Below are 115,505 nucleotides of genomic sequence, written 5' to 3'. Positions count from 1 at the left end.
ATCCTTTCCCCATTGCTTGTTTTTCTCAGGTTTGTCAAAGATCAGATAGTTGTAGATATGTGGCATTATTTCTGAGGGCTCTGTTCTGTTCCATTGATCTATATCTCTGTTTTGGTACCAGTACCATGCTGTTTTGGTTACTGTAGCCTTGTAGTATAGTTTGAAGTCAGGTAGTGTGAAGCCTCCAGCTTTGTTCTTTTGGCTTAGGATTGACTTGGTGATGTGGGCTCTTTTTTGATTCCATATGAACTTTAAAGTAGTTTTTTCCAATTCTGTGAAGAAAGGCATTGGTAGCTTGATGGGGATGGCATTGAATCTGTAAATTACCTTGGGCAGTATGGCCATTTTCACGATATTGACTCTTCCTACCCATGAGCATGGAATGTTCTTCCATTTGTTTGTATCCTCTTTTATTTCCTTGAGCAGTGGTTTGTAGTTCTCCTTGAAGAGGTCCCTCACATCCCTTGTAAGTTGGATTCCTAGGTATTTTATTCTCTTTGAAGCAATTGTGAATGGGAGTTCACTCATGATTTGGCTCTCTGTTTGTCTGTTGTTGGTGTATAAGAATGCTTGTGATTTTTGTACATTGATTTTGTATCCTGAGACTTTGCTGAAGTTGCTTATCAGCTGAAGGAGATTTTGGGCTGAGACAATGGGGTTTTCTAAATATACAATCATGTCATCTGCAAAAAGGGACAATTTGACTTCCTCTTTTCCTGACTGAATACCCTTTATTTCCTTCTCCTGCCTAATTGCCCTGGCCAGAACTTCCAACACTATGTTGAATAGGAGTGGTGAGAGAGGGCATCCCTGTCTTGTGCCAGTTTTCAGAGGTAATGCTTCCAGTTTTTGCCCATTCAGTATGATATTGGCTGTAGGTTTGTCATAAATAGCTCTCATTATTTTGAGATACGTCCCATCAATACCTAATTTATTGAGAGTTTTTAGCATGAAGGGTTGTTGAATTTTGTCAAAGGCCTTTTCTGCATCTGTTGAGATAATCATTTGGTTTTTGTCTTTGACTCTGTTTATATGCTGGATTGCATTTATTGATTTGTGTATATTGAACCAGCCTTGCATCCTAGGGATGAAGCCCACTTGATCATGGTGGATAAGCTTTTTGATGTGCTGCTGGATTCAGTTTGCCAGTATTTTATTGAGGATTTTTACATCAATGTTCATCAAGGATATTGGTCTAAAATTCTCTTTTTTGGTTGCGTCTCTGCCCGGCTTTGGTATCAGAATGATGCTGGCCTCATAAAATGAGTTAGGGAGGATTCCCTCTTTTTCTATTGATTGGAATAGTTTCAGAAGGAATGGTACCAGTTCCTCCTTGTACCTCTGGTAGAATTCGGCTGTGAATCCATCTGGTCCTGGACTCTTTTTGGTTGGTAAGCTATTGATTATTGCCACAATTTCAGATCCTGTTATTGGTCTATTCAGAGATTCAACTTCTTCCTGGTTTAGACTTGGGAGAATGTATGTGTCGAGGAATGTATCCATTTCTTCCAGATTTTCTAGTTTATTTGCGTAGAGGTGTTTGTAGTATTCTCTGATGGTAGTTTGTATTTCTGTGGGATCGGTGGTGATAACCCCTTTATCATTTTTTATTGCGTCTATTTGATTCTTCTCTCTTTTTTTCTTTATTAGTCTTGCTAGCGGTCTATTTTGTTGATCCTTTCAAAAAACCAGCGCCTGGATTCATTAATTTTTTGAAGGGTTTTTTGTGTCTCTATTTCCTTCAGTTCTGATCTGATTTTAGTTATTTCTTGCCTTTTGCTAGCTTTTGAATGTGTTTGCTCTTGGTTTTCTAGTTCTTTTAATTGTGATGTTTGGGTGTCAGTTTTGGATCTTTCCTGCTTTCTCTTGTGAGCATTTAGTGCTATAAATTTCCCTCTACACACTGCTTTGAATGTGTCCCAGAGATTCTGGTATGTTGTGTCTTTGTTCTCATTGGTTTCAAAGGACATCTTTATTTCTGCCTTCATTTCGTTATGTACCCAGTAGTCATTCAGGAGCAGGTTGTTCAGTTTCCATGTAGTTGAGCAGTTCTGAGTGAGATTCTTAACCCTGAGTTCTAGTTTGATTGCACTGTGGTCTCAGAGGTAGTTTGTTATAATTTCTGTTCTTTTACATTTGCTGAGGAGAGCTTTACTTCCAAGTATGTGGTCAATTTTGGAATAGTTGTGGTGTGGTGCTGAAAAAAATGTATATTCTGTTGATATGGGGTGGAGAGTTCTGTAGATGTCTATTAGGTCCGCTTGGTGCAAAGCTGAGTTCAATTCCTGGATATCCTTGTTGACTTTCTGTCTCGTTGATCTGTCTAATGTTGACAGTGGGGTGTTAAAGTCTCCCATTATTAATGTGTGGGAGTCTAAGTCTCTTTGTAGGTCACTCAGGACTTGCTTTATGAATCTGGGTGCTCCTGTATTGTTGGGTGCATATATATTTAGGATATTAGCTCTTCTTGTTGAATTGATCCCTTTACCATTATGTAATGGCCTTCTTTGTCTCTTTTGATCTTTGTTGGTTTAAAGTCTGTTTTATCCGAGACTAGGATTGCAACCCCTGCCTTTTTTTGTTTTCCATTTGCTTGGTAGATCTTCCTCCATCCTTTTATTTTGAGCCTATGTGTGTCTCTGCACATGAGATGGGTTTCCTGAATACAGCACACTGATGGATCTTGACTCTTTATCCAATTTGCCAGTCTTTGTCTTTTAATTGGAGCATTTAGTCCATTTACATTTAAAGTTAATATTGTTATGTGTGAATTTGATCCTGTCATTATGATGTTAGCTGGTTATTTTGCTCATTAGTTGATGCAGTTTCTCCCTAGTCTTGATGGTCTTTACATTTTGGCATGATTTTGCAGTGGCTGGTACCGGTTGTTCCTTTCCATGTTTAGCACTTCCTTCAGGAGCTCTTTTAGGGCAGGCCTGGTGATGACAAAATCTCTCAGCATTTGCTTGTCTGTAAAGTATTTTATTTCTCCTTCACTTATGAAGCTTAGTTTGGCTGGATATGAAATTCTGGGTTGAAAATTCTTTTCTTTAATAATGTTGAATATTGGCCCCCACTCTCTCCTGGCTTGTAGGGTTTCTGCCGAGAGATCCCCTGTTAGTCTGATGGGCTTCCCTTTGAGGGTAACCCGACCTTCCTCTCTGGCTGCCTTAACATTTTTTCCTTCATTTCAACTTTGGTGAATCTGACAATTATGTGTCTGGGAGTTGCTCTTCTCAAGGAGTATCTTTGTGGCATTCTCTGTATTTCCTGAATCTGAACGTTGGCCTGCCTTGCTAGATTGGGGAAGTTCTCCTGGATAATACCCTGCAGAGTGTTTTCCAACTTGGTTCCATTCTCCCCATCACTTTCAGGTACACCAATCAGACATAGATTTGGTCTTTTCATGTAGTCCCATATTTCTTGGAGGCGTTGCTCCTTTCTTTTCATTCTTTTTTCTCTAAACTTCCCTTCTCACTTCATTTCATTCATTTCATCTTCCATTGCTGATACCCTTTCTTCCAGTTGATTGCATCGGCTCCTGAGTCTTCTGCATTCTTCACGTAGTTCTCGAGCCTTGGTTTTCAGCTCCATCAGCTCCTTTAAGCACTTCTCTGTATTGGTTATTCTAGTTATACATTCTTCTAAATTTTTTTCAAAGTTCTCAACTTCTTTGCCTTTGGTTTGAATGTCCTCCTGTAGCTCAGAGTAATTTGATCGTCTGAAGCCTTCTTCTCTCAGCTCGTCAAAGTCATTCTCCATCCAGCTTTGTTCTGTTGCTGGTAAGGAACTGCGTTCCTTTGGAGGAGGAGAGGCGCTCTGCTTTTTAGAGTTTCCAGTTTTTCTGTTCTGTTTTTTCCCCATCTTTGTGGTTTTATCTACTTTTGGTCTTTGATGATGGCGATGTACAGATGGGTTTTTGGTGTGGGTGTCCTTTCTGTTTGTTAGTTTTCCTTCTAACAGACAGGACCCTCAGCTGCAGGTCTGTTGTAGTACCCTGCCGTGTGAGGTGTCAGTGTGCCCCTGCTGTGGGGGTGCCTCCCAGTTAGGCTGCTCGGGGGTCAGGGGTCAGGGACCCACTTGAGGAGGCAGTCTGCCCGTTCTCAGATCTCTGCTGCGTACTGGGAGAACCACTGCTCTCTTCAAAGCTGTCAGACAGGGACATTTAAGTCTGCAGAGGTTACTGCTGTCTTTTTGTTTGTCTGTGCCCTGCCCCCAGAGGTGGAGCCTACAGAGGCAGGCAGGCCTCCTGGAGCTGTGGTGGGCTCCACCCAGTTCGAACTTCCCAGCTGCTTTGTTTACCTAAGCAAGCCTAGGCAATGGCGGGCGCCCCTCCCCCAGCCTCACTGCCGCCTTGCAGTTTGATCTCAGACTGCTGTGCTAGCAATCAGTGAGACTCCGTTGGCGTAGGACCCTCCGAGCCAGGTGCGGGATGTAATCTCGTGGTGCGCCATTTTTTAAGCCCGTCGGAAAAGCACAGTATTCGGGTGGGAGTGGTCCGATTTTCCAGGTGCCGTCAGTCACCCCTTTCCTTGACTAGGAAAGGGAACTCCCTGATCCCTTGCGCGTTCTGAGTGAGGCAACACCTCGCCCTGCTTCGGCTGGTGCACAGTGCACGCACCCACTGACCTGCGCCCACTGTCTGGCACTCCCTAGTGAGATGAACCCGGTACCTCAGATGGAAATGCAGAAATCACCCGTCTTCTGCGTCGCTCACGCTGGGAGCTGTAGACCAGAGCTGTTTCTATTCCAGAAGTTATCTTTAAATAGGGACGATCCCTTTTCTGCGGGTGATGCCTGGGCCACAGGTTTGTTGCTGATAATAGGAGGATATGAAATAATGGGAGGGAAAGGTTGGAACCTGCCCCTTCCAGCCTTGAGGGATTGTGGGGGGTGATAAGAGAGGAGGGGAGATGGCCTTTCTCAATACAGAGGTAGACATGTGGGTTAGAGCAGACCAGGAAAATGCTGACAGCATCAGGACTCTGGGAAGCTGACCACCTCAGACACTCACCCACTCACCAACCTGGGGCCACCACAGCCAAGAAAGCCCAGCGGTTCAGTGCAGTGAAGGTGAGGGGGGCTGCAGGCCAGCTGTCCAGAGCTGCTCTCTACTCTACTGTGGTGTGGCTTCAACCCAGACCATCCCACAGTGACCCAGGATGAGAGTGGACTGGGCCTCATTTCTCTGCCTCCCTGGGTTCACCTGGCCATGTGCTCCTGGACCCACTCATGAGCCTGTGGCCAGCCATGGGAAATCCTTTCCATTTCTTCCCCTCATTTCTCATTTTAGGTACCTTGGGCTAGTAAGGGCTGTAGTTTGGCCAGCTTGGCCTGGAGGAACGTGACTTGCCCCAGGTGATGCTATTGACCTTACCTCCTAACGGCCTGTTGTGTGCCCTATGGGAGCTATTGCTGCTGAAGCCAGAGCTCCGCCATGTTCAAGGTCAGATGCAATATGGTTCGACTTCCCTCAGTGCTGCCTGGAGAGGCTGGGAGCACTGCAGAAAAGTTTTGTGCATCACTTTGTATCTGCATTCCCTTGGCCCCTACTTTAGTTACATTTCCTTTCATTCTGGCTTCCTCAGGATTGACCCCCTGCCCCAATAATACACTGACTTTTAAGTTTTACTGCAGACTCTTTTTCCAGGCAGCCCAGCCTCAAGTGGCATGTGTTGAGGTTAGTTAAGGGTTGGCCTGGGGACCTTGTCAAACAGGATCTCCACGATGAGGGTCAGGTGGCTTTAGGGATGGGAGTGGAAGAAAGTGAGAGTCAGACCTTTTGAGTCACAGTGTTTTTGGGAGTCTGGGTGGGGGCAGGTCAGTCAGGGGAGGTCACCAGGTCTTGACAAAGCCAGAACAAGTGACAGCTGCTTTCAACCAGAGACTGACAATAAGACGAGCAGCCACTGGGCAGTCCAGAGACACCTCCTGCAAAGCCACGTCTGAGAAGCCCTATGCTCCAAAGCCTCAAAAACGAAGTGTGCCCTCATATACTCAGATGCCAATCCCAGGAAAAAAAATGAAGCAGAAACAGAAGCCAGAGAGGTGAGTCATTCCAGAGAGGCTGCTTCGACCAGTCCTAAAAGAGAGAGTTCAGTGAATTTTTAAGATTAAAATTGGAAATAGAGAGGAAACCATTTAGATTGGAAGAGATAGAAATATTTTTCATTGACGAACCTGTTATTTCTGCTATCCAGGGTGGTGGGGGCCCCAGGAAGACGATCAGTTATAGATGAAAGTAAGAAATAGCATTTACTCTGCAAATCTGTGTGCCTTGTGAGTAATGTTGTGGCCCTGCTATAATTCACTGGAGTTGTAGAGGAGAGCCTTTGCTGTTGGCCAAGATTACAGACATAAGGAGCACCCAGAATGGAATTAGATGGGCAGACAGGAGACATGAGCATTGCTGTTACCTAACTTTGTAACTGGGAGTGAATGCTTTCTTTCTCTTTAAACATGGCCATTTGACCAGATCTGTGATTCTAAAGTGGGGGTTGCAAACTGCAAATGCCCACAGGGGCCAGGCAGATAAGGCAAAGGGATGAAGTGCACCAGATGGGAAATGGGTGAACTGGAGCCCTTTTCCCCGCATGTGCACAGGGCAGATGCTGCTTGACTTCTGCAGGAATAAAGTTTGGTGTTCCCAGATAATAGGTTATGTTTACTAAGGGTTTAATATGCTTTAAACAAATCGATGATCTCATTTTAAGCTCACAATAACCCTATTCAGGAGGTACTATTATTATCTCTATTTTTCAGATGAGGAAAATAACTGGAGTTCCTTCCAGTCCTGAGGAACAGAGAGGATAAATAACTTGATGAAGGTCAGAGAAGTAGAAAGTTGCAGAACCGGGATTCAGACCCAGGCAGTCCGGCTGCAGAGCATGCTTGATCATGACGGCACAGTTCTCCTGATTTTTCCTGATTAGTGGGACATTGAGATTTTTTAAAAATTAAAATCTTGCAATTAAAAAATGAAAAGTTAAAAAAACAAAAAACAAAAACTCAGCGAGCTGCAGAAGACCAAAGTGAAAACTGAGCGAGCTTCAGAAGGTCTGTGGGTTGCCAGCTTGTATTTGGCATTCCAAGGCAATGACTCATGATGTATTGTTGGAAAGCAATGATTTTGTAGGGTTGTTTTCCCCAGATATTCATACCGGAGTATAAACTTGTAGATTTTCCTTCAGAGTAGTCAAGTCGGGCACCTACACACTGTTTCAGATAATGTTTCTTTGGCCCAAAATATTTTCAAAATTACACGTTTGGAATTGCCTTCAGAAAGGTTCACAAATCAGTTATATTATCTTGTGGTCATATCTCATTTGGTGAGATATGGTAGAGAGTGTGTGTGCATGGGCATACACACCTGCGCTTATGCACATACACACACAGAGTGGCTGCTCATGTTTTGCTGATGGATACTCAGAGGCATGTAGAGAATTTCACATTTCCAAAACAACAAAGAATTAGTGGAGGTGTCAGAGGTGTTTGAACCAGAGTGACTCCATCTTGAACAGGTGCGATAGGAATCAACAGGAAGAGTTTTGCAAGGTTCAAGCCACAAAGACCTCACGGATCAAATGAGATTAGGTAAAGAAGCTGGCCAAAACCCACCAAAACTAAGATGGCCCTAAAAGCGACCTCTGTCATCCTCACTGCTCATTACAAGCTAATTAAAATGTATTAGCATGCTAAAAGACACTCCCACCAGTGCCATGACAGTTTACAAATGCCATGGCAACATCCAGAAGTTACCACATATGGTCCAAAATGGAGAGGAACTCTCAGTTCTGGGAGCCCCCACCCCTTTCTCAGAAAACTCATGAATAATCCACCCTTTGTTTAGCAGATCATCAAGAGATAATCTTATGTATAATCAGTCAAGCACCCATGCTGCTGCTCTGCCTATGGAGTAGCGATTCCTTTATTTCTTCTTTAATAAACTTGGTTTCACTTTACTGTGTAAATTTGCCCAGAATTCTTTCTTGCGTGAGATCTGAGAACCCTCTCTTGGGGTCTAGATCAGGACCACTTTCCAGTAACAGAAGAGCTAGGAATAAAAATGCAATCCCTGCCTCAGTAAAGCAGTTCGTTACCACTCCTCTATATTTCCCTTCCTCTCATTCACAACCTCTCTCCTCCCCTGCCCCCATTCACAGAATATATGATTCAGAATAGGGCTGCAGTATAGTTGGGTTGGGGGAAATTATCATAGACAATGGGAAGGTGTGGGGAAACTCATGTAAGGAGATTTACCTGGAGCATGGGGGGGCCAAATATAATGTTTATTGAGTAAATGAATGATGAGTTAGAGTGAGAACAGCTTGGAGGTTGTCTCAGTTCCTGGCTATTATAACAAAACCTTAGACTGGGTGATTTGTAAACAACAGGTATGCATTCCTCACAGGGCTGGAGCTCGAGAAGTCCAATATTAAGGCTGTAGCCAATTTAGTGTCTGGTGATGGCTGCTCTCTGCTTCATAGATCTGGCACCTTCTATGTGTCTTCACATGGCAGATGGGACAAACAGGTTCCCTCAAGCCTTTTTTAACAAGGGCACTAATTCCATTCACGAGCCCTCATGACCTAATCCCCAAATCCTCCACCTCTTAATACTATCACACTGGGGATGACGTTTCATGTCAAAGTTCATATGAATTGTTGGGGGGACACAAATATTCAGACCACAGCATTCCACCTCTTCCCCCCACTAAATTTATGCCCATTTCACAGGCAAAATAGATTCATGCCATCTCAACAGCACCCAAAATCTTAACTCTTCCAGGATCAACTCAAAAGTCTAAAGTCCAGAGTCTTAATCAGATGTGGATTGATATGGTTTGGATATGTGTTCCTTCTAAGTCTCATGTTCAATTGTTATCCCTACTATTAAGAGTTGGGGCCTACTGGGAGGTGTTTGGTTCATGGAGGCAGATCCCTCTTGGTTTGGTGCTGTTCTCGAGATAGTGAGTTCTCATGAGATCTGGTTGTTTAAGTGTGTGGCACCTCCCCCCTCACTTGCTTGCTCCCACTCTGCCATGTGAGATGCCTATTCCTGCTTTGCCTTCCACCACAAATAAAAGCTCCTTGAGTCCTTCCCAGAAGCTGGGCAGATGCTTGTGCCATGCTTCTTGTACAGCCTGCAGAAACATGAGCCAATTAAACCTCTTCTTTTATAAATTGCTCAGTCTCAGGTATTTCTTTATAGCAATGCAAAAAATGGCCTAATACAGAAAATTGGTATCAAGAACGTGGAAGTGTTTCTGGAATTGGGTAACAGGCAGAGGTTGGAAGAGTTTGAAAGGCTCAGAAGAGAACAGGAAGATGAGGTAAAGTTTGGAACATCCTAGGGCCTGGTTAAATGGTTGTGACCAAAATGCTGATAGTGATATGGGCAGTGAAGTTCAGGCGGCTGAGGTCTCAGATGGAAATGAGAAATTTATTGCGAACTGGAGTGAAGGTCATGTGTGTTGTGCATTAGCAAAGAGTTTGGCTGCATTGTGTTTATGACTTAGGGATCTGTGGAAGTTTGAACTTGAGAGTGATAATTTAGAGTATCTGGTGGAAGAAATTTCTAAGAGCAAAGCATGCAAGATGTTGCCTGGCTGTTTTCTAACATCCTAGGCTCAGATGTGGGAGCAAATAAATGACTTAAAGTTATAACTGATATTTAAAAGGGCAGCAGAGCATAAATATTTGAAAAATTGAATCCTGGCCATGTAGTAGAAAGAAAAGCCCATTTTAAGGGGAATAATCCAAGCAGGCTGTGAAGCAACCACTTGCTAGAGAGATTTTCATAACTAAAAAGGGGCAAGGTGCTGATAGCCAAGAAAAGGCCTCAAAGGCATTTCAGAGACCTTTGTGACAGCCCCTCCCATCAAGGCCCAGAGGCCAAGAATGGAAAAATGTTTCCATGGGCCAGGCCCAGGGCCCCTGCTGCCCTATGTGGCCTTGGAACACTGCTCCCTGCATCCCAGCAGCTCCAACCCCAGTCTCAGCTCAAAAAGCTCCAGATATAGCCATAAGCCTTGGTGGCTTCTACATAGGGTTAAGCCTGCAAATGCTCAGAGTGCAAGAATGAAGGAGGCTTGCCAGCCTCTGCTTAGATATCAGAAGATGTATGGGAAAGCCTAGAAGCCCAGGCAGAAGCCTGCCACAGGGACACAGCCCTCACATAGAACCTCTACTAGGGCAGTGCAGAGGAGAAATTCTGGGTTGGAGACTCCACACAAATTCCTCACTGGGGCACTACCTAGTAGATCTGTGAGATGGGGACCACCATGCTTCAGACCCATAATGACAGATCCACTGGCAGTTTGCATCCTGTGCCTGGAAAAGCCACAGTCATTCAACTTGAACCCATGAAAGCAGCCACTGGGGCTGACCTCTGTAAAACCACAGGGGAGTGGAGATGCCCAAGGTCTTGGGAGCTCACTTCTTGCACCAGTGTGCCCTGGAGGTGGGACAAGGAGTCAAAAGAGATTATTTTGGAAACTTGAGATTTGATGAATGCCATTCTGGGTTTTGAAATTGCATGGGGCCTGTAGCCCTTTTCTTTTGGCCAATTTCCTCCTCTTGGAACAGGAATGTATACCTGATGTCTGCACTTCCATTGACTCTTGGAAGTAAACAACTTGTTTTGATTTTACAATGCTATCTCCATTCATTTCCAGATGAGACTTTGGACTTTGGGACTTTTGAGTTAATGCTGGAATAAGTCAAGACTTTGGGGGAACTATTGAGAAGGATGATTGTGTTTTGCAGTGTAAGAAGGATATGAGATTTGAGGGTCCAGGGGCAGAATAATATGGTTTGTATCTATGTCCCCTCTAAATCTCATGTTGAATTGTCATTCCCAGTGTTGGAAGTGGGACCTGGGGTGAGTTGTTTGGGTTATGGGGGCAGATCCCTCATGGTATGGTGCTTTCCTAGAGATAGTGAGTTCTCATGATATCTGGTTTTTAAGTGTGTGGCACCTCCCTCCTCAATCTCTTGGTCCTGTACTGCCATGTGAGATGACTGCTCCTGCTTTGCTTTCTACCACAAGTATAAGCTCCTTGAGGCTTCCCCAGAAGTTCAACAGATGCTGACGCCTTCCTTCCTGTACAGCCTGCAGAACCATGAGCCAATTAAATCTATTTTCTTTATACATTACCCATTTTCACATATTTCTTTTTTTTATTATTATACTTTAAATTCTAGGGTACATGTGCACAACGTGCAGGTTTGTTACATATGTATATATGTGCCATGTTGGTGTGCTGCACCCATTAACTCATCATTTACATTAGGTATATCTCCTAATGCTATCCCTCCCCCATCCACCACCCCATGACAGGCCCCAGTGTGTGATATTCCCCTTCCTGTGTCCAAGAGTTCTCATTGTTCAATTCCCACCTATGAGTGATAACATGCAGTGTTTGGTTTTTTGTCCTTGCAATAGTTTGCTGAGAATGGTGGTTTCCAGCTTCATCCATGTCCTTACAAAGGACATGAACTCATCATTTTTTATGGCTGCAAAGTATTCCATGGTGTATATGTGCCACATTTTCTTAATCCAGTCTATCATTGATGGACATTTGCGTTGGCTCCAAGTCTTTGCTATTGTGAATCATGCTGCAGTAAACATACGTGTGCATGTGTCTTTATAGCAGCATGACTTATAATCCTTTGGGTATATAGCCAGCAATGGGATGGCTGGGTCAAATGGTATTCCTAGTTCTAGATCCTTGAGGAATTGCCACACTGTCCTCCACAATGGTTGAACTAGTTTACAGTCCCACCAACAGTGTAAAAGTGTTCCTGTTTCTCCACATCTTCTCCAGCACCTGGCGTTTCCTGACTTTTTAATGATTGCCATTTAAACTGGTGTCAGATGGTATTTCATTGTGGTTTTGATTTGCATTTCTCTGAAGGCCAGTGATGATGAGAATTTTTTCATGTGTCTGTTGGCTGCATAAATGTCTTCTTTTGAGAAGTGTGTGTTCATATCCTTTGCCCACGTTTTGATGGGGTTGATTTTTTCTTGTAAGTTTGTTTGAGTTCTTTGTAGATTCTGGATATTAGCCCTTTGTCAGATGAGTAGATTGCAAAACTGTTCTCCCATTCTGTAGGTTGCCTGTTCACTCCGATGGTAGTTTCTTTTGCCATACAGAAGCTCTTTAGTTTAACTAGATCCCATTTGTCAATTTGGTTTTGTTGCCATTGCTTTTGGCATTTTAGACATGAAGTCCTTGCCCATGCCTATGTCCTGAATGGTATTGCCTAGGCTTTCTTCTAGGGTTTTTATGGTTTTAGTCTAACATTTAAGTCTTTAATCCACCTTGAATTGATTTTTGTATAAAGTATAAGGAAGGGATCCAGCTTCAGCTTTCTACATATGGCTAGCCTGTTTTCCCAGCACCATTTGTTAAATAGGGAATCCTTTCCCCATTTCTTGTTTTTTTCAGGTTTATCAAAGATCAGATGGTTGTAGATGTGTGGTATTATTTCTGAGGGCTCTGTTCTGTTCCATTGGTCTATATCTCTGTTTTGGTACCAGTACTATGCTGTTTTGGTTATTGTAGCTTTGTGGTATAGTTTGAAGTCAGGTAATGTGATGCCTCCAGCTTTGTTCTTTTGGCTTAGGATTGACTTGACAATGCAGGCTCTTTTTTGGTTCCATATGAACTTTAGAGTAGTTTTTTCCAGTTCTGTAAAGAAGGTCATTGGTAGCTTGATGGGGATGGCATTGAATCTATAAATTACCTTGGGCAGTATGGCCATTTTCACGGTAGTGATTCTTCCTATCGATGAGCATGGAATATTCTTCCATTTGTTTGTGTCCTCTTTTATTCATTGAGCAGTGGTTTATAGTTCCCCTTGAAGAGGTCCTTCACATCCCTTGTAAGTTGGATTCCTAGGCATTTTATTCTCTTTGAAGCAATTGTGAATGGGAGTTCATTCATGATTTGGCTCTCTGTTATTAGTGTATAAGAATGCTTGTGATTTTTGCACATTGATTTTGTATCCTGAGACTTTGTTGAAGTTGCTTATCAGCTTAAGGAGATTTTGGGCTCAGGCAATGGGGTTTTCTAAATATACAGTTGTGTCATCGGCAAACAGGGACAATTTGACTTCCTCTTTTCCTAATTGAATACCATTTATTTCTTTCTCCTGCCTAATTGCCCTTACCAGAACTTCCAACACTATGTTGAATAGGAGTGGTGAGAGAGGGCATCCCTGTCTTGTGCCAGTTTTCAAAGGGAATGCTTCCAGTTTTTGCCCATTCAGTATGTTATTGGCTGTGGGTTTGTCATAGATAGCTCTTATTATTTTGAGATACATCCCATCAAGACCTAATTTATTAAGAGTTTTTAGCATGAAGGGCTGTTGAATTTTGTCAAAGGACTTTTCTGCATCTATTGAGATAATCATGTGGGTTTTTTGTCTTTGGTTCTGTTTATATGCTGGATTACATTTATTGATTTGCATATGTTGAATCAGCCTTGCATCCCAGGGATGAAGCCCACTTGATCGTGGTGGATAAGCTTTTTGATGTGCTGCTGCATTCAGTTTGCCAGTATTTTATTGAGGATTTTTGCATCGATGTCCATCAGGGATATTGGTCTAAAATTCTCTTTTTTGGTTGCGTCTCTGCCCGGCTTTGGTATCAGAATGATGCTGGCCTCATAAAATGAGTTAGGGAGGATTCCCTCTTTTTCTATTGATTGGAATAGTGTCAGAAGGAATGGTACCAGCTCCTCCTTGTACCTCTGGTAGAATTCAGCTGTGAATCTGTCTGGTCCTGGACTTTTTTTGGTTGGTAAGCTATTAATTATTGCCTCAATTTCAGAGCCTGTTATTGGTGTATTCAGAGATTCAACTTCTTCCTGGTTTAGTCTTGGGAGGGTGTATGTGTCCAAGAATTTATCCATTTCTTCTAGATCTTCTTGTTTATTTGCATAGAGGTGTTTATAGTATTCTCCGATGGTAGTTTTTATTTCTGTGGGATTGGTGGTGGTATCCCCTTTATCATTTTTTATTGTGTCTATTTGATTCTTCTCTCTTTTCTTCTTTATTAGTCTTGCTAGCAGTCTATCAATTTTGTTGATCTTTTCAAAAAACCAGCTCCTGGATTCATTGATTTTTTTGAAGGGTTTTTTATGTCTCTATCTCCTTCAGTTCTGCTCTGATCTTAGTTATTTCTTGCCTTCTGCTAGCTTTTGAATGTATTTGCTCTTGCTTCTCTTGTTCTTTTAATTGTGATGTTTGGGTGTCAATTTTAGATCTTTCCTGCTTTCTCTTGTGGGCATTTAGTGCTACAAATTTCCCTCTACACACTGCTTTGAATGTGTCCCAGAGATTCTGGTATGTTCTGTCTTTGTTCTCATCAGTTTCAAAGAACATCTTTATTTCTGCCTTCATTTCGTTATGTACCCAGTAGTCATTCAGGAGCAGGTTGTTCAGTTTCCATGTAGTTGAGCAGTTTTGAGTGAGTTTCTTAATCCTGAGTTCTAGTTTGATTGCACTGTGGTCTGAGAGACAGTTTGTTATAATTTCTGTTGTTTTACATTTGCTGAGGAGTGTTTTACTTCCAACTATGTGGTCAATTTTGGAATAAGTGCAACGTGGTGCTGAGAAGAATGTATATTCTGTTGATTTGGGGTGGAGAGTTCTTTGGATGTCTATTAGGTCCTCTTGGTGCAGAGCTGAGTTCAATTCCTGGATATCCTTGTTAACTTTCTGTCTCGTTGATCATTTAATGTTGACAGTGGGGTATTGAAGTCTCCCATTATTATTGTGTGGGAGTGTAAGTCTCTTTGTAGGTCTCTAAGGACTCCCTTTATGAATCTGGGTGCTCCTGTATTGGGTGCATATATATTTAGGATAGTTAGCTCTTCTTGTTGAATTGATCCATTTACCATTATGTAATGGCCTTCTTTGTCTCTTTTGATCTTTGTTGGTTTAAAGTCTGTTTTATCAGAGACTAGGATTGCAACCCCTGCCTTTTTTTGTTTTCCGTTTGCTTGGTAGATCTTCCTCCATCTCTTTATTTTGAGCCTGTGTGTGTCTCCACATGTGAGATGGGTCTCGTGAATACAGCACACTGATCGGTCTTGACTCTTCATCCAATTTGCCAGTCTGTGTCTTTTCATTGGAGCATTTAGCCCATTTACATTTAAAGTTAATATTGTTATGTGTGAATTTGATCCTGTCATTATGATGTTAGCTGGTTATTTTGCTTGTTAGTTGATGCAGTTTCTTCCTAGCCTCGATGGTCTTTACAATTTGGCATGTTTTTGCAGTGGCTGGTACCGGTTGTTCCTTTCCATGTTTAGTGCTTCCTTCAGGAGCTCTTGTAGGGCAGGCCTGGTGGTGACAAAATCTCTCAGCATTTGTTTTTCTGTAAAGTATTTTATTTCTCCTTCACTTATGAAGCTTAGTTTGGCTGGATATGAAATTCTGGGTTGAAAATTATTTTCTTTAAGAATGTTGAATATTGGCCCCCACTCTCTTCTGGCTTGTAGAGTTTCTGCTGAGAGTTCTGCTGTTAGTCTGATGGGCTTCCCTTATGGGTAACCTGACCTTTCTCTCTGGCTGCCCTTAACATTTTTTCCTTCATTTCAACTTCGGTGAATTTGACAATTATGTGTCTCAGAGTTGCTCTTCTTGAGGAGTATCTTTGTGGCATTGTCTTTATTTCCTGAATTTGAATGTTGGCCTGCCTTGCTAGGCTGGGGCAGTTCTCCTGGATAATATCCTGCAGAGTGTTTTCCAACTTGGTTCTATTCTCCCCATCATGTTCAGGTACACCAATTAGACATAGATTTGGTCTTTTCACATAGTCCCATATTTCTTGGAGGCTTTGTTCATTTCTTTTTATTCTTTTTTCTCTAAACTTCTCTCTTGCTTCATTTCATTCATTTGATCTTCAGTCCCTGATACCCTTTCTTCCAGTTGATCGAATCAGCTACTGAAGCTTGTGCATTCATTGCATAGTTCTCGTTCCATGGTTTTCAGCTCCATCAGGTCATTTAAGGACTTCTCTACACTGGTTATTCTAGTTAGCCATTCATCTAATCTTTTTTCAAGGTTTTTAGCTTCTTCGAGATGGGTTTGAACTTCCTCCTTTAGCTCAGAGAAGTTTGATCGTCTGAAGCCTTCTTCTCTCAAGTCATCAAAGTCATTCTCCATCCAGCTTTGTTCCATTGCTGGCGAGGAGCTGCCTTCCTTTGGAGGGGAAGAGGTGCTCTGATTTTTAGAATTTCAGCTTTTTTTGGTGTAGATGTCCTTTCTGTTTGTCAGACTTCCTTTTAACAGTCGGGACCCTCAGCTGCAGGTCTGTTGGATTTTGCTGGAGGTCCACTCCAGACCCTTTTACCTGGGTATCAGTAGTGGAGGCTGCATAACAGTGAATATTGCTGAACAGCAAATGTTGCTGCCTGATCGTTCCTCTGGAGGGGTACCTGGCCGTGTGAGGTGTCAGTCTGCCCTTACTGGGGGGTGCCTCCCAGTTATGCTACTCAGGGGTCAGGGACACACTTGAAGAGGCAGTCTGTCTGTTCTCAGATCTCAAACTCCTTGCTGAGAGAACCACTACTCTCTTCAAAGCTGTCAGAAAAGGACATTTAAGTCTGCAGAGGTTTCTGCTGCCTTTTGTTCAGCTATGCCCTGCCCCCAGATGTGAAGTCTACAGAGGCAGGCAGGCCTCCTTGAGCTGCAATGGGCTCCACCCAGTTTGAGATTCCTGGCTGCTTTGTTTACCTACTCAAGCCTCAGCAATGGCGGGCACCCCTCCCCGAGCCTCGTTGCCACCTTGCAGTTCGATCTCAGACTGCTGTGCTAGCAATGAGTGAGGCTCCATGGGTGTGGGACCCTCCAAGCCAGGCGTGGGATACAATCTCCTGGAGTGCCATCTGCTAAGACCATTGGAAAAGCACAGTATTAGGGTGGGAGTGACCCGATTTTCCACGTGCCATCTATCACAACTTCTCCTGGCTAAGAAAGGGAATTCCCTGACCCCTTGCACTTCCTGGGTGAGGCAATTCCTCACTCTGCTTTGGCTCATGCTTGGTGGTCTGCACCCACTGTCCTGCACCCACTATCTGACAAACCCCAGTGAGAAGAACCTGGTACCTCAGTTGGAAATGCAGAAATCACCCATCTTCTGCATCACTCACACTGGGAGCTGTAGACTGGAGCTGTTCCTATTTGGCCATCTTGGAAACGCCCCCACCACATATTTCTTTATAGCAGTGAAAAAATGGCCTAACACATGGGTGAAACTCAATATTCATCTTGAGGCAAATTGCTCTCATCTGTGAACCTGTGAAATCAAACAAGTTGTGGGCTTTCAAAACACAATGATGGGATAAGCATAGTAGAGACATTCCCACTTTGAAGTGGAGAAATAGGATGGAAGAGAGGTGTAACTTTTAACAAATAAATCCAAAATGAAACAGGACAAACATTAAACCTTAAGACTTGATGATCATCTTCTCTGACTCCATGTTCTGTCTTCTGGACACCCAGAGGCAGGAGTTGGGCCCCCAGGGCTCCAGGTGGCTGGGCTCATCTCCATGACTTTGCTGGGCACAGCCCACACTGCAGACTTCATGGTTTGGAGTCACTTACCCATGACTCTCCCAGGATTGAGTTGCACACCATAGGTTCCATGCTTCTGAAATCTCAGGGAGGCTCTACAAGATAATGTCTCATCATGGGTAGTGGAGAAGGGGATGTTCCCTATGGGGCCCCACCCCTCTGGCAGTTCTCTTCCTGGGCCCTTGAGGCTCTCCAGGGCATCCTTTGAAATCTGGGTAGAGGCAGCCTTCACCACAAAGCTTTGTACTCTGTACACCAGTGGAGAGAGCACTGAGTCGACACTGCCATGGTTACCATCTGTGACTTCTGGAGGGCCAGAGAGGTGTCACACCCAGGTCTGTTTCAGTCCCACAACTGGAAAAGCCAAGGAGTGCTGATGTGGTTTGGATTTGTGTCCCTGCCCAAATCTCATGTTGAATTATAATCCACAGTGTTGGAAGAGGGGCCTGGTTGGGGTGATTAGATCACAGGGGCAGTTTCCAATGGTTTATCACCATCCCCCTAGTGCTGTCTTGTGATAGAGTTCTCCCAAGATCTGTTTGTTTAAAAGTGTGTAGCACCTCCCGCCACCCCTCTCTCTTCCTCCTGCTCCAACCATGTAGGATGTACCTCTTTCCTCTCCACCTTCCACCATGATTGTAAGTTTCCTAAAGCCTCCACAGTCATGCTTTCTGTACAGCCTGTGAAACTGTGAGTCAATTAAACCTCTTTTCTTTATAAATTACCCAGTCTTAGGTAGTTCTTTATACCAATGCTAGTGCTATACTGGAATGTCTGGAGAAGAGCAATGAGATCGTTCTGCCCCAAAATGCCAGAGCATTTTGTGATAGGTGGGCAGACCCAAAGATCTCTGAAATGACTTCAGGGTCATTGTTTCATTGTCTTGATGAACAGCATCTGTTATCCCTCTGATTCATACTAATCTCCTTATCACATGATTGCTTGGTCACACCCTTGGTCTTCTCTCTTAAACATGCTTCTTCATTCTTTACAACATGGCCAGGCTAAGACTTCTCCAAATCTTTAAGTTTTGCTTCCCTTTTGATTATAAATTCCATCTTTAATTAGTTTCTCCTCACAATTTACTATAAGCAGTCAAGGGAAGTCCTGTCATGCCTTGAGATGAAATTTCAGGTTGAAATAATGCATCATATACTGTTTAAAGATGTATTATAAACTGTTATCTTTCAGTGAAAGGAAGTGTTTAACAAACAAGCACTTGTCAACCTGAAATAATCAAAAGAGTCAGGATCCAGTTTTAAAGAGTTTCTTCACGTGAAAAGCCAGGAATGGATATTCTGGGACACAAAACTCCAGAGAAACAGGGTCAGTTCTCCAAAGTTGAAAGTTAATTTCTTGCATGTATAGGAAGAACATAAAAAAATTTTAACAGGGTTACAAAATGTTCTATACAAGACTAATTTAAGAATTATAATAAATTAATTACTTACAGTCCCTCTTCCCCTTGAGGATTGTTTTCTCTTTTTTATATAGCTTGTCTTCATTTCCTTTCCAATTTAAAATAATTTAAGGCAATGTGATAGCCATGAAGTCTTTGTTTAAGAAGGGTAAGAGAGAAGTTGGACTGTCATAAAAGTCAACCCTGGAGAGGAAAGAGGGTCTTCCCTGGTACCCTTAGGCCATTTACAATGTTTTACAAAACAATGCAGGTAAGGGAAAAGGCTTAATCTATAATCAAAGAAACAAAAGATTACAACTTCCTAGGTTACAGCTGCCTGTCATAGTGACTCAGGTTCCATAATCATATTTTTCTAAGGCTCAAAATAACTTAGATTTCCAACATCTTAGATTTTTCAAAAGTTTATTCACCTATTTTTAAAAAGACGGTGTCTCACTATGTTGCCCCAGAGATGGCGTCTCAAATTCCTGGTCTCAAGTGATCAGGTCCTGCCTTGGCCTCATAAGAGCTTAGATTTTGAATGAATTATTTCAAAATTTTGCTTAGATATTTCTTCTACCAAATATCCTAGTTCATCACTCTTAAGTTCTACCTTCCACACAACACTAGAACACAAGTACAATTTAACCAAGTTCAGTGCCACTTTATAATAAGGATGCCCATGAGGAGCATGTTATTGGAAACTGGAGGAGAGGTCATCCTTGTTATAAAGTGGACCTTTCTGAGATCTCATCAGAAAGATCTACTGTTCATATTTCTACCAATATTCTGATTATGAAATCTTAGGGAATCTCTAAGAAGATTAAGATGTTTTCTCCAGCTCTCCTGTTTTTCTGACCCTCACCAGAGTTACCCTTTATAGTCCATTCACAGCAATACAGGCTTTTTCCAGCATGCACTTCCAAACTGTTCTAGCCTCGGCTGGGCGTGGTGGCTCACACCTGTAATCCCAGCACTTTGGGAGGCCAAGGCAGGTGGATCACGAGGTCAGGAGATTGAGACCATCCTGGCTAACATGGTGAAACTCCGTCTCTACAAAAATATAAAAAATTAGCCAGGCGTGGTGGCACACACCTGTAGTCTCAGGTACTCAGGGGGCTGAGGCAGGAGAGTGGCATGAACCCGAGAGGCAGAGCTTGCAGTGAGCCAAGATCACGCCACTGCACTCCAGCCTTGGTGACAGAGTGAGACTGTCTCTACCTGTTACTCAGTTACAAAGCTGTATCCACACTTTAAGATACATTTTACAATTTATTAAAGCAGCATCCTACGTCTCAGTTTCTATCTCAGTCTGTTCAAGCTGCTATAACTAAATACTTTAGACTGGTAGTTTATAAACAAGAGAAATGTATTGCTCAAAGTTCTGGAAGCTGGAAAGTCCAAGATCAAGGCTCCAGCAGGCTTGATGTCTGGTGAGGGCTGTTCTTGGTTTCATACATATGGCACCTTCTATGTATCCTCACATGGTGGATGTGTTGCCAGAAAAGGAGTCTTGATCCAGACCCCAAAAGAGGGATTTTAGATCTTGTGCAGAAAGGAATTCAAGGTGAGCCACAGAGTGTGGTGAGAAGAGAAAGTTACTCAGATACAGAGTAGGACATCCTCAGAAAACAAGAGGAGGAATGCATGGCCTTTGTTTTATATTCTTCTTATGTAGGTTTTTGTTTCTTTTAATCAACTTAAAAGCTAAACTAAGTTACGACTATGTGTGGATGGGCTGACAGTATGAAAAAATGTATTACTTTGTTGATATAAAGAAGGTTATCCTTGGCATTTTAGTGCATAAGTACATCAAAGAATGACTATAATAATGTTAAAAGCATATATTGTTATATAATATTCGGACATCTGGACATTCTGCTGTTGTAGGAGTTTGTGCTTGTAGTCATTATTAGGCAGCTTCCTTAGCCATAAACATCTTATTACCATGGGTTGTGACTGGCAGGGAATGTGCCTTGCTAGTTTTAAGATGGGATGGGTTTTAAAACGGGTCATCCTGGCTCTCCTATTCTTCTATTTCCCTAATAGATGGAGAAAATAGGCTTTCTCAAGCCTATTTTATAAGGGAACTAATCCCTAATCACCTCCCAAAGGCCCCACCTCTTAATAATATTACATTTGAGATGAAATTTTTACATATGTTCATTTTGAGGGAACACATTCAGACCACAGCAGAGGTAGCAATCAAGTAAGACATGGATAATAACAATAACAACATGGGAAACTGTATGCCAGATGTTTCCTGGGTATTGCACATACATTATGTCATTTAACTCTCACTACAATCCCGTGGGGTAAGTACTATTGTCTTCCCTATTGTATGGATGAGTATCTAGGGCTTAGAGAAACAGTTGGCTTGGGAAGGGAAGGAGATGCTGATTTGTACTGTCTCCCAATTTCCGTGGTGTAAAATATCACTATTCTGAGGTGTTAAGTGAGGTACTTAAGTTAGGTTAGGTGTTGTCCAGTTTTGGCACAGTAAAGGGGCATTTAGATAGGAATGGTGACAAAATTAAGTTTATTACTCACAGACCCGAGAGAGGAAGGCAGCACAGACCACAAGAGGGGACCTTCCAGGACACGTAACCAGTCGGGGAAAGAAAGGGAGGGACCTGTGAGCTGAAGGCTTTATGGGAGTCCAAGACATGACCTAGGTGGTTTCGTGTGACGGAGTTGGACTGGTTCATTTTCAGGTGGGGTACGGCTAGGTTTGGGAATTTGGGAGTTACATTCTTGGGTTCACCAGACTTAATGAAGAAGTAAGGTGGTCAAGTGGTTCAAGGTATGGCCTTATCTATCTAGAACATGAAACTGGGAACTGGGTACACAGACTGTCTTACAATACGTAGGCCAAAGGTGACAAGCCAGGGACACAACGAGCAGATGGATGCCAAGGCCGCATTAATGCAAATGAGAGTTATGACAATCACCATAGCTAATTTCAAGCTACCAACACAATGTCACTGAAAGTAGGATTGGAAAGAGATGCACAAAATTTGCTCCCATGTGCCAGTTAGCCATCTTTAGTACCTGTCTGCTTAGTTAAACAATTTCCTCAAAAGCACTTCTCTGCACATTAATGGCAAAGCCAGGCTCAATCCTCGGTCTCACCCCAAAACACCTCTTATTCATTGCACTATAGCACCTCTTTGTTAAGCCACCCAGGATTTAAAACAAATCCACTTTGGAATGCCAGCAGTAGCAAAGAAGGGGAAAGGACGGATGAGAGAAAGCACTCTAAAAGACAAAGTTTTCTAATTTTTTTCAGCCCAGCAGCCCTAAAACCAGAGTTCAAAGATCAATGATCAATTAGTATCCAGCTGCCAAAAGATAGTAGTGCTTTGAGCTTAGCAGAAAATCATGTAAACTCTTCTCTGGGAAGAGATTTCCTAGGGAGAATTAAGTAGCAGTACTAACAGAATTCATCTGGGAGGAACTGAGAAAACTTTCATGTTTAATCCATAGATTTGCACTTAAAGCTGTGGGGTTGAGCACAGAGGGGTAACAATATAACATCTCTTGAGATTATGGGATTAAAGAATCAGGTTTTTATAGGTATTTCAAAGTGAAACCCAGTGGGGGTTGTTGCAGGGGGGTGCTGGGGGGTAACTTCCAAATTCTTCTGTGTCGTCTTCTATACTCAAACTTGTTGATTGCAGTAAAAGCTCTGGCTTGATTGAGCCATTGGCACATGGTGCTTAATTTGATATATATGGTGCTCAGTGTGGCACATTGGAAAGAGATTTGAACTGGATCCTAGTCTCACCTTTGCCATTACTGGGCTGGCTGACTTAGGATATACTATGCTGGGCCTGTTTTTGCCATTTGTAACTCAGAAGGGTTGGACTAGATTGATTTTTAAAGTCTGTTCCAACTCTATAAGGTTTCAATTTTGTGACCCTTAAATATTTTCATGTCCTAAGTGATGTGATTCATGCAGAAATTTTGAAGAAGCAAAATTAACTTGGAAACAGAATAACCATAACAGTAAACATTTCTATGGCACCTCTTAGTGCCAGACACTGTTGTAAGTGCCTTACCCATGTTAAATCATGAAATCTTTACAACAATCATTTGAAGTAGGTAATATTATTAGCTCCATTTTACAGATGAGGAAACTGAAACAAAAAGTAGTTGTGTAAGCCAATGCATAGGGGCTTTTTTAATCCTTACTACATGGATGAAGAAACTAGGGCTCATAGGCAGTAGTGTGCTGCTAGCTTGTGGCAGAGATGGAACAGGTCCTGTGGGCTGGCAGCAGCTCCATGAATGGGCCCAGGAGCACGTGGCTAGGGGAACCTGGGGAGGCAGAGAAATGAGGCCCAGTCCACTCTCATCCTGGGTCATTATGGGATAAACCACACCACAGTGGAGGAGACAGCAGCTGTGGACAGCTAGCTTCCAGCCCCCATCTCCTTCACTGCACTGCACTGCAGGGCTTCCTTGGCTGTGATAGCCCCAGGTTGGTGAGGTGGTGGGTGTCTGAGGTGATCGCCTTCCCAGAGTCCTGATGCTGTCAGCATTTTCCTGGTCTGCTCTAACCCACATGCTTACCTCTGCATTGAGAAAGGCCATCTCACTTCCTCTCTTATCACCTCCCACAATCCCTCAAGGCCCGAAGGGGCAGGTTCTAAACTTTCCCTCCCATTATTTCATATCTTCTTATCCTCAACAGCAAGCCTGTGGTCCAGGCACTATGGGCAGAAAAGGGATTTTCCCTATTCATTGGAAGACACTGTGCATTCAGTCTTCTGAGACTGGCTCTGGACCTGTTGGGAGATGCGATGGCCAAGTAGGTCCCCACGAGGTCTTATGGGTGTGCTGAGTGTGTGGCTCTCACTCCTGTCCTGGCCACTCCTCAGGGTTATGTTTGCAGGGAGTAGCCTGAGGGATGAGGAAACATCTTACCCTAGACAGAGAGCAGGCTTGCTGTGAAAGAGCTCTCCCTAAACTCAGTGATTCCTTGGCCATGACACAAATCATTCTCATCCTGCTCCAGTCTATTTTGTGAATTTGGTGAGGTTTACTGAAATACTTTGGCAGTTGATTTGTAGCATTTGTCACTTTTCTTACTGTACGCAGCTTTAATCTGTAGTTGTGTTTGAGCCAGAACATTTACAAAGCCAGGTGGTTAACTGTTTCTAGAAAGAACTAGTTGTTTATTGGCTTCCTGGCTCCAGACAATCTGATTCATGATTTAATATGACCTCCTACAGACTAGCAGGAGGAAGATGAAGCACTGTGAACCCTGCTTACTTTTAAAGTTTGCAAGAGTTTTTGTTTGTTTGTTTGTTTGTTTATGCCAGGGGTAGGCACTTTTCCTCGAAAAGATTGTTTTAAGGAAACAAAGTGGACAAAGGTCACATGTTAAATGCAAGAAGGTATTTGGTAGGCTGACTGCACCCACAGTCCCAGTTTTGTGGAATGAGCCATTGTACCAAGACAATTATGTAAACCTGCTCCTTGCCCTTAAGGAATGGTAAAACTCCAGGCAGACCCATTGATGAGACCACAGAGGATTATAATAAATGCCTTCCACTGCTGTGTGACTGAGCCTTTGGGCACGTGTGTCATGCAGAAATTGGGGTTGTGCCAAAGTGTAGGTGAAAAGCCCAGGCAAGTGCAGGACTTTGGTTGAAGCACTGCAACATGCCAAGGAAGGTATGAAGACTCAAGAGACTAAAGGGAAGTCAAGGGTGAGCTAGATACCACCAGGGACCTAGAATCCCCAGGAATCCTTACCCAATTCCTTTAATAATACAATGACAGGTGTGTTTCCTTTCACCAAAGCATATAAAAGTTGGATCAAAGCAGCCACCTCCCAGTGGTGGAAACTGTCACTATTTGGTAGCTCCTCCTCTACCGAAATTTTGTGAAAATGTTTTAAGTGAAGAAAAAGACCGAGACTCAAGGACAGTAAACATTCTGCCAAGTTTTCAATTTTTTGGAGCATGGAGATGCTTCCCACAAAATCACATAAAGTCATTAATAGAGTCAGGCGTGGTGGCTCATGCCTAGAATCCTAGCACTTTGGGAGGCCAAAGCGGGCAGATCATGAGGTCAGGAGATCGAGAACATCCTGGCTAACATGGTGAAATGCTGTCTCTACTAAAAATACAAAAATTTAGCCATGTGTGGTGGCGGGTGCCTGTAGTCCCAGCTACTTGGGAGGCTGAGGCAGGAGAATGGCGTGAACCTGGGAGGCAGAGGTTGCAGTGAGCCAAGATTGCACCACTGCACTCTAGCCTGGGTGACAGAGTGAGACTCTGTCTCAAATAAATAAATAAATAAAATAGAAAATAAAGTCATTAATAAAGGAGATTGAATGCATTTTTCTTCAGTCCTTTCTGAATTTGGACAGTCTGAGACCTCATTCCCATCATTAATATGTGTGTCCTTTCTAATATAGTATGTTGAAAGCATTGTTTCTATTTGGTTTATCTGGAGTCCACATTTATTTGTTGAATCCACAAATGTTGACTAAGCACCAGTATACTGTGTGCCAGGCACTGTCCCTAGCCCAGGAGATGCTGTAGCAACCAAGACAAATGAGATTTTTACCTTTATTGGGAAGACCAACAATACACAAGGAAACACTTCAAAAAACAATAGTTCTGTAGATCATTTTAGGTGGTAGGAAGACAATAAACCCCAAAACATGATAGAGAATGCTTTGAGATGGGTGTGCTACTTTAGACAGGGTAAAATGGAAAGGTCTATGTGCACAGGTGAGATTTAACCTGAGATCTTTATTACAATAAGAAACTGGGCTAGGAAATACAGACAGCACATTCCATGCAGAGGAAATGGTAAACATAAAGGCCCTGTAGTGGCCCCAGTTGGGATATTCCAGGAGCAGAGATAAGCTACTGTGGCTGAAGTGGTGAAACAAGGAGAATAGCAGGCTGGCAAGGTGGTGGTGGGGCAGGTCACACAGGGTGTTGTGGTCCCAGGAAGAAGCTGAGTTGAAAGATTTTCTACAGGGCAGCCACATGATCTGGCTACCCAGTGGAAAGTTCTGCTTTGTAAAGAAAATGATATTTATTTGTGAATGGGCATTGTAATGAGAATATACATGCCATAGTAAACTATGTGAATATTCAGGACAGTAAAGGAAGACAAAGTGTTTTAATGTAAAAATGAGGAGGATTACATAATTGTTTTGAGACAATTACTGTCAGCTACAAGGATCAATAAGATGGGCAGTGCCAGTTTCAGGTTGGACAGGCAGTTATTGGGTAGATGTCCTTGCAGAAGTATTTTTGGTGTGTAAGACTTTGATGGAAAGGTTGTGGTATTTGCAGAATCTTTTGTGATAGTTCTTGTTATCTGGCATTCATGCACAAAAACCCTGCATGCCTTCATGGCCTTCTCTGGCTCCATTTTGTCAGGGATTTTAACATAAGTGACTCCATTTTTATTTTGACAACTTTCACACTGGAAACTTGTGTGTGAAGGGCTGGCCTTTCCAGCCCAACTTGCAAAGTCCTACACACTGGATCTCTGTGCCATCTGCTGACAGGGAGTCTGTGGGAAGATAGTACTTCTTGAAAAGTTCAGCCTCCTGCATGCCCATGGAGTTCTTCAGTTTCATGGTTGCTGCTTTAGGGCCTACTAAGATTTGGGCATTCTCCTTTCTCATTCTTCTTCTTCTTCTTCTTCTTTTTTTTTTGAGACAGGGTCTTGCTCTGTTGCCCAGGCTGGAGTGCAGTGGTGTGATCATAGCTAACTGCAGCCTCTGGCTCCTGCACCAAGTGATCCTCTCACTTTAGTCTCCCAGTAGCTGGGACTACAGGCATGTGCCACCATGCCTGGCTAATTTTTTTTTTTTTTTTTTTTGTAGAGACAGGGTCACAACATGTGTTGCCAAGTCTGGTCTCTAACTCCAGAGCTCAACTGATCCTCATGCCTCTGCCTCCCAAAGCATTAGGATTACAGGTGTGAACCACCAACCACACCCAATCCTGTTCTTTTGAAATAAATAATAAGGCAGAGGTTCAAAGCTAGCAATGTTTTAATGGAGAATAACGAAAAGCAATCTGTGCATTCACAGCCAGGTTTCACAATTTTTTAAAGGAAAACATTTCATATTTTGTGTGATGATAATCTTATTTATATAGAAATGAATGCACATTTGCATCTCTTTCAGTGTGTTGAATTTTGCTCATGTATTGCAGCTTATAATATTACATACTCAAAGATAAAATTTCCATATGCTTTCATCTGTAGATTTAGACTGTCCAAAGTGGTTAGGACTTCATAAACTAAATGTAAATAAAAGCTGGTTCATGAATTTGCAAATTGATTTTTCTTCTACTGCTTCACATAGGGCCAGAGCCCATTATATTCTAGTAGTTCGGGATGTAATTTAACATCTATTATTCAGATATGTGATCTAAACAACACATTGGCATTACTTCTGCATAAATCCATATATTACTTTAAAATATGGACAAAAGTCTTGCATGCATATAGTCCCCACCTCCCTAGGCTCTCACTTTTACTTCCTCTCCTCCATCCTTCCCTTCCCAAACATGGAGTTGATCTCTCTGGACAGCATTTGTTTGTACTTTTGGTGTACAAGTTTGTCTTGGTGAGTCTTTCCCATGGGATTCTAAGCTCTTTGAGGGCAGGACTGTATTGCTGCAGCCCCTACCTCCATTCCGCCTCATACCTCACTCTCCTCCCATGGCTTGCTTTGCATTTTGTGCAGTAGATGTGTTCAGTTGAATTGAATGGTAAATATTTTCCATGCGTGTGTGTACAATTAAGCAAGCCAATGTAGTGCTTATGTTATTTTTTTAAAAAATGCATCATAGAGTTAACTGAAAGTAATTCCTTCCAGGCTGCTGAAGTCAGCCACAGTAACAGCAGCTGCATTTTGAAGCTGTGGGGATGGTGGTGGTGGAAATTACGGCATGGAAGGCTCTCAGGAAGCCTCATCTTTTGAAACTCTCCAAGCTTTTACATAAACCACACTCTCCCTGCAAGTGACTCTGCTTCTGTGCAAGAAAACACTTTTGCAAGTATTTTGTTTTTTCATGTTTAATTTTGTTTTTCTTTGGCAACTGCAGGCAGGACTGAAGGTTCTGGGTTTTCTCCCCCCTGGATTTGGGTGTGAGTGAATTTACACTTTTACTGTTTTGTAAATCATTGCCTAGGCTTTGACAGAGGCACTTTTGTAGGCAGGGGTGTTATGTGCTTAGCACCTCATGCAGAACATACCAGACATGTAATCACTTCTTTGCTGCAGCGGATGTAACTCAGCAATATTCACTTTCCTCCACCCTAGCTGGAACTGCAGAACCTTTCTGCACATTACATGGAAGATTTTTCAGTTCATTTTATTTGAATACTAAAGTAGGATTGCCAGATAAAATACATTCACCCAGTTGGATCTGAATTTCAGATAAACAATGAATAACACATTAGTATAAATAGGCCCCAAATATTACATGGGAAATACTTAAATACTAAAAAAGTATTTATTGTTTATCTGAAATGCAAACTCAACTGGGCATTCTGTGTTTTTATTTGGTAAATCTGGCAGCCCTAATTAAAATCACAGTTGCAGCCAGCACTGCTGGCTGATATTCTTCCTCAGTAAACGGGAAGATGTTTGATGGAACATGCTGGGTTGAGGCTGTCTTTAGCAGGAACAATTTCAGAACAAACACACTGCAGCTGCTTTTTAAAAAGGCAATTGAAGGCCATTTTTTTACAGTTACTGCTCTTGTGAATGCAGAGATTCCCTGCTGCTGGCTGCAGGGTATGCCCAGGTAAACCCAAGGGAAAGACCGCGTGGGAAAAGCATTGTGTGGAACTGGAAAGGGTGAACCGCAGGGAATGATGGAGAAAGAAGGAGGACTTGGAAGTGCTCATTTTTGAAGTTAGCTCCATAGAGCCAATCTCAGATGTCAGGAAGATGAAAATTCAGGCTGGAAATGTGAACAGCACAGGGCTAAATACAACTACATGGTATTTACTACATGCTACATGGTAGCAACTACATAGCATTGCTGCTACAGGCAACCAGTTCTCTTGGAAAGGAGTGTCTGCAAGATGCTGTAACATCATGGAAAGAATGTTTTCTAACTCCTGAGTGTCAGGGCTTGCCTATTAAGTGGACAAGCCAGCAGGAGACAAACAGCAGGAGTGGTAGATGCAAGGATAAAGATTGTCCTCATTGATGGGACACATCCAAGGTAAATTCTGGTTGGAAACAAAAACTAGCTGGGTGACCTTGGGCCCATACATTTACTAATCGGTGCTTGGGGTTCCTCATCTACAGAATAGGTTGGTCAGGATGGTGGGCTCTTCCAAGTCTCATTTCATTATGCAACTGGAAACGGCTCCAAATTGGAACAGCACTTCTTCACCATCAGTTCAGTTACCTACTTTAATCATAAGAAAGAACAGAATGAGAAGTTTGGGGAAACAAGGGGAGAGGGGTAAGATTTTTTATTCCCTGCATAATTCTCAACATTTCTCATCTTCTAGCACCAGAAGCTCATTCCTCAGTGGCTGAAGGATGTGTGGATGGCATTCAGGGAATTTGGTAAGCATGAATGAATTGATGCTGAGGGAAAAGAAAAAATGTACCTATGGCGGTTTTGGTGTTTACAAGGTGTCCATAGATAATATTGTTTCAGATGGAAGATATTTGTGACACAGTGTGCATATTTCCCCATGTTTCTGATTTTTATGGACACCTTGTATAACTACTTGATTTCATGTGTGTGTGTGTATATATATATATATATATATATGTATGTGTGTATACAGAAATATTTTTTAATTTCAAGTTCATCTTTCTAATGATTTTATTATATAATGTATGCACATATATGTATATAAAATAGTACATATATTTATATACAATTTATTAAGAAATCACTAAAGTGAGTATACATTGCTTAAAAAGTCTTACTAATAAAAATAAAAGTTGCAATCTTTTTATTTAGTCTTTTTTCCTTTAATTTCTTAAAAATTTTGAATACATTTTCTTTAATTGGTGATGCTGAAAATTAAACTACACTTATTTCCATTGTGTGAGAAATGTAATATACTTATCTATAGCTTTCCCACATGTTCTAATTTTTATTGATAATAATTTGTGACTCTGGCCCAAATGATTATCATTTTCATCACACAGCTTCTCTTTTAAGAATCATTAAAAACATCTGTATTAATTTATGAAACTGTATTTATAGTTATTTAAACAACTCTTTATTTAGTTTCATTTGTACCACTGAGGCTTTTGGCCACAACCTCCAATTTAAATTTTAAAATTTTAGTTTATGTCTTGGTTAAATCTTCAAGTAATTTTATCCATATATGCTTTCCTGGAAGCATACATAGATGATATAATTAACATGTCTTATATCCCTGGGTACAATTTTTGTCAGCCACATTACACACAGTAATTGTTTAGTTATGGAATGTATTTATTTATTTATTTATTTTGCACCTATTTATTAATTTTGTTGTTTTTCTTTAATTTATTTTTAAGTTTTAGGGTACATGTGCACAATGTGCAGGTTTGTTACATATGTATACATGTGCCATGTTGGTGTGCTGCACCCAACATTAGGTATATCTCCTAATGCTATCCCTCCCCCCTCCCCCCATCCCACAACAGTCCCCGGGGTGTGATGTTCCCCTTCCTGTGTCCATGTGTTCTCATTGTTCAGTTCCCACCTATGAGTGAGAACATGCAGTGTTTGGTTTTTTGTCCTTGCGATAGTTTGCTGAGAATGATAGTTTCCAGCTTCATCCATGTCCCTACAAAGGACATGAACTTATCATTTTTTATGGTTGCATAGTATTCCATGGTGTATATGTGCCACATTTTCTTAATCCAGTCTATCATTGTTGGACATTTGGGTTGGTTCCAAGTCTTTGCTATTATGAATAGTGCCGCAATAAACATACGTGTGCATGTGCCTTTATAGCAGCATGATTTATAATCCTTTGGGTATATACCCAGTAATGGGATGGTTGGGTCAAATGGTATTTCTAGTTCTAGATCCCTGAGGAATCGCCACACTGACTTCCACAATGGTTGAACTAGTTTACAGTCCCACCAACAGTGTAAAAGTGTCCCTATTTCTCCACATCCTCTCCAGCACCTGTTGTTTCCTGACTTTTTAATGATCGCCATTCTAACTGGTGTGAGATGGTATCTCATTGTGGTTTTGATTTGCATTTCTCTGATGGCCAGTGATGATGAGCATTTTTCATGTGTTTTTTGGCTACATAAATATCTTCTTTTGAGAAGTGTCTGTTCATATCCTTCGCCCACTTTTTCATGGGGTTGTTTGTTTTTTTCTTGTAAATTTGTTTGAGTTCATTGTAGATTCTGGATAACCTACTCATCTGAATAGATATATTTTTATATATTTATATTTATATAAATAATTTTTTTCAGAGAGAGAAAAATATAATTATATAGAGAGACATAGAAAGAGAGGAGGTACATGTGGCAGAAATGTTAGTGAATGTAAAATTAGTCAATGAAGGTACAGCTCTAGGTTTTCCAGAGGTGTATTCAGGTAACTACTACTTACATGGTCATAAAATTGAATTTGTCTGCAAAATTAGCCTTTAAATCAATGAGCTAAAATAAATGACTGCAATATTAAAGACAAGTATAGAGAAAGATGACTTTGCATGAATTCAAATAATTTATGGAAAATAGCTAGTATTAATAAAATGTTCTCCTTTCCAATAATAGACACTGAAAGAATAATTTTTGTTGTTTTTGTGGTTCATTTTGGAACTTTATATCTTATTTGAAAAGCATTTCTAATCCCTACACCAAGACCCAGGCAAAGTTGTAGGGACCATTGGGTCCCATTCCTCCCAGCTACATCTGCATTGAGTGAGTCACAGTGCTCAACTTAGAATCAATTAAGGCTCTGCTAAATCTCCTTGTTTATTAGTTAAAACCTAGCTGCTTTTCATGAAAACTAAAGAGTCAACTCTATTTACTTTAGTTTGATGAGATAATTTGCCAGATCAGGATTATTTGAAATTTGACCTTTCCTTGAGTTCTGTTTTATATGTGATACTTGAATGTAGAGGGTAGGATAAATGTACAAAACATGATCCTTGCTCTCAGTGACCTTGCCGTCTAGATGCTGGAGGACACAGGTTACACTAGTCCGAGGACTGAAGTTTTAGTTCCAGAGATGAAATTGGAAGCAGGTTCTTTTTCCTTTCCTTTCTCTCCCCCCCTTCCTCCTTCCCTCCCTCCCTCCTTTCTTCCTTTCTTCCTTCCCTCCTTCCCTCCTCCCTCCTTCCTTCTCCTTCCCTCCCTCCCTCCTTCCTTTCCTCCTTCCCTCCTTCCCTCCTTCCTTTCTTCCTTTCCTCCTTCCCTCCTCCCTCCTTCCTTCCTTTCTTCCCTCTCTCCTTTTCTCCTTCCTTTTTTCCTTCCCTCCCTCCTTTTCTCCTTCCTTCCCTCCTTCCTTCCTTTTCTTTCTTTTTTTTGAGGCAGGGTTTCACTCTGTCATGCAGGCTGGAGTGTAGTGGCATGATCTCAACTCACTATAACCTTCATCTCCTGGGCTCAAGCTATCCTCCCACCTCAGCCTCCTGAGTATCTGGGACTACAAGTATGCACCACCAAGCCTGGCTAATTTTTGTATTTTTTGTAGAGTGGGGTTTTGCAATGTTGCCCAGGCTGGTCTCAAATTTCTGGACTCAAGGGATCCACTCACCTCAGCCTCACAAAATGCTGGGATTACAGGCATGAGCCACCATGCCTGGCCAGGTTCTTTTTTCTCTAAAAGAGTGGACCTTTATGCCACTCCACAAAGAATGAGTAAAACCCAGCAAGTTTCAATGCCATCTCTAGCCCTTTCAGACAGAGCATAGTAGAGTATTCTCAAAGAAGGGAAGGTATTCTATGGTGTATCTGTACCACCATGGCACACATTTACCTATGTAACAATCCTGCATATTCTGCACATGTGTCACAGAATTAAAAATAAAATAAAAAAAAAGAAGAAGAAGAAGGAAAGGGAGAAGGAGTTGTTCTGATAACTTGAGACTTCCAAGCATTAGCAGTGGGACCCAATGCACATCCTGTTGCCTTGAGCCACTCTGCAGAGAAAGGCAGAGAACCCTGTCTATTTATGGGGTCAGTGGTGTAGTCCTGGCCAAAATCAAGAGAAACCAGATTTCAAGGCCTGGGTGGCCCCGGCACGATAGCACACCTACCTATAAAAATACAAAGCAGGAAGTCAATTTCACTCTTACATTTCAAACATAATATTAGGGCCTAAATTTAATCTGCTATTTTTTTCCAGTTGCAAACTTTTTTTACTTATTTTTTTAGAACACTATTTATTTATTTTAATTAATTAATTAATTTAAATTTTAAGTTCCAGGGTACATGTGCAGGATGTGCAGGTTTGTTACATAGGTATATGCGTGCCATGGTGCTTTGCTACACCTATCAACCCATCACCTAGGTATTAATCCCAGCATGCATTAGCTATTTTTCCTGATGCTCTCCCTCTTGCCACCTCTCCACCCCCACAGGGTCCAGTATGTGTTGTTCCTCTCCCTGTGCCCATGTATTCTCATTGTTCAGCTTCCACTTATAAGTGAGAACATGTGGTGTTTGGTTTTCTGTTCCTATGCTAGTTTGCTGAGGATAATGGCTTCTGGCTCCATCTATGACCCTGCAAAGGACATGATCTCATTCCTTTTTATGGCTGCATAGTATTCCAGGGTGAATATGTGCCACATTTTCTTTATCCAGTCTATCATTGATGAGCATTTAGGTTGATTCTGTGTCTTTGCTATTGTGAATAGTGCTGCAGTGAGCATATGCGTGCATGTATCTTTATAATAGAATGATTTATATTCCTTTGGGTATATACCCAGTAATGGGATTGCTGGGTCAAATGGTATTCCTGGTTCTAGGTCTTTGAGGAATCGCCACCCCATCTTTCACAATGGTTGAACTAATTTACATTCCCACTGACAGTGTAAAAGCATTCCTATTTCTCCACAGGCTCACCAGCATCTGTTGTTTCTTGATCTTTTAATAATTGTTATTCTGACTGGCATGAGTTGATATCTCATTGTGGTTTTGATTTGCATTTCTCTAATGATCAGTGATGTTGAGCTTTTTTCATATGTTTCTTGGCCCCATTAATGTTTTCTTTTCAGAAGTATCTGTTCATATCATTTGCCTACTTTTTAGTGGGGTTGTTTCTTTCTTGTAAATTTGTTTATGTTCCTTGTAGACTCTGGATATTAGACTTTTGTCAGATGGATAGATTGCAAAATTTTTCTCCCATTGTGTATGTTGTCTGTTTGCTCTGATGATAGTTTCTTTTGCTGTGCAGAAGTTCTTTAGTTTAATTCAATCCCATTTGTCAATTTTTGCTTTTGTTGCAATTGTTTTTGATGTTTTCATCATAAAATCTTTGTCTATGGCTATGTACTGAAGGGTATTGCCTAGATTTTCTTCTAGGGTTTTTATAGTTTTGGGTTTTACATCTAAGTCTTAAATCCATCTTGAGTTAATTTTTGTATAAGGTGTAATGAAGGGATCTACTTTCAATATCCTGCATATGGCTAACCAGTTTTCCCAGCACCATTTATTAAATAGGGAATCCTTTGCCCATTGCTTGTTTTTGTCAGGTTTGTTGAAGATCAGATGGTTGTCAATGTGCAGTTTTATTTTTCAGTTCTCTATTCTGTTCTGTTGGTCTATGCATTTGTTTTTGTAGCAGTACCATGCTGTTTTGGTTACGGTAGCCTTGTAGTGTAGTTTGAAGTCAGGTAGTGTGATGCCTCCAGCTTTTGTTCTTTTTGCTTAGGATTGTCTTGGCTATATGGGCTCTTTTTTGGTTCCATATGAATTTTAAAATAGTTTTTTCTGATTCTGTGAAGAATGCCAATGGTAGTTTAGTTGGGATAATATTGAATCTATAAATTACTTTAGGCAGTATGGTCATTTTCACAATATTGATTCTTCCTATCCTTGAGCATGGGAGGTTTTTCCATTTGTTTGTGTCTCCCTGAATTCCTTGAGCAGTGGTTTGTAGTTCTCCTTGAAGAGGTCCTTCATCTCCCTTGTTAGCTGTATTCCTAGGTATTTTATTCTTTTTTCTTTTTTTTTTTTGAGATGGAGTCTCACTCTGTTGCCCAGGCTGGAGTGCAGTGGCGCAGTCTCGGCTCACTGTGACCTCCGCCTCCCAGGTTCAAGCAGTTCTTCTGTCTCAGCCTCCCAAGTAGCTGGGACTACATGCACATGCCTCCATGCCTGGCTAATTTTTTTGTATTTTTAGTAGAGATGGGGTTTCACCGTGTTGCCCAGGCTGGTTTCGAACTGCTGAGCTCAGGCAATCCACCCGCCTTGCCCTCCCAAAGTGCTGGGATTACAGGTGTGAGCCACCATGCCCAGCCTATTTTATTCTTTTTGTAGCAATTGTCCATAGGAGTTCATCTGTGATTTGGCTCTCTGCTTGCCTGTTGTTGGTGTATAGGAATGCTAGCAATTTTTGTACACTTATTTTATATCCTGAGACTTTGCTGAAGTTTCTTATCAGCTTAAAAAGCTTTTGTGCTGAGACGATGGGGTTTTCTAGATATAAGATCATGTCATATGCAAACAAATATAATTTGACTTCCTCTCTACCTATTTGAATACACTTTATTTCTTTCTCTTGCCTGATTGCTCTGGCCAAAACTTCCAATACTATGTTGAATAGGAGTGGTGTGAGAGGGCATCCTTGTCTTGTGCCTGTTTTCAAAAGGAATGTTTTCAGCGTTTGCCCATTCAGTATGATGTTGGCTATGGGTTTGCCATAAATAGCTCTTATTATTTTGAGGTATGTTCCTTCAATACCTAGTTTATTGAGAATTTTTAACATGAAAGAATGTTGAATTTTATCGAAGGCCTTTTCTGTGTCTATTGATATAATCATGTGGTTTTTATCTTTAGTTCTGTTAATGTGATGAATTACTTTTATTGATATGTTTATGTTGAACCAGCCTTGCATCCTGGGGATGAAGTCAACTTTATTGTGGTGGATACGCTTTTTGATGTGCTGCTGGGTTCGGTTTGCCAGTACTTTATGGAGGATTTTTGCATCCGTGTTCATCAAGGATATTGGCCTGAAGTTTTCTTTTTTGTTGTATCTCTGCCAGGTTCTGGTATTAGGATGATACTGGCCTCATAAAATAAGTTAGGGATGGGCCCCTCCTTTTCAGTTGTTTGCAATAATTTCAGAAGAAATGGTACCAGCTCCTCTATGTACCTCTGATAGAATTCAGCTGTAAATCTGTCTGGTCCTGGGATTTTTTTGATCGGTAGGCTATTTATTACTGCCTCAATTTCAGAAATCATTATACGTCTATTCAGTGATTCAACTTCTTCTTGTTCCAGTCTTGGGAGGGTGTATGTGTCCAGGAATTTATCCATTTCTTCTAGACTTATTAGTTTATTTGTATAGAGGTGTGTATAGTATTCTGTGATGGTTGTATTTCTGTAGGGTCAGTGGTGATATCCTCTTTATCATTTTTTATTGTGCCTATTTCATTCTTCTCTCTTTTCTTCTTTATTAGTCAAGCTAACAGTCTATCTATTTTGTTAATTTTTTTCAAAAAAACAGCCCCTGGATCTGTTGATTTTTGAAGTGTTTTTAATGTCTGTATCTCCTTCAGTTCAGCTCTGATGATGGTTGTTTCTTGTCTTCTGCTACCTTTGGGATTTGTTTGCTCTTGGTTCTCTAGTTCTTTTAGTTGTGATGTTAGGATGTCGATTTGAGATCTTTCTAGCTTTTTGATGTGGGCATTTAGTGCTATTAATTTCCTTCTTAACACTGCTTTATCTGTGTCTCAGGGATTCTGGTACGTTATCTCATCTAATTAGTTTGAAAGAACTTCTTGATTATTTCTGCCTTAATTTCATTATCTACCCAGGAATCATTCAAGAGCAGGTTGTTCAATTTCCATGTAGTTGTGTGTTTTTCAGTGAGTTTTTTAATCTTGAGTTCTAATTTGATTGTACTGTGTTCTGAGAGACTTTATTATGATTTCAGTTATTTTGCTTTTGCTGAGGAGTGTTTTACTTCCAATTATGTGATCAATTTTAGAGTAAGTGCCATGTGGCATCAAGGAGAATGTATGTTCTGTTGTTTTGGGGTGGAGAGTTCAATAGGTATCTATTAGGTCCACTTGATCCAGAGCTGAGTTCAAGTCCTGGATATCTTTGTTAATTTTCTGTCTCGATGATCTGTCTATTGACAGTGGGATGTTAAAGTCTCCCAATATTATTGTGGGGAGTCTATATCTCTTTCCAGGTCTCTAAGAACTTGTTTTATGAATCTGGCTGCTCCTGTATTGGGTGCATATATATTTAGGATAGTTAGCATTTCTTATTGAATTAAACCCTTTACCCATTATATAAAGGCACTATATAACGCCCTTCTTTGTCTTTTTTGATCTTTGTTGAGTTAAAGTCTGTTTTCTTTTTATTTTTTTATTTTTATTTTATTTTATTTTATTATTATACTCTAAGTTTTAGGGTACATGTGCACAATGTGCAGGTTAATTACATATGTATACATGTGCCATGCTGGTGTGCTGCACCCATTAACTCGCTAAAGTCTGTTTTGTCAGAAACTGGGATTGCAACACCTGCTTTTTTCTGCTTTCCATTTACTTGGTAAATTTTCCTTTATTCCTTTATTTTGAGCCTGTGTGTGACTTTGTATGTGAGATGGGTCTCTCTAATATATCACACCAATGGGTCTTGACTCTTTATTCACCTTGCCATTCTGCTGTTTTTTAATTGGGGCATTTATCCCATTTACATTTAAAGTTAATATTGTTATGTGTGAATTGGATCCTGTCCTCCTGATGCTAGCTGGCTATTCTGCACACTTATGTGGTTGTTTCATAGTGTCATTGATCTGTGTACATCAGTGTGTTTTTGTAGTGGCTGGTAATGGTTTTTCCTTTCCATATTTAGTGCTTCCTTCAGAAGCTCTTGCAAGGCAGGCCTGGTGGTGATGAATTCCCTCAGCATTTGCTTATCTGAAAAGGATCTTATTTCTTCATCACTTATGAAGCTTAGTTTGGCCAGATATGAAATTCTGGGTTGGAAATTGTTTTCTTTAAAAATGTTGGACATTGGCCCCAATCTCTTCTGTCTTGTTGGGTTTCTGTAGACAGATCCGCTCTTAGTCTGATGGGCTTCCCTTTGTAGGTGACCTGGCCTTTCTCTCTGGCTGCCCTTAACATTTTTTCCTTCATTTTGACCTTGGAGAATCTGATGATTATTTGTCTTCAGGCTAATTTTTCTCATGGAGTATCTTACTGGGGTTCTCTGGATTTCCTGAATTTGAATGTTGGCCTGTCTTGCTAGATTGGGGAAGTTCTGGATAACATCCTGAAGTATGTTTTCCAACTTGGTTCTGTTCTCCCTGTCTCTTTCAGGTACCCCAATAAGTCATAGGTTCAGTCTTTTTACATAATCCCATAGTTCTTGGGGGTTTTGTTTGTTCCTTCTCATTCTTTTTTCTATAAGCTTGTCTGCCTGTCTTATTTCAGCAAGATTGTCTTCAAGGCTGAGATTCTTTCCTCCACTTGGTCTGTCCAGCTATTGATACTTGTGGTTGCACTGTGATATTACTGTGTTGTGTTTTTCAGCTCCATCAGGTCATTTATGTTTCTCCCTAAACTGATTATTCTGATTAAGAGCTCCTGTAATGTTTTATCATGGTTCTTAGCTTCTTTGGATTGGGTTAGAACAAGCTCCTTTCACCCAGCGAAGTTCATTATTACCCACCTTCTGAAGCCTACTTCTGTCAGTTCATCCATCTCAGCTTCAGTCCAGTTCTGTGCCCTAGATAAAGAGGTGTTGTGATCATTTGGAGGAGAAAAGGCACTCTGGCCTTTTGAGTTTTCACAGGTTTTGAATTGATTCTTTCTCATCTTTGTGAGCTCATCTACCTCCAATCTTTGAGGCTGCTGACCTTTGGATGGGGTTTGTGTGGGGTATTTTTTGTTGATATTGTTGATGTTATTACTTTCTATCGTTTGCTTGTTTTTCTTTTAACAGTCAGGCCCCTCTTCCGTAGGGCTACTGTGGTTTGCTCGAGGTTCATTCCAGACCCTATTTGCCTGGGTCCCTCCCACACCTGGAGGTGTCCCCAGTGGAGGCTACAGAACAGCAAAGATGGCTGCCTGCTCCTTTTTCTGGGATCTCCATCCCAGAGGGACACTGACCTGATGCCGGCAGGAATGCTCTTTTACAAGGTTTCTGACAACCTCTGTTGTGGGGTCTCACCCAGTCAGGAGGCACAGTATCAGGGACCCACTTAATGAAGCACTCTGGCTGTCCCTTGGCAGAGTGGGTGCACTGCGTTGGAGGCACATCCCCCTCGTCCAGACTGCCTGGACTCTTCAGAGCCACCAGGCAGGAAAGACTAAGTCCACTGAACCATGGAGAACGTGGCCACCCCTCCCCGCAAAGGGCTCCATCCCAGGGAGATCAGAGTTCTGTCCGTAAACCCCTGGCTGGAGTTGCTGAAATTCCCCCAGGGAGGCCCAGTCTGGTGAGGAGGGTTGGATCTGGTTCCCACCTAAAGAAGCAATCTGGCCAAGATCTGCCACAGCCGCTGTGCTGTGGGGAATTCCTCCTGGTCCAAACCGCCCAGTCTCCCTGGTACCTGCAGGGGAAATTGCTGACTGGAGCTGCAGTGATGGCGGCAGCCCTTCTGCTCCGGGAACTCAGTCATCTTAGGCAGTCTCCAGCCTGCTGCCTAGAGTCTGCATAGCTATGTACTTGGGACCCAAGGTCCTGGTGGCGTGGGCTCACGAGGGGATCTCTTGATTACAGGTTGCACAGATCCGTGGATAAAGTGTGGTTTCCCAGGCAAGGTAGCACAACCACTCACCGCCCCTCTTGGCTGGGAGTGGGAGCTTCCCTTGCCCTGTGCAGCTCCTGGGTGGGCTGTCACTCCACTCCACCTGCTTTTTCTCACTCTCCATGGGTCCCACCAACCACCTAGTCAGTCCCAGTGAGAGAACCTGGATATCCCAGTTGAAGGAACAGGATTCATTCGCCATTTTCGTTCTTCTCCTATTTATTTTTAATTGAGAATAAACATTGTACATATTTATTACAAACAGCATTATATTTTGAAATATATACATTGTGGAATGGCTAAATGAAGTTAATTAACATATGCATTACTTCACATACTTATCTTTTTTTTGTGGTGAGAACACGTAAAATCTATTCTCTCAGCAATTTTCATAACTACAATACATTGTTATTAACTATAGTCACCGTGTTGTGCAATATATCTCTTGAATTTGGTTCTCTAACTGAAATTTGTATCCTTTGACCAATGTCTCCTTCACCCTACAACCACCCCATTCCGCAGTCCATGCTAACCACCATTCTACTCTCTATTATAAATTCAACTTTTCTATGAGTTTTGGGTCTTATATCTAAGTCTTCAACTTTTTTGGATTCCACATGCAAGTGAGATCATGTGATATTTCTCCTTCTGTGCCTGGCTTGTTTAACATCATATCCTCCAGGTTCATCCATGTTTTCCCAAATGATAGGATTTTCTTCTTTTTAAAGGATGAATAGTATTCTATGCTGTATTTTCTTTATCCACTCATTCATTGATGAACATTCAGGTTGATTCCATATCTTGGCTATTGTGAAGAATGCCACAGTGAACATGGGAGTACAGATATTTCTTCAACATATTGATTTCATTTCCTTTGGATGTATACCTAGTAGTGTGATTGCTGGATCATATGGTAGTTCTATTTTTGATATTTTGAAAAACCTCCATACTATTTTCCTTAATGGCTCTACTAATTTGCATTCCCACCAACAGTGTGTAAGAGTTCCGTTTTCTTCACGTCTGCTCCAACACTTCTTATCTTTCACCTTTTTTTATAACAGCCATTTTAACTTGTGAGAGGTGATGTCTTTTAATTTAGATTTCTCTGCTGATGAGTGATGCCGAGCATTTTTTCATATACCTATTAGCCATTTGTATGTCCTCTTTTGGGAAACGTCTATTCACATTTTTTGCCCATTTAAAAAATTGGGTTGTTTTCTTGCTATTGAGTTGTTTGAGCTCCTTACGTATTTTGGATATGAATCCATATTGTCTCTTCTGCAGGTTGTTTATTCACTCTGCTGATTGTTTCCCTTGCTGTGCAGAAGCTTTTTAGTTTGATATAATCTAATTTGTCTCTTTTTGCTTTAGTTGACTGTGCTTTGGGGGTCATATTAAAAAAATCACTGCCAAGACCAATGTCGTGACATTTTTCCTCTAAGTTTTCTTATAGTAGTTTTATAGTTTTAGGTCTTATATCTAAGTCTTTAATATGTTTTGAGTTGATTTTTGTATATGGGAGGAGATAAGGGTCTAATTCATTCTTCTACAAGTGGCCATCTGATTGTCCCAACACCATTTATTGAAGAGACTGCCATTTACCCATTGCGTTTTCTTGGCATCTTTGTTGAAAATCAACTAACCATAAATGTGTGGGTTTATTTTTGGACTTTATTCTGTTCCATTGGCCCATATGTCTGTTTTTATGTTAGTACCATGTTTTTATTATTGTTATTATTATTATTTTTCTCAAGATTGCTTTGGCTATTCAGAGTTATTTGTGAGTCCATCATATTTTAGGATTGTTTTTCTGTTTCTGTGAAAAATATCCTTGGAATTTTGATAGGGATTGCATTGACTGTAAATTGCTTTGGGTAGTATGGACATTTTAACAATATTAATTATTCTCGTCCATGAATATGGGATATCTTGAGACCATGAACAGGGCCTCTGTCTGTTATCCAGGCTGGGGTGCAGTGGTGGGATTGCCCCTCACTGTAACCTTGTACTCCTGGACTCAAGTAATCCTCCCACCTCAGCCTCCTGAGTAGCTAGGACTAGAGATGCATGCCACCATGCCTGGCTAATGAAGTCATTTTTTAAAATAAAATGTCTGGCATACAGGCTGGAATGTATGGGACAATTGGAGCAAGTTAGTAATCTCTCTCTTCATGTGGCTTCTCCACGTGGCTAGATTGGGCTTCCTTGTATATGGTGGTCTTAGGGCAATTAGACTTCTTACATGGTGACTGGCTTCATCCAGAATGAGCATTTCAAGACACCCGGGTGGAAGCTGCAAAGCTTCTTATGACAGTCTCAGAAGTCCTGAAGTGTTACTTTCTCTGAACTCTATTGGTTAAAGCAGTCACAGGTCATTCCTCACAGAAACAGAAAAAAAATTTAAAAATTAATATGAAACCACAAAAAGACCTTGAATAGCCAAAGAAATCCTGGACAAAAAGAATAAAGCTGGAAGTATCATGCTAGCTGACTTCAAAATATACTACACAGCTATAGTAATCAAAACATCATAATACTGTCATAAAAGCAGTCACATAAGCCAGTAGAACAGAACAGAAAACCAAGAAATAAACCTACATATGTACAACCAACTGATTTTAGACAGAAGGGCCAAGAACATTCACTGGGGAAAGGAAAATCTCTTCAATAAATTATGCTGGGAAAACTGGATATTTATATGCAGAAAAATGAAGCTAGCCCCCATCTCTCACCGTATATGAAAATTAACCCAAAATGGATTAATAATTGAATGACTAGAAGACTTAAATGACTAGAAGAATGACTAGAAGAATTAAATAACTAGAAGAAAACATAGGAGAAATGCTTCAGGACATTTGTCTAGGCAAAGATTTCATGGAGAATATCTCAAAAACACAGGCAACAAAAGCAAAAATAGACAAACGAGATTATAACAAATGAAAAACCTTCTGCAAAGCAAAGGAAACAATCAACAGAGTGAATAAACAACTTGCAGAATGGGAGAAAATCCTTGCAAACTATTCATCCAACAAGGGATTAATATTTAGAATACACAAGGAAGTCAAACAGCTCAAGAGCAAAAAAACAAATAACATGATTAAAAGTGGGCAAATTAGCTGAATAGACATCTTCAGAAAGAAGATATACAAATGGCTAACAGATATATAAAAAATACTCAACATCACTAATCATCAGGGAAATGCAAATCAAAGCCACAATGAGATATCATCTCAGCCCAGTAATAATGGCTGTTATCAAAAAGACAAAAATAACAAATAATAGCAAGGATGTGGAGAAACGGAAACTCTTATGCACTGTTGATGGGAATATAAATTAGTACAGCCATTATGGACAGCAGTTGTAGAGGTTCCTCACAAAACTAAAATTAAGCTGAGTGCAGTGGTGTGTGCCCATAGTCTCAGTTACTCTTGGAGGCCGAGGTGGGAAAATAGTTTGAGACCTTCAAGTTGGCAGTGTGCAATGATCACATCTGTATATAGACACTGCATTCCACCCTTGAGTCATATGGCAACATAGTGAGAACCCATTCTTTAAAAAAATAACAAATAAAAAAATAAATAGAAATACAATATGATCCAGCAATCCCACTGCTGGGTATATATCCAAAGGAAAGGAAATCAGTATGTTGAACACATAGCTGTACTCCCATGTTTATTAAAGCACCGTTCACAATAGCCAAGATATGGAATCAACCTACATGTCCATCAACAGATGGATAAAGATATTATGGGGACTGGGTGTGGTGGCTTATGCTATAATCCCAGCACTTTGGGAGACTGAGGCAGGAGAATCACTTGAGGCCAGGAATCCAAGATCAGCCTGAGCAAAAAAGTGAGACCCCATCTCTTCAAAAACAATTTAAAAAATTAGCCAGGCCTGGTGGCATGATGTACTTGTAGTCCCAGCTACTTGGGAGGCTAAGGCTGGAGGATGGCTTGAGCCTAGGTGTTTGAGGCTGTAGTGAGCTATGATCACGCCACTGCACTGTAAAAAAAAAAAAAAGAATTGAAAAGAAATTGTGGCACATATACACAGTGGAATGCTATTTAGCCAGAAAAAAGAACAAAAATGTCATTCATGGCGACATGGATGAGCTTTGAGGACATTGTGTTAAGTGAAATAATTCAGGTATACAAAAAAAGATAAATACCACATGTTCTCACTCATATGTGGAAGCTAAAATATTCGATTCATTGAAATAGAGAGTAGAATGGTGGTTCCTAGAAGCTGGGAAGGGCAGAGGATAGTGAGGCAATAGCTAAAGGTTGGTTAATGGAGGAAGAATCTCTAATGTTCTATAGCACTACAGGGGGACTATAATTAACAATTTTATTTATTTATTTTATTACATAAATTAACCCATTTATCATAGACTAGTGATGTCTCAAATGGTGGAGCTTCTGCTGGTCTTCCAATTCCTTCAGTCTTCTGATGGCAACTTTACTGTGATGGTGGAAGTGGTGTTATAGGTCCGGGCACCACCAGCTACCATTTCCATCCGGGAGCCACAGTGCCAGATCCCCACAGCGCCAGGTCCCCACAGCTTGTCTCTTTATCTGGATTTTGCCACAGAAGGAGCAAGTGTCCTCGGCATGCTGGTGAATCATAATTTTCTTCACCATTTTCTGGAGGGAGGCACCATAGTGGGTCCCATATTTATTGATAATTCTGACTTTCTTGTTGGCTTTAATCATTTCACCGCCAACTGGGCCCGAGCCCAGACAGCAACAACAATTTATTGTATATTTTCAAATAGCTAGAAGAGCAGATTTTGAATATTCCCAAAACAACAACAAAAAATGTTTGAGATGACAGATATGTTAATTACCCTGATTTGATCATTGCACGTTGTACACATGTATTGAAATATCACCCTGTACCCCATAAGTATGTATAATTATTACGTTAATTAAAATTAATAATAAAAGGGAAAAAAAGCAGTCATAGGTCAGCTAAGATTGGAGGTGAAAGAATAACCTCCACCTCTCAATGTACCTTGTATGATCAAAGACAGAAGTAATTCATGATTTCACAAAATGTGTTTCTAGAATCTGATTAGTTCATATGTGAAGAGAGACTGATGTCTATGTAACCGAGAAGTCACGTTTCATCAGATCAGGTTTCTCCTAGGCAAGGGGAGCCAGAAGAGCAGGAACAGAATCACAACTTTCAGCAGGAAAGAGAAAATACCACATCTCAGCTGCTGTTCTGGGACCAGGATTCTTTTAGCTGCATTTTAAGAAAATGAAAAATGACTGCCAGCACCAGGCTCTCTGGGGAGGCCCCCAGAGGTGTCCCAGCCTTGTGCCACTCTTGCTTGGTGCCTGTGCCCTGGGAGCTTCTGGCTTCGAGTTCCTTCGGTGTGCATTGTTCCAGCACCCCCAGCTCTGCTCTCACAAACCTGTGGCCAGTGTTTCCTCTCACTGGTTTACGTGAATTTTTAGTATCTACAGTTGTAGCCTCTAGCCATGCCCAGCTGCCTGTCTGGAGCATCCAAGCTACCAAGGATTGTTTTTCTTAGTGTTCTGGTTACAAAGTTGACTACATGTTGAGTGGTTTTCCCCACTTCATGTACCCTATAAGCCCCGTGGCTTTTAGTGTTGATTTTGCAGAATGTGAGGCTTTTCAATAATGTAAATTTTACATGATAGCAGAAAAGTCTGAACTATTTATTCTCCGTTAATATGAAGCACCAGTCCTTGGAGAGAAGCTGATTCCATTCTTGGGGTAATATTCTAGACTGGTTTGGAACATTTCTTGCCACAAAGAAATGATGCTTTAGAAATCCTGGAGAAAGATATCGAAACCAGCTTCAAGGAGAATCCTATTGGCCAAGTTCTGATAATTTAAGTATATAAAATAAAATAATTATAGTTAATTAAAATATTTGGGGTCATGAAAAGCCAGAGTCAACAGTATTTAAAGAAAAATGACAACTTTCTTTTAAAATAACACATGATATACTTGGATAGCATTTCTTCAAATGAGCAAAGATGTTATTCACTTTTAATTGTATGAATAGTTCAGTATTGTAGATACACACATACACACAAACACACACATACACACACACACACGAGTACTCACAGGTGGACAAAATACATGTCAGCCAAAGACTAAAAAGATTTTATTCCCAGATATGGGATGACCTTGTTCATTATGACAATTGAGGTACATTCATCATTTGTTGAATTATTAAGACAATCTGCAAAGCCTTAAAATTCACCAAAACTTCCATTGCCCATATCACCTAGAATTTACAGGTAGTAGTAAAACATTAAGGTAGGAATTTGAAAAAAAAATAAACTGGCTAAGATTTTTGCAGAAACTAGATTCAGACAGACAGAGGTCTTGTCCTCAAGCTGTCATGAACATGAGATTATCAGGCAGCAGAAAGGTGGGACTCTCCCTCTAACTCTTGAGTGGACAGGCTCATCAAAGACTTGCTTTCTTAAGCCTGTGGCCTGCCACTTACATTTATTTGATGGCATATTAATCTAGTGTAAATTACTAATGAAATTCATCAAAACTTTTCACTCATAAGACGTAAAAACCCCTTCTCCCCCCCTACATTTATCTCCCTTGGATCTGAAGGTACTCAAATAAAATGTGTATCCTTGAGTGGAGTGGATTTTGTCTTTTGAACAGACTGAAATACATGGACATCTGCTTGCTGGCATTTATTTGCTGTTTTGTGATTCTAGCAGCTATTCCTGGTTACTCTTGGTTACTCCCTTGATTTTTTCCCCTTGCTGTGCATGGTCACCAAAAAGAACTGGACAAAGCCTTCCCAGGAAGAAAGAGAGAATCTCAGGCCTCACACCCTGGACCACTGTAGAGGGATAGGGAAAATTTTTGTCCATCTGATCCCAAAATGACTTTATGGAACCTGAAGGGTTTTTAGGGAGCAACATTGAAAAGACAGTTCATATATGGCATTTGCTGCTCTTCAAGGAGGATAAGGTTTTAATGTTTCATATTTTGGGTTTGTGCCCAAAGGACCAAGACTTATATAATGGTTTTAGGAACATGTAAAGGTAAATTATACCAGAGATTTTCAAAAAGTATTTCTTGGACTAAAATATGCTGATGTGGAATTGTTAGGCTCATAAAAACGTGTTTGAGTTACTCTGATAAAGAAATGCAAGGGGGGAATATGTTTTAGTGAAAAAATTAAAAAAAATGGAATATGTTTTAAAAGTCATTTGTGTAACAACTAGAGACATAATCGAAACAAGTGAAACTAAAACAGAGGGAAAAACTGGGGTAAAGGGACTCTATAGAACTTAGATGTTTAAATTTTGAGGCAACTTGAGAGCAGAGTCCAAGGGTGAGATATTTTAAAAATCTGAAAGTGGAAGGCTTCAAATATCACTCACATCAAGCAATTTTAGCCAAGCTTATGGCAGGCATATTGACAAAGATTTTTAAAATTTGTTTTTGCAAGAAACAAGAGGCTTACTGAGAAATCTGCAACACCTACATATAAACTGTGACATTTATGCCACGCTACCAGAAGCTTCTTTTGGAAGTCTAAACAAAACAAACAAAAATAGTGAATGCTGTATATTCCTTTTTTCTCTGTGTTGATGGAATAGGAGGTAATTTTTCACTTTATGAAATACTTACCAGCTCTGAGATGACTTTATGGACTCCACATTGGGAGTGAACTCTTGGCAAAACTGAATTTCACCTGAGTTGGAAGTTGGCCAATAGAAGAGTCTCTAGCAGATCTCAGTAAAGTCATGTGAAGCCCTGTTTCTTCTGTAATACACAAAACGGTACAGTGGAGACCCCAGGGAAGAAGGAAGTGGTAGATTCTACTTGGGTGGAATGAGGTGAGAAAAGCTCATGGAGGAAATAATCCATAAACAGCTTATTCAAAGAAGAGTAGATACTCGCCAGGCAGATGAGATGGGACTTGGTGGGGAGGCCAGAGATACCACCCAGAAAGCAGGCAGCAATACGGGCCAAGACATGGTGAAATGATATAGACTGGTGAGTTTGTAACTGCAAGCAGTTACACTTGGTGCACTGGCATGAACTTTGGATGTTAGGAATGGGGCAAAGCACCATGAAATACAAGCTGGGTGGTAAGCAGGGACAGATGCTAGATGTCCTTGTATACTGTACTAAAGTTTGCTCTTTCATTTATTTAATGAATGCATGTATTAAGAACCTACTCAGTGCCAAGTCTTGGGGAGACAGACACAATTTTTTTGTTTGTGTGGCACTTACAGTATTAAAGGGGCAGACAGACATTAAACCTAATCATATGACTAATTATTTAATTTTACTTGTGATAAGCTCTCCTATAGGGAGGCCAATGCTGTGTAATGACAGAATTTGTAATAGGGAAATCTAACTTAGTGTGGCATCTGAGACATCTTCCCTGAGGAGGTGACAACACAGCAGAGACCTAAGTGGGAGCGTGTCAGCTAAAGGAGGGCTTGTTTGTGAAAAAGCGCTTTGGGCAGGAGGAACATGGGCAAGGGCGGGGAGATGGACAGGCATGTGTATAACCAAGTACCCCCTCTTTTCTAAGAGAAAAAGAATGGGTTATGTTTTATTGTTTTCCTTCTTTTCTCTTTCCCCCTTTTCCCTTGTTCCTCACTTCTTAGCTCTTTAGAAATGAAATTATAACCTTTACCTTCCCTTCGCCAGACACTTCCTACAGAGCAAGCTTATCTATTAGGTTGGTGCCAGAGTAATTTGGCAAAAGTAATGGCAAAAACCACAATTACTTTTGCACCAACCTAATAACTATGCACCAGAGAGGGAATTCTCCCACCAGGAGATGGCCTCAAGAGACAACAGTCAATTTACAACCTGAAGTGCCCCGCAACAGAGCTCTCTTTCACCTGGAGTGGATCTCAAGACAGTGGCCACCTTACAACCTAGCTCTGCCCACGATGGTGCCAGCTCGGTAGATATGGCATCAAAGCGAGTCATGCAGACCCTACACCTGCTTTCTCCCTCTTCTGCATGCCATTCATGTCAAGTCCCCGCTTAAAAGCCTCTGCTTTCTGCCCAAAAGTAAAGTGATATCCTTAAAGGCAGGAGCCTGTACTTCTTCCCCTAAGCTATGCTGTGGAATAATGTCACTTTCTTTATACCAGACTCAATCTTGTTAATTGGACTCTGCAGGTGGTGAGTGACTGAACCTGTGTTTCAGTTACATGTGGAGCTTTAGGGAAACAGAAAAACCTATAGCCAATGGATGGACTCTACTCAGGGAAGCCACATAATCATATTTGCATCTTAGAAACCACCCCCTGACTGCAGTGTGGGGAATAGTAAAGGGATGTAGGGCAGGAGGTGTGATGGTCAATTTTATGTGCCTACTTGATGGGTAAGGGATGCCCAGATGGCTGGTAAAACATGGTTTCTGGGTGTGTCTGTGAAGGTGTTTCTGGAAGAGATTAGCATTTGAGTCAGCAGCCAAATAAAGCTTGCTCTCACCTATGTGGGTGGGCAGCACCCAATCCACTGAGGGCCTAAATAGAACAAAAAGGTGGAGAAAAGAGGGCTTTCCTCTGTCTTATTGAGCTGAGACATTATCTCCTCCTGCTCTTAGACATCAGCACTCCTGGTTCTCAGAGATTTGTTTTCTGTTGTTGTTGTTTGTTTGTTTGTTTTGTATACAGGTACCCAGTGTGGTACACAGATTTTTATTTTTTATTTTTTTATTTTATATATGTATATATTTTATATACATATATATTATTATACTTTAAGTTCTAGGATACATGTGCACAACGTTAATGGTGTGCAGCACCCATTAAGCCTTCATTTACATTAGGTATGTCTCCTAATGCTATCCCTCCCCCCTCCCCCCACCCCACAACAGGCCCCGGGGTGTGATGTTCCCCTTCCTGTGTCCAAGTGTTCTCCTTACTCAATTCCCACCTATGAATGAGAACATGCAGTGTTTGGTTTTTTGTCCTTGCAATAGTTTGCTGAGAATGATGGTTTCCAGCTTCATCCATGTCCCTACAAATGACATGAACTCATCATTTTATATGGCTGCATAGTATTCCATGGTGTATATGTGCCACATTTTCTTAATCCAGTCTATCATTGTTGAATATTTGGGTTGGTTCCAAGTCTTTGCTATTGTGAGTAGTGCCGCAATAAACATACATGTGCATGTGTCTTTATAGCAGCATGATTTATATTCCTTTGGGTATATACCCAGTAATGGGATGGCTGGGTCAAATGATATTTCTAGTTCTAGATCCCTGAGGAATCACCACACTGTCTTCCACAATGGTTGAACTAGTTTACAGTCCCATCAACAGTGCAAAAGTGTTCCTATTTCTCCACATCCTCTCCAGCACCTGTTGTTTCCTGACTTTTTAATGATCACCATTCTAACTGGTGTGAGATGGTATTTCATTGTGGTTTTGATTTGCATTTCTCTGATGGCCAGTGGTGATGAGAATTTTTCCATGTGTCTTTTGGCTGCATAAATGTCTTCTTTTGAGAAGTGTCTGTTCATATCCTTTGCCCACTTTTTGATGGGGTTGTTTTTTTCTTGTAAATTTGTTGGAGTTCTTTGTAGATTCTGGATATTAGCCCTTTGTCAGATGAGTAGATTGCAAAAATTTTCTCCCATTCTGTAGGTTGCCTGTTCACTCTGATGGTAGTTTCTTTTGCTGTGCAGAAGCTCTTTAGTTTAATTAGATCCCATTTGTCAATTTGGCTTTTGTTGCCATTGCTTTTGGTGTTTTAGACATGAAGTCCTTGCCCATGCCTATGTCCTGAATGGTAATGCCTAGGTTTTCTTCTAGGGTTTTTATGGTTTTAGGTCTAACGTTTAACTCTTTAATCCATCTTGAATTGATTTTTGTATAAGGTGTAAGGAAGGGATCCAGTTTCAGCTTTCTACATATGGCTAGCCAGTTTTCCCAGCACCATTTGTTAAATAGGGATTCCTTTCCCCATTTCTTGTTTTTTTCAGGTTTGTCAAAGATCAGATAGTTGTAGATGTGTGGTATTATTTCTGAGGGCTCTGTTCTGTTCCATTGGTCTATATCTCTGTTTTGGTACCAGTACCATGCTGTTTTGGTTACTGTAGCCTTGTGGTACAGTTTGAAGCCAGGTAATGTGACGCCTCCAGCTTTGTTCTTTTGGCTTAGGATTGACTTGGCAATGTGGGCTCATTTTTGCTTCCATATGAACTTTAAAGTATTTTTTTCCAATTCTGTGAAGAAAGTCATTGGTAGCTTGATGGGGATGGCATTGAATGTATAAGTTACCTTGGGCAGTATGGCCATTTTCACGGTATTGATTCTTCCTATCCATGATCATGGAATGTTCTTCCATTTGTTTGTGTCCTCTTTTATTTTGTTGAGCAGTAGTTTGTAGTTCCCCTTGAAGAGGTCCTTCACATCCCTTGTAAGTTGGATTCCTAGGTGTTTTATTCTCTTTGAAGCAATTGTGAATGGGAGTTCACTCATGATTTGGCTCTCTGTTTGTCTGTTGTTGGTGTATAAGAATGCTTGTGATTTTTGCACATTAATTTTGTGTCCTGAGACTGTTGAAGTTGCTTATCAGCTTAACGAGATTTTGGACTGAGACAATGGGGTTTTCTAGATATACAATCATGTCATCTGCAAACAGGGACAATTTGACTTCCTCTTTTCCTAATTGCATACCATTTATTTCTTTCTTCTGCCTGATTGCCCTGGCCAGAACTTCCAACACTATGTTGAATAGGAGTGGTGAGAGAGGGCATCCCTGTCTTGTGCCAGTTTTCAAAGGGAATGCTTCCAGTTTTTGCCCATTCAGTATGATATTAGCTGTGGGTTTGTCATAAATAGCTCTTATTATTTTGAGATATGTCCCATCAATACCTAATTTATTGAGAGTTTTTAGCATGAAGGGCTGTTGAATTTTGTCAAAGGACTTTTCTGCATCTATTGGGATAATTATGTGGTTTTTGTCTTTGGTTCTGTTTATATGCTGGATTACATTTATTCATTTTCATATGTTGAACTAGCCTTACGTCCCAGGTATGAAGCCCACTTGATCATGGTGGATAAGCTTTTTGATGTGCTGCTGGATTCAGTTTGCCAGTATTTTACTGAGGATTTTTGCTTCGATGCTCATCAGGGATAAGGGTCTAAAATTCTCTTTTTTTGTTGTGTCTCTGCCAGGTTTTGGTATCAGGATGATGCTGGCCTCATAAAATGAGTTAGGGAGGATTCCCTCTATTTCTATTGATTGGAATAGTTTCAGAAGGAATGGTACCAGCTCCTCCTTGTACCTCTGGTGGAATTTGGCTGTGAATCTGTCTGGTCCCAGACTTTTTTTGGTTGGTAAGCTATTGATTATTGCCACAATTTCAGATCCTGTTATTGGTCTATTAAGAGATTCAACTTCTTTCTGGTTTAGTCTTGGGAGGGTGTATGTGTCGAGGAATTTATCCATTTCTTCTAGATTTTCTGGTTTATTTGCGTAGAGGTGTTTATAGCATTATCTGATGCTAGTTTGTATTTCTGTGGGATCGGTGTTGATCTCTCATTTATCATTTTTTATTGCATCTATTTGGTTCTTCTCTCTTTTCTTCTTTATTAGTCTTGCTAGCGGTCTATCAATTTTCTTGATCTTTTCAAAAAATGAGCTCCTGGATTCATTGATTTTTTTAAGGGTTTTTTGTGTCTCTATCTCCTTCAGTTCTGTTCTGATCTTAGTTATTTCTTGCCTTCTGCTAGCTTTTGAATGTGTTTGCTCTTGCTTCTCTAGTTCTTTTAATTGTGATGTTAGGGTGCCAATTTTAGATCTTTCCTGCTTTCTCTTGTGGGCATTTAGTTCTATAGATTTCCCTCTACACACTGCTTTGAATGTGTCCCAGAGATTCTGGTATGTTGTGTCTTTGTTCTCATTGGTTTCAAAGAACATCTTTATTTCTGCCTTCATTTTGTTATGTACCCAGTAGTCATTCAGGAGCAGGTTGTTCAGTTTCCATGTAGTTGAGAGGTTTTGAGTGAGTTTCTTAATCCTGAGTTCTAGTTTGATTGCACTGTGGTCTGAGAGACAGTTTGTTATAATTTCTGTTGTTTTACATTTGCTGAGGAGTGTTTTACTTCCAACTATGTGGTCAATTTTGGAATAGATGTGGTGTGGTGCTGAGAAGAATGTATATTCTGTTGATTTGGGGTGGAGAGTTCTGTAGACGTCTACTAGGTCTGCTTGGTGCAGAGCTGAATTCCATTCCTGGATATCCTTGTTAACTTTCTGTCTCGTTGATCAGTCTAATGTTGACAGTGGGGTGTTAAAGTCTCCCATTATTATTGTGTGGGCATCTAAGTCTCTTCTTAGGTTTCTGAGGACTTGCTTTATGAATCTGGGTGCTCCTATATTGGGTGCATATATATTTAGGATAGTTAGCTCTTCTTGTTGAATTGATCCCTTTACCATTATGTAATGGCCTTCTTTGTCTCTTTTGATCTTTGTTGGTGTAAAGTCTGTTTTATCAGAGACTAGGATTGTAACCCCGGCCTTTTTTTGTTTTCCATTTGATTGGTAGATCTTCCTCCATTCCTTTATTTTGAGCCTATGTGTGTCTCCACAGGTGAGATGGGTTTGCTGAATACAGCACACTGGTAGGTCTTGACTCTTTATCCAATTTACCAGTCTGTGTCTTTTAATTGAAGCATTTAGCTCATTTACATTTAAGGTCAATATTGTTATATGTGATTTTGATCCTGTCATTATGATGTTAGCTGGTTATTTTGCTCATTAGTTGTTACTGTTTCTTCCTAGCATTGATGATCTTTACAATTTGTCGTGTTTTTGCAGTGGCTGGTAACAGTTGTTCCCTTCCATGTTTAGTGCTTCTTTCAGGAGCTCCTGTAGGGCAGGCCTGGTGGTGACAAAATCTCTCAGCATTTGCTTCTCTGTAAAGGATTTTATTTCTCCTTCACTTATGAAGCTTAGTTTCACTGGATATGAAATTCTGGGTTGAAAATTCTTTCCTTTAAGAATGTTGAATATTGGCCCCCACTATTTTCGGGCTTGTAGAGTTTCTGCCAAGAGATCAGCTGTTAGTCTGATTGGCTTCCCTTTGTGGGTAACCCGACCTTTCTCTCTGGCTGCCCTTAACATTTTTTCCTTCATTTCAACTTTGGTGAATCTGACAATTATGTGTCTTGGAGTTGCTCTTCTCGAGGAGTATCTTTGTGGCATTCTCTGTATTTCCTGAATTTGAGTGTTGGCCTGCCTTGCTAGGTTGGGGAAGTTCTCCTGGATAATATCCTGCAGAGTGTTTTCCAACTTGGTTCCATTCTCCCCGTCACTTTCAGGTACACCAATCAGACGTAGATTTGGTCTTTTCACATAGTTCCATATTTCTTGGAGGCTTTGTTCATTTCTTTTTATTCTTTTTTCTCTAAACTTCTCTTCTTGCTTCATTTCATTCATTTGATCTTCAATCCCTGATCCCTTTCTTCCGGTTGATCGAATCAGCTACTGAAGCTTCTTTATTCGTCACATAGTTCTCGTGGCATGCTTTTCAGCTCCTTCAGATCATATAAGGACTTCTCTGCATTGGTTATTCTAGTTAGCCATTTGTCTAATATTTTTACAAGGTTTTTAACTTCTTTGCAATGGGTTCGAACTTCCTCCTTTAGCTCGGAGAAGTTTGATCATCTGAAGCCTTCTTCTCTCAACTCATCAAGGTCATTCTCTGTCCAACTTTGTTCCATTGCTGGTGAGGAGCTGCGTTCCTTTGGAGGAGGAGAGGTGCTCCAATTTTTAGAATTTTCAGTTTTCCTGTTCTGTTTTTTTCCCATCTTTGTGGTTTTATCTACCTTTGGTCTTTGATGATGGTGATGTACGGATGGGGTTTTGGTGTGTATGTCCTTTCTGTTTGTTAGTTTTCCTTTTAACAGTCAGGACCCTCAGCTGCAGGTCTGTTGGAGCTTGCCAGAGGTCCACTCCAGACCCTGTTTGCCTGGGTATCAGCAGCGGAGGCTGCAGAACGGCAAATATTGCTGAATAGCCGATGTTGCTGTCTGATTGTTCCTCTGGAGGTTTCATCTCAGAGGGGTATCTGGCCGTGTGAGGTGTCAGTCTGCCCCTACTGGGAGGTGCACCCCAGATAGGCTACTCAGGGGTCGGGAACCCACTTGAAGAGGCAGTCTGTCCGTTCTCAGATCTCATACTCCATGCTGGGAGAACCACTACTCTCTTCAAAGCTGTCAGTCAGGGACATTTAAGTCTGCAGAGGTTTCTGCTGCCTTTTGTTCGGCTATGCCCTGCCCCCAGAGGTGGAGTCTACAGAGGCAGGCAGGCCTCCTTGAGCTGAGGTGGGGTCCACCCAGTTAGAGCTTCCTGTCTGCTTTGTTTACCTACTCAAGCCTCAGCAATGGCGGGCGCCCCTTCCCCAGCCTCGCTGCCACCTTGCAGTACGATCTCAAACTGCTGTGCTAGCAATGAGCGAGGCTCCATGGGCATGGGACCCTCCGAGCCATGCATGGGATATAATCTCCTGGTGTGCTGTTTCCTAAGACCATTGGAAAAGCACAGTATTAGGGTGGGAGTGACCCGATTTTCCAGATGTCATCTGTCACAGCTTTGGTTGGCTATGAAAGAGAATTCCCTGACCCCTTGCACTTCCCTGGTGAGGCGATGCCTCAGTCTGCTTAGGCTCATGCTCGGTGCACTGCACCCACTGTCCTGCACCCACTGTCTGACAAGCCCCAGTGAGATGAACCCAGTACCTCAGTTGGAAATGCAGGAATCACCCATCTTTTGCGTCGCTCATGCTGGGAGCTGTAGACTGGAGCTCTTCCTATTTGGCCATCTTAGAACCACCAGTTCCCTGACATTTGGACTCACGCTGCAACTCACAACACTGGCTCTCCTGGTTCTCAAGTCTTTGGGTGTAACTGGAACTCTACCACTGGCTTTCCTGGGCCTTGATCTTATAGACAACAGATTGTGGAACCTCTCAGCCTCCATAATTACATGAGCCAATTCTTCATAATAAGTATTTTTCTATCTGTATGTATCCTGTTGATTCCATTTCTCTGGAGAATGATGATTAATACAGAAAATACAGAAAGCACTGTTAAGATGGATCTCAGAGTGTCAAGGTAAAAGCTTGTCAAGGCAAAAGCTGTGGCAATGTGGACAGAGAGGATGGGATACGTTTGGAAGGTACATAGGAGCTAGAATTGGCTGTAGTTAGTGACTAATGAGTTAGATAAGGGAAAGGAGGAGAGAGACATCAAAAGAATGACTCTTAAATTTCTGGATGGAGCAGCCAGGTAGCTAGTGAGATGAGAACACAGATGATCAGATTCTGTGAGTGGGTAGGGTTAGGGAGAGCTGATGGGTTTCATTTTGTATACACTTAGCTTGAGGTGCCCATGGAGATAGCTAATAGGCAACTGGATGTGAATGTAAAGGTCCAGAAAGATTTCAAAGCTAAGAGTTATAGAAAGGGGAAATATCAGCACTTAGCTAGTGGTTGAAGCCATGATGATTGATAGCTTACATGGAGAAAGTGAACTGAGTGAAAAGACCAGAGGGCCAAAGACCAAGCCCTGAGAAACACACATATTTACGAGGTGAGTATAGGAAGAGGGGCCAGAAAAGGAGCCTGAGAAAGAATCACAAAAAGCCAGAAAAATTAGGAGGAAGTGTGCACTGGATATTCTGTTTGCCCCTCCAAATCCACTATCCTTCTCCATCCTGCTCTGTGGCCTGGAAGGCTGATTGCTGTGGACCACATCAACTGCCTCTCTTGTCCTCTGGCTTCAAGTGTTCAGCCACTTGGGGGCACTGCCAGGAGATTGGAGAGTAAGAAGAGAAAGGCTGGGGTGATCATCTTCTGGCTTCTTTCTGCTGTAAATGGATTGTTAGTGGCTATAGTCTGCCAAAGCCCAGGGCTTCTGCTGGGCAACCTCACAGTTGCAACTTGCCTTATCTCTACAGGCCTAAGGGTGTCAAGGCTGTCCCCTGTTGCTAGCCTATAGGTCCGTCATCTTCCCTTGCTAGTTTCCCTTAATCCTAGATCTTTACAAATGATTCCTTCATTAAACTCTCTTCAGTCATCCCTATTTCTTGCCATCTGTGTACTCCTGAGACCTCATCTTTACAGAGATGTATCACAAAAGCCACTGAAAATGAGTTTCAAGGTGGGAGTGGTCAATGGTGGTCAAAGATAGGAGCCTGTACTTCTTCCTTAAGCTAAGCTTTGGGGAATGCTGAAGAGGTTTTCCTTGGTGAAGACTGAAGGGTCCATTGTATGTGGCAATTGGAGGTTGTTGGTGACCTTTACTGGCACAGGTTAAAAGAAAGGTGAGCCGAAGTCAGGCTGCAGTGTGCTGAAGAGGCTATGGCAAGTTGCTGACCATCACTTTGAGGCACCTAGCTATGAGAGAAGAAGGTGGCATTTTGAGGGAGCTGCAGGGTGGCATTTTCTTTTAGGGACTTGAGCAGGCTTATCCTGTGGGAAGAATCCATTAGATAGGGGGAGGTTGGAAGAGGCACTTTGAGGCACCTAGCTATGAGAGAAGAAGGTGGCATTTTGAGGGAGCTGCAGGGTGGCATTTTCTTTTAGGGACTTGAGCAGGCTTATCCTGTGGGAAGAATCCATTAGATAGGGGGAGGTTGGAAGAGCATGCAAGAGAAACATGAATGGACCCATGACCTTGGGTCATGAGAGAACAGGAATGAGGGTAGGTGAGTGAGAATGTTTACAGCTATGGAGTAGGTGAGTGAGGAGCTTCTTCCTAAATATTCTCAGTGAAAATTCAAGGACAGTGAAACTTCAAAATAGCAATTGGGGAGAAATTTATAAGGGGCCCAGAAAAGGCCTAAAGCGTTTGCTGAAATAAATAAATGATTGATGTTACATGATGTAAACGAGAATGTAGAATGTGCAGTCAAGTGACAATGTGATGAGATGAAATTGGAAAGGTAGGGTGTATCTAGATTATGGAATTTTGTTTTTATACAGGCAGTGGGAGTCATCAAAAGTTTTTGAGCAGGAGCATGATCGGTTGGATATAAGATGATTTGGGGTGAATGAGGGTCAAGAAGAAGTACTAAAGGTCACAATAATCTAGGCAATAGACAAGGGATGTGCTTTATTTGGGGATTGAGAGCAGATGTAACAAAGTTAAGAGTTACTGAGGAGTTAGATCCGGTTGGACTAGTAATGATGCCAACAGGTGGACTAGGGGGCTCTTAAGGCCCTTCCACAGAACCCCAAAACATTCAACCTTAGTCTACCCTAAATAAATATACACCGTAAGTAAAAACAGTGTGCTTTCTATGCAAACAATGGTTTAACACAAATTGGCTAGCCCTCCTCCATATTGCCAGGCCTAAACGTCCACCTGTATAGACATTCAGGAACTTCCACTGCACAGAGCTTAGAGGCTGCTCAGATATAGAAAATGAAAAGAAGGAGACAGATAAGTCAGAAATTTTAACTGGGTTTACTGGGTGGATGTTATGATACTGTTGACCAAGAAAGGGAATATGAGAGATTATATTTGTGAAAGAAAATGATGAATTTGTCCAGGCACAGTGGCTCATGCCTGTAATCCCTGCACTTTGACAGGCTGAAGCAGGAGGACTGCTTGAGCCCCAGAGTTCAAGACTAGTCTGGGCAATATAGGGAAACTTTGAGTCTATTATTATTTTATATATGTAAAAAAAAAACAATGAATTTTAGGTGCTCAGATGACCTATATGAATTTGGGCAACTAGGGTTGGGAATGCAAGTCTGGAGCTTAGGTGGGAGGTAGGGCTTACCATGCAGATCTGACATATCTGTGTAGAGCCAGTTGCTGAGGCAGTGGGGTTCAAGGAGAAAGGAATAATAAAGGAAGACTAGGAACAAACCAAAACCCTTGAGGAGTGCTGTCTTTAAGAGGGCAAGCAGAGGGGGGATGTCAGGAAGGAAGATGAGAAAATATTGCGAAGCAGAGCATGAACAGAAGGACACAGCTCATGATGGCTAGAGTGTAGCGAGTCACGCCAAGGACGGGCTAGGCAAGGATATGCCAGAGAGTCTTTTTCTTTACAGAAATCATCAATTCTTTTCTTGAAAATTGATTTTTAATTTACAGTTTATTCTAAAAAGTGGTCCCTCTTCTCTTTTAACATAACTTATTTAAAAACATTTATATTTACTCAGAACTTTTCCAATTTTGCAGTTTCACGATCAGCCTCCAAAAAGTTGTGCTAGTGTGTGTTCAGAATTCATTAAAATCTATCCAGCATTTCCACTTAAGTGCTTCAATATGTATGAAAAAATGTCATTTGAATTCTCTTTGATGATCAAGTTGAACATCCTTGTCTTTGTCATCCTAAAGCTGTTCTTTTCAGAGAGCCAAATCCCATCAGATTGCTCCAGGTCTGTATTTGAGAAGGAAATTTAGAACCATTTTGTCTAATTGCAACAGATTCTCTTCTGAATATTTACCCCAACCTATTGATGAAGTGCTCCTGTGTTCTCAGTGAACCGGTTTTGTTTGGAGCTCTTGTAATAATGGTGCATGGTTCTTGGAATGATCTCAAAATATTCCCCTCTTTCTCTTTCACACTGAAGAGCAGGTTCATCCCCATAGGATGTTAACAAGTGTGTTTAGCTTATAACCCTTCTAGAATCATCGTCCTCAAGTGGGCCCACAAAACCCTCATTTGCATCAGTGTCCACCTGGTTGGAATTCATGTTGTCTCCTTCAGGATCTTGTTGTGAAGGATTTAGTTTTCCCCTGCCATGATCTTTAAAGGAATATTGTTTAGAGCTGTGAATATTTCCTTAATGAAAGATTCTTATTTTAAAATGTCTGAGTCTCTTTCATGGAAGGCAGCCTTATCAGGATCTGAGGGAACTTCAGCAGAACATGGTGGTGTTTGCTGTAAAACGTCCACATTTGAAAATTCTAAGTCTCTAAGTGAGCAATGCCATTCTGCTGCCTTGGATTGAAGAGCTGTGTCATAATCGTAAGTGAACATGCCCAGAAACTCATCCCCTAAGGGACTATTCCCTGGTGACCTGGGCGAGGGTGACAGGCCCTCAGATCTATCAGTGTCAGAGGCATTTTCCAGATGAGTCTTGTACATGCCAGAGTCTGGAGCAGAAATGAGAGGTTTTTCAAAGGGATCTTCTTGATTCTTGCATTTCCCTGGAATTGTTTGGAAGGTAACATTGTCCTCAAGACTGCCTACAGCCGTCACATTGTCCTTGCTTGCCCCTGAGCTCTCGTCCTGCAGGGACTCCTCATCAGGCACTGCCTCTTCAGTCTTGCTCCTTGCACTCTCTGAACTTATGGAGCTCAGAGTGAACAGAGACCCCTCATCAGAGTCACAGTCACTCTCCAACTCACAGCAAGTGTCAGAAGGAGTGGATTTCTGCACTGGTTCCTTGTTAGCAGGAGTGACATCCAGGCCACTGTCCCATCTTGGAGGAAAGACTGATGGGCCTGTGTCTCTTGGGTCACCGTATGGAACCTCGCTGTAGTGGGCTGAAAGCGCTTCCTCAGCCCTTGCCCCGGACAGCCTTGACTGCTGTATGCTCAGCAAATCAATGGATGAACTCACTTGCCTTTCCTTAGAAAATTCCATCTGCGAGTCCCAAAGTGACTGTTCAGTGCCCCCTCTTTCCTTACTATCTCCAGTCCTCTGTGCTTCTGCATGTGTTAGCATTTTACAGAGGGAAGCTGTTATTTCTCCGGAGAGGGAAGGGTCTAATTCATTGGAATCATAACGGCTTGAGCCAGAGACAGTGTGAGACGTGCCAGCTACAGAAGAGACGCCCACTGAATGTGCACTGAGAGGCTCTTCCTGGGCCACAGTTTCATAAGTCCATTCTCCGAGAACATCATTCCTATGGATGTGGTCCTGCGCTGCTGACATTAGTTCACGGTTACCGGCATGTGGATGTCTCTGGAGAATGGAATAGACTGCACCATCATTTCCACTTCCTGCCCCGGTGTTGTCCCCGCACTGTCCTGGGCTCTGCGAACTGCCAGGATCCTTTCTGCTCCTTCCCAGAGTTCTATCAGGAATTACGGTGGCGTGTGGGTGTGACTGTGTCACCCAGAAAGGGGTCTGGTTCTTGTAGAGGCTTAGATGAGGAAATGCTTGGCGCAGTTGGGTCTCTGGGTGTGGTGTATGCCCCGCAGCTTCCATGTCATCGTAGAAGCCCTCGTTTGAATACGCGTTGTCCGGGCCAGAGCTTTTGTTCTGGCACTTTTTTTGCCACAGTCTGTCAACATAAGGCCTTGTGAAAGCCCCCAGGCTGAAGGCGACAAGGAATGTGATGAACACTGACAGGCACACCGCCAGAGCCAGGTCCTGGGGAGCGTCCTCTTTTTTGCCGGCAGCCTGCACATCGCGGGTGCTTCTAACACTCCTTGGCAGCCGTCTCTGCTTCTTCCTGAGACCAGAGCCGGCCTTTGCCTTCTTCCCCAGAGTGGAAATGCCCGTGTGCCTTCCTCCCTGGGGCCTCTCTGCTTTGCTCCTTATGAGGCTTTTCATGCGATGCAGATGAATGGGAGGAAGGCGGGTTTCCCTGGAAATCCTGCTCTGGGGAGTGCCCCCGTTGGCCTCCTCACTCCCTGCAAGTGGGATTAAAAAAATACACACTGAGCGAACATTGAAATAAGATTCCAGGGGTTTTTCTTTTTTCTTTTTTACAGAATTGAAAAAAATTCAATTTTTTTGAATTTTGAATTCCAGGCACACCCAGCCTGCAGCGCAGTGGCACAATCATAACTCACTGAAGCCTTAGACTCCTGGGCTCAAGCGATCCTCCCACCTCAGCCTCTAGAGTAGCTGGGACTACAGGTGTGTGTCACCACGCCTGGGCTGCTTTTTTTTTTATTTTCCTATTTACAGAGACAAGGTCTCTCACTATGTTGCCAAGGCTGGTCTCAAACTCTTGGCATCAAGCGATTCTCCTCCCTCAGCCTCCTGAACAGCTGGGACTATAGGTGTGAGCCGCTGCCCCAGCTCCAGATTCTAGTGGTTTCAGAAGCTTCTGTGAGTCCTCCTCAGTCCTTATCTAGCTATATGTTAAAGTGTACATTACATGATGATAAGCAGTTTAAAAATTTTATTCATTCATTCGTTTTTGTTTAATGCCAACAGCATGTTTATGGCTGTACGCGTTTACACATGGCTATCAGGCTGAGGTCTGTTGCTCAGAGGTCCTGGAGGTTGTATATGCCTTAGGCTTCCTGCCTCACTGCTGCCTGTGGGAGGAAGAAGCCAGACTAGAAGGACAGCCACATGTACATGGCTTCTCCTTTCTCCATAATCTTACCAACTCTGTGTGCTGTTAAACAGCAAAAATATTCCGTTTTCTTTACTGGTTCCTTACATTTTGCTCTCTACCCTCAGAATGCCAGTTGTGGAGTGAAACAAATGTAGCTGATGACATTAAGACTTCTCTCTGATCTTCATGAATTTCCTCTAAACCTGGTAGGCATGGCCATGTTCCTACTTGAATGGCAGTCCTGAATAGAACAGTATCTATGACTCACTTTTTTTCATGGACTTTTTCTTTTTCTAGATATGAGGTTGTGATTTAGCCAAGGTAGTTAATAGTGAAAAAAAGCTTCCCAGAATGTTCAGCCCCAGTAACATATTCCAGCACTTTAGGAGAGGGGCAAGGAACAAATTAAAGGAAAATATGCTTTTGTAATATGTGTGTGTGTTTTGCGTATGTAGAGGATCACACTTTTAGAGTGTTAGCAAACATTTAAAATAATGATGTTTCTAATTTTAAAAGTTCTTTCTTTCATAGATTATTTGTTAGGAATTTAGATAAAACTGTGACGTTAAATTTTATTCAACTTTTAATTCTTGTCTAATGCCAACAGCCTGTCTATGGTTCTTGAGAATAAAGTTTGGTGTGTCAGAACAAAACTCACTTCTAGTGGAATTCCTCCTTTTCACCAAATCCAATTGATGCTGAGTGAGTTGAACTGTGTTTCTTTGACCACATGAAGAAAATAATTGATGAACTGAGGAAAATAGTTATTTGACACCAATGATTTTTCTATGACACAGCCCAAGACTGACTAATGCCAAGGATCAGCACTTTTGCTTTCATGGGGACTGTCATTATTTCAAAAAAGACTAAAATGTCTATGTGCAAATTTTTCATTATAAATGGAGCATTTTCAGAGAGATTACTGACTTACCTACAGACCTGTTGCAAATGACATTCCACTTTTTCCTCCAGGATTCAGAAATAAAATTTTGAAAGACTGCCACACTATCATCACACTGCCAGTTATTATCAGCCAAGTCAACCACTAGATGGGGAAATTCTAGAGCTATGATCATCATTGGTAGGATGGTAGTCACAGCATTGTTGCTAAGGTCTATGACCTGTTTGAGAAGAAACAAGTTTAGGATGGTCTGTGGATAAAGACATTTACAGATAAAATAAATGAGTTACAGAAAACTACTGTTTATGTCTCTATGGAGGCAATATGGATTTAACACTGGTTTACAAGTCAGGGAATAGTGGGGTTTTAAGTCTCTGTTCTACCCCGAAAAAGTTTAAGAGTCTTGACAAATTGTTTACTTTCTATAAGCCTCCCTCCCAGGGTTGCTGGAAGCATTAACTGTATGTGAAAGCTTTAAGTATCATGCCTATATTTGATGCCTAATCATTTTCTCTTCCTTCTTTCCTGAGTGTAATTTGTACTGTTAAATAAAACCTAGATACTCATGTTATCAAGGTCTAGAATTGGATACCAGGTCAAGAATTTCTAGAACTACTGCAATCTTGAAAGCAGCAGAAAATACTGGATGATGAAGACACAGAACACAGACTTGTGGTTGACCAGAAATCTTATTTATTTATTTTTCTGGTAGAGATGAAATCTCACTATGTTGCTTAATTGGACTCAAATTCCTGGGCTCAAGTAATCCTCCCCAGGCCTTGACCTCCCAAAATGCTGGAATTACAGGCATGCACCTGACCTCAGAGACAGGTCTTTTGAATCAAATAGTATCTCAAGAGTAGTAGTACATTTCTCCACATCCATGGCTATTCAGTACATGCAGTATGACTTATTTTTCTAGTCTGATCAGAAATGAAGGGGAAAGGGGAACAAGAAGGATCCAGTGGCTCTAGAAACAGAGAGCAGGATCTGTAAGTGTCGGACACGACAGGAGCATGACATAGCAGGGAAAGCACAGTTAGGAGGAGTTTTAGCTGCCATTTGCAGAGCCCTGCTGGGTCCCAGACATGCTACTGGGTGCTTCACATACATGATCTCTGATCTCAACAATTTCCTCATTTTCACCTATTCTACAGAAGAAGCTGGGTTAAGCCACACAGTATATCCCACATAGACCCTAGCACCTAGTACGTAGCAGGTGCTGTGTAAACAATAGAAAGGAAGGAAGGAATTAATGAAATGGTAGAGCTGAGATCTGATCTGGCTTCACAGCTGTGTGCCTTCCAATGCAGAACATACCCTCTTGGTGCCTGAGCCCCTGCTGCACTAGAGTGAAGGAAGGGCTGGGTTGAGGAGGCCTGGGGCAGAGGCACCAGGGTGGCTCATGAGGTTTGGGGAGAGGCACATGGTTATTAGGAGAAGAGAAAATCATAAAAATGAAAATACAGTCTTTGCTTTCAAAAAAGAGGATGATGAATATAATCTAGAAAGGCTGAATGTTATCAAGGCCAATTGCTTTATAGACACCCGTGAAAAATCAGCATTTACATTTTGGGTTATGTAAATTCCTAAAGAAGGGCTTATTCAAGCAAATAATCAAACATTGCCACAAACAAGACCATTACATACAGAATCACAATTTTTTGTGAACTTGGGTAGTAAGCGTGAGTTTTCCATTAATGAATAGCCAAGCAGTGTTGACTCTCAAAGGAAGGTTGCCAAAAATTGGAGGTAGGAGACTGTGGGATTGGAAAGAAAAAATACTTAGCTTTAGTCTGGTCTTGGTGATGATCAGTAGCTTTCTTATGTATCGCTTGACAACAGATTGAAATATTCTAATGTTTTTTAGGTAATTATTTTCTTTTTAGTGCATGTCTACATTTATTTTTTGTCCTAGCGTCTTATTATATTACAAATCATGGAACCAGAAGCAAAACTGGAGGGAGGATAGAAAATTAATAAAATGACTCAGGAGGAACAATTTCTGAGAGAGGAGTAAAACAGAATGGTCCAATTTGGCTAAAGAAATACCCATCTACCAGCATTTGAAAGGGGTATACATTATGGAAAGGTTGGGAGAAGCATATGTAATATTGCTTCACAAATCACTGCATTTAAGAAGAATGGGATAAGATTAGGAAAAGAAATGCTAATTTGAAATGTCAGTGAAACTTATTTCATCCCATCAAAGCATGGTGATAAATGTATGCTTTGAAAAATCTATCTGGCTTCTGAAAAGATTTCCACATGGGAAATCACATAGAATAGTGCAAGTATCAAATTCATTGCCCGGAAGAAAACAACATCCATTTTGATATTCAGCTTTTTTGGTACCAAATATGTTCATCATGTTCCAAAACCAGTTTTCAGAGATATTGCCAAACATGCAGAAGGGATATTAGAGGAGAAGAAATGGTATGATTCTGGGGCAGTTACAGTGCATTGAGAATTACAGCTGTATATAAAACATTCTCGAGGTTGATTTTTAGTCTGCCTGTGACATCTATTACCTGTGAGCTGCAGAAGACTCATAGAGCACAATAAAAATGCACAGGAAATATAACAGATGAAGGGCAAATTACATATACAAGGAGTATACTATATACTACCAATTAACTACCAAGTTAAGTGGACCTTTTCATCTGTCCTCATGACTACTGTAGCAGACAGACTCTAGGATGGTCCCCAGTGATCCTGCCTCATTGGTGATGAGGCCCTTGAGTACTCTCCTTCCCTTGGGTGCAGGCAGGACCAGTGATTTGTTTCTAACCACAGACTATGGAAAACAATGGAATGCCACTTCCATGATGACATTACAAAGAATTATAATGTTCTTGCTAGCAGACTTTCTTCCTCGATGGCTCTGAAGCAAGCTGACATGTTGTGAACAGCCCTATGGAGAGGCCCACATGGCACAGAACTGAAGGCAGGCTTTGGCCAACAACCAGCAAGAAACTGAGCCCTTACTCCAGCAGCCCACAAGGAACTGAATCCTGCCGACAGCCACGTGAACTTGAAAGTGAATCCTTTTCTAGCTGGGCTTTTAGGTTAGACTCCAGCCTTTGCCAACACTTTGATTGCAGCCTCTTGAGAGAGCCTCAAGTGGAGGCCCCAGGTAAGCCATGCCTGGATTCCTGTCTCATAGAAATTGTGAGATAATCTATGTGTGTGGTTTTAAGCTGGTAAGTTTGTAGTAATGTATTATGCAGCAATAGATAACTAATACTCCTATCTATGTCCATCACCCATGTATTCATTCCTTTGTTTATTTGATAAGTATTTTAAAATATGTGTTAGGTACTAGGCATATGCTAAGCACTGGAAAAGAAAACAGATATGATGTATGTCCTCAAAGAGCTTACGATAGGGTAGAAGCGTTTGAGGACACAGGCATTAACAACTAATCATACCTAAAACTAAGTAATTTCAGCTGGGATAAGTGCAGTGAGAGGAAACGGAAATGTATAGCATGTTATAAGTGTTTATAAAGGGGAATTAATTTAATCTGGAGGCCCAGGGAAGGCCTCCTTGAGGAAATAATATTTTAGCAAAACTGACAGGATTAACAGAAGTCGGCTCCAGGCAAAGGACGAGCAAGTGGGGAGGACTTGAGGTGAAAACAGAGGCAGGAGTGCAGGGAGCCAGGGAAGAGGCTTAAAAGGAGGCTGGAGAGGCAGACAGGGGTCAGGTCCTTGCAGTGAAATCTTAGAAGTGTTTTAACCAAGAAGTGGGAGAATCAGATTTCTATGTTAAAAGAGCAGGCGACAGTGGCCAGTTTAAAATTTCTATACACAGACTACATTTATAAAGTACTTACTGTATTCTAAGCACTTAATTCTCACAAAACTCTGAGAGGAACTAAATTATCTTCATTTTTCAGAAGAGAAAAGTGAGACACAGAGAGATTTGGTAACTTGCCTAAGACAGTGTGGCTGGAAAGTGGCCGAGGCTAGGTTTAAGCCCAGGCAGCTGGCTCAAGGCCACGCTCCCCATCACTGCTTCACTAGTCTCCTTTCTACAGAAGAGGGACTCCAGGAGCCATTCTGGTTGGAAGTGGGGAGTTGGAGGCTTATCTTGCAGCTATGCCTGAATAGCACTTTGCAGAACACTGGGAAAACCTCAGTTTTCTATGTTGACATTGCTTAATATGATAGCCACACCAACAGATGACTAATACACCTATCCATGTCCATCAGCCACTTATTCATTTAACAAGTATTTAAACATATGTATCAGGTACCAGGCATATGCTAAGCACTGGAAAACAAAACAGATATCATGTATGTCCTCAAAGAGCTTACATGTAGCTATAGAGCAATTAAAACAGGGGTGGTCCAAATTGGGATGTGTGATAAGTGCAAAATATCCACCAGGTTTTGAAGACTTACTATGAAAAGGGGATATAAAATATCTCATTAATAATTTCTATATTGATGACGTGTAAAAGATAATATTGGATAAATAACACTTACCACTAAGAAGAAATTCACTTGCTTATTTTAACTTTTTCACTGTAGCTACTGGAACATTTAAAATTGCATGTGCGGCTCACATTCTATGCTTCTATTGAATGATGCTGGCCTATACAAAGAATGGGAGTTGTCGTGGAAGTTATGGAGATGGGGGACTAAAGACTCTTCCAAACCATCTAGTAGTGCTACACTGCAGGCCACTCCAGTGTTGCTAAAAGACCACTGAGAGGAGATTTTACAACATTCTCCCAAAGGGAAGGGTGTGGAGAAAAGTGCTTGGAGGAGAAGGGGCTGAAGCTGCCAGACCTGGAATAGGGCTTCAGGAGTTCCTTACCCTTACAGTAGTATAATTGGCACCTTGGGAGATTAACTGCAATGCCCCAGAGACAGGAACTATGGGGCCAAAATGTGACATAAATCTCCCCAATACGGGTTGGACGTTTAGAACTGCATGTGGCACACGCGCTATACAAGTATGGAAATATCATTATCATTTTTATTGTTTTGTGTCCAATTTTGAAATGGAAGCAACAGGGTCACTGGGTTTCAGAGGCCCATCTAGTTAGTCCACGGTTGTTGACATCTTAGCATCAGCCGGGGTAGTTTAGCGGGGCCTCCCCAAGCATTCCATATTGCATAAGACCCCTGGGACCTTTGACCAATCTTGTAGCTTAGGGAGACAGCCTCACTAATAACTAAGATTTAATTCCTTGCCAACTGGTAAGTGAAATCTTGGAGTTGGATATAATTTGATTTAGAAAAATAATGTGTCAGTTCTTGCTGTTGAGTATTATGTTGGAGTAAAATTCATGTCCCTTATTGTGGCCTTTGATTTTTGAGGCAAGAAAGAGACTTCAGCTCTTTTAAGGGATCTTAAAATAGACTAACAGTTTTTTATTAATAGCCAGTACTACTGGACATGAAGAAACTCTTCAATAGAAATATGCTTCTAATGTAATTGCCCATGTGTCTTCCTTATTCAAATATTATAAAAATGATTTTGGAACCTGTAATTTTTTGAGGTCCTTGAAGGCTTGTGGGTGAATTTTGAATATCTTGTTGCTCTTTAAACAGAGATTCTCCAGTTGCAGGCAGTTGTGAAAATCAGACCACCCTATTTGCAATATCCCATTGAATGAAAGATCCAAACTCTGCAATGACTTCAGTTTCCACAGTCCTGTTAAAATGAAAAAGTAAGTTAAAATCTAAACTGGTAAAATTTACTGCAGTACTGTTTGTAATGGTGAAAAATTGGAGACAACATTAAGAGTTCTCAATTGAGGTATTGTTAAACAACGTATGGTATATTAATACTATGAAATAATATGTGGTCTCAAAGGAGAATGAGACAGGTCAACATATAAACTGACTGAACTGGAAGAAAAAAGTTAAGTGCAGAATAGTATAGAGTATAAGTCCAATGTCCTTGGGAAAAAGAGCCATATGCAAACATATACATAGATTTTGAGTGAGCAGGAAAAGGCCTGGCAGGAGATAAACTAAACTACTAACAGTTAGAGTTAGGACTAGGATGGTTGAGGGAAGTGAAGAGGGATAAGAAAAGAAACATTGTTTTGAATGCTTTTGAATTATTTCTTTCAATGAGCATGTACTACTTTCAAAATAAGAGAATCAGTTAAAAATATAACTTTGATTGAAAGACGTGATAAATATTTATTTGACTGAACTATATATATAGTAAAACTAAATAATCTTGCTAAACAATAGAGGAAAAAATGTGTTTTGATGCTTTATCTACATGGATGAATTCTTCCAGTTTTAAGATTTTTCTTATTCTATTTTTTTTTTTCTGAGACAGAGTCTCGGTCTGTCACCCAGGCTGGAGTGCAGTGGTACAATCCCCACTCATTGCAACTTCCACCTCCCGGGTTCGAGTGATTCTCCTGCCTCAGCCTCCCGAGTGGCTGGGATTACAGGCGCCTGCTACCATGCCAGGCTAATTTCTTTTTTTGTATTTTTAGTAGAGACGGGGTTTCACCGTGTTGGTCAGGTTGGTCTCGAACTCCTGACCTCAAGTGATCCACCGCCTTGGCCTCCCAAAGTGCTGGGATTACAGGCATAAGCCGCCACACCCGGTTGTCTTATTCTATTTTGTAGCCATGTCCTTTCTTATAGCTACTTATTGTTGACATTATGATTATTTCCTAGGCATTCTTGTGTTTTCCAAAGGTAGTAAGTTATAGCTAGATTTTGTTTTCCAGGAAAATAATCAAATTGAATTTTCGTCTCTGCCTTTGTATTTCACTTGATTTCAGAGAGTAACCAGGAGGTCCATTTGGCACTGAAAATAAATAAAGGTTGAGAAGGAGGTGCCAGTCATAGCTGTCTCTCAAATTTCATTTCCCATATGGGTCTCAGAAGGAAGTGCCTGCATTTTTACATTTCCTTCTGCTCTGTTCTTGCATGTAGCCTGTGTCTTTAATCAACATAACAAGATCAGGTTGGTTCAATTACAGGCTTTTTTCCTTGCCTACTGTCTACAAGGTACTTATTGTAAGATTGATTATACAGGGAGATGACTTAATTGAAATGGCTGCACCATCAAGGTTGTCATATGTTCATTTAACTGTATACATGCTAAGCAAGAGATCATCAGGACGACGAATCAATCAAAACATTATGAGCAAGGCAGTCGGTGCTGAGGACAAGTATGGACAGCATAGAATCTTTACTCTTTAAAGAGTTTAATATGGTCCAATGATAAGACATAAACTCGAAGTAAAGTTACTAGTTATACAGAGTAGTTCATCACATGGACCATCCAACCATAAAATTAATTTTTATTTGTTCGTTTGCATGTCTATCAGATGATCAAGTCCCTTCAGGGCAGAATTCACATCTTTGAATTTTTGCAGTGTTTGGTAGAATATAGTATATACTCAGTAGGCCAGAGGCCACCATGTTTGGCCTGCATAGTGATTTAAAAATCATTGTACTGACATTAAAAATTCAATAAAAATTTGCATTTCTGGCTTCTCTTAAGAAAACTGGAAGTTCTAATTGGCACAAGATGACATTTGGCTGGAGCTGAATGAAGGCTGCCTGCTGTCGATGGGGGCGTGAGCTTATAGAAGACTATCATTTCTTTGTACTCATGTCTCTACCAAAAACAAGAAAACAGGCTGGGCGCAGTAGCCGATGCCTGTAATCCCAGCACTTTGGAAGCCGAAGCGGGTGAATCACTTGAGGTCAGGAGTTCAAGATCAGCCTGGGCAATGTGGTGAAACCCTGTCTCTACTAAAAATACAAAAATTAGCCAGTAAGGTGGTGCTTGAGCCTGGGAGGCAGAGGTTGCAGTGAGCCGAGATCCATGCCACTGTACTCCAGCTGGGGCAACAGAGTGAGACTCTGTCTCAAACAAACAAACAACAACAAAAAAACAGGAAAACAAAGGATAGGCCAAGAAGACTTTTTTTTTTGAATGAGAGAGAACTAAGGCTTATAGTCAGCTTATTCTGGTAAAAAATATTTCCATATTGGTTTGGAAATGACCATTGCCCAAGTCCCTGTGCACTGCCCTGCTGCACTTACTTCAGTCTATCTTCTCCCTTCCCTCAGTCCAGCAGCACCTGGCTCCAGCACTACAGCCAGGAGGCATCCAACTGTGGAGCCCAGGCTGAAGGCCAGTTGTTAAATATTTTGAATACAACCTCTGGAGAAAATGTTTCTTTGTGCATAGAAGCATATTCCTACATCTTTTAATATGGGTCTGTCAGAAAAAATGCAAAATAAGACACCAATATGAAAGAAGCTACAGCTTTCTTAACATTTTCATGATACTTGCCTGGCCTATATAAGGATGTGAACTCATGATTCCTAAAATATCTCAGTGCTTAATTGAATTGAGTAAGTGCCCTAGGAGCTAAGTGGAGGGAGTGATCATGCCTAGCTTTAAAGCGATTCCTCAGGGATCTAGAACTAGAAATACCATTTGACCCAGCCATCCCATTACTGGGTATATACCCAAAGGACTATAAATCATGCTGCTATAAAGACACATGCACATGTATGTTTATTGCAGCATTATTCACAATAGCAAAGACTTGGAACCAACCCAAATGTCCAACAATGATAGATTGGATTAAGAAAATGTGGCACATATACACCATGGAATACTATGCAGCCATAAAAAATGATGAGTTCATGTCCTTTGTAGGGACATGGATGAAATTGGAAATCATCATTCTCAGTAAACTATTGCAAGAACAAAAAACCAAACACCGCATATTCTCACTCATAGGTGGGAATTGAACACATGGATACAGGAAGGGGAACATCACACTCTGGGGACTGTTGTCGGTTGGGGGGAGGGGGGAGGGATAGCATTGGGAGATATACCTAATGCTAGATGACGAGTTAGTGGGTGCAGCGCACCAGCATGTCACATGTATACATATGTAACTAACCTGCACATTGTGCACATGTAACCTAAAACTTAAAGTATAATAATAATAATAATAAAAAGAAAAAAAACAAACAAAAACAAAAAAACAAAAAAAAGTGACAGAAGAAATTATTTTTAAGCTCCTAATTGTGTACTCTTTATGCTCTAAGCATTTCACAGACATCTCTTTTTAATCTTCAAAAAGCCTGAGGAGTTAACAACATTTTACAAATGAACAAAAACTAAGTTCAGGGAAGTTAAGAACTTGCCCAACAACACCATGGTAGGTGGAGCTGGAATCAAAACCTAGATCTCTTAATCATTACCCTTTAACCATGCCCATCTTTTATTAACTACAAACGAATAAAAACAACCCTCCCTCAAAACCACAAAAGGGTGGTCTGGGCCATGGTACATAATGAAATTGCCAGATGTATTGGGAGTTGCTTAGTTAATCTGCTTGTGTCACGGAGTACTGGAGTCAGCGCTGGAGACGAACTTAAGAGACTGAGGTTTATTCCACCTTTATCTGTGACTTTTTGTTTTGTTTTGTTTTGAGACAGGATCTTGCTCTGTCACCAGGCTGAAATGCAATGGCACAATCATAGCTCACTGTAACCTCGAACTCCTAGGCTCAAGCGATTCTCTCGCCTCAGCCTTCAGAGTAGCTTGGACTACAGGTGTGTGCCACTATGCCTGGCTATTTTTTTTTCTTTTAATTTTTTGTAGAGATAGGATCTCACCATGTTGCCCAGGCTGTTCTCAAATGTCTGGCCTCAAGCAATCCTCCCACCTTGGCCTCCCAAAGTGTTGGGATTACAGGTGTGAACCACTGCTCCCAGCCCTGTTTGTGACTTTTGATGTGAGCCAAAGAAAATCACTTAAGGCTTCCATGCTTGTTACATTCCTTAAAAATTGTTTCTCATAGATGGAATTGAGATATGTCTTTGATTACTATGATCTTCAAGCTTTTGGAGTCCAGTGGAAGCCAGGTCCATTAGTTTGGATGATTGTTCATCAAATATTCACTGTCTTGTGGGCAGAATACACTTCCCCATCCCACTGAGTTGAGTTTGGCCATGTAATTTGCTTTGGCCAAAGGAATGGCAGCAGAGGTGTTGTGAGCAAAGATCTGAAGCATGCTTACGTGGCAGGGCTTGCTTTCTTGGTTTCTGCTAGTGTCATTTAAATAACATGGCCTGGTGGCCTGCTGATCTGAATGAGGGCCTTGTGGAACAGACTGGGACCCCTGTGTAACTTTCAAGATAATAGGGACGAGCCCTTGAGGAATAACAACTAACTATATTAGAGTAGGGTTAGAGATCTTGACTGCCAATTTTTTTTTTTTAATTTATAGAATCAAAGTTGTTTAGTGAGATCTGGCAGGAGTTCTACTAGCCTCAGGTGACTGTGTGTGAATTATGCTGGATTAAGTTTTGTAAGTACTGACACTATCTTGTGAATGGGCTGCTGCTAGGATGAAGATGAGGACAGAAGCTGTTTGATAGGCTAGATGGCTTCCCAACTCTGGTCTGCAGAAAATCCAGGTCATGATACCTAGCTGGCCCTGACTGGTGGGATGAGATGCTCTGAGATCAAGTTTTCAGAAAAAGAGCTCCTGATTAAATAATCTGACCTAGGTAAATTCCAGAGATCTGCTGCAGACATTATTCTAATCTCCACACAACAAAGTAAATTCCAGTTGGATTATAAGTATAATATGCCTGAAAAATCTTCTCTGACAATTTTGCCATCCATGGAGTTAAGGCACATATAAATAAAAGATTGGTGTAGTTGCACACGGGGAAAGCTGTTTTTTTTTAAGATTAAAAAAAGAAATTATAAAGGAAAATATTAATACATTTGATTGCCAAAAATTTAAATTGAGTGTATGTCAGGAACACTGTAAAAAGAATAAAGATATGGATGAGAGCAGATTTCTTATCGGAAACAATGCAAATTCAAAATAATGGAGCAACATTTAAACAAACTGAAAATCTTTAAAAAGGTCAGCCTAGAATTCCTTATTGAGTAAAAATATATTTGAAAAACAAAGGCAAATAAAGACCTTTTCAATAAAGATTTGAAAGCATTCATCAGGAGTAGACCCAGAGTAGAAAAAATGTTCAAGGAAGTCCTTTAGAAGAAAAAATGAAACCAGATAGAAGTCTGGAGTAAGGAACAAAGAGCTCCAGAAATTTATGTAGGTTAAATATTTTTTCTTATATTTAAATCTCTTTAAAAGCAACATTGTGAAGCAAAGATAGTAAAAACATATTGTGGAAATTATATATAGGGGTAAAATGTAGGACAATACTTGCACAAAGGACAGAAGAGGGGAAAAAATGGGAGAACATCATTGTAAGGTTCTTATATTACAGGCAAGTAGTTTAATACCAAATAAAAATAGACTGTGATCTTAAGATATATATTGGAAATCCCAAAGCTAGAATTCTAGGATATCCACAGATTATTGGATATTCATAACGCACTTATAAATAACCCATGGGACAAAGAAAAATCAAAATAGGAATAATTTTGACTCAACTAAAAATGAAAACATCACATATCAAAATTTGTGGGATGTAGCTAAAGCCATTTTTAGAGGCAAATTACTAATTTATTATTAAGTTGCACTAAATGTCTATTAAAGAAGAAATGCCTCAAGTCATTGACTTCAGCTTCCCCTTTAAGAAACTTGCAAGAATGAATGAAATTGTAAGTAAGCAGAAGAAAGGAAATCATAAAGATCAGAGAAGAAATAAAGTAGGAAATGTAAAAATAATAGAGAAAATTCAATAAAACCAAAAGCTGGTTCTTTAACAATAAAATTGATTTAAAAAGATTTCTAGCCAGGCTGATCAGAAAAGAGAAGATATAAATTATCAGTATCAATAATAAGAGAGGTGGCATTACTACAGAGTCTATAGATACTAAAAGGATAATGAAACATTGTGAACAGCTTTATGCTAATAAACTACCAATACTCACTCAAAAAGCAATAGATAATGTGAATAACCCTGCATCTATTAATGAAAGTAAACTTGTAATTAAATACCTTCCCATGAAAAAACTCCTGTTCAGATAGCTTCACTGGGGAATTCTATGAAACATTTATGGAAGAAACAAAGCCAATTCTAAACAAACACTTTCAGAAGAAGGAAGAGGAATAAATATCTCCCAATTCATTTTATGAGGCCCACATTACTCTAATACCAAAACTAGACATCAACAATATAGCAAAAGAAAATAATAACCCAATATTCCTCATGAACATAGGTGTAAAATTTCTTAAAATTTTAGCAAATTGAATCCAAAATATATAAAAAAGATAATAAATCACGACAAAATGGAATTCATCCCACGAATGCAAAGTTGATTTAACATTAGAAAATCTACACAATTCTCCAAATTAACAGACTAAAAAAGAAACCCATATGATCATCTCAGTGGATCCAGAAAAGGTCTTGGGCAAACTGGGAATAGAGAGAATTTCATCAACCTGGCATAGAGCATTTATGAAAGATCTAGCAGCTTTATTTTTAATAGCCAAAAAGACAGTCTAAGTGTCCATCAACAGATAAATGAATCCACATGATGGAATTCTACACAGCAATGAAAAGGAATGAACCTTTCCCCACAGTTCACAAAATTTTTTCTTTTTGTCTTATTTTTTAAAAGAATGTCAACTTTTATTTGAGAGTACATGTGCAGGTTTGTTACACAGGTATATTGCCTGATGCTGAGGGTTTGCAGTACAAATGATCCCATCACCCAGGTAGTGAGCATAGTACCCAATAGGTAGTTTTTCAGCTTTAGTCTCCCTCCTCCCACACTCCTCCTCCTTCTAGTGGTCCCCAGTGTCTATTGTTCCCATCTTTACGTCTGTTTGAACCCAAGATTTAGTTCCCACTTATAAGCGAGAATATATTACTTTGCTTAGGATAATGGCCTGCAGCTACATCCATGTTGCTGCAAACGACATGATTTCATTCTTTTTTAGAGCTGTGTAGGAGACCATGATGTATATGTACCACATTTTCTCTATCCAATCCACTATTGATGGGCACCTAGGTTGATTCCATGTAATTGCTATTGTGATTGGTGCTGTGATGAACATATGAGTGCATGTGTCTTTTTTGTAGAATGATTTATTTTTCCTTTGCATGTACACCCACTAATGGGCTTGCTAGGTCGAATTGTAATTCTGTTTTAGTAGGAATGAACTTTTAATATACACAACGACATGGATAAGTCTCAAAATAATTACACTAAAAAAAGACGTTAGACCAAAAATAAAAGTACATATTGTATGATTCCTTTTATATAAAATTATAGAAATGCAAGTGAATCTATAATGAAACAGAAAGGAGATCAGCGGTTTCCTGGGTTGGGGAGAAGGGATGGGTGGAAAAGACAGATTACAAAGGGGATGAGGAAGCTTTTGTGGTGACAGACATTACACTTAGTAAATACTCCCTCTGTACTATGAACTTCTTAAGTGCTCTCCCAAGTGTGATAACCTGATAACATAAAACAATATTCAGGGATTATGGCTTTTAGTCCAAAGAGCAATAAGAATTGGAATAGAGTCTAGAATGGTCCTGGGTAAGATATTTGATTCATTAGGTCAGATCTTATTGTGGTCAAATTATGTAGGTGAGCCAAAGGCCCTGCCTTCTTAGTTGAGTATCTTATATACTTTTTGTTTTAATTATCTTGATAGTGGTGATGGTTTCATGAGTCAGTGTGGTTCAGAGAGTCAGAGGATAGATCAAAAAGTGCTCTGAAAAAGGAAGAGCAGAGGCTTCCAACATTATGCAGACCTATATAAATATGAACAGAGGCACCCAGACTGTTGGTGAATACTCTAAACATCTGAAGACAGAGAATGAGAATCCCCTTTAATTATCTATTGTGCCTGAAATCAAGGAAGTTACCGTTACAGCAAAGACCAGGGCAGGAAATATAGAATTAAAGACTCAGGACGATCAAGTGGCACTAAAGGGGAACTAATGCTTTTGAACACCTGCTGTGTGCCAGGCACTATGAGAGATGTTTTACATGTATCATCACTCTATGTGTTACAGTCTTGATGCACACTGTCTCTAAACCTTATACCTACCCTATACATATAATTATTCTCAGTTAAAGACAAGGACCAGGAAGCTTTTTTAGGTTAAGTGACTTGTTTAAGGTCAACAAACAAGTAAATAGTGTAATATAAGATGTGTAAAAGAATTACAAGTAAACAGGTTGAGAACGGTGGCTGATGCCTGTAATCCCAGCACTTTGGGAGGCTAAGGCAGGCGGATCACTTGAGGTCAGGAGTTCAAAACCAGCCTGGCCAATATGGTGAAACCCCATCTTTACTAAAAATACAAAAAAATTAGCTGGGTGTGGTGGCAGGCACCTGTAATCCCAGCTACATGGAAGGCTAAGGCAGGAGACTCTCTTGAACCTGAGAGGTGGAGGTTGTAGTGAGCTGAGATCATGCCACTGCACTCCAGTCTGGGTGACAAGAGTGAGACTCCGTCTAAAAAAAGAAAAAAAAAAAGGAGTAAATAAAAAGAATGGGACCCGAACATACCCAAGCATGTGGGGAGAGGGTGATTTTGATTTTGAATGCAGTTATTAGAGAATCCTCTTATTTAACTCCCCTCATAATATCAAGCTGAGACTTTCCAAGAGGAAGGTAAACTTCTGGAGATGAGAATAAAGACCAGGAAGTTCAGTTTACACCCCCTGGATGAAAACTTTTCCTTTACTTTCAATTTTAGATAATTAAGATTTTATTTTTTTAAGGGAACTGGTACAGACCTGGTTTGTTTAGCGTCTCTCAGGATGGAGCTGGGAAATTTAAGAAAATTCTTGCATGGTACTTGATTGCACTTCTCAATGGGAAAATGTGTTCTTTTAATATTTTTGCTTGGTGAGCCAATGTTCAGAGGGTAGTCAAATGAGTGAAAAGAGGCTGTATGGTGCATTCACGGCTGGGGCTTGGACATCAGGGGTACATTTTATACTTCAAGTGAGGAGAGTTGAATGCTGGGAGGAAAATATAGAGGTACTCTGTGGAAAGGGAATTATTTATTGAACTGCTTTCTAAAGATTACAAAGGCCACAGTAGGCAGGAATTTTATTAGCCTTTGCATTTAAGTGGCCAGAGGCAGTTTTATTATTTCCAAGAAATGACCTGTCTCTCAGAAAAAAAGGCCACAGAAAGGATACTCAGACATTACACTTAGTAAATACTCCCTCTGTACTATGAACTTCTTAAGTGCTCTCCCAAGTGTGATAACATGATAACATAAAACAATATTCAGGGATTATGGCTGTTAGTCCAAAGAGCAATAAGAATTGGAATAGAGTCTAGAATGGTCCTGGGTAAGATATTCGATTCATTAGGTCAGATCTTATTGTGGTCAAATTATGTAGGTGAGCCAAAGGCCTTGCCTTCTTAGTTTAGTGTCTTATATACTTTTTGTTTCTTTAGAACCTGAATTAGTTTTGAGTACATTGCTTATTGATAATTCCATAATCCAGTAGCAATCAGGATGAAATCTTTAATTTTCTATGAATAAAGGAACACAATATACTTTAGTTTTTTATAATACACTGTATTTTTTTAATTCCCCCAGTTTCAAATGTTAGGTATTATTTCATCTTATTTCTAACACATTTATCTCTTAGGTTCTAGAACTTAGTTGGTTAATGTGAGGCTGCTACATTTGGTCTATCAACCTAACTGGAATCCCAACAAGATGTTGTTCCTGCTGCATTTCCAGTTACTCTGTGAACACTCCAAAAATACTGCTTGATGAAGGTAGGACAGATTAACCAGAGACTGATCCCATTGTTTTCATGTTTTTAAACTAGTTTTTCAATTATGAATGCTGTATTCCAAAAATATGGGAGGAAGGTAGAAGCATCATTAAAATTAAATTCATGGCTGGCTTCTGTTTTATAAATTGCATTGGCCAGCACCTCTTTTGGGCATTTTCCCAACATGAAGCTTATTGGTGACACCACAACTGACTCTGAAGACAGGGTTAGTTCGTGTGATATCTCACCCTTACACAAATGGGCTTTCCTGAGTGAAAGCAACTTTTCATTGGTTCTAGAAACAGTCCCCATTTTAAAATATGTGGTACATAGTTACAAAGGTTGCTTGATTGTTGCTTTCTGAGATCTCTCTAATTTATTATTATTTTAGATGAATGCAAGTGCCTATATAGTCAGACACAAATAATTATCTGCTCATGAATTATAGTGGGCTACTACTTCAATAGTTGTTGAACATTTTAAAAAATAACTTGAGGCCGGGCACGGTGGCTCATGCCTCTAATCCCAGCACTTTGGGAGGGTGAGGCCTACGGATCACCTGAGATCAGGAGTTCGAGACCAGCCTGACCAACATGGAGGAGCCCCGTCTCTACTAAAAATACAAAATTAGCCGGGCTGGTGGCACATGCCTGTAAACCCAGCTACCTGGGAGGCTGAGGCAGAAGAATCGCTTGAACCTGGGAGGCGGAGGTTGCGGGGAGCCGAGATCGTGCCATTTTTCTCCAGCATGGGCAACAAGAGTTAAACTCTGTCTCAAAAAACAAAAAACAAAAAAAAACTTGAGATTTAGACAAAAATTAATTATTTGTTTCTAAATATACTGTTATTCTCAATTTATGCCAAGAGAATAATAAAAACTAGTATTTGCAAGGTAAATCTTCAGACAAGATTCTGAAGTAGTTTTCATATATTTATATTGTGACAGTTTATTATGCCAAATACCATGTTAAGTTAGGTCTTTGAGATACATTTTTTCATTTTATCCTTACAATGATCCAATGAGTAAATCTTATATTATCCAGATGTCACCTATAAATAGACTTAGAGTGAAGAATTGAAGAACAAAGAAATAGGCCAAAAATAGGGCATGCCCTAGGCAGTATCTCTCTCACCAGCAGTTCCCCTCAAAATGTGATTTCAAAGTCAGAGCAACTCAGCTATAGTCACAGAATCATAAAATAGGAAAAGCTGTTAGAGGAGACTCAACCTAGTGAAAACTAATATGATGATTATGGGAAAATAATTTAAATCACAAAATACTATGGATAAAAGGACTCTGAATTATATCCAATCAGATTCATGCCTTACACTGAACTTCCAACGTCTATCTCTTTTCATTCATCTCTCTATGTCTTCATTTGCTAGAATTTTAATAGAATTTCAGATACAGAATTTGCTCACTTCACTTCTTTTTTCCCCCTCCTCTTCAAGTTGAACATTTTTCTTGATGTTTTGGGAGGCAAAAGCTTAACTCAAAAAAAGAAGATGGATCTGTATCTGCATTTATAGGGATATTTGGTCTTTAAGTGGAACTGTATTAGTCCTAACCCCCAGTTAGCTCAGGGGAATTCATCTGCCTTAAGGAGAGAAACTCAGCACTTCCCTATTTACTCTTGTGGTGGGGTAATATTTTGACATGTTAATCTCTTACTTCCCTATATTTTCCTCTTGCTCTTTCTCTCCATTCACACAGAAAGTAGGCTCCACGTTCATTGTCCCAGGGAAGGCATATGGCAAGGCAGAAAGTAGCTGAGTCTACAAGTCTTTCTGGCTTTTGTTTTCCAAAACCCTAAACCTTTAGAAGAAAGTGATTTCCAGACAGAGGGTTTTGAAGAAAAAAAAAAAGGGAGAAGAAATTTTCTCCAAACTGAAGAGGCTGAAAAGAAATATTATCTGGGTAGCAGGGGTAAGGAACGCTCACCCCTCGATGCCTTGTTAGAGTATACGATTCTCAAGCTGGGTACAAATCCAGGCAAAGGCAGAGGAAAGCTGATGAAAGACTGATGTTAAGTATCCCTACAACTCCCCCTAATGGGGGCTCAGAATCGGAAATTGTTACTACAGACAACAGAAGGTTATATCTCTAGTACACTTGAGTTTGTGGATTGAGATCACATCTACCATACCAGTTAAAAAATTGTGTTATATTATATGGATATATGTAGCTATAATGACGTCCATCAAAAAACAAAACCTGGAAATAACCTAGTGCTTGATTAAACCAATTATGATATATGCATATATAAAAACCAACTATTTGAAATATTTGTGAGATTGCTTAATTATATAAAGATATTAAAATATTCTATGATATGAAAATACAAATTAGAAATATGGACAGTATGATCCAATTTTGAAAGAAAAAGGTACAAATAGGCATAAATAATAAACTTGAAGAACATATATAACATGAATGACTTTAATTTTTCCCTTTAAATTTTTCTTCAGTTGTTAAATGTTCTATAAGTAACAGGTATTCTTCTTGTAATAAAAACAATACAATAAAAATAAAATAAAATGCAATTCATTTACACTGAAAATATGACACACTACTTTTATGGAGAAGGTCAGGGAGATAAGACTCCCACCCTTCTCAAACAATTCTGCTGACATGGTGACTGTAATAATTCCTGTACCTGCTAGGCTATTATTGCCAAAATGATGCTTAAAACAAAGCTGGAGAAAGAGCATGAAAATAAAAACATGAAATGTCAGAACTGGATAATAAGGAAAACCAAATATGCACAATTTGGAATGGAGAAAGAGAACCATAACTTTATACATTTTTTTGAATAATGTCTTATATAAAGGAGGTGCTTAGCAAAGAGTGAACAAGCCTGAAAACAAACAAGGAAAGGAAATTAATTGTTTAGCACTCTGGAATATAAAAAGGGCAAAGGAAGTTTTGCTTTATGAACTTGATATATTTTCCAAAGAAAACATTGGTGTATCCGTTAAGGAACTCCAACATGTAGACTATTGAATGTCAGATGAGAATTTATGATAATTGGAGGCTACTTGGAGTACCCTGTTAGAAACTAGGATAAGGAATTCTGATTTTGACTTGATAATCAGAAGGTTTACATACCAATATATAATATTAGGATACTTCTGCTGTAAGTTTGGAGGACAACTGGATAGACTGAGGCAAAAATGTACTCAAAGAAGAAAAATATTATAATATGGCAACATTTAATTTGAATTGCATTACATATTAAATGTATTTGAACTAGTTATTGCTCAGTGCTTTTCTATATTAACAAATACATGATAATTAAAGTAGGTAACTTAGAATCACTCATTATTATTTAGCACTTAAATACTTCCTAGTGTCTCAATAACCGCACATAACATTAATGTCAGATATACTAATGGGAGACTAAATTTCATTAACTGTAAATTCCACACACTATAACTTCCAATGCCACTAAGAAACATTATTACATGTGCTCTGATCAAATTGCTTTACTTTCAGCTGTCCCTTGAACCTGAAAACAAATGTGGAATTCTTATGAATATGAAACAACTCCACGTAAGCATTGTTTCTCTGTCTAGTTAAAATTGTACTCACCCTTGGGAGTGTCACTGAGTTTATTTCTTTGAAGAATGAGCACCTTCAGCAATGGAAACCTGTTTCTGAAGCTGCTTCTGTGGGGTTTCACCCATGAGAACTTAGGACTGAGTAGATCCAATGAGAGGGAGTGGATGGCATTGTTGCTGAGGTTTAACACTTCCAAAGCATGTAAATATGCAAAAGAGCTTAAGGTTATTTTTGATATGAGATTGTTACTGAGGTCCAGATGTTTTATTTTCCACTCTTCTTTTTTCGTGTGAGACTGTAAGAGAACTCTAAAGAAACTGAAACTTATATCCACAGTGGCTGCTGTCTGTGATATGTCCACAGGTATATCACACTTTCTGGTAAAAGAACAATTTGTCAGAATATATTCATTCCATTGGCATTCAGAATTGAATAAAATGTTGCTTTTTCTTGATGCATTTGTCATTATTCCAGTAAAATAAAGACCTATAACTATGGTAATGACTCTGAAATAGAGGTTTTTCATAATGCCTGGAAAAAGGAAAATGAATTGACTTATTCACAATAATATATAAAAACTAACAGCAATAAGCAGCAAATTTAATTTTCAATTTAAGATTTCGGAAAGTGATCTTGTCTTGGTTGCCAATTTAAGCGAATGTTTGATTTCTTACTGGGGCATGAAAATGTAGCTACCAAAATGAAATAGCCATAGTATAAAATTACATTTACGTCACATTTTAAAGAAAGGACTCCACTGATTTTTCAGAAAATACATATTCACTTAGGCCTCACCTCTGCATCTGCTTTTCCAGTATTTTTCACTCCACAGTGTGCTTTGGGATGAATGAAACCTTACCAAGATTAAAGACTTCCCTGTTTCTTTGCAGGCCATTAATACAGAGCAAAGTCTATTATGCTTATCTACAACATAGTAATCAACCATGTGGTTTATTACATAAATGACAAGCAGTTACACTAAACCGTGACCGTCCATAACTCTATGAGTAAAAAGTTCAACTCACAAAAGAGGCTCTTACTTTTCATGACTAGAAGAAATACAAGTTTTGCTGTGTGGCTTGTGTGACTTTTCAAATCATTATGAAATCATTTAGATACATACAACATAATGTGTTATCAAATACATGTTCTGGCTCCGAGCCATGAAGATGTAATACGATACAGAAACATTGAGTATCTTTTGTACCAAACATTTTTGAGAAAAAATTGAAAGTTTTTAAAAAGAAGTGTGTACAAATTACAATGGCTGAATGTATCACAAAAATAAGTTTAAAAATGGGTAATTTTTGTGATTTGTTTTAAATTCCACTTAAAAGCCACTGTGTGTACAAATAATCACATTATTGAGTATATGAGTTTCCAAGAAATTGTCCCTTCCTTTCTGTTCTAATGGCACTCAGTTTAGTTTTCATCACTGCAGTCTGAAATACTAAAATGGCTTAACTGACTTTCTTGCCTCTGCCTCTTGACTTTCCTTGTGATCCATCCTAGATGACTCCAAAGGATTATTTTCCTACAATAACGTATTTCCTATATTATTCCTTCATTTGAAATCCTCAGAGGGCTCCTTATTGCCTATAGTCCAAATCCCTCAGGTTGGTATTCAAAGCCTGTGTTATCTAGGTAAACTTAATGACCTAGCTTGATAAGTTCATGTGGAGCCACTACAAGATGTGGCTTCTGCAAAGAATGATCTATGCATATCGCATACTGAAATTCACTTTCAGTTCATTCCCAGTTCCAAGTTCAATGCCTTTTCCTCTTAGCCACAGTCTTAAGATGGAGTTTTGCTCTTGTTGCCCAGGCTGGAGTGCAAGAGCGCCATGTCAGCTCTCCACAACCTCCGCCTCCCAGGTTCAAGCAATTCTCCTGCCTCAGCCTCCCAAGTAGCTGGGATTACAGGCATGTGCCACTACATCTCACTAATTTGTATTTTTAGTAGAGATGAGGTTTCTCCATGTTGGTCAGGCTGGTCTCGAACTCCTGACCTCAGGTGATCCGCCCACCTTGGCTTCCCAAAGTGCTGGGATTACAGGCGTGAGCCACCACACCCCGCCAGCCACAGTCTTGTGTATCCTTCCAGATTCATCTCACATCTATGGCCTGGTCATTTTTCCTGCTTTAGCCTCCATATTTGTCTTTATTCTTACAGAAATCTTTCAGTAAACACTGAAGGAATTGATACACATTAGTAACATTCAGCGTTGCTATTGTTTTGCTTTGTATCTGTTCTGAACTCCTAAAAAAAAGGAACATTATCTATCTATCTATCTATCTATCTATCTATCCAATGTTTTACATTTTTAATAGTCTGCAGTCTGTCACTGGGTTATGTTGTTTGTGTGTAAATGAATGCATGGAGTGAAGTGAATGAAATTTACAATGTAACTTTAAAACTTTTGTTTCATACAAGGTCAATCCTCCCATATTTTCAAGGGCATTTAAATTCAGGTACACATGGCCATGAACAGCAAAGGCAGCCTACAGCATGGAGGAGTGATTTATTTTTACAGTGTGCTTCTTATGCAATACTAGAAATTGAATTGATTTGCCCAGGAAGAAAGATATTTTTTCTATATTCAAAGCTGAGATCATTATATATACAATGGTGCACCAAGCTAATGTAACAAAATCAGCAACAAAAAAATATAGTCACCATTCACACGTACATTACTTTGTAGTGCTGAAGAGAAAGACATGGTTGAAAAATACTTTTTCTTAAGGGGACATGAATTAAAATTGCCCTGGTTCTTTTTAAGCTGAAGAGATTTATACATGTTAGGTTTGAGTTCAAAACAGCTAGATAAGGAATCTTATATCTTAAAGTGAAAGGTATTAATTTGTTTAAAAAAATCATACTATTCATAAATTTATATGTATTAGGTAAGGAACCACTGAGAACTCCAGAAAAAGTTGCTTAGGAAACTGGAAACAATTAGGCAAAATGTAAATTTCAAAATGGACATAGTCAAGCTGAAGTACAAGGAAGCAGTTAGAAATACTGGGTGTGTACATTTGTGTGTCAGCAAGTGAAAGATAGGAAGAAGGCAGCAGAAAAAAACAATTATAGAAAGGAAATGAAGAGTTCATTTATACATAAAAGAAAGGGTGGCAAAACTGAAGGAAAAAAGCAACAGAGGCTATTTCGGGTAAGGACAAGACCTGGAAAGTAATATTGCCTCTAAGACATACCTTCGTATCCTAAGTGGTTTTCAAATGGGTGGATATCTGGATCAAGCCAGGTAGGGATTTAAGATCTGAACCTTTGAGGCTCCACCCAACCTGCCATCAAGGCTGCCCAGTGGCCAGCCCTCACCCTTTCATCTCCGGCTTTGGCCTCCTGCCATGGTGACAGTGTGCACTTTCCCCTAGGACACCAGGGAAGCACCACTGGAGAGAGGCCTTCTGCAATGCACAGAGAGGAGGGCATTCAAAACTGGGAATGTACAACTTTCTAACTTTGAGTTCTAGGAGTCCAGAGAGATTACATAAATACTGACAGTGTCCCATTCTCAAGCCATAAATTCATCATGTTTGCATGACTAAGTAGAAAACAGTTAATATATAACCCTTAAAAAATTAACAGCAAACAATTTACAGAATTTTTATTGTAAACAGAAGCTCATTACTAGTTATTACAAACTGAATCAACTGAAACTCAAGTTAGCAATGTGAAACACATTTACAGGCTTATTTTTGTATACCATAATTGGTAATTTTTGCCCCCTCAATACTTTTAAGAAGACTGTTAAAATTTTCAGCATTTCAATGATCTCTTATTTGTCAGGTTTAGCACCATGACATTCTCATTCCCTTAAAAAAACACTCATTCAAATCTAGGTAGAACTTCCACCTTTCATCATCAAAATTATCACACAAAATTTATTTTGTTTTTTTTCACAATGCAAAAAGAAGACAAATAAGTATATTTTAAAATATTATCAGCAGTCCCTGTTTTGTGTTGTTTTACATTTTTCTGTCTGCCCATTATTAAGAAATCTTGCATTGATTTCATTTGCCCCCCTTGTCATTGCAACCCGCCTCTAGAATACTGTGGTAATTGAAACTAGCATGTACCTGCGCCCCCTCCCGGGGTCCTATCTTTGTCACCCACCTCCCCCACGGCTACTGCTTGTCATATCTGTGCTCAGTGCAGGGATGAGCATACAGCAGGAAGAGGCAAAGTGAGCATTTCATTTACAGAAAAATACTATCTGGTGGAGACAATGAGTTGCTGAAGATTTACTGTGGATAAAAATAAGCCGGCCAGGTGTGGTGGCTCACATCTGTAATCCCAGCACTTTGGGAGGCCAAGGCAGGCAGATCACGAGGTCAAGAGATTGAGACCATCCTGGCCAACATGGTGAAACCCCGTCTCTACTAAAAATACAAAAATTAGCCGGGAATTGTGGCACATGCCTGTAGTCCCAGGTACTCGGGAGGCTGAGGCAGGAGAATCGCTTGAACCTGGGAGGCAGAGGTTGCAGTGAGCCAAGAGCCGAGATTGTGTCACTGCACTCCAGCCTGGCGACAGAGCAAGACTCTGTCTCAAAAAAATAAATTAATTAATTAAAAATTTTAAAAGCCATAAGTAAAATGGAGAGTTTGCCCCGTTCTGCTTTCTAATAGATTTTCCAAGCTTACGTTTCAGGGAAAAAGCCAGGACTACCTGTAAAGTATCATAAAATGCTATGGCTGTTAACCTTCAGTTGTATAAAAACATCAAAATAGCCTCTCATCTCAAAAGCACTTCATGGAGATGTATCAAAAACACAAGTATTTCCCAAAAAAGAGTAAAAATAGATTATTTCCTGAACTACATTTAATAAATAATATTTTGTAATATAGTGTTTTCAGGTTTTTATAAAAATATTTACTTAAATGAACTTTTAAAATAAATCTAAATAGAGCAGACAAGTAATGAATATGCAATTTATGGACCATCTGAATAAAAATTTCGGCATTTTTTTCTGAATATAATTCAGACATTAAGTGATATTGAATATATTCAAATGAGTTCAAATATCACTGCAATAACACTCAAGTGGTTATAAATCTCATTCTTTTCATTTAAAAACAGCGCTCAGTGTTAGGTAGTAAGTCAATCCAATTTCAGTATAATTTAATGACTTCATAATCTCTAAGGTATTTTATTTTTCTACCAGAGAGAAATGTGACAATATTGAATACAAATTGTTTTTTGTATTGGTTTTCTTATATGCACAATTCAAAGTAACCCTGACAGAATGCTGTTACACTTGAATGCAGGGTTGGGCCCATGCCACAACTCTACTGCCTATTTTACAGCAAACTCCTTTGCGGGCCCTGTCCCTGATTCTGTGTGAGTCTTAATAATACCAGAGAGTTCTTTTCCAATCAAATATATTAAAAATCAACTGGCTTGAGGGTTATAAATAATTACAATGGGATAGTAATATTAGGAGCAGAGATAAATTATTATCCTTACCTAAAAATTATGTGTATTATTTCCTGCATTAGCACTCTTTAGTCCAGTGCTTCTGGACTTATTTTCGAGGCATGGTGTACTTACTAGGCCATGCCTGGCCCAAAGAACTTGTTTGGGTCTATGGCCTCCCCACTTTCCACTGTGTTGCCCCGAGTGCTGAGGGTATAAATATCTTGGCAACTCTGTTATGTATTGTTACTCCAGTGTGCCAAGGTCCATTGTTGGGAAACTGAGGTAACTCAGAAGTAGGTAAATTTGACCTCTCCATCGTATAATATTTTGGAATTGGCCCAACATAGCTTACAATTGGACAGTGATTGGTCCTTTCTGGGTCTGACATGAGATTTATTTTCTTTTTAACTAGAGTAAGCATATCTGTTTTGTTTGATTCTCATCTTCTTAGGTAAGTTTAAATTAACCTTTGTTCATCTTTCTAGAGTTTTAAATAATTAAAAAGTCAGTGCAGAGAGTGAAAACAACATGGCATTTGGAATCAAGTACATCCAGGTTTGAATCATGCCTGAATTCCAATCCCAACTCTGCTACTTACTATGTGATGTTGAGCAAGTTTCTTAACTTCTCTGATCTTCAGTTTCTTAATGGGTAAAACTTGGATAATACCACCTACTTGCAGGGTTGTGGTGAGAATTGGGGATATAAACATGCAATGCCTAGGACAATGCCTAGGATGTAGAAGATGCTCAATAAAGATAGTTATCATTATTATTTAGAAGTTAAAGCTGAGATGGTGTTTTAATTTCTACCACATTGTGAACAATTGATAGTTATCATTATTTCAAATAAACATTCTTTTACAAAATATTTTCTTCCCAGTGCAAAACTAAGGAACCATTGTTTCTATCTCACATATGTAAAGTTCTTTAATGACTTCACTTGCATGTGAGAATATGGCTCAGGCTTAATGCACTAGAAATCTGCATCTTTCCTTTTAGAAGCTAAAAGGCAGAGCATGAAACGCTGATGACGTACCTTTTTAAATAGCTTAAGTGGGTCTATCCCCATTAGAGTTACCAAAGTTTACTTACAGTGAGTCTAAACAGCTGCTTCAGCCCTTTAACCTTTAGAAAAGGGATAGTGGAATTTTAAAAACACGTCTTTAAACATGAATTTTGATTTTATTTGCTTCTCATAATTATTTTAGGGAACAGTAAATATGAAGATTAGTATAAATTAATAAAATGTATTAGAATTTAGGCTCTCTGAGAATATTTTAACTATGTAGACCATAAAACAGATACAGCAGTACTCTGCCATTAAAATAATTATGAGTTATCACAAACTCTGTAAAAACAATGATTTGCATGCATAAAAAAGTCAAGTCAAGATATAAACATGTTGGTGACCTCTGGGGTTCTTTTAATGAGTGTTTCCACAGGGGTTGTCTGAGATTTGGCAGCCCATGTTCTGGCTGGTTACTTGCACCTTGAAGAGCGTCCCATCAGCACACATGCAGAGCTTGTAGCGTACCCAGTCACCACTACCCAACTGGTCTCCACTGGAGGAACTGGGTAGGCGGGTGGTGCTGACCATCACAGATCCATTTAGGATGATACTGTTTTCCTATTAGGAGAATAGTAATATGATTTATTTACCTCCATGAGTGGGTACAGAACAAAGTCAGTAAACAAAACTTCCTGAAATATCAATGAGAAAAGCAAGCAGTAAGAAAGAGTAAAGTCACAAACAAAACAACAACAGCAACAATAAAAAACAAAATGTCAGGATTCAACGAGTGACTTCTTCACTTCATATATCCATAACATATGTAAATAAATCTGCAACATAATTTCTCTATTGTTAGTTAAAATTACATCAGAATTCCTAAGTGCATAATAAAATTGATGTTGATAAAGTTTCAGATCATTTTCATTTGTAAGTCCTAAGAGAACTATAACAAAGGTACTGATTGTTAAGTTTGTGATCATGAGTACAAAAAGACTTTTCCTGGCCAAGCGTGGTGGCTCATGCCTGTAATCCCAGCACTTTGGGAGGCCGAGGTGGGCAGATCACAAGTTCAGGAGATCGGGACCATCCTGGCCAACACGGTGAAACCTCGTCTCTACTAAAAATACAAAAACTTAGCGGGACATGGTGGTGGGCACCTGTAGTCCCAGCTACTTGGGAGGCTGAGGAAGGAGAATGGCATGAACCCGGGAGGCGGAGCTTGCAGTGAGCAGAGATCACACCACTGTACTCCAGCCTGGGTGACTGAGCGAGACACTGTCTCAAAAAAAAAAAAAAAAAGACTTTTCCTCCTAGAGGGAATTAATTTTAATTTCCAATGTTTTTGCAACACTGCAAATGAAGATTCAAACCATATAATTTGAAGACCAGGCACTCTAGTCTGGAGGTTCTTCACGCCCACTGTTCCAGAAACATTTTCTTATTGTAGTTCCTTAAAATCCTTCTTTTTAGGGACTCTTAGGACTCTCTTGCTTTCTCCCTTTCCTCCTTTCTTCTTTTCATTCACTCAACAAATAATTACTGAGTGCCTGCTGTATGCCAGACACTATTCTAGGTGCTGGGGAATACAGCAGTAAGTAAAACAGGCAAAGCCCAAGTTCTTATTGAGTTGATGTTTTAATGGGGTAGGGGGAGACAATAAAAAAAAAGAACAGTAAAACACATAAGACATCAGGTGGGATAAATGCTATGAGGAGAAATAAAGCAGGATAAGTAGAGAGTGAGCAGATGGGGACTGAGTTTTACACAGGGTGCTCAGGAAGGACCACCTGTGGTTTGATAAGGTCACATTCCAACAGAAACTAGAGGAAGTGAGGGAGGAAGCTGTCTAGGAAACTGGGGAAGGGTACTCCAAGCAGAGGTAACAGTGTCTGCAAAGGCCCCGAGGTGAAGATGTGCCTGGATTCCAGGGACAGCTATGAGGCCAGTGTGGAAGAAGCACAGAGGGTGAAGGGAACAACCAGTAGGAGATGAGTCAAAGAAATAACTGAGGATCAGACGTGTAGGCAGGGAATAGACTTTAGATTTTATTCCAAATTATATGGGAAGCATTTGGAGGATTCTGAATACAGAAATGACTTGATCTTTTTAAAATGGCCACTCTGGCTGTTGGGTAGAAAACAGACTATGGGAGTGAATACTTGGAAGTAAGAAGATCAGCCAGGAGGCTGTTCCAACCATCCAGGCAGGGAATGATGGCAGTTTACACCAGGGTGGTGATGGCCGAGGTGGTGAGAAACAGCAAGACTCTGTATCTTCTGAAGGTAGAGCCAGAAGGCTTTGCTATGGACTGATGGGTGTCATTTAATGGTACAGGAATACTGAAAGAAATGCATGCTTGTGGGGATGGAGAATCTAACTTTTCAGTTGTTAAATCTGAGATGCCTATCAGATATCAAAATGGATAATGTTAAGTACGCAGCTAGATATGTGACTCTTAGTTCAGAGGAGAGGTTTTAAAGCACAATTCCAAATTTGGGAGGCATCGGCTTACAGAGGGTATTTAAAGCAAAGAGAGAAAATTGGTTATAAATAATGGAGATGGTTAACTGATTATGCAGTGGTAGTATATGGAATAGACAGTAATTCTTAAGTGACTAGTTTTCCAATTTATTCCAATGCTGCCATCTTGTGGTCATTTAATTTTACTTCCTTTAAATTGTTTTTTGTTGTTGGTTATTTATTTATTTATTTTTTTTGAGACGGAGTTTTGCTCTGTCTCCCAGGCTGGAGTGCAGTGGCGCGATCTAGGTTCACTGCAATCTCTGCCTCCTGGTTTCAAGCGATTCTCCTGCCTCAGCCTCCCGGGTAGCTGGGATTACAGGCACCCGCCACCACGCCCAGGTAATTTTTGTATTTTTAGTAGAGACGGGGTTTCGCCATGTTGGCCAGGCTGGTCTCGAATTCCTGACCTCGGGATTCACCCGCCTTGGCTTCCTAAAGTGCTGAGATTACAGGCGTAAGTCATCGTGCCCGGCCTAAATTGCTTCTTAAACAGCTTTTTCAAAAAAGCAGTTTAATTGATAAAATTATTTCTAATGATTGGCTTATACACTTTAGAACTAACCACTGATATTAACGAAGTTATAAAGCTAATTATCTTTTCAATACTAGGTTATTTTCCTTTAACAGTAGAGAAACTGATATGTGTATATGTATATTTCAAACTATTTAAATATTTGTCATATTAACTACAAGGTAGAATGTGACAAGAAGTGGCAGGTAGAAAAAAATAAAAGATCTGGTAAGTTGCTAATGGTCTCTAAACAAATCTCTTGCTTCTGTGACTTTCTACTGCTGAGAACAGCAGTTGTACTGTGGCTATTCTTCAACAGTGTTCTTAGAAGAATGGCTTCTTACACCACAATATACATACAAATTAACTCAGTAGGCAACTGAGTTTCTGGCAAGAATTACATTTTATGTCCATCTTTATTATTTAGAGATGGGATTATGTGTTCTGGGGGAAAAACTGCTTATAAAAGTAAAACAACTACTTTTAAAAAGTATTTTTCCCAAGAACTATGAAATTGAAATTTTTTTTAATAAGGAAGAATGATAAGTCCCTACGTTTAAGTTCACTTTTGTCATGTAATACTTGGTAAGACAAATTTAATTCGCTTTAATTAAATAGCATATTGCAGGTACCCAAAGGCATTTTGAATAAGTATACTTTGACCAGAATTGTGAGACATTAAAAAGTTTTTGGACTTATGGCACATGAAATACCATACCTGTTAAAGTTCAGATTTAATCTGTTAAGCACAAAGAAAATTCACTTTCAACAGCCACGATAAAGACAAAAACCTCTTTCCTTTACAATTAATAATAGATTAAAAATACATTTTTAATAAAAATATCTAAATAAAATAATTTTATAAATTTGCTAATTGTTTTTTTTCACATCACTGGATATGAAACTCAGGGAGGGATGTGAAAAATCTTTAATTAAAAACAACAACTTCAAGGCATGAATATTTACTTTGATCTTTCAGAATTCTCTTTTAGGTTTTTTTTTTTTTGCCTTCTAAAACAATACAAGTGATCATTATACAAAAAAAAAAAAAAGAGAGAAAGAAACAGAAAATACAGGCTAGTAGAAATAAAAATAAAACAAATAATCTGTTATCTTGCTATCCACAGCTAAACATTGTTGACATTCTGGCACACCCTGCTAGGTTTTTATAAACATACATATGTTCTGAAAAATAAAAATAATGAATTTCACAAATTGTTTTGTAACTTTCTTTTACTTCACAACCCACTTTGAACATCTTTCCATGTCAAAAAATAGACAATTATATCATTTTCAATAATTGTATACTATTCCACATATGGATTTATGTACCCAAGAACCTAATACTTCTCTTAAGCTCTTAAAAGAATACTCACCGCCTTTAACTCCATATTACCACCCATGTGAAATTCAATGGTTTTGCCCATAATGAATACTCCTTCATTTCCACGCACAATAGCACGCCCATCAACTTTTATATTTAAATCACTGGTAGCATTGCTGGTAATCTGAAAATTTAAAAAACAAGTACTAAAAAAAAGAGTTTCTAAATTAATGTGAGAATTGTTATCAGAGATAGAGAAATAGAAGTTTCAGTCATGAGATATGAAAGTCAAATGTTTCTATTAATGTTTTAGAGATGTGGAAATTGAGATAAAGGTGACTTGATAATGATCACACAAGCTAGTTAATGACAAATCTAGAATTAATCCTTTCCGGTGTTCTAGAATATATTCTTTTATACTACTTTAAAACAGTATAACTCTCCTCCCACTTTATAACTCTAGAGAATAACTCTCTCCCCTTAGTAAAACAAAGCCAATAAATCATACCCTTTCAGTAGATGCCTTTTGAACATTCAAACTTTTCACTCCACTTGGCAAATGAAACTCATGAGTTTCATAGTCTGTGCTGAATAAGATATTTTGAGTCCTCGGGTCAAAAAACTGCATGCCGATGTCACTTGTAATAGAAGTTTTGTTGCTTTCTACACTGAGCTTTGTTGTCCCTTGCTGAAAAACAATCTTCAAAAAAAACAGTTTATTGTGAATATATTTTCAAAGAAGACTGCAAACAAAATTCCTGAACAATATATTTTAAAAGTTACAAAAATTACAGAAATTTAAAAACCCCAATAATAGACTAACTTCAAATACTTTTAACTCTGTCTGTCTGTTCTCCCTCCATCCACTTGGAAGAAGAGTTCTTTAGAATGAAGGTTTATACATTTATTTGCTCATTAGCTCTGCAAAAATGCATGAGTCATGGAGGAACATGGCCCAAGGCCTAAGATAGGCAGGGGTGGTGGTAAGAATACCTCCTTGAGGTTTTATTCAGTTGAAAACTATGTTTTCAACTCTTGGCATGGGATGCCACTGACTAGATTGGCATATTCTCTTCAAGAGCCCCCAAAACTACAGAGTATTCTCACCTGGGAAAGTGCTTTCTTAATGGCTTCCTCATATGGAGGAGAAAAGAGTAACCTATGTATTCTCATACTAATTACATCTGTCATAGAAAATGCTACCATTGAACAAAATCTCAAATATTAAGAAATCATCTAATTTTAACAGATTATAAAAGCAATAGTATTATTAAATATTAATATTTATGGATGTTTTAAACTGTATTCACTATATTCATACATTTATATATATATTATAAATATACTAATTTTTCTAAGGGAAAATATCTCTTTCCAATAATCAGCTAGGTTTTTGCAAAGTATTTTTCTCTAATGCCCCTCTCCTGTTCGCATTTCTTTCAGTTAATGTGGCAACTTACAGGCTGGTTGTTGCCAGTGATGATCAAATTTTCATTTCGCCTTCCTCCTACTGTGCTTTTATAAAGAGGATGGATCACTCCCATGTCAGATACTTGCTTAAATCTAAGCAGGCCACTTTCATGAAACTCCATACTATCACAGCCATTTGGTCCAATGCGAATCACGGCCCAAATAACAAGTGTTATCTGAAAAAGAACACAAGTCCACTGTTGGTAGGCCGCACACATTTAATGTAATTGGAAAACAAATAGAAAATATTATCACCAAAATGTTAAAGACCTCCTAAAATGTTTTATCAGTGAGGTAAATATGTCAATTAATTTTCCACTTATAAACAAAACGAATTTTATTTTTATTAAGGTATTACATGCAAATAGCTAAAAGTCAAAATGTGCTAAAGGTCTATAATTTAAAAAGAATAGTTTCTTATTTTTTCTACCCTCTCCACATCTCATTCCCAGGAACAATCACTTTCAACAAATTTAGCTATTTCATCTAGAATTTATCTCCTTATTTCTAAATATATGTATTTCTTCTAAACATATATTTCTAAAATATCTAACAAATATTTCTTCTAAATATGTTATTTCTTCATTTATCATAATTTAGGTTTTATTATTAATTTTCTATTTTAGATGAGAAATTTAGCTCATTTATATCTCTTTTCTTTTCCAGCTCCAATCTCAAGTTTTAATTAAATCCAAGGTCATTATTTTCAGTATTACAACCATATAAATATTGTTCATTACCAAACCAAATATGTCCTGTAATGGCAGTTTCTTTCCTGTACCTTGTCTCTCAGAGTTTAATACTTCATTTTCCTTAGTTTCTTTAAAAATCTAATTAATCTCAAATCCTCCAATATTTCTGTAAAATCTCTCAATACAATTTTCTGTAGGTCTGAGCCTCTCAGATAATATATTAGTTCTATTTTTCTCTCTCGGGAAATCTTTCTGGAACCTCTATCTTTCTGGTTTGGTCTGTGTGGGCTGGACTGGTCTGTATGGGCCCCCTGCACAGCTGTAATCATAAACTTTCCCTTACTTTCATGCTGAACTTCCTTTTGTCTTTCTCTTCTGATAGACACCCAGTTTCCTGTATCCTCATCTTTCTTTTGGTAGAGCACATCCTCCAGTGGCTTCTAAGCAATGTATGAGAAGTAAAATTTTTTGGAAAGTGTGCATGGCAAAAATATGTCTTTATAATGCTTCATATTTGATTGCTGGACTGGCTAAGTATACAATTCTAGATGGAAAATTATTTTCTTTCTGAATTTTGAAAGCCATTGCTTTATTGCCTTCCAGGTCCCAATGCTGCTTTTGGGAGGTCCTATTCCATTCTGATTTTGTATTCTTTATACATAACCTGCTTTTTTGCCCCCTCTGGAAGATATCAGGATCTTTTATTACTGGTTTTCTTAAATTTCATAATAATGGCCTTGTTGTGTCTTCTTATGCATTACGCTGGACCCAGTATGGTAGTTTTCAATCTGTTCTAGGAAATTTTCTTGATTTATGTATTTGATCATTTTCCCCCCAGTGTTTTCTGTGCTCTTTCTGAAACTCCTATTAACAGCATGTTAGAGCTCCTGAGTTGATTAATTTTGTTGAAATTTCTGGAAGAGTTTTTTTATCTTCTAATATCTTCTGTCTATCTATCTATCTACCTACCTATCTACCTACCTATCCAACTACCCACCCACCCATCTCTCTCTGTGTGTGTGTGCGCGTGCGCGCGCATCTATGAGTTCTTAATTGTTCCTTTTAATTTTTTTTTTTTTTGGTAGAGACAGGGTCTCACTTTATCAGGCATGAGCCACTGTGCCTGGCTTGCGCCTTTTAAATGGCATGTTATTCTTGTTTCATTGATGCAGTATATTCTTATTTCTCTGAAAATACTGAATTTAGGGGTTTTTTTTTTTTTTGGTAGTTTTTGTGGCATTTTCTCTATTCCATGAGTTTCTATTTTTTCCATGGTTTAGGAGTTTTCATCTCTATCATTTTTCAATTCTTGGCACTTTCCTCAAAAGTCTATTGATCCCTGGCTCAGTATTCATACTTAGTGATGAATTCATAGAAAATTATTTGAGGGGTAGGGCTTGTGACTGACAGGTGTCACAAGAGGGAAATTACATGGCTTTTTCACCGGGACTTGCCAAATGACAGTATCTTCAGATCTTTTTTCTATATGCATCAGGAATCCCAGAGAAGGCTCTTCTGTCTCTTGCCTGGCTGCCAGGGAGCTGGAGGTGGAGAATGAGGAAAAGAGAGCGTGGGAAAGGGAGTCTCAGGACCCAGACTTTCCTGTTTCAGTATGGAAACCCAACCCCTACCCTCCAGTATCCTCAGGCAGATAGAATCCTCTCTGGTCCAGTGTGTCCAGAGACACACTAGTTTTGTATGACATTAGGAGGGGTAGCTGTCTAACTGCTGGCTGGAAGGGAGAGGAGGCCTAGGGATCTCACTGCTTCTTATACAGATTTTCAAATGACTTCTCTGTTTTCAGTTCTTGCCTCACTTCTGCTTTTCAAGGTACTGGAACTTCTAATTCCCAAGGCTTTTTAGGGTTCTACAAGGTACCTCCACCAACATCCCCTCCCCAACAAGCAGATTCTCCTCTCTGATAAGTTATCTGCCATTGTTCCTCCTACTTTGTGTCTTCATTTATTATGATTTAGGATTTCAGTTGCTTCCCACTTTCTTCAAAGATATTTCTGTTTCGTGACATTGTTACTTTGGAACGAGCTTTTTAGAGAAGAAGATAAAAATGTCTTTATGCTGCCATCTTGACCAGAAGTCTCCGATAAAATACATTTATAAAATAAAATCCACTCAGATTTGTGCTCCTAGTAAAAATTTATACATCTAATATGAAATATATAGGAAGAGGTCTTTCTGATTTGAGTGAAGAATTAGACAGAAGTGCTTTGGACATACATAAATACAAAAAGACTGCCTTGCATGCATTAGAAGTAGAAAATAACACAAAAAGAATCACTTCAAAACTGCTGCAGCCTATGTTCATGATCAGTCTTAAGTATACCAATAATCATTCCTTCTGAAAATATCTGTACATGCACATGCCAGAGTTTCAAATTTAACCCCAGATAGTCACAACTTCAGATTAAAAGGATTTCTTCATTAAAAAAGCAAATATCTTTGGAAAAGGCATCCTATCAGGTCCTCGGTACTTTAGTGTGAATCAGCCTACCAGATTCTTGCATCCTTTGACAACGGGGACTTAGGACTATAAAATATAACCTTTTACTGCCATCAAAGGGTTTAAAATTTTAAAATCCAGCTGAGGAGGCAACATTAAATGTACGAAAAGTTAAATGAAAACAGAAAGGATTATATTTTTAAGGAGATGTGAAAGCAATAAAATCATCTTGGCAAAGTTCTCTTCTATTGAGTTGATCCTATCCTTATTAAAAGTCTCATGCTCTACCTATTGAGCTAGGTGGGAGCCTCATAATTCTATCCTTGCTAAAAATTAAGTCCATTAAAGGGATAAACCCATGCACATTTTTTTGTAAATGAAATTAATATATGAAAATATTAGCACACTAGTTTTTTTAATAAAGTATTCATTAAAATTCAGTAAGAGACAAGACATGTATAGAAAAGGAGAAAATAAAGTCTATGATTTCACTATAAAGCAGATAAAAAATTCCCCATGGCAATTAAAATGAGTATTCTTACAATATACTCACTATTAAATTGATGACAGCCAGGATAAACAAGAGGATAATCACACAGATGGCTAAATTGCCCTTTCTTCCTCTCAACCCTGTTTTGTGGAGACGATCTTCATCAATCGGAATGTATCCAGCTTTAAAGTTACTGTTGTGCTCTTTATTGACATTCCTTCTCTCAACAGCCTTCTCACGCATGGACTTCTTTACAGGACCATTGGAACTTTGCTAAAAATGAAATACAACATAATGGAACAGCTATACCCTCTCGTTTTGGTGCATTTATCTATTAGGTGCAAATTCATACCTATAGCAAGCTGAATTGGTTACTGACACATTTTCCATGAATAAACTGCAAGTCACATTGAGTTGCAGTTCCAAATAAGGGCATAACTGTGCTTAGAAGGAAAGTACAGAAGAAATTTCAAGGTCACTATCTGATATTTTTCCTCTCTGCTTTCCACAGTCCCGCTGTCAAAGTATACAGCTTGTTTCTGAGCAGAGTTGTCATACGTATCCTATAGTGAGTAACTGCTTTTATTAATAATTCATTAATTTTTTTACGTATACAACTGGCCCTCCATATCCGTGGGATCCATATCCATGGATTTAACCACTGTGGATCAAAAATATTTGAGGCCAGGCGCGGTGGCTCACGCCTGTAATCCCAGCACTTTGGGAGGCTGAGGCGGGTGGATCACGAGGTCAGGAGTTCAAGACCAGCCTGGCCAAGATGGTGAAACCCTGTCTCTACTAAAAAGACAAAAAAATTAGCTGGGCATGGTGGCACGCACCTGTAATCCCAGCTACTCCGGAGGCTGAGGCAGAGAATTGCTTAAACCTGGAGGGGCAGAGGTTGCAGTGAGCCAAGATCACTCCACTGCACTCCAGCCTGGGTGACAGAGCGAGACTCCGTCTCAAAAAAAAAAAAAAAAAAGTGAATGGTTGCATTCGTACAGAACATGTACGACTTTTTCCTTGTCATTCCCTGAACAATACAGTATAACAACTGTTTACATAGTGTTTACATTGTGTTCAGTGTTGTAAGTAATCTGCAGATGAATTTAAAGTATACAGGAGGATGTGCAGAGGTTACATGCAAAAACTGCACCACTTTATATAAGGGACTTGAGCATCAATGGGTTTGGCTATCCTTTGGGGGTCCTGAGACCAATCCCCCACAGATATTGAGGGACAACGGTATATATTTTCATTTATATGAAAATAAGACTGGAAAGGCTGACACAGTTTGTTACTTATAATTTCACTGACTAGAGCTCACATTACCCTAGATCAGTAGTTTTCAAATGCAGGGTGGGGAGTCCTGGGAGGGTTCCACAAACCCTTTGGGGGGCTGTATTTTTGAAATAACACTGAGATACTGTTTGCTGTTTTTACTCTCCTAGGCCCATGAATGTAAAGGCTACATGACCAACGTGATGGCATCATCACTCAACAGAATGTATGCTTGTATAGCCCTGTACTTTAAAAATTTCTCCATTTTAACTTCTCCTATAGTAAATATCAATGAATATAACCGACATAAACCAAAGCTCTTTGGAATCCTCCATTTTTTAAGAGTGTAAAGAGAACCTGAGACCAAAATGATTTGAGAACCTCTGACCTAGACTATGGTTGAATGACATTTTGGGTAATAATCTTGAATATCAAGAGCACAAAAGAAATGGGCAGAAATGGATACTGTCCTACTTATTTCTTAAAGCTCTGAGAAAATTCAGTTGTTGAATACGCATGTATTAAGCACTTTATGCTTAAACACTAATTCCATAGATAGGAATACAAAAGAACTATAGGAAAGGGTCCTTATCCTCTATGTATTAACAGATATGATTTGTGTACATGTTAACATAAAATATTTAACAATGCAATAAAGCACTCTGTATGTTCAGGTGCCAAAATCAATAGTCTAGGCAATACACACTGCAGAGTTCAAAGGGAGGAGAGACAGGATGACCTGGAGTTGTTAGGGAAATGGGGAGAAGTAGATGGGTCAGATATGGCAAGGCAGGGAAGAGGAAGTTGGAAAAGTAGGGCCAGGTTGTGAAGGTTCTTGGACAGCAGGGTACAAATTCTAGTCTTTATGTTCTATTTAATTGGGAGTCACTGGAGGTTTTTGAGCACAAATTCAGAGTGTTAAAGGTGTGGGCATTTGTAGGAGAGAGAAGAAAGAGGAGTACCAGTAAGTAGGCTGCTGGGGATGTTGTAGTAATGGAGGATTGAGGTAAGAGGACCTAAACTAAAGTGGGATGAAAAAGGAGAGATTAAGAACATACTTTAAGAGAAGACTTAACAGAATTTGTAGTCAGGTTCCAAAAAAGAACCTCAGGCTTCTGACAGCCCTAACAGATGGGCAACTTAAAAGTGTTAGCCAAAGTTTGAATATAGGTCCACATAAAAGAGAGAAAGGACAAAATTCATCCCTCCTGAGACGTAGTCTTTACTCTTCTCTGCCAAACCATGCACATTACTGTCTTCATCTTGATGCATTTAACATTTATTGAATAGTTACTATAAGCCAGGTGCTCCAAGCTACCAGGATGAACATAGTGTCCACCCTCAAGGAGCTTAATTACAGGCCAGTCAGGTAGACAGACAAGGTGACTAACAGTTCATACAGCATGACAAGTGCTGTAGTGGAGCAATGCATACAATACGTAAAGGGTACAGAAGAGGAATGCATCTCCACCTAGCAGGCAAGGGCATCAGGGAAAGTTTCTAAGAAAAGCTGAAGGTTGAGTTAACTCTTGAAGGATGGACAGGAGTTAACCAGGCAAAAGAGCTGAGAAGGTCATTCTAGGCAGAGGAAGAAGCATGGAGACTTTGAGAGGCAACCATCTCTGGGAGAACTAATTTTGGTCACTTTATGTGGATGGTGAGAAGGATAGGTGTAGGGATGAAGCAAGAAATACAATGAGAGATGTGCTCAGGGGCCAGTAAGCAACATAAATACCATGACAAGAACAATGGACTTTATCCTGAAGGCAAAGGGGAACTACTGAAGAGTTAAAATAGGTTTCCTATACAATCAGATTTGCATTGTAGTAAAATCACTCCAAAAAGAGATGAACTGGAACTGAAGAGCCTAGAGGTGAAGATATCAACAGCAGGTTTCTCTAAGAGTCCCAATGAGGTACTGACTGAGGTTTGACTTTGAAGCTGAAGTCTGGGGAAAGGTGTTAAGAGGTAGAACTGTCAGGATCTCGTGATTGTTTGGATATGAGTGTGGCACAAAGCGGTCGAAGATGATTCCCAAATAGGACTGGCTATATAATTTGTGGGGCCCAGGGGGAAAAGAAAATGTGGGGCTCACTGTTTAAATCTCAAGCCCAGGACAGCAGAACATTAAACCAAGTGCAGGTCCTTCTCAGCTCCCTTAAACTGGCCTTGGTCCTAAGTTTCTGGCTAGGTTAAACAAGTGAATGGATCGTTGTAGCCTTTTTAATAGTAAGTACGACAGAGTCCAGTTTTGAACATTTCTGAGTTTGAGATGCCTATGGAAAATTCAGTTAAGTTCAGGGCTGGAGATGTAATGCGTAAATTTGAAGCGGAGACTGACTAACGGATCAGACTGCCCCACTTATGTGTAAAGCAAAAATAGAACCAGATGGAAAAAGAATCATCTGAAACAGAAGCTGATAACTTAGGCGGGAAATGAGGAAAGCCAAGGCACAATTTAAATCCCAACTCCAAGAAGTTTTGTCTCCTTTCAGTTTCACTCATTCCTCTACGTTTTATTTTACTGATACAAATCTGCAGCCTGCCTATTGTCTTTAGCTGATTTTTTCTGCATGTATTTGGCTGTATGACTTTAAGCTCCTTGAAGAGAGATTTTATCTTCAGAATGAGCCCTCCAGTGACATATATCTAATAGGTCTCTAAAAAGTTAATTATCTAAGAAAATCGTTCCAAAGGTCAAAACTTGACTCATTTTTTTCAACAATGTTTTAGAATGAGACTTTTTAAAGAGAAACTACTATAATTGTTCAAAGGAAAAGTAAGTTAGGTAAGGGGGAAAGTTACTGAAAATTATTTGTATTATAATAAATCACCCTAGCGATTACGTGTATGTATATATTAACACACACACATATGCATGTACATGTATGCATACGTATAACTAGATTTTGGGGGGATGAGGAGCCTTTTAAACCATTCTAAGTTACAAGTTTACAATGCAGGTCAGGAAATCTTGGATAAATCATTTTTAAAAGTGAACAGGAGATAGTTTTAGACTGGTGACTAAATCTTCAAAAACCAAAGCGGGAGGGGAAATCTGGGATATCTGCATATTGGAGATGGCAGAAACAAAAAAAAAAAAGATGGCAAGCCGACACAGGGGCAACAGCTGACCCGTTTCTTGTAAGAGGAGCCTTCTCGCTGGGGCTGCGGTTATTTTTATCCAAATCTCTGCTGGCGCCTGAACGGGGTACGTCCCTGGCACGTCCCAGCGCAGGCTTCCAGGCTGGCTCGACCGCCTCCCAGGCTCTCAGGAAGGAGACCCCCTCCTCACCCCCTCCGAGGATCAGCCAGGCCGGGCCGAGGCCAAGGCCACCCCTGGCTCCTGGTCCCCAGCTTGTGCCAGCATCCTCGGCAGGGCACAGCTCCTCCCGCCCCGCCCCGCCCCGATCGGCCCCGCCGAACCCAGACCCTGCGGCCCGCACCCCCCGCACCCCCGGCCAGCGCTCCCGCGGGCCCAGCCGGCAGGACGCGGCCTCCCCCGCTCCTCCAGCCCACGGCCGCGGCGGTACTCACAGACCTGTTCTGCAGCCGCCGCCGCCGCCGCCGCCGCTGCCGCCATCTTCCCGCTCCCGCCGCCGCCTAGCTCGCCGCCCGACTGTGCCCGCCCCTCCGCGACCGCACCCTGCGCGCCTGCGCTTGCGCCCTGGCGGGGACTGGGGGCACCCGCTGCTCACACCCTCCCCTCCCCAGCCCGCATCCCTGACGACCCGCATCCCAGCCCTGCGGGCTCAGGCTCTGCGGCGGCCCTTGCACATAGGACCGTGGCCTGGGGCGCGTTGTATTGCACAGGGGCCAGAAGGTGCCTATGGGGATTCCGCTCCACCCCGGGCCGCCTGCAGATTCCTCAGAAAGGGCACCCTCAAAAACCAAGGACGCTTCTCCCCTTCCCCTTTGTTCCCCATCGCTGAAAGATCGGTGCCATCCGGAGCTGTGAGGCTCTCTTTGTTTCTCGGACCAAGGTCTCCTTGGCTAGGGTGGGAGGGGCCGATATCGAGACCACAAGTGGACGCGGACCGGCGTGGTGACTGCGTGGGCAGAAGTGAACAAGTGGTCACTTAGGTGGCTGGAGTCTTGAAGACTGAGAGTCAAGGAGGACGTTGAATCCTTCGGGCTGCTTGACTTCGGAGGCCTATGAAGTCTGATGTTTTTATCCTGCGATACTGGGGATGGATTTTTCATTTAGTGTTGGAGATAGTGTTACCATGTATATCCTCGGGAACCTAATTGAATGGACATTTACTGAACACCGGGAAGCCACTCAAATGTACGAGTTACTTGAGTAGACATTCATTGTTCCCTGTTGTAGATATAATCCAATAATTATTTTAGCTGAAAAAAAATGCAGTGAAGTCAGTAGCAACTGTTCCTCATGTAGCTGAATCACTTCTAATAAGCACCTTTGGGCCCTAGTACTGTCTAATTCAGTGGGAGTCAGTACCTAGCTGGTCATCAGTCTCTCTGCATTTCTTTTTTCCTAAATGCTGGAACCACTTGACTCATATCTCTAGACTCACTCCTCTCTAAGTCTGTGGGACAAACATGCATTTTAGGCAGGAAAATTCTAAGTTAAAGCCCAATGATGCAGGAGTCAGCAGTAAGGCTCTGTGTTAATATTCTGCCTGTGGTCTCATTGATCAATTTGCACAACTGGGCTTTTAACTGATTCTGAGTTCCTATCTTCTAGTCCTTAATTCCTAAGCTTTGCGTTTTTCTCTCTGCTGGGAAAGTTCTTCTTCCCTGGCACGCACACTCTTATTCATCCTTAAAGAATCTATTCAAACGTCATATTTTCTCTAAAGGCTTCAGAGGCTCCCACAGATCTGTTCCTTAACTCTGTGCCTAGCCTTTTCTAGCACTTCAGATTGCATTGTATTTTTATCTTGTCTACCTGCTGATTTCATTCAAAAGATGGTGTGTTCTATCTGGAAGGTAGGTGTCTTACTCATAGTTTAATCTCCAATGTCTAGCACAGTAATAAACTTAATAGATATCTTAGAAATCTGCCCAGTATCCCAATTTCTAAGCCCTGACTTGATTTTGCCAACCTCCCTCCCACTTAGGTGGTGAGATACGTGGTAGCCAATTTTCCTGAAACCAAATGCCCCTTTGGCTATTTGAATATCACCTCCTCTTGGATTCTTTCCTCATCGCTGATGTCCATCTCTGACAGGACATCCCACTATTCTTAATGCCAATTTCTATTCTCTTTTAAAGAGATCCAATTCACTCACATGACCACATTTTAACGTGGGTTATTTTCAAATGTACTATTGTCAGCTTTTTTTCCCCTGAAATAATGACATTTAAAGTCAACTCTGTGCCTGGCAATGCCTCTTTTACAAATGAAGAAATCAAGGCTTGTAGAGGTTAAATGGCTGACCATCTTTTCGACTCCTAAAGAGCCAGTATTGAATCTAGGTCCATCTGACTAGTCTTTGCTCTTTCTACCATACATCACAGCCTTTAATTTTGCTCTTTCTTTTGACTGTTGCATGATATTAGCATTTGGAAGCACAAAACACAGGTCCGCAGGGCTGGAGTATGAGTCAGATTATGAAGACACTTATACCTTTGTTCACTTTGCAGTGGTTTGAATAGTGCCCTGCAAAAAGGCATATCCAAGTCCTAACCTCCAGTATCTGTGAACGTGGTGTTACTTTGAAACAGAGTCTTTGCAGATTGTTATAGAATGAATGTTTGTGTCTCCCCTGAATATTTCACATGTGGAAATCTTAGCCCCCAGCGTGATGATATTAGGAGGTAGGGCCTTTAGAAGCTGACTTAGTCCATTTTGTGCTTCTATAACAGACCATCTGAGAGTGAAGAATTTATAAAGCACAAAAAATTATTTTCTCACAGTTCTGGAGGCTGAGAAGTCCAAGCAGGTTCAGTTGTCTGATGAGGGTCTGGTCTCTGTTTCCAGGATGTTACCTTGAACACCCTGTCATCCTGAGGGGAGGAATGCCAAGCCCCTATGACCTGAACAGCTCTCAAAAGGCAACACCACCCAATGCTATTGCATTGGAGATTAAATTTCCGAACATGAATTTTTGGGGACACATTCACATCATAGAAGGAAGTGATAGGTGATTAGCTATCACTGTTCATGATTAGTTCTCATGAATAGGATTAGTGCCTTTATAAAATAGATCCAAGAGAATTGGTTTGTTCCTTCCACCATGTGAGGACACAGTGACATCTATGAATCAGGAAACAGGCCTTCACCAGACACTAAATCTCTAAGCATGTTGATCTTGGACGTCCCAACCTCCAAAACTGTAAGAAATAAAGCTCTGTTGTTTATAAGCCACCTAGTCCATATTCTGTTACAGCAGCCCAAATGAACTAAGACAGATGTTTTTAAGGATCTTGAGATCACTCTGAATTTAGGATGAGCCCTTATCCTTATAAGAGGACAGGATGGCAACATACACTAAGATGATATGAACATAGAAGCAGAGATTGGAGTGATCACTCTACTAGGCAAGGAATACCAATAATTGCCAACCACTACCAGAAGCTAAGAAAGAGGGATGGAGCAGATATACGCTTAGAGCCTCCAGAAGGCTCTGATTTCTTACTTCTAACCTCCGGAACTGTAAGACAACAAATTTCTGTTGTTTAAAGCCACCAAGTTTGTGTGTTATAAATACACACTTCAAGTTCAACACATGAAAAATTTGAACTCGAAACCTTTCTTCCCAATCTGGTCCTCCTGTGTTCCCTTAGTGAATGATATCACCATCTAGTCAGACACCTCAAAGTAGTTCTATACTATTTCTGGAATGATCTTTCTAAAATACAAATCTGATCATGTCACTCCTCACCCTCAAGCTTACCATACTCCAATACCTTTCATGATAAAATGTAAGCTCCTTATATTTGGTCCTTCACCAAATTTTGGCCCTTCACCAAAAGGTTAGAAACTTTTGGTCCTTCTGCCCCTTTTTAGCCTTGTTTCCTGCCTGTCCCACACACACCTCCAACGTGACTACAGAGGAGTCAGGGAATCAGAGACAAAGTAATCTATCCCTTTATCCCTGTGCAATATTTGCAGCCCCCATCTGCTTGCCCGAACTCATCAAGTTCTTAATGGCTCTGTTCCTTTGCATATGTGGCTCTTTCTCCTTTTAATCTAGCTGTTCTCTACTTGTCCACTAAAACTCAGATCAAGGGATATCTTTTCTGAAAAGCCTTTCTTAAACCTTCTCCCAATCATACATTTCTGATTTGTGTGGACCTCTCTGTGATCCCCAAGCATGCTGCTATTGTCACATCACACTATACTGAAATTTATTTATTTGTCCATCTGTTTTAGTTATCTGTGAATTCATGCCTCTCCAGATTCTTCCCATTTTTCAGAACCAACCTCAGTCCTACCTCCTCCTGACAATCACAGCCAGTCCTTATTGCTCTTTCCTTTTAACTATTATTGCACTAATTTGCTGTAACACCCATTTGATACTTAGTGCAGTATCTTGTTACTTTACTTTTCATGCATATACAGTTTGCTTCTGATTAGACTGAGTTCCTTACAAAGCAGAGGTAATGTGTTATTATTTTCCATGTTGCTCTAAGTCCTGAACACATTAAGAACCAAGTATATAATACATACTTAATAGCTCTGATGAATATTAAATTAATTTTTTCTATTGGGTAAAAAATATTACTAGCATCTAAGTATCTCTGACATCGGTATCTAATGCTCACCATACCATACCCCAGAGAAGGCCACTAGACTAACCCTCATCTCTGTGTCTTCTAAGTGCTCTTTCAAGGGTCCAGTTCTGCCCCTTCCACACTTAACCTCTGTGACCTCCAATGTGATATAAAAGAGACCCAATCATACAGTTTTTCTATTTACAGCCCTTTGCTGCCTCCCCACTGCCTATGAAATAAAGATCAATTCCTTTAGCCTGATATATAAGACCCATCATAGTTGAAACCAGGACTATCTTTGCAGTCTTGTCTCTGATTCCCTGACTACTCTGTAGTCACATTGGACTACTATTTGTCATTTTCTGCCCCTCCATTCAATTTCATGCCTCTTTGCTATGATTCTTCCTGTTTCAAGTTGCTCTTCTCTTCCTGGTGAACGTCTCTCCATCCTTCCAAAACAGGCTCTAAATATCACCTTTCTATGACCTTCCCTGATCCTTTTTCAGAAGATGGGAAAGGAGGCAAAGGAGGAGTCGTTGTTTCCGCAGAACGTTTATCTACTCTAACTGATAACATTGAAGTATGGTTGCTTTTCTCTTTCTTGAATAGATTATGAGATTCTAGGGAAGAGAGACTGAGCTTAATTCTGCCCATGCTTAAGGCAGATGGTTGTGTCACACTAGAAATCCAGTAAATGTTTATTAAAAGTGCTGAAAAGGATCTATTTCAACATCACTCATCCTAGGGACTATCTCGTGCTATCCCATATCCCTCTCCTGATGTGCTTAAGGACATCTTGCAAGGTAGACCATATCCACTGTGTCTCTGCAATAGCTTGATATGTCCTGAGCTTACTCCTCCTCTGGGGATTTTCACAGAACCATGACCTTGCCATTGCATTTAGCTAGCAGAGCTGAAAAGATGGAGGGTGAGGACGCCTTCTTTTCTGAAAAACCTATGATGGAAACCTGGGTTGCGATAGGAAAAATATTTTGCAGCTCTCCAAAATCACACTACATCTACCTTGGGTTTTTTCTCCTTCTAATCTGTATTTGTTGCAAATGTTCTATAGTTTATTTAGGTGCTAAGGTGATACACTTGTGATATATTTAAAATTTCCTCTTGTTTTTATAGTTTAATCAATAGTGTACATGAAATAATGTACAAAAAAATTCTGAACTGCTGCTCTGAGCGGTTAGTGCTCCTTGGTATGACACAGGAAACAGCATTCTTCCTTCTGTCAGTGGGGGAACCTGCCTCCCACTCAGTTCCCAATAAATTCATTTGTTCTCCAATGGGTGTTTTTTAGAAAATATTTTCCTTTCCCTTAATGTGGCAGAGAAAAGGACAAAACGGAACTCCTGAAAGGAGAATACAGAACACTCAGGTTAAAAAACACTTAAGTGGACAAAGAAGTGTTTTGCTACCTACAAGAACAAAGTGCCTCTGAGCACAAAGGGCCTAAGCAATACCTTGGATAAACATTGCATTTAAAGGCAACTTTATGCAAGTGGGTCAGCAAAGACTAAAAGATTTTCTTCAAATAGTAATTCAGGCCCTGATCCAAAGACACAAGATCCAAACACAGACAGCAGAAGGACAAGAATACCGTGGCTCAGCCAGGAAAGGATGAGGAGTGCTTAAAAGAGCATCCAAGCCAAACACAGGTTGTTCTTATCAGCCCCCTGGCTAAGGGTTAGCAACTGTCCTTAGTGAAGAAGACTTGAAATTAAGATGAAAATCCTACTGCGTAGTATAATCCCCTGTAATTTATTGCATATATTTATGTTTGGTGTAGTGTGAACTAAATATACATAGCTCTCACTTCAGCTCTCACTTCAGGCAGTGGATTCAGCTCATCTTTTGTTGGCTTCTTAAAATACCCAATTAAATATCTTTCGAGCTGACTGATGTAGGTAAAAATCCAGGGTAGACAAAATTAAAATCTATTCCAAGGCCGGGCACAGTGGCTCACGCCTGTAATCCCAGCACTTTGGGAGGACGAGGCGGGCATATCACCTGAGGTCATGAGTTTGAAACCAGCCTGACCAACATGGAGAAACCCCGTTTCTACTAAAAATATAAAATTAGCCGGGCGTAGTGGTGCATGCCTGTAATCTCAGCTACTCGGGAGGCTGAGGCAGGAGAATTGCTTGAACTCGAGAGATGGAGGTTGAGGTGAGCCAAGATGATGCCATTGCACCCCAGCCTGGGTGACGAGAGTGAAACCCCATCTCAAAAACAAACAAAAACCCTATTCCATCTACGTACTTGACACATTATCCTTTCTAGAACAAATCACTCCTGGCTAGGTAGTAGAATTATGACACCGTAAGAACCACGAATTGGCTGTTAAAATTGCCTTCTATCTCAGTGGATTATGACATCAGATACAAAGCAGCCAATCACATCCTTTCCTTTCCAATCTGTTTCCTTTTCCTTCCTCCCTTCCTCCTCCTGGCCCCCAACTTGTTTCTTCTTTCTTATGTGCCAGTTGCTGTGCTGAGGATATGAAGCTAAATAAGCCTCTCTCCTTTTCTTCATGAAGCTCAAAAGCTTAGATAGGAAGCAAATAAATATAATATAGCATGATAATTGCAAGAATATTAACGTGTCCAAAAGTTAAAGAGAGAAAGCATAAAGAAGAAAGTGATGAGCTCTGAGGGGTTGAGGTAACTAGGAAAAGTTTATCAGTTTAAGCTGGGTTTAAATTTGTTAAAAGTGCAACTATAGAGAACTTCCTTGACTGGAGGTTAGAAATAGTAGTTATTCTAGCAAGCTGGCAGAATAAATTTTACTAAAAAAGGGAGCCCAACTTTTGGTGATTAGCTAATGCGCCCAAAATCAGTGCTTGACCTAAAGTGAACTATGAACCAAAAATTGAAACAAAGATCAAGATTTGCTCAATCTTGAACCTAATCAGTGTGGTAAAACAGTATTAAAGACTGTCAGAACTGCAGGGGATCTGGGAGCTCATCTATTCCATATTACTCATTTTATAGATGAAAAAAATGTCTCCGAGTGATTAGAGATTTATATGAAGTCATAAGAATTCACTAATTGGCAGAGTGTGAGATAAAGCAACAGTGTTCATGTTTTGAGTTTGCTGTTCTTTCAACTTCTCCCAAAATTGCTTAATTGGTAATGTCCTAAAATAATCAAATTAGGACAAAATTTGAGCATCAGAATATTCCCCAAAGAGAATCATTACTTATCTGGTATTTTCTGTCATATGTGAAAAAAACGAGGCTTATCAACTTTTATTTATTTATTTATTTGAGACAGAGTCTCCTCACTCTGTCACCCAAGACAAGAGTGCAGTGGCGCCATCTTGGCTTACTGCAACCTCCGCCTCTTGGGTTCAAGTGATTCTCATGCCTCAGCCTCCCGAGTAGCTGGGACTACAGATGTGCACCACCTAATTTTTACATTTTTAGTAGAGACAGGGTTTTGCCATGTTGGCCAGGCTGGTTTCAAACTCCTGGCCTCAAGTAATATGCCTGTCTTGCCCTCTCAAAGTGCTGAGATTATAGGCGTGAGCCACCACTCCCGGCCAAGACTTATCAACTTTTAAAATACAATCTCAGCCATATTGACTACATGCTTATAATTTAAAACACATGGACTCTTTAATTAGCAATATAAGCTATTTGCACTCCAGGCTTTTGCTCTCTGTTAAATTGATTGCTATTTAGCACCCATCAAAAGCTCTGCAGAGGGGACCATCATTAACGGCATTTACAAAGACATCCACTTATTCCAACAGGTATGCAAGTTCTAAGCTTGTATCAAATAACATCACCTGAGAACTAAAAATGGAGTGTCAATTACTTGGCCTGCTCTTTGATGAGCTGTTCTAGCGTTACTCCTTCAGCATTGATCAAAGGTGGTTTCACAAAACAATAATATCAAGATTTTTTCTACATAATTTTTAAAAAGATTTATTAAGAGATCTTTCATCTAGGTTGTCCAATACTCTTTGGAAATGAGCAAACACATTTTAGATTGGTACCAGTAAAATGTGTTTTCATTGAAAGAGCTAGTATGTGTACTTTAAACATCAATCATTATCATAAAACTCATTTTCCTTTCTGCTTTGGCTTCCACTAAGCCCAGAAAAAAATATAAAATGATGCTCTTAGTACATGGGCATACATTTTGGGCATATTTGCTTTTTCCTTTAAAAAATATTACTAATCTGACAGTATTTTCAAGTGTCTTACTATAAGCCATCTCAGATCCTTTTTTGGAAGTACTAGGGTAGGGAGGGTAAATAATGAATAAACATGTGAAACATTTCCTTTATTTTGATCATCAGGAGGAAGACCAACGCTTCTTATCATAAACACAAGTTCCTGCTATACACAACACATCCTTGAATTCTAGGGAAGCCAAGATGTACATGAAATGACTGCAGGTCTTAAAGGTCTTGAACCTAATTGTGGCACTGGGGCATATGTAGAGATAAATATCACGTAGCATATGCTAAGGTGATTTCGAAGATCTATTCTATCTTAAGATACTGTAAGTCTAATTATTAAATGAGCAATACAGACATTTAGTCAAAGTGTGTTCTGTTTTGAGGGAGCTGCTTAAATATTGGTATTTTAGCCAATATTTTTCTTTCTGAGGGTTGTAAAATTTGGGGGTAACTGTATTAGTCCATTTTCATGCTGCTGATAAAGACATACCCAAGACTAAGCAATTTAAAAAAGAAAGAGGTTAAATTGACTTACAGTTCCACATGGCTGGGGATGCCTCACAATCCTGGCAGAAGGCAAGGAGGAGCAAGTCACATCTTACATGAATGGCAGCAGGCAGAGATAGCTTGTGCAGGAAAACTCTCCTTTTTTAAAAACCACCAGATCTTGGGAGACTTATTCACTATCAGGAGAACAGCATAGGAAAGACCTGCCTCCATGGTTCAGTTACCTCCCACTGGGTCCCTCCCACAACCTGTGGAAATTCAAGATGAGATTTGGGTAGCAACACAGCCAAACCATATCATTCTGCCCCCCGACCCCTCCCAAATCTCATGTTCTCACATTTCAAAAGCAATCATGCCTTCCCAACAGTTCCCCAAAGTCTTAACTCATTTCAGCATTAACTCAAAAGTCCACAGTCCAAAGTCCAAAGTCCAAAATCTCATCCTAGAGAAGGCAAGTCCCTTCCACCTATGAGCCTTTAAAATCAAAAGCAAGTTACACGTTGTGCACATGTACCCTAGAACTTAAAGTATAATAAAAAAATAAAAAATCAAATCAAATTAAAAGCAAGTTAGTTACTTCCTAGATACAATGGGGGTACAGGCATTGGGTAAATACAGCCATTCCAAATGGGAGAAATTGGCCAAAACAAACGGGCTACAGGCCCCATGCAAGTCTGAAATCCAGTGGGATAGTCAAATTTTTTTATTTTTATTTATTTATTTATTTATTATTATTATTTTTTTTTTTGGTGACAGAGTCTTGCTCTGTCACCCAGGCTGGAATGCAGTGGTGTGATCTCAGCTCACTGCAACGTCCATCTCCCAGGTTCAAGTGATTCTCCTGCCTCAGCCTCCTGAGTAGCTGGGATTACAGGCACCCGCCACCACGCTCAAGTAGAGACAGGGTTTTGCCATCTTGGCCAGGCTGGTTTCAAACTCCTGACCTCAGGTGACCCACCCACCTCGGCCTCCCAAAGTGCTGGGATTACAGGTGTGTGTTACCGCATCTGGCCAGTCAAATCTTAAAGCTCCAAAATGATCTCCTTTGAGCCCATGTCTCACATCCAGGTCATGCTGATGCAAGAGGTGGGTTCCCATGGTCTTGGGCAGCTCTGCCCCTGTGGCTTTGCAGGGTACAGCCTCCCTCTGGGCTGCCTTTACAGGCCAGTGTTGAGTGTCTGTGGCTTTTGCAGGCACACAGTACAAGGTTTCTGTGGATATACCATTCTAGGGTCTGGAGGACAGAGGCTTCTCACAGCTCCACTAGGCAGCACCCCAGTAGGGACTCTTTGTGGGGGTTCACACCCCACATTAACCTTCTGCACTGCCCTAGCAGAGGTTCTCCATGAGGGCCCCACCCCTGCAGCAAACTTTTGCCTGGGCATCTAGGTGTTTCCATACATCTTCTGAAATCTAGGCAGAGGTTCCCAAACCTCACCTCTTGACTTCTGTGTACTTGCAGGCTCAATACCACATGAAAGCTCCCAAGGCTTGAGGCTTGTACTCTCTGAAGCCATGGCCAGAGCTCTACATTGGCCCCTTTCAGCCATGGCTGGAGTGGCTGGGACGCAGGGCATCAAGTCCCTAGGCTGCCCTGGAGACATGCCCTGGAGATATTTTCACCATTGTCTTGGGGATTAACATTTGGCTCCTTGTTACTTATGCAAATTTCTGTAGCCCGCTTGAATTTCTCCTCTGAAAATGGGATTTTCTTTTCTATTGCGTTGTCAGGCTGCAACTTTTCTGAACTTTTATGCTCTGCTTCCCTTTCAAAATGGAATGCCTTTAACAGCACCCAAATCACCTCTTGAATGCTTTGCTACTTAGAAATTTCTTCTGCCAGATAACCTAAATCATCTCTCTCAAGTTTAAAGTTCCACAAATCTCTAGGTCAGGGGCAAAATGCTGCCAGTCTCTTTGCTAAAACATAAAAAGAGTCACCTTTGCTCCAGTTCCCAACAAATTCCTCATTTCCATCCACCTCAGCCTGGATTTCATTGTCTATATCATTATCAGCATTTTGGTCAAAGCCATTTGACAAGACTCTAGGGAGTTCGAAACTTTCCTACATTTTCCTGTCTTCTTCAGAGTCCTCCAAACTGTTCCAACCTCTGCCTGTTACTCAGTTCCAAAAAGTTACTCAGTTCCTAAAGTGCTTCCACATTTTTGGATATATTTTCAGTGGCGCCGCAATCCCCATAAGAATTTACTGTATTAGTTGGTTTACAAGCTGCTGAGACGGGGCAATTTACAAAAGAAAGAGGTTGAATGGACTTACAGTTCCACATGGCTAGGGAGGCCTCACAATCATGGTGGGAGGCAAGGACGAGCAAGTAACATCTTATATGGGCAGCAGCGAGCTTGTGCAGGGAAAATTCCCTTTTTCAAAACCACCAGATCTTGTGAGACTTACTCACTATCACGAGAATAGTACAGGAAAGACCTGACTCCATGATTCAATTACCTCTCACTGGACCCCTCCCACAACATGTGGAATCCAAGATGAGATTTTGGCAAGGACTCAGCCAAACCATGTTAGTAACTGTTTGGGGTAACTTTTTTCTGAATAAGTTTTCATACAAACAATTCATGTTCATGGTAGAAACTTGAAAAAATCAGAAAAATAAAAAAGAGCAATTAAAATAACCCACAATTATACCCTGGGTTCACATTGTGTAATTTAACACAGTATATACAATTTAGTGTTCTGCCTTTTTCATTATAGTGAAAATTTGTAGATAGTATATATTCTACAACAACAAGATTTTTATTGTGCAACATTTCATTGAATTATTTGCTCAACCATTACCCTATTGTTGGAGGTTTAGATTGTTTACAACTAGTTTTCTTTATTAAATATAAACTAATACTAATCCACATTCCTAATAATAGCAAATGTAGGTCAGTATTAGTTTATATTTAATAAACAGCAATTACTAGAGCAATTGCTACTGCATATGCCAAGCATTGTACTAAATACATGAATTATCTTACTAAGTTTCATAATAATCCTATGAGAGAATTATTTTCCTTTTACAGATGATGAAACCAAGGATTAAAGGCTAATTAAGGTGCTCACAGCAAGGAAAAATCCTTTACCTCTAATTTATCTGACATAAATGTTCCAATATGGTTTTTTTATGAATAAGTAAATGGGACTGTTCAAAGATTCCAAATGCCTGTAGAAATATGTAATTATTAGGTCCAAATTGAGAAATTTGAAGTTTTTCTCAATTCATTTTACATATATATATATATATATGAAGTTGTTTAATGAATATTTAGCTGTTTTGTTGAGTGGGTATTTTTAACATTAGAAATTATTATTCTACTCCAATCAAATAACATGTTATACCCCTACAGTCCTTATTTTGTGATCTACAGAAAATAGTAGGAACACAGGCTCCAAAACTGAGCCTTTCATTTTCATTAGCAGATAGTAAAGCCACTGTAATCAAGAGAAATAAAAAATGAGAGGTGGTGAAAATTCTTGATTTTACAATACTTGAATATATGCAGTGTTCACAGATTTTCAAGTACCTACAGAGAT

At 40.1% G+C, this 115,505-nt stretch overlaps 2 protein-coding genes and 1 pseudogene across 2 annotated transcripts; all 3 read right to left on the bottom strand.

Annotated features, from left to right (window-relative positions):
- Positions 1-44,299: 44,299 nt before the first annotated feature.
- LOC101148154 (large ribosomal subunit protein eL43-like) lies at positions 44,300-44,620 on the bottom strand (annotated as a pseudogene).
- A 14,382-nt stretch (positions 44,621-59,002) lies between these two features.
- Positions 59,003-84,855, bottom strand: LRRC66 (leucine rich repeat containing 66). The gene is made up of 4 exons (XM_004038666.5): positions 82,392-84,855; positions 68,577-68,746; positions 63,107-63,296; positions 59,003-61,516 (listed from the first exon to the last, which is right to left on the bottom strand). Exons 1-4 carry the CDS (start codon positions 82,885-82,887, stop codon positions 59,730-59,732), a joined length of 2,643 nt encoding a protein of 880 aa, XP_004038714.5. The 5' UTR covers positions 82,888-84,855; the 3' UTR covers positions 59,003-59,729.
- Positions 84,856-85,972: 1,117 nt separating this feature from the next.
- Positions 85,973-103,222, bottom strand: SGCB (sarcoglycan beta). Its single transcript, XM_031010360.3, has 6 exons — positions 103,106-103,222; positions 98,347-98,556; positions 94,634-94,819; positions 93,682-93,873; positions 93,226-93,357; positions 85,973-89,430 (listed from the first exon to the last, which is right to left on the bottom strand). The coding sequence occupies exons 1-6, from the start codon at positions 103,145-103,147 to the stop codon at positions 89,227-89,229; spliced, it is 966 nt and encodes a 321-aa protein (XP_030866220.1). The 5' UTR covers positions 103,148-103,222; the 3' UTR covers positions 85,973-89,226.
- Between the last annotated feature and the right edge of the window lie 12,283 nt (positions 103,223-115,505).

Source organism: Gorilla gorilla, chromosome 3 (genome assembly GCF_029281585.2).
Source record: "Gorilla gorilla gorilla isolate KB3781 chromosome 3, NHGRI_mGorGor1-v2.1_pri, whole genome shotgun sequence".
In the NCBI taxonomy this organism is placed as follows: Eukaryota; Metazoa; Chordata; class Mammalia; order Primates; family Hominidae; genus Gorilla; species Gorilla gorilla.
This window is presented reverse-complemented; position numbering and strand designations above follow the sequence as displayed.

Coding starts and splice junctions, on each gene's coding strand:
- LRRC66 (XM_004038666.5), bottom strand. CDS start 82,887: ATGAAAAACCTCTATTTCAGAGTCATTACCATAGTTATAGGTCTTTAT. Junction 68,747..82,391: donor ACTCAGTGACACTCCCAAGG/GTGAGTACAATT, acceptor TCATTTTAACAG/GACTGTGGAAACTGAAGTCA. Junction 63,297..68,576: donor AGGACCTCAAAAAATTACAG/GTTCCAAAATCA, acceptor CTTCTCAAACAG/GTCATAGACCTTAGCAACAA.
- SGCB (XM_031010360.3), bottom strand. CDS start 103,147: ATGGCGGCAGCGGCGGCGGCGGCGGCGGCGGCTGCAGAACAG. Junction 94,820..98,346: donor TGGCTGTCATCAATTTAATA/GTGAGTATATTG, acceptor GTTCTTTTTCAG/ATAACACTTGTTATTTGGGC. Junction 93,358..93,681: donor AAAAGGCATCTACTGAAAGG/GTATGATTTATT, acceptor TTAAATTTTCAG/ATTACCAGCAATGCTACCAG.